Here is a 114,172-nt window from a genome sequence, read left to right on the forward strand (position 1 = left end):
AGTTGTGTTGGGCAAATAAATCTTAGGAATAAAGTTGTTCTCCCCCATCTTCAGTAAAATCTATTACACTTACATGAGCTTTTTGGATGGTCTTGCATTTTTCAGTGGGTTTATAGGAGGTCCTATCTGCAGCTCTGACTCTTATTGAATTACCATCTAAAAGGTGAGAGGTCACTTTCCCCAAGACCGCAAAAGTCACGCTGCAAGTGATCAGACATTGAGACAGCATGATGTCAGCCAGCCCTAGAAATGGCCCAGATGCCACAGGAAAAAATAAAAGCACTCCTTGATCTGTTTTCCCCTTTGGGAGGCTGTGTAATTTGGACAGACTGCTTGAATTAGATAAATGAGTTTTTATTCCCATAAATCTTAGCAGAGTGAAGAAGGCTGTCGTGTACTAATCAATAACAATAAAAAAAAAAGAGCTCTGAAAGTGAATTCCTGGGAAGGGAATAGAAGCCCATGACACATAATATTGGACTGTTCTAAACTCTTTACTGTGTCTCATGTGTCAAGGCAGAGTGTCCTGGTGACTGGGTTCTCTGCATGAGATTGGCTCTGAGGTAAGTACTGGAGGATGAGCTACAGACTCATGTGCTGCCAAAAACTAGGGATGGTCTTAGAAGTATTGAAAATGAAAGCAGCCTAAATGTGTTTCAGTGGGTAAATCCAAATGTTATATCTATATCTGTATAAACAGCTCTACAAGGATACATACATCCACACACAGATATCAAAACAAAACCAGAAAAAAGATCATGTGAAAAAAGAACTGTTAAAAACAGCTACATACTGTGGACAAAGAATGCCACCTGCCATGTCAGCAGACAGAGGATGTTGTGGCTATCAAGACATCAGCCACCACAGTGGCCCCCAAATGTGAGCCCTGAGGGAACTAGGATGGATGAAATGGCACAGGACCACAGGACCTGGGGCCCTCTCAGGTACAAATACTTTCTGTGCTCCTCCTTTCTTGTTTGTAGGAAACAGGCCTCATTTAGCCTCCTTGACCTTCCCTGAATTCCAAAGGGCGTATTCAAACAGTGGCTTTTCAGGGAACGGAGGAAATGAGGACATAAAGGAGGAGCAGCTAAGAAACAATAGCGCAGCAATAGGTCAGGGTTCTGTTCCTCCTCAAGGGATATACATAACAGTATCTTTAAGTTCTTCTGTAGGAACTAAGCCCCCCCACCCCCACCCCCCGCCCCAGGTGAAGGAAGGTAACTTCAGGCTGAGCACAAGATTCCTGGAACACCGCCCTGTTACCACATCACCAACCAATCAGAAGAAAGTCTCCACACAGTGGAAGATAAGGAAGACTCTGCTCTCCTCCACAAATGTTTCTCCCTGTAAAAAGTATCATGGTCCAGCAGGATCTCTGTAGTTGGTTTCTGGACACAAGTTGCCTTCTTCCCAGGTTGCTGGCCTCCTGAATAAAGCAACCTTTTCTTTCCAACCAACACTTGCCTCTCGAGTATTGGCTTTCAAGTGATGATCAGCTGAACCTGCATTTGGTAACATGGAGATAAACAGGCTGTCAGCCACCAGCCCACCATCCACTGCAGCTGCCCCCGTCAGGGGATTCAGGGTGGAAAAGAACAGTATACTGGCCTTAGATAGTTACATTGCATATCTAAGGAGTGATTTCAGTGAGCCCATACTTACCATACTTAGAAAAGTGCTAAATTCATTAACTTGAGACATCTGGTTTTCTTTAATTAACAGTAATCTTTTGGTGTTCTGACTACCTGGTTTTTGTGGCAAAAACTCATGTATACTGCTCCTCCCTTTCCTCTTCTGAGCAGTCTCTCAGAGCTATCTGAGAGGCTGCCTTCCAGGCTTAAGTCCTCAGAAAATCTGCTGAATAAAACATGATTCTCAACTTTTAGGTTGTGCATTTTTTTCAGTGGACAATACATAAATGATATCATTTTTATAACAAAATCACAAAAGCAGATGTCAAATGGCCAATAGACATGTGAAAAGATGCTCACTGTATGAGTCATTTAAATTACAATATGTTACCCTACACATCTGCCAATATTTAGGCTTGATGAGGTTGTGGATCTCCTGGAAATCTCTACACTGCTAATGCAAATATAAATTAGTACAACTATAAGGTTGTTTGACAGTGTCTTCTAATGTTGAACATATGCTTTTACAGCTCATTTTCTATGTATATATAAAAGAAGAATGTGCACATATGTGCATATTTGAACTGAAAGATATGTACAAGTATTTTGATAACAATTTTGTCATAATAATCCAAAAAACTGGACAATGCTTAAATGTCCATCAACACTTGTGTGGATAAATAAAATGTGGTGTACATTTAGAATGGAATACTATATAGCAATGAGAATAAATGATCTACATCTACATATAAAATATAGACTAAACTTACAAGCATAATATTGAAAAGTGTACTAAAAGGTGCATATTTTATTATTAAATTCATATAAAATGCTAAAGCAGGATAGTGGTTATGCTTGATGGGGAGAGATGGGAATTGGTAGAACCAAAATGGGAGCATGAGGAAAACTTTGGGGGGTCCAGTTATGATCTAATTTTTGTACTTAGGTGTGGCAATGTGGATGTGTTGTGTTTGAAAATACATAGAGTTCTACATTTATGAAATGTGCACTGTTCTGTATGTATATTTATGCCCTAAGAAGTTTGTGTAAAACATATGTAGGAATAAATCTAACAAACATATACAAAGGCTATATATGGAAAAGTACAGACTATTACTGATAGATTTTAAAAGGCATAATAAATGGTGGAACATATAAAGATCAAAGAATGCAAGATTCATTTTTTTTAAAAGTCATTTATTCCCAAATTTATCTATGGATTCAATGCAATTCCAAACCAAATTCCAAAGGGTATACATTTGTGAACAAAAAGATAAGGTTATTCTAAAGCTTACATGAAAATGCAGAAACCCAAGAACAGCCAAGGCAATTGTGAAGAAGAACAAAATAAAAAACTTATTCTATCAGATGTCAAATCTTATTATAAAGCTAGAATAATTAAGATATCAGGATATTGGTGCACACGTAAAGAAATGGATAGATGCAACCAACTAGAGAGCTCAGAAACAGACTGACACATTTATGGAGGGGTGATTCATGGCAACTATAGGAAAACCATATTTTTTTGAATAAATGGTGCTGGGTCAGTGTTATATCTATGGAGAAACAAACCCCAAAGCCTGATTTTTACAACACAACGTTCACAAAATCAATTGCACAGGGATTGTAAATCCAAATGTAAAAGGCAAAATAATCAAGTTTTAAGAAAACATTAGAGAGATTATTTTCATGTCCTCCAGGCTTAGAAAAAGGACACTAAAGTACTGACCACAAATAAAGAATTGAAAAATGTAACTACTTAAAATTCAGATTCCCAGTACATCCAAAGACACCATAAAAGAATGAGAAGCAAATCAAGGATTTTAAATATATGTATATATATATGGACAGGTATGTTTGCAGACATGTATTATGTATGTATATATGTATGCATACACATACACAGAAAGAAACTCAACCTTAGAATATATAAAGGGACCATCAAGTGAAGAATAAAAGACAGAAAACACCTAAGACTAATAAGCAAGATCTTGAACAGGTAAGACCAAAATAAGGTATCCAAGTAAGCAATAGATGTGAAAAGTTGCTGCACCTTACTATTTAACAATAATAATTATCTAAGAAAATCAAACTAATCTGCAACTTAAACTAGACACTCACAAAAATGACTACAGTTTTGAAGTCTGGCATTTCCACATGATGGTGACAATATGAAGCATTGGAAATTTTATACATTTTTAGTGAGAGTATAAATTGGGATATCCATATTGGAAAATTGTTGGATAATATCTACCACTAAAGGAAAAAATGTATACGATAGGATCAACTAATTTTAGTCCTAGATATATAACCAGTTGAAATATTACTTATGTGCTCAGTGTCATAAATGACATCTCAGGTTCTCATCAACAGTAGAATGGATAAAATAATTGTGGTATATTCATAAAAAGGAAAACTATGCAGCAATAAATATGAATAAATAAACCAACAACTTTAATGAATTAAAAGTTGTAGTGTTGAGTAAAAGAAGTCAACACAAAATAAGCATACTGTATAATTCAGTTTATACACAAAAAGACACAAAACAGACAATAATCTATGTATTAGGATCCAGAGGTTAGAATTTAGAAGTTAAAAGATAAGAGCAGAAATAAATGAAATAGAGACAAAGAAAACAATAGCAAAGATCAATGAAACTAAAAGCTGGTTCTTTGAGAAGATAAACAAAATTGATAAACCTTTAGCCAGACTCATCAAGAAAAAAAGGGAGAGGAATCAAATTAATGAAATTAGAAATGAAAAAGGAGGAGTTACAATGGACACCACAGAAACACAAAGGAGCATAAGAAACTACTACAAGCAACTATATGTCAATAAAATGGACAACCTAGAAGAAATGGACAAATTCTTAGAAAGGTACAACCTTCACAACTGAACCACAAAGAAACAGAAAATATGAACAGATCGATCACAAGTAATGAAATTAAAATAGTGATTAAAAAACTTCCAACCAACAAAAGTCCTGGACCAGATGGCTTCACAGGTGGATTCTCTCAAACATGTAAAGAAGGGTTATCACGTACCCTTCTGAAATTCATCAAAAAAAATGGCAGAGAAAGAACACTCCCAAGCTCATTCTACGAGACCACCATCACCCTGATACCAATCACCAAAAAAGAAAATTGCAGACCAATAACACTTGTGAACATAGATGCAAATATCCTCAACAAAATATTATCAAACCAAATCCAACAAAACATTAAAAGGATCATCCACCATGCCCAGGTGGAGTTTATCCCAGGGATGCAAGGGCTCTTCAATGTACACAAATCAATCAATGTGATACACCACATTAACAAACTGAAGAATAAAAAACATATTATCTTCTCAATAGATGCATTAAAAGCTTTTGACAAAATTCAACATCCATTTATGAAAAAAAATCTCCAGAAAGTGGGCATAGAAGGAACCTACCTAAACATAATAAAGGCTATATATGTCAAACACACAGCAAATTTCATTCTCAATGGTGAAAAACTGAAAGCATTTCCCCTAAGATCAGGAACAAGACAAAGATGTCCACTCTCGCCATTCTTATTCGACATAGCTTTGGAAGTCATAGCCATGGCAACCAGAGAAGAAAAAGAAATAAAAGGAATAAAAGAAGAAGTAATAGAGTACTGTTTGCAGATGACATGATACTATACCTAGGAAATCCTAAAGATGCTATCAGAAAACGACTAGAGCTCATCAATGAATTTGGTAAAGTTGCAGGATACAAAATTTATACACAGAAATGTCTTGCATTTCTATGCACTAACAACCAATGATCAGAAAGAGAAATTAAGGAAACAGTCCCACTTACCACCACATCCAAAAGAATAAAATACCTAGGAATAAACCTACCTAAAGAGACAAAAGACCTGTACTCAGAAAACTATAAAACACTGGTGAAAGAAATCAAAGATGACACAAACAGATGGAAAGATATACTATGTTCTTGGATTGGAAGAATCAATATTGTAAAAGTGACTATACCACCCAAAGCAATCTACAGATTCAATGCAATTCCTATCAAACTACCAATGGCATTTCTCACAGAATTAGAACAAAAAAAATTTACAATTTGTATGGAAACACAAAAGACCCCGAGTAGCCAAAGCAATCTCAAGAAAGAAAAAAGGACCTGGAAAAATCAGGCTCCATGACTTCAGACTATACTACAAAGCTACATTAATAAAAACAGTATGGTACTGGCACAAAAACAGAAATATAGATCAGGATAGAAAGGATAGAATGGAACAGGATATGGAACAGATAGAAAGTCCAGAGATAAACCCATGCACCTATGGTCACCTAATCTATGATAAAGGAGGCAAGAATATACAGTGAAGAAAAAACAGCCTCTTCAATAAGTGGTGCTGGGAAAACTGGACAGCTACATGTAAAAGAATGAAATGAGTACACTCACTAACACTATACCTAAAATAAACTCAAAATGGATTAAAGACCTAAATGTAACGCCGGATACTATAAAACTCTTACAGGAAAACATAGGTAGAACACTCTCTGACATAAATCGCAGCAAGAACTTTCCTGATCTGCCTTCTAGAGTAATGGAAATAAGAACAAAAATTTTAAAATGGGACTTGGTTAAACTTAAAAGTGTTTGAAAACCAAAGGAAACCATAAGCAGAATGAAAAGACAGCCCTCAGATTGGGAGAAAATATTTGCAAATGAAGCAACTGACAAGGGATTAATCTCCAAAATATACAAACAGTTCATGCAGCTCAATATCAAAAAACAAACAAAACCCCAAAAACCCCAAAAACATCCCAATCAAAAAATGGATGGAAGATCTAAATAGACATTTCTCCCAAGAAGACATACAGATGGCTAAAAAGCACATGAAAAGATGGTCAAGGTCACCAATTATTAGAGAAATGCAAATCAAAACTCCAATGAAGTGTCACCTTACACTGGTCAGAATGACCATCATCAAAAAATCTACAAATAATAAATGCTGGAGATGGTGTGGAGAAAAGGGAACCCTTCTACAATGTTATTGGGCATGTAATTTGGTACAGCCACTATGGAGAACAGTATAGCGATTCCTTAAAAAACTAAAAATAGAGCCACGATATGATCCAGCAATCCCACTCCTGGGCATATATCTGGAGAAAACCATAATTCAAAAAGATACATGCACCCCAATATACACTGCAACACTATTTACAATAGCCAGGACATGGAAGGAACTTAAATGTCCTTAGACAGATGAATGGATAAAGAATATGTGGAATATATATATATATATATATATATATACACATATATACACACAATGGAATATTACTCAGCCATAAAAAAGAATGAAATAATGCCATTTGCAGTGACATGAATGGACCTAGAAATTGTCACACTGAGTGAAGTCAGACAGAGAAAGACAAATATCATATGATATTGCTTTTATGTGGAATCTAAAAAAATGGTACAAATGAACTTACTTACAAAACAGAAAGAGTCACAGATGTAGACAACAACTTACGGTTACTGGGGGGAAAGCGAGGGAATGATAAATTGGGAGATTGGGATTGACATATACACACTACAATATATAGAATGAATAACTAATAAGGACCTACTATATAGCACAGGGAACTCTACTCAATACTCTGTAATGGCCTATATGGGAAAAGTAATCCAAAAAAGATATATATATATATATATAACTTTTTTCAGTTTGCTGTATATCTGAAACTAACACAACATTGTAAGTCAACTATACTCAAATAAAAATTTTAAAAAATGTTTCTTTGTTAGTTTTCTATTACTGCACAACGAATTTCGCCCAAATCAGTGATGTGAAACACCAGTTATAACTTCAGAGTTTCTATAGGCCAGGAATCTGAGTGTGGCTTAGCTGGGTCTTCTGCTTCAAGGAAAATTGGTTTTCCCCCAGAATATAGAAATGTTCCCAATCTTCCAGATACATTGGTTTAAGTAGTTGTTCAAGGGGCCAAAATTATACCAAATTGTAAACTACGGATGGCAGGAGAACTACCTACTGACTCTAGAGTTATGGTGTTTTGGGTAATTGTCTAATTCTATTTGCCTGGCTTTCAAGACCCTTCTTGTTTTGCCCTGAGTCTTGTTTCTAGTCTCATCTTCCTCTCCTGCACACCTACCTGCTGCTTTGGTCAAGTGGAATAATTCTACAATACCCGTAGTGGACTTGCACTTTCTAACATTTCTGACTTGGCCTGTGCTGGTCTTTCCACTGGCATGATCCCTTCATCTTTACAAGTCCACATGTCATAAATTTTATAAAGATCAGGTATTTTCAACCTACTGCTACTTTTCCCAGTCAGACTTATTCTCTTCTAGTTCTGATCTCAAAGAGTACTTGTACCCATTTATTGAACTGACCACATCTTCCTTTACATTATAGTTTTTGATTCTGCACCTAGCAGAGATTATCATCTTGGTTGCATTTTATTTAACATGTTTATTTCTTCTCTAGGAAGTCATCTTCTTGAGGGCAGGTGAACTGTGATATTGAACTTTGCATTAACAAACAAAATACAGTGCTGTTATTTAGTAGGTGCCCCCAAAATATTTGTTGGATTTAATTTATAGCACTAGTGTCCCTAATATAGCCCATGATTGATAAAAATTTACTAAAAAAATTGCTCCTATATCACAGTGCACCTACTCTCTTCTTAGCACTCTATTAAATATTTTACACACATTGACACCAACATCAACCACTTTTTTCAATTTTTTAATTGAAGTATAGTTGATTTACTACATTATGTTAGTTTCAGGTGTACAACATAGTGATTCGATATTTTTATAGATTATACTCCATTCAAAGTTATTACAAAATAATGGCTTTATTTCCCTGTGCTGTGAAATTTATCCTTGTTGCTTATTTATGTTACACAGAATAATTTGTATCTCTTAATCCTCTAGCCTTAACTTGCCCCTTCTCTCTTTCCTCTCCCCTTTGATACCCACTAGTTTCTTCTCTATATATGTTAGTCAATGTCTGTTTTGTTATATTTACTACTTTTTTGATTCCACATATGTGATATCAGATAGTATTTGTCTTTCTCTGTCTTTTTCACTAAGCATAATACCCTCTAGGCCCATCTGTGACAAAACTTCACTCTTTTTCATGGCTGAGTAATATTCCATTGTATATTAAATCACTACCAGTTTAAAACAAGTATATATATAAGGCCAATGTATAGGAAACTCATGCTAGACACAAATAAAAAAACTACAATTGATACACAAAACTAGAGGAAAAGGAACATAAGCATACACTAAAAAACAAATCATTAAACCACACAAGGGATGAAACAAAAGGAAGAAGACAAGAGAAGTGATGAACTACAAAACAATCAGAAAACAAGTAACAAAATGGCATTAAGTGTATGCCTATCAATAATGCCTTTATATATCAATGGTCTAAATGCTCCAATCAAAAGACAGGGTGGATAATTGGATTAAAAAACAAGACCTATCTACAAGTTGCTTGCAAGGGACTCACTTCAGAGCTAGACATAAACAGACCGAAAGTGAGGGGATGGTCTTTAATCCAGTTTGAGTTTATATTTGTATATGATGTTAGAGAATGTTCTAATCTCATTCTCTTACATGTAGCTTTCCAGTTTTCCAAGCACCACTTATTGATAAGATTTACATTTCTCCATTTATTCCAAGAAGGAAGTTTATAGCAGTAGAGGCCTACCTCAAGAAACAAGAAAAATCTCAAATAAACATCATAACCTACAAAGGAATTTAAAAAATAAGAATGTATAAAGCCCCAAGTCAGCAGAAGAAAGGAAGTAATAAAGATATGATAATAAATAAATAAAATAGAGACTAACCACCCCCACCAAAATAAAAAACAAAAACAATATGAAAAGGTCAATGAAAACATAAGCTGGTTTTTTGAAAAGATAAACAAAATTGATAAACCTTTAGCCAGGCTTTTCAAGAAAAAAAGAGAGAGGACTCATGCAAAATAAGAAATGAAAAAGGAGAAATAACAACTGATATTACAGAGATACAAATAAATATGAAAAAATACTATGAACAGTTATATGCCAAAAAATTGGACAATCTAGAAGAAGTTCCCAAATTTCTAGAAACGTTCAACCTTTCAAGATCGAACCAGGAAGAAATAGACAATCTGGACAGACCAGTCACTAGTAGTGAAATTGAATTAATAATAAAAAAAGCTCCCAGCAAATAAAATTTCAGGACTGGATGGCTTCCCAGGGGAATACTGCCAGACACATACAGAAGAGCTAGTACCTATCCTTCTCAAATTATTCCAAAAGATGTAAGATGAGGGAACACTCCCAAATTCATTCTAAGAGGGCACCATTACCCTGCTACCAAAACCAAAGACACTACCAAACAAGAAAATACAGGTCAATATCTCTGATTAATACAGATGCAAAAAACCCTCGACATCATTCATTTCTTTTAACAGTTAAAGGATGCCCTGAGAGTGGTTACTATAAACACCAAAGTTGAGGTTTGAACTTCAGATTGTCTTCAAAAGTTATGATTTTTGCCCTACTATTTAGTTTATATATACTTCAGCTGAAATAGTGAATGAGCAATTGAATGAAGAATTGGATGCCTAAATCCCTCTCTGCAACATGTTTCTTAGGCTGACCGTAAAAATGACTCATGGGTCTTTGCCTTGGCTGTGTTTCTGAGCAGCAACAATGCCCAATATAGCATGAGAACCATCAAACACCACTGCTCTGAATCAGCTACAGTATCCTTCCAGGAACTGAACGACCATGTTTTATTTAGCTAAAGGAAATGATAACTAAGACTATTTCTCTTTCCTGTGATTCAAAATCATGGTTGAAGATAAGAGGGTGCCAAATGGAATTTTTATAAAATTTGTTTCTAAGTGACATCTGGAAATTGTCTCCTAGAGAGCTTCTCTTTCCTTAGATAATATCCCATCTGTATGGCTGGACTGAAAGAGCTACTCAAGGTAAATCCTCCCCTAAACCCCCAAAAGTAGATGATTCCAGTGAGTTTGTGTTTCTCTCTAGGTTTGTTTGGACTGTATGGGATTTCATAATGAAACTGAAGATAAACCAATACCCCAACAACAAAAATGAAAACCTGGGGGACGCCTTGAAACAGATTCCAGGTATCAGAGTGTGGCCTGGGTGGTAGATATTTCAGTAAGATGTGGGATTCAGCATTGACGTCAAGTTTTATTTGAGACTGGATGGAGACCCATGCTAATGGTGATTACTGATTTTTGAAAAATGATTGGGAATACTTTTTTGAATTAATTTTTATTGAAGTATAGCTGCTTTACAATGTTGTGTTAGTTTCTACTGTACAACAAAATGAATCAGCTATACGTATATTCCTTCTTTTTTCTATTTCTTTCTCATTTAGGTCACCACAGTGCACTAAGTAAAGTTCCCTGTGCTACACAGTATGTTCTCATTAGTTATCTATTTTATACATAGTAACCATAGTGTATATGTGTCAATCTCAGTCTCCCAATTCCTCCTATCCCCCCATCCCCCTTGGTATCCATACATGTGTTCTCTACATCTGTGTCTCTATTTCTGCTTTGCAAATAGATCATCTATACCATTTTCCTAGATTCTACATATATGCGTTAATATGCGATATTTGTTTTTCTCTTTCTGACTTACTTCACTCTGTATGACAGTATCTAGGTCCACCCACGTCTCTACAAATGACCCAGTATCATTCCTTATAATGGCTGAGTAATATTCCATTGTATATATGACCACATCTTCTATATCCATTCCTCTGTTGATGGACATTTAGGTTGCTTCCATGTCCTAGCTATTGTAAATAGTGCTGCAATGAACATTGGGGTGCATGTATCTTTTTGAATTATGGTTTTCTCTGGGTGTATGCCCAGTAGTGGGATTCCTGGGACATATGGTAGTTCTATTTTTAGTTTTTAAAGGACTCTCCATACTGTTTTCCATAGTGGCTGTACCAATTTACATTCCCACCAACAGTGTAGGAGGGTTCCCTTTCCTCCACACCCTCTCCAGCATTTAATGTTTGTAGATATTTTGATGATGGTCATTGTGACTGGTGATACCTCATTGTAGTTTTGATTTGTATTTCTATAATAATTAGTGATGTTGAGCATCTTTTCATGTGTTTGTTGGCCATCTGTATGTCTTCTTTGGAGAAAAGTCTGTTTAGGACTTCTGCCAATTTTTTTATTGGGTTGTTTGTTCTTTTTGATATGGAGCTGCATGAACCGTTTGTATTTATATTTTGGAGATTAACCCTTTGTCAGTCTCTTCATTTGCAAATATTTTCTCCCATTCTGAGGGTTGTCTTTTCATCTTATTTATGGTTTCCTTTGCTGTGCAAAAGCTTTTACGTGTAATTAGGTCTCATTTGTTTATTTTTGTTTTTATTTTAATTACTCCAGGAGGTGGGTCAAAAAAGATCTTGCTCCAATTCATGTCAAAGAGTGTGCTGCCTATGATTTCCTCTAAGAGTTTTATAGTGTCTGGCCTTACATTTAGGTCTTTAATCCATTTTGAGTTTATTTTTGTGTATGGTGTTCGAGAGTGTTCTAATTTCATTCTTTTACTTGTATCTGTCTAGTCTTCCAAGCACCACTTATTGAAGAGGCTGCCTTTTCTTGCCTCCTTTTTCTTAGATTAGGTGACTATAGGTGCGTGGGTTTGTCTCTGGGCTTTCTATCCTGTTCTATTGATCTATATTTCTGTTTTTGTGCCAGTACCATACTGTGTTGATGAGTGTAGTTTTGTAGTATAGTCTGAAGTCTGGGAGCCTGATTCCTCCAGCTCTGTTTTTCATTCTCAAGATTGCTTTCGCTATTCAGGGTCTTTTGTGTTGCCATACAAATTGTAAATTTTTTTTCTCTAGTTCTATGAAAAATGCCATTGGTAATTTGATAGAGATTGCATTGAATCTGTAGATTGCTTTGGGTACTATAGTCATTTTCAAAATGTTGATTCTTCCAGTCCAAGAACATGGTATATCTCTCCAGCTTTGTGACGTCTTTGATTTCTTTCATCAGTATCTTATAGTTTTCTGCGTGCAGGTCTTTTGCCTCCTTAGGTAGGTTTATTCCTAGGTATTTTATTCACTCTGTTGCAATGGTAAATGGGATTGTTTCCTTAATTTTTCCTTCTGATCTTTCGTTGTTAGTGTATAGGAATGCAAGAGATTTCTGTGTTAATTTTGTATCCTGTGACTTTACTATATTCATTGATTAGCTCCAGTAGTTTTCTGGTGGTATCTTTAGGATTTTCTATGTATAGTATCTTGTCATCTGCAAACAGTGACAGTTTTACTTCTTCTTTTTAAATTTAGATTCTTTTTATTTCTTTTCCTCCTGTGATTGCTGTGGCTAGGACTTCCAAAACTATGTTGAATAATAGTGGTGAGAGTGGACATCTTTTTCTTGTTCCCATTCTTAGAGGAAATGTTTTCAGTTTTTCACCATTGAGAATGATGTTTGCTGTGGATTTGTCATATATGGTCTTTATTATATTGAGGTAGGTTCCATCTATGCCCACTTTCTGGAGAGTTTTTATCATAAATAGGTGTTGAATTTTGTTGAAAGCTTTTTTTGCCTCTATTGAGATGATCAGATGATGTTTATTCTTCAGTTTGTTAATATGATGTATCACAGTGATTGATTTTTGTATATTGAAGAATCTTTGCATCCCTGGGATAAATCCCACTTAATCATGCTGTATGGTCTCTCTAATGTGCTGTTGGAATTGGTTTGCTATTATATTGTTGAGGATTTTTGTGTCTGTGTTCATCAATGACATTGGTCTGTAATTTTCTTTTTCTTTTATTTCAAACATTACATTTATTTTTTTAACACCTTTATTGGAGTATGATTGCTTTACAGTGTTGTGTTAGTTTCTGCTGCATAACAAAGTGAATCAGTTATATGTATACATACATCCCCATGTCTCCTCCCTTTTGTGCCTCCCTCCCACCTTGCCTTGCATTCCTGGGTAAACCCCACTTGATCATGGTGTATGATCCTTTTAGTGTGCTGTTGGATTCTGTTTGCCAGTATTTTGTTGAGGATTTTTGTATCTATGTTCAACAGTGATATTGGTCTGTAATTTTCCTTCTTTCTTTTTTTTTTGTGATGTCTTTGTCTGGTTTTGGTATTAGGGTGATGATGGCCTCATAGAATGAGTTTGGGAGTGTTCCTCCCTCTGCAGTTTTTTGGAAGAGTTTGAGAAGGATAGGTGTCAGCTCTTCTCTAAATGTTTGATAGAATTCCCCTGTGAAGCCATCTGGCTCTGGACTTTCGTTTGCTGGAAGATTTTTAACCACAGTTTCGATTTCATCACTTGTGATTGATCTGTTCATATTTTCTCTTTCTTCCTGGTTCAGTCTTGGAAGTTTGTACTTTTCTAAGAATTGGTCCAGTTCTTCTAGGTTGTCCATTTTATTGGTATATAGTTGCTTGTAGTAGTTTGTTATGATCCTTTGTATTTCTGTGGTGTCAGTTGTAACTTCTTCTCATTGTCTCTCCAGTTATTCCACACATGCAGGATTTACCAAGCCTATCTTGGGGATTTAATCCACGGTTTGAGCAGCTGCATGGAAAGATTTCCGCTCCTGTTCCTTAGTCGCACTGCCCCTGGGTCTCAGCTTTGGTTTTGACTCTGCCTCTTTGTGTGCACCGCCGTCAGGCATCTGTTCCCTGCCCAGGCAAGAGGGAGCAAAAGTAATGGCTGATTGGGGCATACTTACTCACTCAGGCCAGGGAGGGGTATGGCTGTCACTATTAGGTTGTTCATGAGTTGCCCGCGGCAGGGACCAGCAGGCAGTTGCAACAGACTGTGGTGCGCTTGCTCTGGTGGGAGTCCCTCCCAGTGCCCACAGAGGCAGGAGCTGGTGGCTTGGGGTGGTGGTGGCCCTACCCTCCACATGCACTCAACAATGGCGCCTCACTTTTCAGGCAGACCTCGCTTCCTCTAGAGACATTCCTGGTCATGCATCCCCTCACTCCCATCCCTCTGCTGTATCCATGCAACCAACTGCTCGTTTCCCCAGACCCTCTTCCAACCCCATGCTTTAGCACTCAGCTCCCACCAGCATTGGTGGACTCTCATCTCAGGCAGGGGCTTCCAGGGTTGATTCCCAAGGAGGCTTTGGGATGTTCGGCGCTCAGGCCCACAGAGCCCACGCGGGTGGAGGAGACCCCCACCAGAGGGGTGGGTGAGCTTGCTCGGATGGGAGTCCCTCCCAGTGCCCGAGGAGGATGAAGAAGCTGCCGGTTGGGGAAAGGGGTTGTAATGTGGCCCCGCCCCTTGAGCACCACTCAACAATGATGCCCTGCTTCTATGGCATCCCGGACTTTTTCTGCAAACTTTCCCGGTTGTGGAGCTCCTTACTCCTGTCCATTCAGGCTGTCTTTTCACAGCCAACAGTGGTCCCCTCCCTGGGTCCGCACTCCAAATCCCACTTTCCAGCACCCAGCACCCCTCCACAGCTGGCAACTCATGACTCAGGCTGGAATGCGCGGTGCTGCAGTGTAGACCACTCGATAAGTTCTTGCTTTGTCCTGACTTTCACATACTGTCTCCCGCACTCTCCTTTGGTCCCCTGAAGGTCCTTTTTTTGTCCCAGCTGATTTTCCCACTATGAGGAAGTTTTTCTGAGTGCGGGGACCTCCCCTCCCTCCCCTTCAGCTTCCTGCCAGGGTTGCTGGTTCCTTTTTTGATTCCTCTTTTCTTCCTTCTTTCATCTTACCCAGTTGTGAGGGGATTTTTCTTGTCCTTTTAAGTGTCTGAAGTCTTCTGCTAATGTTCAGCGGGTGCTCTATGAGAAGAGCTCCATCTGTAGATGTATTCTTGAGGTATTTGTGAAGAGCGACAAATTCCGCATACTCCTATTCTGCCATCTTGACACAGGAATACTTTTTAACGGGTTACTATTACCTGAAAAACTTCAGCAACCAGAGTTTAAGCTCACTAAGGAAATTTAAACTCAATATTGGACCAAATGATCTTAGACAAATTTGTACCATATAAAGAGTTCCAGGTTACCATCAGTGCTATAACTTCCCAAGACTCACATGCTTGTCTTCCTTACCAAATGCTCCTTTAGTTCTATATAGAGAAAAGAAGCTAATCAGATTGGAAGTTGCCATGCAAAAAATCACATTGAAAGAAAAGGACTTAAAAATTAAAAACATACATCACAAAATATATTTTACTAGTGCCTGGGTAGTTACATATTTCAGAGAAGGATATTTATACTTTAAAAAGTCAAGAATAGGGAATTCCCTGTGGTTCAGTGGTTAAGGCTCTGCGCTCTCACTGCCAGGGGCTTGGGTTCAATCTCTGGTTGGGGAACTAAGATCCCACAAGCCTCATGGTGCAACCAAAAAAAAAGTCAAGAATAAAACACTGACATACCCACCAGTCAGATGACAAAATCCTTCATTTTACCTTTCTCACAACGTCACCTTTTCCCTTCTTACAGCCTGTCCAATAAAGGCCAACTCAGTAGATTTGGGGCTTCTTCAAATTCCAAAGAAATGTCTGGCCCTTGACAGATTCCTGGAAGAAAACCTCTAAGTCCTTGAAATCCCTGCCTCATAAGAATATTTTGTATATCTATTTAGAGCTTAGAGCCATACCAGGTAGTTTATGCTGACAATGTGATGTATGGTGAGGGTCTTGGGGTAGACTGTATCAGTTTGACATCTGAAGGGTCTGGAGTCTGAGTAATTAAAAGGATTCCCACATGACTGCCTCCAGTTATACTACTGGACGCCAAGGCTTGGATCAGCTGACCTGGTTGGCAATATCCCATACATCTTGTCACACATTGTTTCTGGGAGACTTAGATGTTGCCTGTGCAACTCCACTGGGAGAGGACAATTAGGAGTCTTGCCTTGTCTCTCCTGGAATCCATTCTATGCACCTTTTGCTTTTGCTGATTTTGACTTGTAGCCTTTCATTGTAATGAACTGTAACTTTGAGCATAGAACTTTTTTGAGATTTTTGTTTATTTCTATTGAATTATTGAACCCATAGGGTGGCTTTGGGGACTCTTGAGTCCAGCTGGCTCTCAAAATGGGATTTTCTAGAATGACTCTGACTCACTGAAACAAGGCAAAATCATGGTTTCGGGAGAGGAAGTAGGAGAGGTGGTGATGAGGAAGGTCTTATTGTGCCCTAATTGAATAGGGCCTTAGTCTTCTCGATCCACAATCTTTAAATAGCCTTTTAACAGGGTTCTTGTTGCAACCATCAATGAGATCTTAAATAGAGCCTTTCAATTAGAAAGTATCAGATTTGACCTTATACTTAATATGGGATCCTGAACGATGTAAAATTTGCTTTGTTTGTTTCTAGATCTGCATGTGTCACCCTATAAAGTAGAGAAGAAAATTCTTTGACTCAGCATGGAGCTTGATGAACAATTTTTCACACAGGGTCAGCATTGAATTATTTTTTAAATGTGGGTGGCCATGCTACCTCATTTGGAATTGAGAATTAATTAGCATCAAACCTACATTACCTCTCAAAAGGCATCATTTGGACTCGAACACATTATAGGGATAATTCTCAGGTCTGGCCTATCATTAACCTCTCCTTACCCCAGTGAGATGGTGCTGAGGAAGTCTTAGGAAGATTCAAATGATGGATACTCTCAGTACCTAGGTCCAAAAGTCTGAAAATATTGGATGACCCCCTCACAGAGTATTCTAAGGTGGTAGAGAAGCAGACATGCATCCTTAGCTGCTGAAGTTGTTAAATGCAATATTTTACCTCTTGATAATTGGGAGTTTTCAAAAGTACACTGTCTCTTTTGCAAGTTCAAGAAGAACTGCTTAATGAAGGATTTAAAAAGAAATCTGAGGAATAAATGAAGAGATAAATCTACTGAAAAAAAGAGATCAAAACAGCTAAAAACAATGAAAACTCAGGATTTTCAGTTTCTTGATGAAGTTGGCAATGGGATCATTATGGGACTACATGGTGATGTTAAGCTTTTTGAAAGAAGAAAAACTTACCTTAAACTAGTCATGCACAAACTAAAGCAAGAATATCCCATGCAATTCTGAAATAACAATTATACATGAGGGGGGTCCCTCTGTAATCATATGATAAAACAATCCAACAATTAGCACACTGGTACTGACACCTGACTATTTAAGCAGCAATCAAACAGAAGAGAAAGTTTAGAAATAGACTCAAATTCATATTGAAATTTCAATATTAGATGGATCTGGTGTTTGGCATTAATGAAAGAATATGGAGAATTCAGTAAAAGTAATACCATTTTTCTCTTTTTTGTTGAAGTACATTTGATTTACAATATTTTGTCAGTTTCAGGTGTACAGCATACACCAAAGTGATTCAGATATATATATATTTCAGATCCTTTTTCATTGTAGGCTATTACATAATATCGAATTTATTCCCTGTGCTATATGGTAAATCCTTGTTATCTATTTTACATATATTGGTGCGTATCTGTTAATCCCATACTCCTAATTAAGCCCTCCTGCCCCTCTTTCCCCTTTGTCTTCTGTTTTGTAAATAAGCTCACTTGTATTATTTCTTTTATTTCTTTGAATCATCTTCAGTTTCCTTTATCAATATTTTATTGTTCTCAGCTTATAGGTCTTTGACCCCGTTGGTTAGGTTTATAATTACATATTTTTTTTTTTTGACCCAATTTTAAATGGGATTGTTCTTTTACTTCTCTTTTAGATATTTCCCTGTTAGTTAAAGAAATTCAATAGATTTATGTATATTAATCTTGTATTCTGCTATGTTGCTAAATTTATTTATTAGTTCTAATAGTTTTTGTGTGGCATCTTTAGGGTTTTCTACATAGAGTATCATGTCATCTGCATATAGTGCCAATTTTACCTCTTCCCTTCCAGTTTGTTTTTCTTTTCTGATTGCTGTGCCTAGGACTTCTAATTCTATGTTGAATAAAAGTGGTGAGAGTGGGCATCTTTGTCTTGTTCCAGGATTCAGCAGGAAGGCTTTCAGCTTTTCACCATTCAGTGCTATATCGACTGTATGTTTGTCATAAATGGCTTTTATTATGTTGAGATATGTTCCCTTTATACCCTCTTTGGTGAGAGGTAGTCATATGAAAAAAATACAAAATTGGAGACTCCCTTATTCCTTTTACCAAAATAAATTTCAGATGGATCAAGTTGAAACATGAAAAACCGAACTAAAAAGTTAGACAAAGGGCAAGATGAAGAAAACATTTGCAACTTATATCAGACAAGGAGGTAATTTCTTCATACCATTAGGAGCCTTGCATATATCAGTGAGAAAAAGAGCAATGGCTTCACAAAAAGAATGAGCAAAAATCGTAGAAGAAAATACAGATGTTATTTACTGATAACAAGCAGATGTGCAAATCAAAACTATGAGTTACATGTTTCCACTTCTAAAATTATCAAGAAATAACACATTTGTTGTGACACTTGGTTGGCAAAGGGTTTGGGGAGAGGGGAATCTCTCATATTTGCTAGTTACAGTACAGATGGTAAAATTATTTATCAAAATTCTGAATGCATGAAAACCTCTGACCCAGCAAGTCCACATTAGGAATCTATCTTACAGATATACTTGCTGTGGTGGAAAATGACTTATGTCCCAGGATATTTGTTGCAGCATTGTTGTGAGAGCAAAAGATTGAAACAACTCCAAAATCCACCTGTCAGGTACTAGAAATGTAAGTCATGGGACATATGCATAAAGGAATACAGTCACTAAAATAAAGAGGGAAATACTATTTTAAGTAATGTGAGAAAATCTGCAGGATTCAATGTAAAGTGAAAAAAAGATGCATAAACTGTATAATTTAAATCATCACATGGATAAAATAATAATTTGTCCCACTCCTAATCTGCTGTCATCATGAAGCTTTGCCTTCTTATTTGCTCACCAGGATAAAATACCTTTTTTGGTCTACACAACTACATCAAATGCCCAGGTTCTGTCCAAACCATGGGGGCCAGGACAATATTTCAGTCCAAGCAGCATTTCCTATGACCTCTCTTAGTATAAACAACATAAATATGGCCAGTTGGGCTCTAATGTCTGATAGAGTTTTGGATGTAGTTAGTGCATTTTAAATACTTTAGCCAATAAATAACTAGTTGAATTGTAATACCTGCTACATAGAAAATTCTCAGAAAATATTACTTGAAATAGTTTTTTCAAATTGGAAAATATCATCGTATATGTGTACTTTTATAATGAAAAATATTGATAATTCACATTCATTGAAAATAAATTTGCAAAACACACAAAAATATAAAAATACCCTTCAATCCTTGCAATGACCTAGAAATGCTGTTAATTTTAGTGTGCTTATTCTTCTAGGATTTTATCCTCGCCTTACTGATTTATGTTTCTTTTAATTAGATCCATATTGTACATACCACAAATTAAAAGATTCTTATCAATATTTCCAAGTTTATCTGCATGCAATAAATCATTTTGGGTTATCTGGGAAGGGGTTAGATCGGTAGACAGGAATTCAGATCACAAAGTTCACATAACCTTTCTATCGTCTCTGAAATGATTTTTTGTTCTCTGTCGCAAACGAAGACTTTATTGGTCAGAAGAAAAACATGTGACTTCCGAGCATTAGTCGGATTTCAATGTAGCCCTGCTCCACTTTCACTTTCATCCTCAGTTATATTAATAGAAAACGGAGTATCAAATTTTGTCCTGAAGTTGACTCAGAAATTTCACACCCACAGAAGGTGAGGATAAACTTTAAACCTTATCATTTGCAAAATATTAATTAGACAGAAGAAGTTAGAGAAGGCAAGAGGAGAGACAGGTAAATTGTTGAGTTCTTCCCCAATTTCTCTTAGATAAACACTGCATATAGTCACAAATCTGTTGACTTACTGGTCATTTCCTCATCTGAGCCTATATTCCTGATAGCTTGGATAAGAATCTGAATTTTAGATCAGGTTTTAAATTGTCCAGATTTTCCACAAAATGGGTCCAAATTCTATTTACTAACTGTGACATAAAAGAAGCAAGAGTTTTATTTTCTGTGGTTTTTTTTTTTGGCTGCTGTTGTTATTGTTGTTGTTTTAACTTTGTTTTGCAGTACAGCATTTATAAGTAAATGTCCTAAGTGGCCCTTTCATTAGTAGAAGAACCTTTGCAGTAAGTTTTAAAGCTTTAAATGAAAGCATAACATAGAAACAGAAAAGTGCTCAGCTCAAAAGTGTTCAGTACGTGAAACACACAAAATGAACCCATTCCTGTAATTGTTACCTAGGCAAAAAAAATAAAAAAGGGAGCAGTCTCAATACCCCAGAAACTTTCTTATGCCCCTTTCACTCAATAACCCCTCCATCCTGCTCAAAGATGCCTACTCTCCTTACTTTTCTCATCAGAAGCTAAGTTTGCCTCTTTGTGAGCTTTACGTAACTGGAATTCAACAACATGTATTCTATTGTGTCCAGTTTGTTTTCCTCAATATTATAACTGTGAGGTTAATCCGTGTTGTTGGGTTTAACTATAGTTTCACTATTTTCTTTACTATAAGACATTCCATTGTACAAATACATCACAGATTATTTAGCTATTTTACTGTGGATGGACATTTGGGTTACATTCGCTTCAGAGCTTTTATATATACTGCTGCTTAGATCATTCTGTCCCTATTTTTTATGCACATGTAACTACATTTCTGTTGGATGTGTACTTAGGAGTGAAATGGCTAGGTCATAGGGAACTTAAGTTCAACTTAAGTCGATGATTCCAAACAGTTTTCCTGAGTCTACGTTGAGTCATCTTGAAATAAACACGTTTCCTAAAAGAAAAATAACCTTTCAGAAGCATTACTAGTCTGAAATAATGTGTGTATATTTAATGATTCTACCTCTTCATAGTGGCAGACAGTTTATATTTATTTGGATATGGTGTATCCATGGCAGCTAACAAAATAATGTGTGGAATGAACTTTGTTGTAAGTAGATATCTCTGATTCAACAGGCTGTGTATAATATTCCAGGAAGTGGGAGGAGCAAAATGGATGAAAAGGAGAGAAGAGGAAGAGAACAAGACAGAAGAAGGAAAAGAGAAAGAAAAAAGGCATCAAGGATGCTGATTCTGTCAAACTTTGGTGAAATATACTGGGCATACAATCTTAGCAAAAGTTAGCTACAGCTTTCCTCAGTTATAAGGACTTGATCTCTTTCTTCAGGTTTGATCATTTCTTCTACACTTTGGGAAGAATATTTGCCGGGTAGCTCTGCCACTGTCACCTAATTCTGGTGGTCAGGTTTGGGGTGGAGCACCTCAAGAAACACAGAATTAGCCCATCTGACAACCAGAACCCACTACGACCTGGGGCCCTGGACCCTTCAGAGAGCACTCATACACCTGAAACCAATACAACACTGTTGACCAACTATATTCCAATATAAAATAAAAATTAATAAAAAAAGCAAAAAATGTTGCCAGAATCAGAAGCATCTTGTAATTCTCCTTTTTATTTCTACTCAGAATAATATTAAGTAAAGAACTTATATCAGAATAAAATCCAACACCATCATTAAAATTATAAGACAAATCTAAGTAAAACCCCTAAGGTTACTGCCTCTTGTACAACATACGTATTTCAGAGACAAGGGTTTCTTTTCGGTCATAGAACCATGAAGCTAAATCTACCATGAGAAGATGATAATGATGATGACAACAATGATGGTAACAAGTACAATAGTAAAGGAGGTCATATTCATGAAGTCATGTTTGAGCATCTTGAGGTAGATTTCCCACATTATGTCCTACCAGGTCAAACACCCAGGATGCTGTGACCCAAACTCAGATGTAGACCTGACTGACATAGGGCATGTGCTTTTAAACATGATTGCATTTATTTATTCAATAAATAGTTATCAACCGCTGACCATGTGCTGGACACTGTGGAAGGCACTGGTGAAGACAGGAGGAATACTGTGGTTAGTAAAACAGCCATGGTCCCCATGCTCATGCAGTTTTTTAGTTCACAAGTAAGACATCAACAAATTGTCACACCAATAAGTGTAATATTTCAGCTTCTGAAAAGCATTGTAAGGGACTAGTCCAGGATGCATGAAGAAGTGTAGAGGGGTAACCCAATGTAGATTTGTTGGTCAGAAATGCCTCCCTGAGAAAATGAGAGTTAAGATGAATTTTTTTATTGGAGTTTAGTTGATTTACAATGTTGTGTTAGTTTCTGGTGTACAGCAAAGTGATTCAATTATATATATATATTTTTTCTTTTTCAGATTCTTTTCCATTATATCAAGAGTTTATTACAAAATACTGAATATAGTTCCCTGTGCTATACAATAGGATCTTGTTGTTTATTTCATATACAGTTATTTATATCTGCTAATCCCAAACTCCTAATTTATCCTTCCTTCCCGCTTTCCCCTTTGATAACCATAAGTTTGTTTTCTATGTCTGTGAGTCTGTTTCTGTTTTGTGAATAAGTTAATTGTATCGTTTTTTAGATTCCACATGTAAGTGGTATCACATGATATTTGTCTCTGTCTGACTTTATTCACTTAGTATGACAATCTCTAGGTCCATCTGTGTTGCTGCAAATGGCATTATTTCATTCTTTTTTTATGGCTGAGTAGTATTCCATGGAATATATATATACCACATCTTCTTTATGCATTCATCTGTGGATGGACATTTAGGTTGCTTCCATGTAAGATGAATTTTTACTAGGAGAAAATTGAGTCAGGAAAGGAAGGAGGGAATGGAGTGCCAAGTAGAAGGAGACTTTGTTCAAAACTCTTCACTGAGGAACAGCTTGGTGTGTTTGGTCCTGGATGAAGGCCCATGTGGTAAAGTAGAGATAGCTTGGGTTTAGAGAGGGGGTAGGCAGGAGCCAGACTATGTCGATTCTTGCAAGTCACAGAGGAGACTGGATGTTATATGCACTGCAACTGGAAGCTTTTAACTTTTTAAAACTTTTGGGCATAAAAACAACAGGATTCATTGTGTTTTTTTTTTTTTTTTTAAATCACTGCCTACTGAGTGGAGAATGAATTGAAAACAATCAAAAATAATGATTATGTCATGATATCAGCCCTATCAGTTGTTCCCTCTGCAGCTTCCTGTATTGACCAGCCTGTTTGTAGAAAGATTTAAAAGATCTAAATGCCACACACTTGCTCCTGAAAAGCAACAATAAAAAGGGAAGCGCTGGAACTCCCTCCTTAGCCCCCAAAAGTTACAGGCATTTCCAGATATGATGTTGTTAAATGACCTACTGTAAATGTTTTCCTACTCAATGTTTTCCAGCCAGGAAAATAATCCCTTAGGTCAATTCAAGGTTACTCAAAACAGCATGTTCTGGGATGGAATTCAGATTGAAACTGAAAGCAATAAACAGTTACTTGTATAACAGGCTCAATTCTAGGAAATCAGCTGCTCTTCTGTTCTAGCAAAACAAGAACATGACTCTTAAAATATTTAAACTTGTACCAGACTGCATAAAAATTGTTCAAAGGACAATGAAGCCACTGTTCCTGAGGATGGCTTCAAAGATGGTTACTAGATACCTCCTTTTTCCACTGTGGCCCCCTGTGTTTCCCTGGCTAGAAAAATTTCACATGCAGCTTCTGCTTATCTGGAAACATCACCAAAGGCTCAGAGCTCACAAAATGTATAATTCATTTTAAGCCGCATGCCTCTGGACTCCTGTAGGACATTTTTTCACATGGTTTCCAGAGCACAGGTGTCTGTGCACAATTTACAATGCCCCACATTTTTAATTCAGCCTCCTACTCTCTAGCAGTGGAAGAGTTACTGGGATAACATATAAAAAGGTAAAGCATATGTTTAGCAGTGAACATTTCACACCAAAATTCTTGCTGGAAGGGGAAATGTGCATGTCTGTAAAAATTTATTGACATGCCTGTTGGAGCAGAGGTAGCAAATACAAGGATGTAAGTCCCAGTAGAAACCTGTTTGTTCCAAAAAGCAAGGTAGTGAGTAGAGGAAAGCAGACAGAGTAAGGAAGAGAGAATGGAGTCATCAAGGTAGAAAGAGAATGAGTTTTGGTGGAGCAGAAGGTTTGTATACCCATCAAAGCTCTGATGAGAAAAGAAGTCTTAGGAAAAGAGATGCCCCTTTCAGTACACCTTTAATGGAATCTACTACACTTAATGCATGATTTTTATATAGCCTGCATTTGAGAGTAGGGTTTATAAGAGCTGCTGTTTCCAACTCTACCTCAGATAAATTCCAATCCAAAAACCAAGTGTTCACCTTCACCATGACTGAAAATTCATGCTACTGAAAATTCAATGACTCAGTAAGGTCTCAGCCAGCCCTGGAGAACCACCTAAATGTCATATCACAGGAATAAAATGGAGTCATTCTTTGATCTGATTTTCCCTTTAGGGGATGTATTAGTTAGGATCTCTAGAGAAGCAGACCCAATAGGAGATGGATCTATCTATCTATCTATTTATCTATCTATCTATCCATCTATCTGTCTACCTACCTACCTATCTAGAGGTAGGGGTGTGTGTGTGTGTGTGTGTGTGTGTGTGTGTGTGTGTACAGATAGATAGATAGATATAAAAATAAAGAGATAATATGTCTATCTATGTATCTATCTGTACACACACACACACACACACACACACACACATACATTAAGGATTTGGCTCTTGTAATTAATTGAGAAGTCCCATGACCTGCCATCTGCATGCTGGAGACCCAGGAAAGCTGGTCATGAATTCAGTTTGAGTCCCAAGGCTTGAGAACCAGGGAAGCCGTTAGTGTAAATTCCGTTCCAAGGGCAGGAGAAGATGAAATGTTCTAGCTCAACAGTGAAGCAGCAGGGGAAAAAAAGGAATGAATTCCTCCTTCCAATACTTTTTGTTCTATTCCTGTCTTCAGTGGATTGGATTTTGCCCACCATGTTAGAGAGGACAATCTGCTGAGTCCGCTGATTCAAATGCTAATCACATCTGGAAACACCCTCTTAGACACACTCAGAAATATTGTTTAATCTGGGCAGTCCAAAGCCAGTCAAGTTGAAACGTAAGATTAACCATCATAAATTCACCTTTTGTCAATTTGGCACCCATACACAGCTCCTTAAATCATAGTTATTCTCCAAATAAAGACAATAACAAGGTCATAGTTCCATATAACGTGATACAGCTATAGTACACACGTTCAAAAGTGCACTAATCCCTTCCCCAGAAAAGGAGGTAAAGTCCTTGAGTAATGTTTACTCTTCTCCTTGATATCCCATAACTTAAATACTGTGATGTAAAGTTAACAGTGCTTAAAACTATGATGTAAAATCAGTAAGTCTTATGTTACTTGAAAGACTAAGAGAGGAAAGAAAACAAAAATTTGTATATATACATATACATGCAAACATATTATAGCTAAATAAGGAGGAAATACTCATGACAATTACAGTCTGTGTTTCTGTAACTAGTCATGTGGTATGTATAACTACCTTTTGCTACTACCCACTTCATATTCTCTTTGCCTTTAACAAGCATCTCAGCTGGTCATGGTTCTTTACATGATATGGGGTGACCCAAACCTTCATTTCTGAAGGGTCTGAACCATTAGTAGTCCTGCCTGGATTGGGTTGTTTTAGTGTTCTGTTGACCTTAATCATTATGAAATGGAGCAGGGCCTCTGGTCCTTCCCCCCCATGTCCTCTGCCTGCCTTTTGTCTGTAGGAAAACTTTATGCAAAGAATAAGTTTAATCAGAGAAGTGAGAAAATATAGAAGCAAAGAAAACAGTCAAACAAGACCAAATAATATTAGTTTAGACATTAAACAAAGACAAGGACCTTTAGTTCCCTCTTCAAGGGCTATAGATAATATTCTGAGCCATATCGTGTGAGCTGTCTTCTAGGTACTGAGACCCCCACCAGGAGAAAGAAGTTAACTACGTGATGACCAGACTGTAGCCATGACATAAGCTGCCACAATTCTGAGAACTGGCCTCAGGGGAAGGGGAACAAACCGATCCTGGAACTGAAGATTCACTACTTAAAACAATCGAGATGATGCTGAGCCCATTGCACAACCAATTTCAAGATGACTGTCAGAGTTTACTGTGCTACTTCTGCATGTAGCCCCCTCCTCCTGCCTATACATCCCTGAAACTTCCTTTTAAAAGCTCTTTCCCACTGACTATCAGTGGGGGGAGTTGGCCTTTGGACACGAGTCCACCTCTCTCCAGTTGCTGGCCTCCAAAATAAAGCAAACTGTCCTTTCCACCAACCTTGCCTCTTTATTGGCTTTCAAGTGGAGAGCAGCTGGACCCCACTTTCGCTAACAATTATGCATGGTAATATTAAGGGATGCCCTAAGGATCCTCTATAGTCCAGACACACTCTTCCCCACCTCCATTATGAAGTAGTAGTCCAATTTCCCCTTGGTAATCAGGGTCAATCATTCCAGCCAACACTGTCACTCCCTTCTTTGCCTGTTGATTCAGAGGCACAAGGACACCAAAGTGGCCAGATGGCAGTCTTAACTTCTAGTTCATTGGAATCTTTATTGTGTCTCCTGGTAGAAGCATTCCTACCTCTGGAATTAAGACCTCTAAACTAGCAGAGCATAGAGTTGTGAAAAGAGGAGGCAAAACTTTTCCTAGGGGGTCCCTAGTGGTAATAGTGAGTGGTGCCACTCCTATTTCTATCCCTTGATTCCTGGACTCAAGAATCTTGATTGTCAAAGAATCAGCAACATATATTGGACACTGATTCAGAGCATATACAGTATTTTGAAGAAACCTGCCCCAGCCTTGCAAGGTTTGTGGACACCTAGCTGGCACTGTAATTGAGTTTTAAAAGGGTTATTTCACAGTTCTATCAAGCCAGCTGCTTCAAGATGGTGGGGAACAGTAAGATCAATGAATTCAATGAGCATGGGCCTATTGTCACAGTTCATTTGCTGTGAAGTGAGTTCCTTGATCAGAAGCAATGCTGTGTGGAATGCCAGGGTGGTGGATAAGGCATGCTGTAAGTCCACGGATAGTAATCTTGACAAAAGCATTACGTGTAGAGAAGGCACCATCATGGGCCATGTCAGTGGTTGGTGTTGATCTCTGCTACTGGCTAGACACTCAGCAGTGGTGGTAGCCAGAGCAGCCTTGGTGAGCAGAAGTCCATGTTGCTGAGCCCATGTATGACCTCCATCCCTGCCACCTTCCCTCTTGATTACCAAAATCCTTCTCTGCTGAGGGTCACACTTAGGTGAGAATTCACATAGGATGCAAATATCTTCATGTTTTTTACCCATTCAGAGAGAACAGTAGACATACCTTTTCTCCAAATTCTTTCCCACCAATTTTCCAGTCATGTTCCTTTTAAGTCCCTGATCATCCAGCCAAACCATTGTCCATTAGGCCATGAATCAGTATATAATCTATGTCTGATCATTTCTCCTTTTAAGCCAGGTGAACATCCAGGAGGTGCACTGCTCAATACCAGCTGGCATTCAAAAAAAATCAATTCCAGGTGGACTGTAGATCAAAATATGAAAGAAAAAATAAATTTTTTTGAAAATAACAAAGACATTATTTTTACATCCTCTGGGTTGAGAAATAGGACACAGAACATTAAACAGAAATAAAGAATTGATGAGTTTAGATCTATACACACAGACACACATACACACAGCTCAAATTCAGAATATATAAAGCAATCTTTATATCAAGAAATAAAAAAGACAACCTACTAGAAAAATAAGCAAGAGTTTTGAATAGGTGTGACAAAAAGGATATCCAAATAAGCGATAGATATGAAAAGATCCTTAAACTCTCTGATTATCAAAGAAAAGCAAATTAAACCTGCATTTACTACACTCACCACACCCTCACCAAGATGATTACATTCTAAAAGTCTGACATATCTAACCGGTGGTTAGTATGTGGAACATTGGAAATTCTTATACATCGATGGTGAGAGTATAAATTGAGACAACCACATTGAAAACTATTCATTAATATATGAAGTAATATGTTTTTACTGAACTCAACAACCTGAATGACTATAAAAACATAATGTTAAGCAAAAGAAGTGAAATACAAAAACAAAACATCCTGTATAATTTAATTCAGATTAAGATGAAAGACAGTAGTAATTTATGGTGTTAGAAGTCAGATTAAAGTTTTGGAATTAGTTATCTGTTACTACAAATTTCTCCAAAATTTAGTGCTTGAAAAAACAACATTTATTATCTCACAGACTCTGAATGTCAAGAATCTAGGTGAGTCCTCTGTTTCAAGGTTTCTCCCTGCTGCAAAGTGCCATTTGGGACTGCAGTCATCTCAAGGCTTGACAGGGAAGGATTCACATCCCAACCTTACTCTTGTGGTTGTTGGCAGCATTAATCATTATGAATTTGGGGCTAAAGGCTTCAATTCCTCACTGGCTGTTGCCTAGAGACCACTCTCAATGTCTTGCCATGTGAGTGTCTCTACCATGGCAACTGGCTGCACCAGTGTCACCAAACCAAGAATGGAAGGGAGGGAGGGAGAGAGAGAGAGAGAGATCAGTCTTTTATAGCCTAGTCATGGAAGTAAAACCCCACAACTTTCACCATATTTTTAGAAGAAATTCACTAGACTCAGTCCACTGTCAGAGGGAAGAGGCTTGCATAGGGGTGTGAATACTAGGAAGTGGAATAGTGTAATGAAGCTAGGATCATTGGGAGCCATGTCAGAGGCTATCTACCAGTTTCCCTGTGGGAGGAGGGAGTTGAAATTGCAAGGTTCTATGACTGAGCTTCTGGGAGTATTTGTAAATATCTATTCCTTTACTGACATGAAAGCACAAGAACATATCTACTTTTGGAAAAGTATCTAATATCGATACTAATTAGATACTTTTTATCTAATTAGATACTAATACTAAAAGTATCTAATTAGATACTAAAAGTATCTAATGTAGATGTGTAATTTGGTCACTTCTCTTTATGTATATGGTTTTCCAATAAATATTTTTAAAGTGAACACTGTGGAGTGACATCAACATTAGAGCAAAGACAGATGCTTTCTTTGTCTCCCCCCTACAACGTACGACCATTAAACATCCACAATTCAGCATAGATACCTCTGCCCAACACACCAGGAGAATTCCATAAACCTGTACATCTAAAGGTGGGTGAACTGTAACACACAAAGGACGCAGAACTGGGGAAACAGTGGAGGCATAGCCTGCAGTACTTGTCCCCGAGCTGCAGCAGTTGAGCTGGCAGCCCCAGAGAACCCAGGAGCAGCAAGGGAGGTGGCACACACGACTCTGACCTCCTGGCCATAGCAATGCTTGTGGAGACAGATATCTAGGCAGCAGCAGCGGTGGGACCTGTGACACCATCCCTCCAGCTACAGAGGCACGCACAACTCCAGCCCTCTCATCCATCACCACCCACAGCAGCGTTGTCAGCGAACCTAGCAACCCTGGATATGGCAGAAGTGCCCATGATCCCAGCTCCCCCTCCCCCTTCTCCTCCCCCAGCAGAGGTGGAGCCTATGACTCAGGAGATCTTGGATGCGGTGGAGGCGCCTGCCATTTTGGTGCCCCTGACTGCGACGCCAGGGACACGAGCAGTAGCAAGGCCCTAACAACCCGAGAGACACAAGCAAGGACAAGAAGGCACCAAAGTACACCTCTGACAGAGGCAGTGGAGGGTGGAAAGTGCCAACTCTCTAATATAACCAACCAGAGTCACGCAGGTAAGAGAAATCAAAAAACCTGTGCTATAGCGCCACCTACTGGAAAACAAAAGACAGGCTCTAATTTCTAACCTGTTGAATCATTAGAATCAAGTAAAACACACACACACACAGACACACAGACACACAGACACACACACACACAGCTTTATATAAGGGTGTTCGCTACTTCAAACGCACCAACAGGGGAACAAACAACTCATCACAACATGAAGAACAACAGTAACACTGTATCACAAAAAGAAAGTGACAATTCACTAGAACCTCAGAAAGGCAGTAAAATGAGCTCAGGAATAAATGAACAGAAGGAATGCTTTGCTAAAGGGATTGAAACTCTAAGAAAAAGTCAAATAGAAATTCTGGAGCTGAAGGACTCAATAAACAAGATGAAGAATGCATTAGAAAGTGTTGGAAATAGAGCAGACCACATGGTAGAGAGAATTAGTCAGTGTGAAGATAGAAATCTAGAAATAATACAGGCAGAAGAGGAAAGATAATTACGATCTTTAAAAAATGAGGAAATTCTATAAGAACTATCTGACTCTTTTAGGAAGGGCAACATTAGGATTATGGGTTTCCCAGAAGAAGAGCAGATGAAGGGAGCAGATAATTTATTTAAAGAAATGATAGCTGAGAATTTCCCAAGCCTGGGGAAGGAACTTGATATTCAAGTCCATGAAGATAAGAAAGAGAACACCTAGTTACTTCAATGCAAAAAGACCTTCTCCAAAATATATTATATTAAAACTGTCAAAAGTCAATGGCAAAGAAAGAATTGTAAGGAAGCCAGAGAAAAAAAGATTTTAACGTACAAAGGAATCCCCAATAGGCTATCAGCAGGTTGCTCAGAATAAACTGTATGGACCAGAATAGAGTGGAATGACATTCTCAAAATACTGAAAGGTAAAAACTTTCAGCCAAGAATACTCTATCCAGCAAAGTTTTTTCATATAAATAGAATCCTAAAATTTGTATAGAATCTCAAAAAGGCCTGAGTAGTCAAAGCAATCTTGTGAAAGAAGAACAAAACTGAAGCCATCATGCTTCTAGCCTTTAAACTATATTACAAAGCTATAATAATCAAAATAGTATGGTACTGGCATAAAAACAGACACATAGATAAATGGAACAGAATTGAGAGCCTACAGATAAACCCACACATATATGATCAATTATTTTACAACAGAGGAGCCAAGAAGATGCAACAGGGAAAGAATAGTATCTTCAATAAGTAGTGTAGGGAACACTAGACAGCCACATGTAAAAGAAAGAAACTGGATCACTATCTTTCACCACACACAAAGATAAACTCAAAATGGATTAAAGACTTGAATGTTAAGACCTGAAACCAAAAAACTCCTAAAACAAAACATAGGGATAATCTCCTTGACATTGGTCTTGGCAAAGTGTTTTTAAAATTTAACACCATAAGCAAAGGCAACAAAAGCAAAAATAAACAAATGTAACTACATCAAATGGAAAATCTTCTGCCCAGCAAAGGAAACCATCAACAAAATGAAAAAGCAACCTACAGAATGGGAGAAAATATTTGTAGATCATCTACCTGATGAAGTTAATATCCAAAATATATAAGAACTCATACAACTCAGTAGGAAAAAAATATCTGATTAAATCTGGGCAGAGGACCTGAATAAACATTTTTCCAAAAAGGACATAAAAAGGGTCAACAAGTAACTGAAAAAAATGTTCAACATCACTAATTATTAAGGAAAGGAAAATCAAAACCACAATGAGATATCAACTCACACCTGTCAGAATGGCTATTATCCAAAAGACAATAAGTAACAAGTGTTGATAAGGATGTGGAGAAAGCAAACACTTATGCACTGTTGGTGGGAATATAGATTTTGCACAGCCACCATGGAAAACAGTATGGAGGTTCCTCAAAAATTAATAATAGAACTACCACATGACCCAGCAATTCCAGTTTTGGGTATATCTCTGAAGGATATGAAAACACTACCTTGAAGAGATATATTCACTTCCATGTTCATTGCAAGATTATTCACAATGGCCAAGATGTATAAACAACCTAACTATCCATCAATGGAAGAGTAGATAAAGAAAATGTGGTATGTATATATGATAGAATATTACTCAACCATAAAAAGGAAGGAAATATTGCCATTTGTGACAACATGATGGACTTGGAAGGTATTATGCTAAGTGAAATAAGTCAGACAGAAAGACAAATACTGTATGATCTTACTTATACGTGGAATCTTAAAAAATAACAATAAACTGAACTCATAGAACAGATGGGTGGTTGCCAGAGGTGAGGGGAGGGAAGGTGGAATGTGTTAGGTGGTCAAAAAGTACAAACTTCCAGTTATAAATAAATCCTGGGATATAATGCACAGCATGGTGACTATAGCTAAGAATACTTTACTGTATATTTGAAAGTTGCTAAAAGAGTATATCGTAAAAGTTCTCATCATAAGAAAAAAATGTAACTGTGTGGTCACAGATGTTAACTAAACTTTTTGTAGTAATCATTTTGCAATATATACATATGTCAAATCATTGTGTTGTATACCTAAAAGTAATACAATGTTATACGTCAGTTATATGTCAGTAATAATAATAAAAAGACATAGAGAACTTTCTATTATTAATATCTTGGGTGTTGAAAGATTTAAGTTACAAAGCTCTGAAAAACAATGTGCCAACACTACCAGACAGTAGTTGAAAATAAGGAAGACAACCAAACAAATATTTGCATGTTTGGGAGGACTGGGTTTGAGGGAGGCAAAGGAGGCTGTAGGTTGCATTCATCTAGAGCAAAATCTCCTCATAGGGATTATGATGCTTCTTGATTGTCGGTTTCTTGCTTCTCTTTGAACACTGCAGTGTGTAGTAGGCATTCAAAGTGTTTGCTTTGAATGTTTGCCTGACTGATGAAAGATGCAGTTACAAAAATCTGTTGACCATTTAATGACTGATTTTTTTTTAAGTTCTTTAAAATTGTTTAGCATCTAGTTTGTCTATTGAGAAAGTGAATTTTTCTTCATTGAAATTATACAGCAGTTTATTCTGTGTGTCAAACTCAAGTTTTCTCAGAAAAAAATTCTATCAAAATTCCTAAGTGTTTAGCAGGAGATGACCTGAATTGCATAGGAAGGCTGGTTCCTTAAAATCAAACAAATGGAGACTTTCCTGGCGGTCCAGTGGTTAAGACTCTGCGCTTCCACTGTGGGGGGCAAAGGTTGGATCCCCATCGGGAAACTAAGATCCCGCATGCGGCGCGGTGCAGCCAAGCAAAAACAAAAACAAAAAACAAACAAAAATGGTATACTCACATAATGTAAACATACCTTGGGGTTATATTCACTGTTACTGTAGACTTATTATGGTTTCTCACAGCACTGAGGACAGTCTGGAGTAGAAAAAATGCAAATGATTTCAAAGTTCTCTTCCATGTACAATTTGGCTTGTGGTTTCAGATTGGCTTGTGGTTTCAGTTTGGATGGGGTTTCAGTTTCCTGCAGCAACATTTCAAAAACCCCTTCCACTTTCAGTTTTTGTTTCATACTGTAATCCTCCGCCTTCTGGTAGAGTGGAGCGGAAAGAAAAGAAATCTCCAGGACTGGATAAGAAAAAAGTATATCAGAAACCAACACAGCTAACCTGAGGGACAGATTTAGAACTCTTGCCAATTTCTCATTGAAGCACCTTTGTTACCAGCTCTAAAAGATCTCTGCTGTTGATTTCACCATTAAGGTAAGTCTGGGGCAAGGGTGGAAAGGGTCAGGATGTCTTAAAAAGCCTGTTCACGATACATTGCAGCTGAGCTCCACGTGGACTATCAGCTCTTATTAAAGGTAAATTGTGGTGTTGTCAGACAGGCAGCAGAATTCATTGAGTGCCACTTCCGCTGAATTAGACAAGAGCACGTGTGGGGACTGAGAGTTTGAAATGTCTTCATACTGTTTTTCTTCCTTTGCCACCCTATGATCTATAGGGATCATAATTGCCACTTAAGTTACCTTTAATAAAACCTGATAAAGATCCTTCAAACTGAAACCTTAACTTTTGAAGAACTATGACTGTACTATTTTCATGAGAAAGAGCATTGAACGAAATGTAATGTAAATGGTTTGCTTACCTTGTTAAGGACAAAAAGAGAAAGAAAAAAGTTGAAACCCAGAATGAACAATGAAGAAGTTTTATGAAAATGGCTGTATATTTTAGTCATAGTCCTGCACTTTTTTGAAGATGAATTTCTTCCTTTAGAAAGAACCCTGAATGAATTAGTCTTGATTTATTGACACCCACTCATTCCTTAAGGCCTTTTGTGTCGGACTTTGTTTCTACTCCTCTAATAATTTTACTATTATGAATCACTTTTTGTTTTTTATGTATTTTTCATTGTTGTTTTGTTTTGTTTTGGCTGCACCGCACGGCACTTGGGACCTTTAGTCCAGGGACTGAACCCCTGCCCTCTGTAGTGGAAGCATGGAGCCTTAACCACTGGGCCTCCACGGAAGTCCCAACGAATCACTTAACACTGTCTGGAAATTTTGTTTACTCCTTGAAACTTTCTCCTCCTTTGAATTTCTTGTCACGGCACATACTTCGCGCATCTCCTTCTTGCTTGATTTCCATTTTTCTCATTAAGAAGAGCTTTTTCCTTTTCCTACCAACTCAAACCAAAAACAACACAAAGTAAAGGCAACCAACATAAAAGTAACACAAAACCCATCTAGAATTGTATGACTGAAAATAGAGATGTCTTCTTCTAGAAACTCCATCAGTAGTCCTTCCGAGCCTTTTCTCTTATATGTCTTAGCATTTTCCTTCTTTACCATTTTTTTCCTTTCCTACAGCTCTCTCTCTCTTTTTTAAGCTAGCAGTTATACTGATGTATATAAATAGTTATTTATTTACTTTCTTTTTCTGAAGATAGGCTTAGAGTGTTAAGTGAAATGCCAGTGTCAAACAGAGAGCCAGGTGGAAGTCTGAGATTAGAAATCAGATCTGCCCTATTTCAAAGTCAAAATGTATATTTGTATTTCTGTGTGTTTTGATGCATTCTTGCATTGTTTTTATTTACAAAAGAGTATGGGGCTCTAACAGAGTTAGGGAGAAGAATGCAACTCAGAGCACACATCACAGGCTGAGTTATGATAGAGTAATAGTTATGTATGGGGCTCAAACACATTGAATCTGCAGAGATGTTTTGGAGATTGGGCTGTCCTAAAAGCATTAAAGATGTTAGCCGGGTAACATCTGGGGACAGTGTATAAAATACTTTCATTAATATAGATACACAGCACTAAATGTTATTCATTAGGAGGTCTGAAAATTCAGACAGACTAGCTTCCTTTCCCATTAGTGACCTCATTCCAAAGCACAAGAGCTTGGAGGTTCCCAAAATCTGCAAATAGATTTAGATTGTGTATCTTCTATCTTTCTAGCTAACTGTTATAGATCATCACTGCCAGGTCCCCGTATCTTTCGAACCTGGAAATGATTATGATCCCTGTTATATACAAATCAGATAACAGAACTCAACAAGCATAAGGTGCCAATACTGCATTGGAAGTGGATTAGAGTAAAAAGAAACTTTGAATTTGGGAATGTAAAATTATGTGTGATCCCCTCTTTTTGGATGTGGCTTGGACTGAACATTTCCTGGCTCCCATGCCCTGACGCGATGACATTTGCAATGGATATATTATCTGTTGCCAAGCAGTTTCTGTTTTTATTTATCTATCATCTGGATAATCTCTGGGGCATTGGCTATGAAGAAAGGGGGAGAATGGGTCTTTATAACTTTTTAAAAGCTAGCAAGGGAATCCAGACCTTTGCACTGTAAGATTTCAGTTTTTTAAAAGAGGCAAGCAGATGGTGGATTTTTAGCTTCTGTTGAAAATAATCACTTCTAAAATGGAAGAAAATTGTTCTTTATGATGTGGCAAGGCAGAAAAGCAAGCATTTGTTTTAATCTCAGATAGCTTAAACATGTTTTATTGGGGACTCTTTAGGTTACAGAAATTGATGCCCAGAAATTAGAAAATAAATGGTTAAGTATTATTTAAGAAAGGATTTTCACTCACTTTCTCATTCATAAAATGATTACTCATTTAAGTTTTGACTGAAGAACACACATTAATAGCTACATAAAAAATTCTTTAAAAGTAGAGCTTTAAGAAGTAAACAACTGTTATTTGTTAGATAATGCTACATAATGACCTGGCAGGATTTAGTATAATACACTTTGACTGGACATAGCCCTAAATCAGAGAAAAGCAAGTTGATACAGTGTAAAAGCAAGAAGTGTCATGTAACAAATAGTGGCCATAAAGATTCAATCCGGGGATTCAAAGAGGTAAAAGCTAAGAAATAGAAGCAAGCCAAAACCAGTGGGGAAGCGTCAGACTCAAAATAGCAGTAAACTAGTCTCAGAAAATGGTTTTCCATAAGGCCACCCAATATTTAAGAACCAGTGGGGTAGCCTATAGCAGAACTCTGAAGGGACTAAGACCTATGTTGCTATGACCCCCTTTGCTCTTTTGTCTTTTTTAAACTTCTTCGGAAACTTAGGCCATGCTGCAGAGTAGCACGCCTGCAGGTTGAGGAAGCAAAATGATTTTTCTCTGTTTAAAGTCTAGAAATTCCAGTCTATCCCATCACTTCCCTTGCAGGTCAGGTGACCCCCCTGAACGTGGCCCCAGTGGTTCACATGCCAGAACCCTTGTGCCTCATCGAGAACACTAATGGGCGACTGTTGGTTAATCCGAAAGCTCTGAAGATCCTGTCTGCCATTCAGCAGCCCGTTGTGGTGGTGGCTATCGTGGGCCTCTACCGCACCGGTAAATCCTACCTGATGAACAAGCTGGCTGGGAAGAACAAGGGTGAGTGGCACCAGGAAAGCCCAGCCGGGTCCCTTCTGTCCACCCACACTCCCAGCGTGCAGGAAGGTGATGCGAGGACAGGAAGTTAGAGATGAGGAGGAATATTGAAAGCTAATGTTTGGGCCACAGATAGTTAATTATCTTCTGGGAGATAAAGGGTTGAGTTCTGTTTCTGACATATCACCTCTTTTTTTCTTAGAAAAATCATACTATTTTCCAATTATAAGGGTAAGACATCATTAAAATACTTCTACATATGTAATTACAAATGATTAAAATTTTAATAGCGTAATATTCTTGCAAAAAAATCCATCAAATTTCCAGCCTACAGTACTTGGTATTCTTATTATCTCATCCCTCTATTGTAATTCAGATCAATACTGGGTTATACTTTCTGCCATATCTTCATCTTGCTTTCCTTAAATGGTAACTCAGTTGTCAAGAAAGTCTCCAATTTCCAGATCCCCTCCTCAATTACACCCTCTCCACTCCCCCTTGCAGGTTTCTCTGTTGGATCCACGGTGCAGTCTCACACCAAGGGCATCTGGATGTGGTGTGTGCCTCACCCTGAGAAGCCAAACCACATCCTGGTTCTTCTTGACACGGAGGGACTTGGAGACATAGAGAAGGCAAGGAACAAGGATTCCTTTTTTTTTTTTTTTGCGGTACGCGGGCCTCTCACTGTTGTGGCCTCTCCCGTTGCAGAGCGCAGGCTCCGGACACGCAGGCCCAGCGGCCATGGCTCACGGGCCCAGCCGCTCCGCGGCATGTGGGATCCTCCCGGACAGGGGCATGAACCCGTGTCCCCTGCATCCGCAGGCGGACTCTCAACCACTGCGCCACCAGGGAAGCCCAGGATTCCTTTTCAATCAACCTCCTCATCCCCGAACATTCTTTACACAGGGAGATTTCTTTTTGTACTTCTGCTTGACCAGAGTATACCTTTTATCCCCCTCTCTATTTTTAATAGTCAAAGTTTGGAAACCCGAAGTGAGAAAAATATATGTATAAGCCAGAATCATAATTGGGAGGCTGTGCTAACATGGAGATAGGCACTTAACCGAACTGCAGAAAGGTGGTACAAACAAAATCACTGTCACGAGTCTGACCCTGTAGAGGATAGAGATATGCAGTAAGCTTCAGGGCAGCGGGACTTGAGTCCAAATCAGGGTCCTGGCACTAGGAGCTCTCGGACTCTGACAAGCAAGAATAAGTCTCCTCAAATCTTCAGTTTCCCCTTTGATCTCATCCATTTTATCACTTGCACAGGAGTAACGTGGGATTTTTCCACTTCTATGCTGGTAAGTGTCTAACAAGCAGCCCACTGGGGAAGAAAAGCCTTGCTTTGTAGTACTTGCCGGATTTCCAAGTACTCCCATAACAGCTCACTCCAAGCTACCAAAGTCGTCACTAAACTCAGGGCTCAGGAAAGATGTACACAGCCAGCTCTCGTGAGCTGGCTCGAGCACAAAACTGGATCTTTCCCTTGAGCTCTCATTTTTTATGTCTTCATTTTGCCTTTAATTTACCACAATTTAAAATAGTTAACTCCTTTTTTCTTTAGTTTCCTCACCTGTAACATGGAGACAGTAGTTAAAAACTTATCTCGACGGTACCAGGAATCAAAACATGTTTCTGCTCCAGTCCTGCTGACCTGTGCAGAATTATCTCTGATCCATTTTACATTTTAAACATTATCTGAAACCTCAACAAGGGGAAAAAATATGACAGTAGTCTGTGGAGAAGAGGCTCTGGGGCTCAGGCTGATAAGGACTTTACGTTTCTCATCCCTACCAGATTAGATAATCACCTGGAGAACTGTAAGAAATGGCCTCCACGTACAGGAACTGTATATCTTTGTATCTTAGCATTTTCTTTTTTTGTTGTTGTTGCATCTTCTATGTACAGATCCCAACACGAAGAAGGTGCCCTGGAGCCCAAGGTTGGGGGTATCCAGTTTAGATTACATGTTCTAAAAGAGGGAGAGAACCATTGAGAGGTTTGCATTGAATACACTGAAGGTTCTCCTTTGCAGGGCTCCTGATCCATTCGTGCAGCAGAGAAATACCAAGTCAGTTCAGAGAACTGCCTTATTACCTGTGCAGTTTATTCACATCCTTCACCCCCAGTAGGCTCCTGAATATGTATCCCTAATACATCCCTACTCTTTGAGCAATTCTGGTGCTGAAGCTTAGCTGTATGCTGTCACTTGTCCCATCCCTCTCTCTAAAAAAAAAAAAAGAAAAAGAAAAACGTATCGAACCGTCCTGTATTTAAAAGCTACTCAATAAAATAGATGCATGTATTATGTATACAGACCAACTTTGTTTTACACAATTGAAAATCTTGATTTTAAGCACTCTGGTTACCTTCATGAACTTTGACTATCCATTTTTCAAATACCTAACCAGTTATAAGAGGGACTGATAAGTTAACAAAATATGGCTTTGTATAAAATTATCAATGCTAATGACAGAACTATTCAAAGCTCATATGTTTCTCACAACCATTTCTGTTCGTCTTGGCTAACATTTGTAAGTCAAGGGTCTTTTTTTTTTTTTTTTTTTTTTGCGGTACACGGGCCTCTCAGTGTTGTGGCCTCTCCCATTGCGGAGCACAGGCTCCGGACGTGCAGGCTCAGCGGCCATGGCTCACGGGCCCAGCCGTTCCGCGGCGTGTGGGATCTTCCCGGACCGGGGCACGAATCCATGTGCCCTGCATCGGCAGGCGGACTCCCAACCACCGCGCCACCAGGGAAGCCCAAGGGTCTATTTTTAATAACTGCTCATATGCGAATGCCATGAGACATGACTGAAATTTGTTCTGACTTCTAGGGTGACAAGAAGAGTGACACCCAGATATTTGTACTGGCACTACTACTGAGTAGTACCTTTGTATATAATACTATGAACACAATTGACCAGAGGGCTATCGACCTCTTGCAGTATCCTTTTGTTGTCCAGGATGGCACCAAAGCCAGAGAGAACTGCTTTATTCACCAGCTACCTTCATGAGTCCTTGTGTATCAAACACAAAAATGAAAACATTGTAAACATTAAAAGGACAAGACAACCCTCAGAATGGGAGAAAATATTTACAGATGAAGCAACTGACAAAGGATTAATCTCCAAAATATACAAGCAGCTCATGCAGCTCAATATCAAAAAAACAAACAACCCAATCCAAAAATGGGCAGAAGACCTAAATAGACATTTCTCCAAAGAAGATATACAGATTGTCAACAAACACATGAAAGGATGCTCAACATCACTAATCATTAGAGAAATGCAAATCAAAACTACAATGAGATATCATCTCACACCAGTCAGAATGGCCATCATCAAAATATCTAGAAACAATAAATGCTGGAGAGGGTGTGGAGAAAAGGGAACCCTTTTGCACTGTTGGTGGGAATGTAACTTGATACAGCCACTATGGAGAACAGTATGGAGGTTCCTTAAAAAACTACAAATAGAACTACCATATGACCCAGCAATCCCACTACTGGGCATATACCCTGAGAAAACCATAATTCAAAAGGAATCATGTACCACAATGTTCACTGCAGCTCTATTTACAATAGCCAGGACAGGGAAGCAACCTAAGTGTCCATCGACAGATGAATGGATACAGAAGATGTGGCACATATATACAATGGAATATCACTCAGCCATAAAAAGAAATGAAATTGAGTTATTTGTAGTGAGGTGGGTGGACCTAGAGTGTGTCATACAGAGTGAAGTAAGTCAGAAAGAGGAAAACAAATACCGTAGGCTAACACATATATATGGAACCTAAAAAAAAAAAAAGGTTGTGAAGAACCTAGGGGGCAGGACAGAAATAAAGACACAGACGTGGAGAGTAGACTTGAGGACATGGGGAGGGGGAAGGGTGGGCTGGGATGAGGTGAGAGAGTGGCATGGACATATATACACTACCAAGTGTAGAATGGATGGCTGGTGGGAAGCAGCTGCATAGCACAGGGAGATCAGCTTCGTGCTTTGTGACCACCTAGAGCGGTGGGATAGGGAAGGTGGGAGGGAGATGCAAGAGGGAGGGGATATGGGGACATATGTATATGTATGGCTGACTCACTTTGTTATACAGCAGAAACTAATGCACCATTGTAGAGCAATTATACTCCAATAAAGATGTTGGGGAAAAAAAGGGGCAAGAAAAAGTGTCCTTTTATTTACTGATGAAATGAGGATTGGTTATAACCCAAAGGGAATATAAAAGTATAGGAGGGCATGGAATTAAATATGGTTTAGACACAGTTCTATTTCCAACAGTTTTCCTTAATTGCATCTCAGCTATGTGACAGAACTGTCAAATCTGCTCAGAACAGTTACCTCACCTGATCTTGATGGGGCAGACAATGCACCTGACTTTATGAACATCTGTCCAGACTTAGTGTGGACTGTGAGAGATTTCTACCTTGACCTGGAAGCAAATGGGCGACTCATCACAGCAGATGAGTACCTGGAGAATTCATTGAGGCCAAAGCAAGGAAACAGGGACTTCAGTTTTGGAAAGAGGGAGATAAGTAGCACAAGAAATTATCTCTTGTGTGTTGCTGGTTAAAGTTATAGTTTCCTATATTTACTCAGCTGACTAAATCATCACATAAATAATTAATACTATTGATTTAAAGTGAACTAATACATTCAATATTAAATTGTATTACTCCCTTGTTCTTGGAGCAAATTACTTTTCCATTTTCCTTTCTCTGATTGATCACGTTTTAAGTTTTTGGTTAGGGTTTGTGAAAATGTAGTGAAATAAATAACAGTAGGTAGAAAGCACATTTATTTGTGGGAAAGAGATTAAAATGAAAGTTAACCCTATACTAAATAATTCTATTTTTCCTTCCTCAGGCACCGATCAACATCTTCAAAATTTTAATTTGCCCCGTCTGTGTATACAGAAATTCTTTCCAATAAAGAAATGCTTTATTTTTGACTTGCCCACTCATCGGAAAAAGCTTGCCCAGCTTGAGACACTGCATAATGATGACCTGGATCCTGAATTTGTACAAGTGGCAGATTTCTGTTCCTACATCTTCAGCCATTCCAAGACTAAAACTCTTTCAGGAGGCATCAAGGTCAATGGATCTCGTGAGTACTTCTTCAAGGATTTTCCTTCAATCCAAAATAGAGAATGGGAGCACTGCTGTAGTTTTCTCCTTCCACTATTGAAATTACATAATCAGCTACTACCAAGAAAACCATATGTATCATATTTATTAAATTCAGGTGAGTACCAAAAATATTTCTAGGATTTTTTAGCAATGCTTGCAAAGTAAGATAAATTAGGAATATAACCTGATGAAAAGGTCCGGTTAAAAAACTTCTACCTATAAGTGGTCCACTGTTGAACTAGACTAACCCACATGGGTTGGCAGCATTTGTTCTACTGATATTATGGATACTCATTATGCCTTTGATAGGCAGAAGATGAGGAAAACACATACATTCTCTGTATAAATAGAATGTGCTTGATACAAACATTAAACAAGCAGATGCCCAAGTTGTCTAGAACCCTTAAAGAAATCTAAGCAGACTTCTTGGTCCAGTTGTTCCTAAATACTCTATGTCTTGGAACTTTGTCAATTATTGCTATGCGCTAAAGGGAAGTTGAGTGCAAACAAAAATAGCTAAGGACAAGGAAGACAAACAGGAATGTTCCAACAAAGAGTAAGGTGAGCTGGTCTAATTGGCCTACTTTGTGATTTTTACAATGAGGGTAACACTCATACCAGCTTTACAGGTTGAAGTGGAGGAGAAAATGGAATTCTGAAGGAAACAGAAACCTGAGGAAGAGAGAAAGAATGGGAAGTATAAAGAGGCAAAAGGTCTATAGTATTCTAATCAAATGAATACACACAATTTTATATAACCATTTCCTCATTTCTCAATGAGAAAATGATGAAATGTGGATCATCACATAGATCTTGAACTTTCCTCTTTGAACACTTTCTTTTCTCAAAGAATTAAAGATCTGTCTTCTTGGTCACATAATTTCCCAAAGGAACTTATCTGGGCCACATGAACACTGTGCAGGAGGCTGAATACGCTAAATTAACATTCTCAGAATTACTCAGTTCAGAGCATGTCCCTTTTCTCTGCAAATAATTCAAGCATCTCTTCCTCCTGTGAAGATCTAGAGAGCCTGGTATGGACCTATGTCAATGCCATCAACAGTGGGGATCTGCCCTGCATGGAGAACGAAGTTCTGGCCTTGGCCCAGATTAAGAACTCAGCCGCAGTGCAAAAGGCCATTGCCCACTATGACCAGCAGATGGGCCAGAAGCTGCAGCTGCCCACGGAAACCCTCCAGGAGCTGCTGGACCTGCACAGGGTCAGTGAGAAAGGGGCTATGGAAGTCTTCATGAAGAACCCTTTCGAGGATATAGACCAAGGGTTCCAGGAAAAATTAGAGGTAATTAAGTTTTATTGCTGTAGTTCATGGGGCTTAGGGGCAATATAGGCAAGGTATTGCTATGAGGCAAAAATGAGGCAAAATGAGGACTTAATTAAGAGAAACAATTCTTACTAGACTGAGAGACAATGACTATCACTATGTGACCAAGATATCACTATTATTCTGAAAACAAACAAACAAAAAACCAAACAAATAAACATGTAACTACTCTGGACCCTATAGATTCTGAAACTTTTACATGCAGACAACTCAACTTACTATGTTACACCCATGGACTAATTTTTTTTAAAGTAATCTTATCCCTTAAAAAATGTATTCATAAAGTACTAATTAACTTTCCTTTTTTATTAATCAAGCATACAGAATTGCCAAATGGATCTACTAAAATATTATGCCTCTAGGTTTAATAGCACACACTCATCCATTCTACCTCATTGGGAATCCCAGCCCAGTATAATACTGGGATGGTTGTAAAACAGTAGGTTGCATTTAAAATTAGGGCATGAGGCTAGAGATCTGCAGTTTGAAGATCCTATCTAAAGCAGAAAAAGCCAAAGAATGGGGTTCCAGGAGATTTCAAAAACAAAAGTAAAGTCATTTTTCTACAGTGTATCATCCTTGGAACTTTTCTAGGTTTGGTAGGGAGGATATAGTATTGCTTGTAGTCCTTGAATTTACAGAAAAAATACAGAGATTCTTTTTGTAAGCCATTTCTAAAAGTACTGTAGTGTTGCTAACACCTTTTCCATGGGGCTTTTTCCCTTTAAGACCCTGCTAGAAGCCAAACAGAATGACTTTTGTAAACAGAATTTAGAGGCATCACTGAATCGCTGTTCAGCTTTACTTCAGGATATTTTTTGTCCTCTAGAAGAAGATGTGAAGCAAGGGATTTATTCAAAACCTGGGGGGCATCGTCTCTTCCTTCAGAAGAGAGAAGAGCTGAAGGCAAAGTACTATCAGGCGCCCAGGAAAGGAATACAGGTATCCCTAGTTTTATGTATTAATTATGGGGAATTGCTAGGGGTCTTTTTTTGGACAGGAAGAATGAGAGCTCTGGTATTAAACTGAACTATCACCATAGTCACCAGACTTTTATCACAACCTTCAACACTCATTGCAAAAAAGGGACTTTTTTGGTTACACAGTACAGAATCCCAATAATTGAACTAACTTAAGAAAATAATTCACTGGCTCACATAAACTAAAGGCAAAATGTTTAAATTTAGTTGTAAGTGTAGATATGTTCAAGAGTTTAACATAATCAGTTGATTACATGTAACAATGTAATCAATTTTCCCCTTTCCTTTTTCTTTCCAATCTCAACTCCAGCTTTCTGTTCCGTTTTCCTCACCATTGGCATCATTCTCAGGCAGGCTCACCCCACTCGGCAGCAAACATGACACCAACAGCTCGCAGCTTAACTAGTCCTTTGTGCCCTCAGTCTCACAGGAGAGAAAGCATCTTTCCCACCATCCATATCAGTCTTTAAAACACCCAAGCTGCAGTATTTTCCCGCCTGTACCCAAATATTTTGCATCAAGTGGCCTTGGGTACTCTAATAGGCCAGCCTGGAGCTTGTGCCCACCCCTTGACAGAAAAGGCTTGACATAGTTTCACCAAGTACAGACTGAGCACTTCCAGGGAGGAAAAGATGCTGGGAAGAAAAAGAAATAAAGAGGTTTATAACATTTCTAATCATTTCCTAGCTCTAACTGCATTTTTGGGGTTCCTAGGCTGAGGAAGCTCTGCAGAAATATTTACAGTCCAAGGAGTCTGTGAGTGTTACCATTTGGCAGACAGATCTGGTTCTCACAGCAAGGGAAAAGGAGATGGAAGGTGAGAAGAAAATGGAGAAAAAAAAATGTAAGACAGAAATTCTATACATTTTAAATTAATTTGGCCTGGTTCACCTGGGATCATTAAACAAGAGCAAGAATGGCAAAGATGTGCCATTCTTAGCTCCTCAGTCTATATTTGAATAGGGCATATACCGTCAGCTACAATATGATTACCTGGAGGGGAAATATGACCCCAGGGAATTTTCTCTATGAAGTAGCAGCAATAACAAGTGAGTGGGAGGCAGAAGGAAGGGTACTTTAATCCTAGAGAAGTTTGCCATTTTCTTCCTTTTCAGAGGCACGTGTGAAAGCAGAGTTTATGAAGGCTGAAGAAAAGAGGTTGGGGGCAATTCTAATGCAGCACCAGCAAAGGATGGAGCGGAGGGAGAGACTCCATCGGGAACAAGTGAGACAAATGGAGATAAAAAGTTTGTACCAGCAGGCCCTGCAACAGAGGGACCAAGAACGTCGGCTCAAGGTACTCATCAATTATTTCGTTTCTGGATTTTAATCACATACCCCTCTCTGTACTGATGAAAGCACGAAGCAGTGACAATGTAGGAGAGGCAGCATAATATTGTGGCTCAGGGCAAGGACTCTGGAATCAGACAGCCTGGGTAAAAAAGCCAGCTCCACTTCTTATATTATAAATATATTACATATATTATAAATATATAAATATGTTGTTTGGAGATGGTTATAATACCTATTTTATAGGGCTATTTTGATACTTAAATGAGTCAATATTTGTGTTTAGAATGATGCTTGGCACAGCATAAGCACTATTAATTTGTTAAGCAAAATCCAAGGATATTTCTAACCCACGGTAATTAGTCTTTTTTGTTATCTTGTTAATTGCTCTAGCTAGTCGTTTCCACTGGTCATAGATTACCTTGCTAAATTAATTTCATATTACTGTGTTTATGCCCCTTTCCCTTCCTTAATTGTCACTGGTTCTGAAAGCCTTTAACTTGTTTCATCCAGTCCTCTACTATTATTATCGCTCAATTAACAGTAGTTCTTATTTACCAAGCACTGTACACACATTCTCTAATCTAGTCTATTCACTGTGAATCACAACCATTATGTCCTTATTTTTCTGATTAGAAAAATTAGGTTCCAAAGAGATAACTAAATGCCAATATCATACATCCTAGCAAGTTATCAAAACAGCCTTCCCAGTGAGTGAGATCTACAATGCTTTCGTTTCTACAAACCTAGTCTGAAATTCTTATGTGAACACGCTTATGAGACTAAGGACACCCTCCTCCTCCTCCAGGGTGGCTGATCTACCTGTAGGTCCTTGTTTTCCAGACACTGCTCCAAGACAATTTTGAAATTACAGACCTGCACTGAAGGACAGTATTTTCAGCCTGGTGTTTCTGATCTCCCCACACTGTCCTTCTACTTTTACCCCATAACTGTGGAGACATGAAACAAATTCCCTTATCTAAGGCTCAGACTCCTCACCTGATTGTGGATATCACCTAGACACCTAGTTGTTGTATCAATCTCTCCTTGTAATACTAGATCTGACATTCCTCTGTGTATACATGAGAATTGAAGTCAAGATGTGACTCAGATTCCCTAAGGACAAACAGGGAAGGGGCCTTAGGATATAATTCTTGGAACACCAATAGTTCAGGGATTGAGAGATGAGGATGTTTCTGTAGCTAGATAAAGAAGCATGGAAGAAGAATTACACAAGTAGAAAACCAAGTGTGAGACGTAAAATGGACATGAACAGAAAGGAGGAATCAGGGTCTGTCTTTTGTTACTGATTGATTAAAATAACTAAGGGAAAGTCAATGATTTGGGCTCATTCCCTCCCCCCTCCTCCTGCAGAGATCTGGACATTATGTTTTGCTAAGCTCTTTGGTTTTATGTATCACTCTTTAGGAGGAGGCTGAAAAGCTCAAGGAGAGATTCCAAGCTGAGAGCAGAAAACTTCAGGATGAGATCCAGCATCTCCAGAGGAATGACTCACCAGATGATACATGTATCTTACTCTAAAGAACTAAACACTAGAACTTCATTTTCTTGTTCACTTTCACTGAAGACACAAAGGAACAAGAAACTATAGAACTTGAGACAATCACCATTTAAATAAACTTCATAATAATTATATTGAGCTTTTGTATTGAGTTATAAGGTTATGATGCTCATAATTGGTAAAACGTGCATTTCACTAATTTCAATAGTTTAAATGTTGTTTGCTTCCTTAAAGAGATTATGACTTGTATTATAAGGGACATATTATCATTGCCGCTATTGGCAGTGATATTGGGCAGGATCTATAAAGGGAAACTTTCTCTTGTACACCAATACCACCCCTCTAATTTTCCATATTTGTCTCAGTGGGGATTGGAAGAGACCTGGGAGGGTGTTTCTACAATAAACTAAGTCACATGGAATTTGCCCAGTGACTTGGACTCAGGTGGGCATCACTCCTGCCAAGTGGTTTTGTGCTGGATGCCATCAGGGAGAGGCACTGATGATAAAACACACGCAAAAAAACTAACCAAGCTTCGTAGTGGAGACGTGTGTGGTTCTCAACTGGGTGGAGGCTGCTCAGTCTATGGGCAATTATATGACTCCTGGTCATGGTCAGTAGACAGTCTGCTTAGACTATTCTAAGCTGTAAGCAAATAACATCATAATGAAATAGAGGTGCTCTAGAAGATGGAAGGTACTACCAGCATGGAAATTGTGTCATAGGCTGAAGAGCTAAAGAAGCCTAACCTTCCTGTTATCCTCACCAAGGGCATAACTTAAATAGGACATTATATATTATGAAGCAATTTATATTGGACTTGGTGATTGTGTATCACATCTTTATAATCCTTTAAGTCTGTAAATAAATGGTATAAGGCAGGGGTTCCCAATGCCTGGGCCATGGACAAGTACCAGTCCATGGCCTGTTAGGAACCAGGTCGCACAGCAGGAGGTGAGCAGCTAGCAAGCGAGCAAAGTTTCATCTGTATTTACAGCCACTCCCCATTGCTCGTATTACCACCTGAGCTCCGCCTCCTGTCAGATCAGCGGCGGCATTAGATTCTCATAGGAGCGCGAACCCTCTTGTGAACTGTGCATGCGAGGGATCTAGGTTGCACGCTCCTTGTGAGAATCTAATGCCTGATGATCTGAGGGGGAGCTGAGGTGGTGATGCTAGTGCTGGGGAGTGGCTGAAAACACAGATTATCATTAGCAGAGAGGTTTGACTGCACAGAGACCATAATAAATCAATTGCTTGCAGACATATCAAAACCCTATCAGTGAGTGCCAAGAGAAAACAAGCTCAGGGCTCCCACTGATTCTGCTTTATGGTAGTTGTATAATTATTTCATTATGTATTACAATGTAATAATAATAGAAATAAAGTGCACAATAAATGTAATGCGTTTGAATCATCCCGAAACCATCCCCCCTCCCCCAGTCCACGGAAAAATTGTCTTCCGTGAAACCTGTCCCTGATGCCAAAAAGGTTGGGGACTGCTGGTATAAGGTATGCAAGATAATGTTCCAAAAGATCTCATGGGACTTATTTAATTTTATGCTTGCTTATAGTACTAAAATTAAATGATTTTAATTCTTTGCAATCATATATGAAAGCCTACTGATTTTTATTAAAAACTATGGATTCTGTAAATATATCTGTGTATATATATTTTAACTGTAAATAACCATACAATTTTTTAAAATAACTATACTACTTTGTGTTTTTTTCCTCCCAATAGTTAAAAGTCTATAGGGACTTCTGAATTTCCCTAAAAATATTGAGAACTTTTTTTGAGAATTATTTTAATATTGGAAATGAAACACATTTTCTTATACCTTTCTATTTGCTTTTTGTTTCTTTGTTTTATAAATCCCTAGTGAAATAGGTTTTAAAAGTTATAGAGACATTATACAAAACTCTATTTTGTTTTCCTTAAATTGCTTACTTATTTATATAAGGTGTTTCCCAATTGGATTACATTATAGGAGCTTGAAATTTTTTAGTTGTTCAAAATATGATTTACTATTTAAAGAAGAAAAGCACATATTTTAACATCTGTCTTTTTTCCTGTTCTTTGCAGAGTTTTATTATGCTGAATTTCCCATAATCAGATAGGGCCTTGTGCTGTTCAGCTGTATTTCTGGACTTGAACTGAACATCCAAAGGTACCAAAGACCATAACATATTTGGCTGAGCATTTACCTAATAATACTTTATAACTGCCTTTGCAAGCTGTACAATTAATAAAGGAAAAAAATACATCTTAATACCCAAGGAATTGTCATGGTTGAAAAGAACAATATCTTCAAAATAAATATTGATTTCATTACTACCTCTCTTAGAAGAGATTTTTAAAAATTGCAACTCAGCAAAATTAAGTCACTTATCTAAGAGTCCAAGCTTGGTACTGGTAGCTTAGAGTATATTACAAAGTGTCTGATTTCTAGTATAATACTTTTTAATTATATTTTCAGGAAAAAAAAATGGCTTCCTCCTTTCTCTTAGAACTTACAGAGGCACGTGTTGCTTTCATCAGTCATCCACAAATATTCTTACCTACCACCTTTCATTGGATGTATAATTAGGAGTGAAATGCACAAGCTATTGGCTACTTATGTTCAACTTTAGTAGTTGATTCCAAATACTTTTCCAAAATACTGAAAATCATCCTTAAAATTATAATGGTTTCTAAAAGCTTTCCAGTAGTAGTATTTTTAGGCCAAAACAATGTATATGTGTTTAATGATTGAGAATTCATAGTAAATATTTATATCTATTTAGAAATGATATACTCATGCAAACTAGTAAAATAATGCGTAGAATGCACTTGGCTATAAATATATGTTTCTGATTCAACAGACTCTAGATAACATCCCCAAAAAAGGAGGAGCATGATGGAGGAGAGTGGAGGAGAAAAAGAAGAGAACAAGGCAGGAGAAGGAAAAGTGAGGTAAAAGGAGCAAAGGATGCTGATTCTGCCAAACTTCTCTGAAATATGCTGGGCATGTACTCTCAGCAAAAAGTGGGTACCACTGTAAAAATAACAGCTCTCCTGTTACAAAGAATTGATGTTTTCCTTCAGGCTGCATCATTCCTCCCACAGTTTGGGGAAGGATTTTTCCTGAGTAGTGGTCCAATCAGTGACCTAACTCTGATGTTGAGGTTGGGGATGGAACAGCTCAAGTAATATGAGGGAAGTCCATCTAACAACTAGAATCCAGGATGTCCTGGGACCTTGAATCCTTCAGAGGGCACTTGTGGGAACCCTAGATCAGGCAATTCAGAGGCACTTACTGGTCTTAGACTATGCTGTGTCTATTAATTCTGTTTTATCAACACAAGTGCTGGTTTTGAAGGCATTGGAGCTATAATAATGACAAATAGGCAAAATGCAAATCAATTGCTTTTGATAGCATAGTTTGATTGACCGGATGCCAAAGTCACAAATTTGAAAATTTCTTAACCTAAAGTGAACTAGCCTTGAAAAGTTTTGGAAATGTATAATGGATACTTTCAAGTTTATGATAGTCTACTCACATACATATTCAACATTTGGAAATAGATGTCACAGGTAACAGAGGACGCCAAATTATCTAACTATTGTTTTAATTTCACAGATTGGATCTTAGGACCAAGGGTGTAGATGCTCTTTCCAATTGGCCTCACTTGAGAGGCACCAAATATGTTTCTATGGAATGGAGTTAGGGCAAAATGAGAAACAATCAAGACTCCAGGGCTGTATCTGCAGTAGTGCTTATGATCACCATTGATGATGTGGCTTGAAGTGAATATGCTCAGTTAGTGGTAGAAGAGGAGAAAAGGTAGAGTCAGCTCAACCTGTGTTGAGGGACAAGGAACAGAAGGAAGATCAGTGCCTCTCAGGGAGGGACAGAAGACAGCCTTTTGTCTTTTTTCACATTCACAAATACATGATGCCATATCTAGGATACTTTCTTTTATCTATGTGTCTATCCTACAAATATGAAATCTTCATAATCACCTTACTCCCCCCAACAACAGTTTAAATTTTCATTGGGATTACATTGAATCCATTAAAAAATATTTCTATCAGCTCTGCTTTGAAATCTCTGTATTTACATCCATTTTGAAACTTTTTTACTGAGTAAAGAAATTTGAGTTGACATTGTTTTTTTATTCAGTACTTTAGAAATGTTTTTCCACTTTCCCTAACTTGCACAGTTTCCAGAAAGAAGTTGTTCACCTTCTTACTCTTGTTTTTCTGTATGTAGTGTCTGTTTTTCTTGTAGCCTTCAAGATCTTTTATGTTTAGATTTCATTATTTTGCCTATGGTGTGTTTTTCTTTGTATTTATCCTACTTGGGTTTCTCTGAACTTCTGAATCTGTAGTGTGCTTTCAGTAATTTTAGAAAGTTCCCTTTCCTTTCCATTTTCTAATATTACAATTACATGTATATTGTTTTGATATTGTTTTGTGAGATGTGCTGAGCTACTCGTTGCTCAGTTATTTCTTTCACTCCTTGAATATCTTCATGGTTCAGTTTGGTTAATTTCTATTGACCTATCTAAAGTTCTCTGATTCCTTCCTCCACTGGGTACTCATTCAGTCATCCGTTAAACCCATTAAAGGACTTCTTCATTTTCACTTACAGCATTTCCATCTGACTCTACTAATAGTTTCCACATCTCTGCTGAAAACTCACATCTGTTCACTGTGTTCATCTTTCCACTAGATCCTTTAACATAATAATTATAGTGATTTAAAAAGCCCTGTCTGATTGTTCCAATACTTGGTCTATCTCTGTTTCTGCTGCTTGTTTTATTTCTTCACAATGGATACTTTTCACTTCATTTTTTTCTGTGTCTCATAATTTTTCATTGAATGCTGGCCATTGTGTAAAAAACAGTTGAGATTGAAATAATGTTTATGCTTAGAAATGGGTATGTCTCCTTTCTGTTAAGATGTTTGTGGTGACCATTTATTTAATGTAGTTATAATTCAGTTGGATATGGGTTTTGTTTTTTCTACAGCTAACTTCAGTGTACCACAAGCCTCAAATTTCTCCAGTGGAGTTCTATAATTTCACTGTTCTTTATATAAAGCCTGGAGTGCCAGAAAGTTTGTCTCAGTATTGCTGTTCCACTCCCAGTTTTAGCAGACCCTGAACACTGGTGTCACATGGGTCTTTTATTTCTTTATGATCTTATTCCTATCACAGTGATGGGCTGCTAGTACCTGTAACTCAGTTCAAGGTTCCTGGTGAAAGCATGGGTCATCTCTGTTCTCCAGGTACTGCTGTGCAACCTCAAACCATGAAATGCCCAACCTGCCTGTCCCACCAAGGGGGCTCCCTCATTTCTCCTGCCCTACATTTAATATTTTTCTGTGAGCACCTGATGGAGGCCAGCTTTTTAGTGTTTTACCAAACTTTGTGTAGCAGGATATTAAATAATGAGACTGTTCCTGTCTGAGTATTTTCGCTAGGTTCAGTAGCTGAGTACTATAGGTTTCAAATTAACCCCCACAATTTCTAAAACAAGGTGCTAGACCATCTTTTCAGGAATTCAACTAACAGAATATGAAAAACTTTATATCAACTAAATGGAGTCCCATTAAATTCTATCATTTTAATAACCCATTTTAACAAATTGTCCTTTACAATACTGTACTCTTACAACTGAACTCTGAATGTAATTTTAAAAGGTATTCTTCCTCAAAACATTTACAAACCATGGAATCTGGAAGAAATAATCCAAATTTACTTTTTCCTCCATTATCAATTAACAAAAAACCTTGTTTACAGTCAAAAAGAACTAACTAGACTTAGATTATTCTTCTCTAGAAACCCGTCTTTATAGCATCATAAACAATATTAAAAATAAAACCAAAAACACAAGAGATAAGGGGAGCTTCTTGGATCCAGGTAGGTGATAAAGGACTGTTATTATTCAGGCTTGGGTCATGTGCCCACCCTCCTTCTACATCAGTCTCTGTGTCTCAGGAAGTACAGGGCCACTATACTTAGCCCACCTTGGGTTCAACTCTCAAAATGGCCAAGATTGTTTCAGGACTCATTAAAAAAAATCTGTCTTTGATATATTGTTGCATATATTTTTAGAGTTATAACAGAATTTTCACCTCTAAAAATTGTATGATTATATTTTACAAGATGAGCTCATGCAACCCAACTAGAGACTATATTTTTCTAGCTACGCTTGCAGCTTGGTATGGCCATGTGATTAAGCTTCACATGAAATATAAACAACAGGGAGATCAGCTGGGTGCTTTGTGACCACCTAGAGGGGTGGGATAGGGAGGGTGGGAGGGAGATGCAAGAGGGAGGGGATATGGGGATATGTGTGTATGTATAGCTGATTCACTTTGTTATAAAGCAGAAAATAACACACCATTGTAAAGCAATTATACTCCAATAAAGATGTTAAAAAAGAAAAGTATATGTATGTCACTTCTGGATCTGGATGAGAGAACTTTGAACTTTCACTCTGTGAATCCCTTTTTCCTTCCTACTGCCTGGATCACTAACGTGGCAGCAGTCAAACTTTGATCTTGCCGATGAATACTATGACTTGATGGGTACAGAAGAGCAGTATGCAGGGAAGCTGCATCCCTGAATGATCTTGTGGAGCAAAGTTTCCACTCAAGCCAAGAGCAGAAGGACTATAACATGTCTTCTAAGCCAGCGGTCCTTTTTTTTGGCACCAGGGACCGGTTTCGTGGAAGACAATTTTTCCACAGGCGCGGAGCGGGGAATGGTTCAGGCGGTAATGTGAGCAATGGTTCAGGCCGTAATGCGAGCGATGGGGAGTGATAGGGAGCAGCAGATGAAGCTTTGCTCGCTCGCCTGCCACTCACCTGCTGTGTGGCCCGGTTCCTAACAGGCCGTGGACTGGTACTGGTCCAGGGCCCGGGGGGTTGGAGACCCCTGTTCTAAGCTGTAGCAACCGCCTCCTAAATGAGCTCTTTCTCCAGTGAGCTCTTTTTTCTCCCTCTTTTCCTGCAATCAGAGTGATGCAACAAGCACAGCTCTGAGCATGCTTGATAATCTTCAAAGACTGCCTGCCTCTGGAATAAAGTCTATGACCTAGGCCACAATTGACCTTTCAACTTCATCTTCAATGAGCCCATCAGCTACAGTGGACTTCAAGTGATGTGCAGCATTTACTCACTACCATTATATATTTGCTCATTCCCTTCCTTTAAAATACATTTCCTCTAATCTCTCTTTGATGAAATCTGAGTCATCCTTCAAGATACAGCAGAAATTACACCTCCTTATGAAGCCATCTATAACCTTTCCAAATATAATTGTTGCTTTGAAATAGACTCAAATATTTCATTTGTTACATTATGTTAGCACTGATGTCTTCTCACTTTATTTTATACTATTTGCCCCCTTCAAGGTATAGTTTCACCAAGAGTGAGAAATTTGCTTTAAATGCCCAGTAAATATGGGTCTCCAATTGGATTACATGTACCAGTAAAATGTAAGTTCAATTGTTGCAGGCAAAGATAGCATTGCTCAATTTTAATAATCCCAAATAAAGACAATTGAAAACATTGATCAGTGTGGCAGCCACACTGGCCATCTCATGGTTTTCTGAGCACACCAAGCTTGTTTTCACCTCCGCAACCTGCTGTTCTCCTGCCTGGAGCACTATTCCACTTTATCTTCAAATGGCTTACCCCCTCACTTCAGTTACAACTTTTAAAAATATTGCTTCCTCAGAGAACCCTTATCTGACTAACATAGCTAGAATATCCACCTCCTCTGTCCATTACCCATTGACTTGTTACCATTCTTTATCTTCACCTGAAATTTTATATGTATGTACTCATCCATGTAAACACACACATATTCATATACTAATTTATTATTTGAATAAGTATATTTCCTTTGCATGTTTTTCTCATAAACCTCTCTCTCCTTTCATGATTGTAAACACTTCAATATCTGGGACCATGTCACAATCTGTACCTACTGCAGGGATTAGCATACAATAATTACTCAATATATGCCTGTCAAATTGAATTGAATCAATATAGTGCTCTTCACATTTATTATTCATTTACCTGTGTTGATTTTTTTAATTGACTAAAAGATTAAGCAGTTCATCTTTGCAGGTACATACTAAGTGCTAAAATAGTTTAAAAAAAGAAATACAGCTTTCAGTTTACTGCCATTGTTGCTTGGAAGATTCATTCTGGTAGCATACATATGTAGCAACACTTTGAGGTAGATATTGAGTAAATATTTTTATTGCCAACTTTGAGTTAAGGAAATTGAAAATCTACATTGATTTTAATATCTTAAACTGTAAAAGCACAAATGAATACTAGAGATTAGCTAAATCCACTTAGATATAAATAAACTGCAGCTAAGAAAAACTAACAGAATTCCCAAAGTCCTTACAGACTCTTAGTGGACTAATGCCAGAAAGACTAATGCCAAAAAGTTGAAGTATTGGCAATGTTGAAATAGAAAATTATGCTTACTTCATACATGTTTTGAAGTTTAAAAAAGAAAAAACACTGATCATCTAATTTCACCATGATATTATATTGGAAGAGTATATTTTAGCTTTTAATATTAAGAACAATAGTATATAATCACATCTTAAAGGTAAAGTTTCCTAATGAAGATGAGATTAATAGCATTACATCATATATCAAAGAAAAAAGAAGGATTTTAATACTTCAATATGAAGTTTGGGAGACCACACAAGATGGTGGAGTAGAAAGACACTCTCCTGAGCTCACCCCCTCTCATACGCACACCAAAATCACAACTATTTGCAGAACAACCATTGAGGAAAGACTCGAACCTACTGGCAAAGATCTTCTACAACTAAGATCTACTATCTATCTATCTGTCTATCTATCTATATATATATACCTCACGGTAATTACAAACCTAGAACTTATAACAGACACACACAAAAAAAGAAAAAGGAATCCAGATATAACACTAAAGATAGTCATCAAATCACAAGAGAAGACAACAAAAGAAGAAGAGGGGAATAAAAAAGACCTATGAAAACAAGCCCCAAAACAACTAACAATATGGCAGTAAGTACATACTTATCAATAATTATTTAAATATAAATGGACTAAATGTTTCAATCAAAAGACACAGAGTGGCTGAATGGATACAACTATAAGAACCATTTATATACTGCCCACAAGAGAGTCACTTCAGATTGAAGACACACACAAACTGAAAGTGAGAGGATGGAAAAACGTATTCCATGCAAATGGAAATCAAAAAACATCTGGGATAGCAATACTTATATAACACAAAAAAAAGACTTTAAAACAAAGACTATAAAAAGAAACAAAGAAAGACAACACATAATGAAGGGATCAATCCAGGAAGACATACCAATTGTAAATATATATGAACCCAGTATAGAAGCACCTAAATACATGAAGCAAATATTAACATACATAAAGGGAGAAATAGACAGGAACAATAATAGTAGGGGACTTTAACACCCCACTTACATCAGTGAATGGATCATCCAGACAGAAAATCGATAAGGAAACAGTGCCTTAAATGACACATTAGGTCAGATGACCTTAATAGATATATACAGAGCATTCCATCCAAAAGCAGCAAAATACACATTCTCTTCAAGTGAACATGCAACTTTCTCCAGGATAGATCACATCACAGGCTAGGCCACAAAACAGGCTTTGGTAAATTTAAGAAAACTGAAATCATATCAAGTATATGTCCCGACCACAACTCTATGAGACTAGAAATCAACTACAAGAAAAAAAAACTGCAACAAAACCAAACACATGGAGGCTAAACAATATGCAACCAATGGATCACTGAAAAATTCAAAGAGGAAAACAGAAAATACCTAGAGACAAATGAAAATGAAAACATGACAATCCAAGATCTATGGGACACAGCAAAAACAGTTCTAAGATGGAAATTTATAGTAATGCAAACTTACCTCAGGAAACAAGAAACATCTCAAATAAACAACCTAACCTTACACCTAAAGGAGCTAGAAAAAGAAGAACAAACAAAATTCAAATAGTAGAAGGAAAGAAATCATAAAGAACAGAGCAGAAGTAAATGAAATAAAGACTAAAAAAAAAATAGAAAAGATTAATGAAACTAACACCTGATTCCTTGAAAAGATAAAGAAAATAGACAAACATTTAGCCAGATTGATCAAGAAAAAGAGAGAGAGGGCCCAAATCAATAAAATCAAAAATGAAAAAGGAGAAGTTACAACAAACACCACAGAAATACAAAGGGTTATAAGAGACTACTATGAACAACTATATGCCAATAAGTTGGACAACCTAGAAGAAATGAACTAATTCCTAGAAATGTACAATCTCTGAAGACAGACCAGGAAGAAATAAAAAATATAGAGTCCAATTACCAATAATGAAATAGAATCAATTATTTAAAAAACAAAAAACTCCCAACAAACAGAAGTCCCAGACCAGATGTCTTTCTCAGGGGAATTCTACCAAACATTTAGAGAAGAGTTAATACCTAACCTTCTCAAACTATTCCAAAAAATTGCATAGGAAGGAACACTTCTAAACTCATTCTATGAGGCCAACATCCCCCTGATTCCAAAACCAGACAAAAATATCACAAAAAAAGAAAATTACAAGCCAATATCACTGATGAATATGGATGCAAAAATCCTCAACAAAATATTAGCAAACCAAATCCTGCAACATATGAAAGGATCATACACCATGATCAAGTAGGGTTTATTCCAGGGATGTAAGGATTTTTCAGTATCTGCAAATCAATCAATGTGATAGACCACATTAATAAATTAAAGAATAAAAACCATATGATCATCTCAATAGGTACAGAAAGACCTTTTGACAAAATTCAACTTCCATTAATCATAAAAACTCTCTAGAAAGTGGGCATACCAGGAACTTACTGCAACATAATAAAGGTCATATATGACAAACCACAGTTAACATCATACTCAACAGTGAAAAGCTGAAGGCATTTCCTCTAAGATTAGGGAAAAGACAAGGATGCCCAACCTCACCACTTTTATTCAACATGGTTTTGGAAGTCTTAGCTACAGCAATCATACAAGAAAATAGAAATAATCCAAATTGGAAAGGAAGTAGTAAAACTGTCACTGTTTGCAGATGACATGATACTATGCATAGAAAATCCTAAAGACACCATTAGAAAACTACTAGAGCTCATCAATGAATTTGGTAAAGTTGCAGGATACAAAATTAATATAAAAAAGTCTGTTGCATTTCTATACACTAACAATTAAATATCAGAAAGATAAATTAAGGAAATAATCCCATTTAGCATCATATCAAAAAGAACAAAATACCTAGGAATAAACCTAAGGAGGCAAAAGACCTGTACTCAGAAAACTAAAAGATGCTGATGAAAGAATTTGAAGATGACACAAACAGATGGAAAGATATACAGTGTTCATTGATTGGAAGAATCAATATTGTTAGACTGTCCATACTACCCAAGGCAATCTATAGACTCAATGCAATTTCTATCAAAATACCAAGGGCATTTTCCACAGAACTAGAACAAATAATTTTAAAATTTGTAGGAAACACAAAAGACCCCAAATAGCCAAAATGATCTTGAGAAAGAACAGCTCTGGAAGAATCAGGCTTCCTGACTTCAGACTATATTACAAAGCTACAGTAATCAAAAGAGTATGGTACTGGCACAAAAACAGACACATAGATCAATGGAACAGACTAGAAAGCCCAGAAATAAACCTACACACCTATGGTCAATTAATCTATGACAAAGGAAGCAAGACTATACAATGGAGAAAAGATAGTCTCTCCAATAAGTTGTGTTGGGAAAACTGGACAGCTACATGAAAAAGAATAAAATTAGAACATTCCCTAACACCATATACAAAAATAAACTCAAAATGGATTAAAGACCTACATTTTATACCAGAAACCATAAAATTCATAGAAGAAAACCTATGCGGAACACTTTTTGACATAAATCATAGCAATATTTTTTTGGATCTGTCTCCTAAAGCAAAGGAAAACAAAAGTAAAAATAAACAAATGGGCACTAGATAATCTTAAAAGCTTTTACACACAAAAGGCTCCATTAACAAAACAGAAAGACAACCTACTGAATAGGAGAAAATATTTGCAAATTATATGACCAATAAGTGTTAATATCCAAAATATATTAACATCTCATACAACTCAACATGAAAAAAGAATTTAAATTGTCAGAAGACTTGAATAGATATTTTTCCCAAGAAGACATATAAATGGCCAATAGGCACATGAAAAGATGCTCAACTTTGTTAATCATCAAAGAAATGCAAATTAAAATGACAACGAGATGTCACCTCACACCTTTCGGAATGGCTAATATCAAAAAGACCACAAATAACAAATATTAGTGAGGATGTGGAGAAAAGGAAACCCTTGTACACTGTTGTTTATTTATTTATTTTTTTGTGGTACGCAGGCCTCTCACTGTTGTGGCCTCTCCCATTGTGAAGCACAGGCTCCAGACACGCAAGCTCAGTGGCCATGGCTCACGGGCCCAGCCGCTCTGCGGCATGTGGGATCTTCCCGGATTGGGGCACAAACCCATGTCCCCTGCATCTGCAGGCGGACTCTCAACCACTGCACCACCAGGGAAGCCCTATACACTGTTGATGGGAATGTAAATTGGAAAACCATAAGGAGGTTTCTCAAAGACTAAAACTAGAACTACCATATGACCCAGCAATTCTACTCCTTGGTATATATCTGAAAAAAAAAATGAAAACACTAATTGAAAAAGTTACATGCACCACAATGTTCAGAGCAGCATTATTTACAACTGCCAAGATATGGAAGCAACCTAAGTATCCATAAATAGATGAATGAATAAAGAAGATGTGTGTGTGTGTGTGTGTGTGTGTGTATATATATATATATATATATACACACACACACACAATGGAATACTACTCAGCCATAAAAAAATGAAATTTTGCAATTTGTAACAACATGGATGGACTTGGAGAGTATTATGCTAAGTGAAATAAGTCCGAGAAAGACAAATACTGTATATCACTTATACATGGAATGTTAAAAATAAAACCAACTTGTTGATATGACAAAAAAGAAAAACTCATAGATATAGAGAACAAACTAGTGGTTACCAGTTGAGAGAGAGAAGCGGGGAGGGGCAATATAGGGGTAGGAGCTTCAGAGCTACAAACTACTATGTATAAAATAAATAAGCTACAAGGATACAACACAGGGACTATAGCCAATATTTTGTAATAACTATAAGTGTAATACAACCTTTAATAATTGTGAATCACTATTTCATACACCTGTAACTTATATAATATTGTACATGAATTATAACTCAATATTAAAATAATTTCAGTATGAAATTCTATTTACATGGTGTTTTATTCTATTACTTATGATACAAGTTTGCCATATTAGGAACCTGATTAAAGCTGTGAAAAGTGAATCTCTAACATCTAAATGTTAGTACTTAGTTTTCACCTCTGCTACTGTCAAAGAGCCAATTTCACAAAAATATATTGGTGAAATTGGGAAAGACTCTTAAGGTCTTCTCAATTCACTCAGAACATTTTGGAAATAGAAAGGTAGCTAATGAACCAAAGACCACACTGTTCTAGCAAAACAACTCCTACCTATATCTATTCAGAAGACAACAGAGGCCTATAATTGGCCTATAATAAAAGGCCAATTTAATTATAACTGTCATTCTGTTGCTCGGTATAATCGAATGAAATTTTAAAGTGCATTAAAATGTTTCTTCTGTATGCCTCAACTTTATTGAGAATGCCGGAATTATTGCTCACAATGAAATTTAAATATGATAAGGAAGTACTCTAACAGAAGTAAAAAGTAAAAGCTGAGATAAAATTCTGTAGCATTGTCAGCTTTAAGAAAATGTTACTTAGAATTTATTTGCTAATTTAAAATATTTTCTTTTGAATTTTTACTTTTTATTATTTTAAAGCAGAATCCCAAATTATATAAGCTTCAAGATATCAAAATCCAGATGCACCTTAGCATAAACAAAGAAAAAAATCAGGAAGAATGTACATCAAAATCGTAGTGATTATCTCTGGACTATAAAATCAAGGGTTTTATATATGCACGTACATACTGCACATATTTTTATTGTCCTGAATAGAGAAGGCAGGTTAACTACAAGAGTACTCTTTTTAAAACCTGTAGGAGAGAGCAAAGAAAAAACAAGAAATGCGTAAGTAAAAATTACCAAAAATACCATTCACACAAACAAAACCTTAAACCTCTTTCCCGATTAAAAAAAAAAAAACAAACCAAAAATACCATTCACACAAACAAAACCTTAAACCTCTTTCCCGACAAAGCACCCCTGAGAAACAGGCTGTTGAACTATCTCATCCTACAGTTACTTTGTTCACATTCACGCCTGCTGTTCTGTATTTAGGGCGGGCTAAGGACACCTAAGCCAACTGTAAGAGGGCCAGGCTTGGGTTTCCAACGCCAGGTGTTGAGGAACCGCGCGGACTTGCCACAGCCTCACCCCACAAACCGATCTCCAACCTTGATTTAAAAAAAACAAAACAGTTTAAAAACTCCAACAGTTAAAGCCACAAAATAAGCTCATCTACTTTCGGTTCCCCTTATCCCCACCGGCTTTAACATCCTGTTCGATTTTCAGCTTCTAGAGGAGTCGGTTTCGGGAGGAGCCAGACGCAGGAAGAGGGCGAGGGGCGAGCAAAGGCAGGTGAGAACTGAGAGCCTGTACTCCAGCTACAGCGCCCGCGCCAAATAAATTCCCTCCCAAATGTGGTCATTCGCGCACTTTTCCGTTAACTAACAACCGCACAGAACCCCCGCCCATCCCGGCCCCAGACTGCAAGCCGGAAGGCAGCTGGCGGCCGCGCAGGGCGATGGTGTGTCGCGGCTGCGAGGCCAAATCGAGGGCACCTTGTCCTGGGAGGCGCTGCTCCTCCTCGAGATCCACCCAGGGCTGCACAAAAAGCCATGCAAAAGAGCAGGAGCGCATCGTACCTCAACTGCGGAAAGGGGGCTGAAGTCCATTCTCTGACTGAGGACCAAAATCCAGCCCCTTTGCTGAGGTGCTGCGTGGGGTGGCTTCATCCCACCCCTCCTCCCTCCTTCAAACATTTTCTAACTGCCCCCTGCCAAGGCTTGGAGAAACCTAGAAAAAAGACAAGAGGGTCCTTACCTTCAGACAATATATCCCAGGATATAGTTTCTTGCTTATTTTTGTATTAACTATATTTAATTTCATAAATTCTACAAAGCTATATTACATGGAATAATTTAATCTTGTTTACACTCACCAACTGTTAAAAATAACTATAAAGTTTACTCTTATTTGTTTACCATGCACTTTTTAAATGCATGGTCCATGAACAAATTACATCAAAATTAGCTGTGGTACTTGCTGCAAATAGGGATTTGGGACATTTTTTATCATCACGCTAGATGACTTATGGATAATAACTTTTGTAAACTGTTGATCATCTACACAATCTAATTTACCTGTTTAATTGAAGTTTGAAGCTTCTTTGCTTGGATAACGATCCTCCTTTGCAGTAAAAACAAAAAACAAAAAACAAACAAAACACCCCAAATGCACAATTGTGTATGATATAGATATATATATATATATATATATATATACTTAGCTCTGATTTCTAAGTTTTTTCTTTATTGACCTGGGTATCACTCTCTTCCACATGACATTTTAACAAACAATGTTGTTTTCATTCTGGCATTAGTTTATTACTTTATTTTAGGGCCCACTCTTCATTTCTGCCATGGAGATATTAGGATCACAAAGAATTATGACCATATTTTTCATTAATCGATCATTCAATAAACATTTAATTAGTACTTAATTCACCAAACTCCATACCAGTGCTAAGAAAACCAACCATAAGCTTCTTCACTTGCGCTGCATGCCTCTCCTTTCTCTCTTGAAGTACATCCTTGACTCTTGGCCTGTGCAGAAAATGATTTTCCTTGTCTTTGCTTGACTAGCACAAATTTGATTTGCAATAAGGTAACACTAGATTGGATTAAAGGAGTTTTGAAAGCATAGGAGCTACAAAGATGCAAAGATTCCTGGAAATGAAAGTCCTCAACACCCTTGCCTGAAGGCTGCCCCTACAATGGTCACTATTTTTCCACAACTGCAGGTAAGAGTCTTAAAATCCAAAATTCCAACATGCCCAGATTTTATCAGGTGGTTCTTTCTAAAATGGAAGTGCTTTGTCCTTGACCAGCCAACGAGTGACAAAAATCTCTTATTACAAGTTGATAACATGCCAGAAGACTAGCTGAATAGTAACTTCTAGGTGCATTCAAAAATTTTCTATTCTTATTTGTTCACCCATGCAACTACTAAGACCCCCAAAAGAGGGGATCATTGTCACTGGGAACCATGAGTCACCTTTGTCCTAAAGCATATCTCTGTGCTCAGTATATGTGGTGGAGTTTTGATTATACTGTGGGTTCATCAATATTTGGTTTTTCAATAAAGCTTTAAAATTCCTAATCCCCCTAATCTCTTTAGTTACTAAATCATATGGGAAGTTAGCTGGAATGGCATCTAAATTCCAGCCCCAAATTTGTGAAGTTAGTGAACTAGAAGAAAATTTTTTCTTCAGGGTCAACTCCATTTTGGGGGGAGTTCTTATGCTGTCTACTGCCTTAGACTCTGCAGTAGCTAGAATGAACTCCTCGTAATTCTACAAGCCGGACATATTCTCTTAACTCTGGGCCTTTGTCTTAAAAAGACACTCGTGCTTCCTCATCTGATACCCCTTATTTGTTAACCTCTGTTCCTCCTTATGATCCCCTACTTCCTAACTTCCTGAGGCTGGAAGGGGTGACCCACCTCTGTGCTGCCATGCCTTGCATGTTGTCACTCCTGAAACAACACTTTTTATATAATTGTGAACTTGAAATTGCCTGTGCACTTTTGTCTCCCCTACCGTCTCTTGATCTCATGTATTGGTCAGAATCATATACTGTTAGTTGCCAGGGCAGAGCCCACCACATAAACAACCAGTGTAGGCTGAGTAAATACAAGAACTGCCATTCCATTTACTATGTCCCCATTATATTCCCTGCTTTCCCAGGGATCTCAAAATACTGGACACAGTTTTAGGAACTAGTGCAGATGGGAATCACCAAGGCAGAAAGGACATGCTCTCCCAACTGAACCTGTTGTCTTGTTCTCTTAGGGACAGAAACTCTATATGCTCTGTGTCCTCAAACTTCCTCCCATGACAATTACCAGGAATTAAACTATTGCCTTTGTCTCACAGGGTAATTATGGTGTTTAAAACAGTAAAGAAATTACCAGAATCATGGAAACCCCTCATAGTTCCACTGTAGTTGTTGTTTTTTTAAATCAGTTCAGGTGCTTCTGCTGAAATAAAATCATGCTTTTTCTACGAGAACCAATATCTCAGTGCACATAATACACACAGGCTGACAGCGTAGTAGAATCTGAACGTTATCCATTGAGCCATGAAACAGCAACTCTGTAATCAGTCTTCATTTCTTCTTTCCTTCTAAAGGCGGAGGAGCACAGCTCTGCTTTCCTGAGGGAGGTGAGGTAATTCTTAGTCACCTTGCAGTTTCTCCAACCAACACTGGAATGAGAAGTCTGAGAGTTGAGCAAGTCCTGAAGCCCATTGGTCTCATCTAGAGAAATATGCTCCATACTGCATGTCTGGATGGTCTAGAAAGGGGATAAAGGGGCAAGGAAAAGTGCTGTGTCCCCATCAATCTGCCCAGTATACATGACCAGTAAATGGAATATGCAACATTCAACACAAGAATGTTGACATGCAATTAGAGATGTTTAACGATTAGAAAGGGGTCAAGAGTGAGACAAAGGACAATGAAGCTGAGTGAAAGCAATATTCACCCGTTTTGAAGTTCAAGCATAAGTTGTCATCGGTTGTCATATTTTATATACACAAAGAAAAGGTTCCAGGCAAAAGGCCTCTCACATACTTGAAAACTAATTAATAATTATTGACATTGCAGGAATAAAAGATCTATTTCAAGTAACTTTTTCACAAATTTTTTGGAAGCCAGTTTCTCAACCATCCTTGCACGTGGTATTTTATACACTAAGTCAGAAGCTCTGCCATTCCTAGAATTCTCTCCTTACTTCTCAGCCTTATCTTCAGCTTGAAGACAGCTTATGCTGTCTTCTCACCTGTCAGCTTGGTCTCAAAACAGGGTATTTCTTAAGGAAACACTTCTGTGATGAAGTAGGGATTAGGGGCAGGAAATTATGAGAAATGCAAAAAAGAAAAAAAAAGAGAGAGAGAGAGAGGAGGCCTCCCTCCAAGAATGCAGGAAAGAGCTGAAGGAAGCTCAGGAGAGCTGGCAAGAGTGTCAGGTGGGTTCTTGTGGCCTCCTCAGTCTCAGATTAAATTCTGCAACATATGTGTACCTTGAAAATAACAAGAAGGTGAGAGCATTTAAACAATCACTCTACAGCCTGGGGAGGTCCCTCTGTGTGCAGCAAAGATTCATCTCCAGGTGGAGGCAGTGAGATTCTGTGGCAGGGACAGGATTCTGTCTCTGGGGCGAGAAGCAGGACCTCAGGTTCTAGCCCTGGAATATGCATAGCTGGCAGGGTATCAGGTTCTGATCACTTCTCCGAAGCTATCATATAATTTCAACACTAATGACTTCATTATTTCTGCTAACCCTTATGTCAATTAATAAACTCCTTGTTGTAAATTAGAAATTAATACTTCCTCTGCTAACTCCTAAGGTGATGATACCAGATTAGGGCAATTCACATGCTCATTAATGACCCCATGGGTTTAAACCGGAGGCAGATTGGAAGCACACAGCACACTGCTTATTGAAAAATACTTTAAATTACTACATGGATAATATAATAATTTGTTTTCTTGTTTGCCCGCTAGGATAAAAACATTGGATGGTGCAACTATAACAAATGAGGCTGGTTTTGGTCCAAACCAAGGAGACCAGTACAATCCCTCATTCCAAGCCATCTTTCCTACATGACCTACCTTAATATAATAACTTCCTGTCTGTACACAGTTGAACATTAAGGTATGGTGCCATTGTTTATTAAATACTTCTCTAAAAAATGAATGGCCAACGGATTGTGATACTCAAAAAAATATTTGTTGAATAAATGATTTTCTTTTTCAAAAGGAAAATTACTTTTTGTTGGGTATGTTTTTCTACTATTATAAAATAATTTGTAGTCATTGAAAAAATCCACAATATTCAGAAACGTATAAAAATAAAAAATAATCTCTAATACCTTCAATTAGTGAGAAATAAGGTTGATTTTGGAGTATACAATATATTATTCCAGGCTTTTCTATACTAATTATTGATTTATAAGTATTTCATTGATAGAATAATTTTATACCTACCATAAATTGAATTATTCTCAACCAACATGCCAAATTTATTATGAATATTAACTTTAGTTCATCTGGAAAAAGGTTTGGGGGTAGAGAGCAAATTCAATTACTTCATATTGTTGTGAATTAAAATTTTAATCAACAGAGAACATCCTCCCCATAACAATTTCGAAAAGAAGGAAGACTTTTATTATTGAGTAAAAAGAACCAAGTACATGCATATAGGTAGGCTGAAAGTGACTAGAAAGTCAGGATAAAATTTCATACTTCTTCTATAGCCAAGCAGGTAACATCCTTTTGCACTGTTTTTTAGCCAGTATGTGACATGTTTCCTTGGATCAATGGTATCCTGTTTTCCCATGAGTACTGTGCAGCACAGTTTGCTGTGACATCCTAAACTTCCTATACCTTCTTTTAAAGAATTCACCCTAATCTCACTTGAAAATTGAAGTAGCTACTGTCTAGTTAATTGCCCTCATCTGAAAGAATAATAAAACATTTCTAAGTTCTCAATTGTCAGGAAACCTGAAGCTCTAGGTTTCTGGGTGTTCATATTTCAATAGGGGTGGAGCCCAAACACTTGGAGACTCCTCTGGTTTGTAAAGCTGCCAATGGTTTTATTTAGACCCTGGAGTTTTATTTACATTCAAAAGTTTAGAGAAAAGACACTGATTCTTTGTTACCAAAGAAACCCTCTGAAAAGGGGATAGGGAAATGAGCTTTTTCCAGCAGGTGTTGTTCACTTTTATTTACCTTATAGTACACACAATTCACAAGAAGATTCAACTGTTCCTGGAATTATTTTTTGGCTGCCTGATAAAAACAACAGATTGTACTGGCCAGGAGAAGCAACAGGTGATTTCTCAGCATTAGCCCTATTTCAAAGCAGCCCTGCCCTACTTTCACTTTCAATCTCACTTGTAGTAACAGGAACTAAAGTTTCAAATTTACCTTTTTTTTTTTTTGCGGTACGCGGGCCTCTCACTGTTGCGGAGCACAGGCTCCGGACGCGCAGGCTCAGCCGCTCCGCGGCATGTGGGATCTTCCCGGACCGGGGCACGAACCCGTGTCCCCTGCATCGGCAGGCAGACTCTCAACCACTGCGCCACCAGGGAAGCTCTCAAATTTATCTTTGACACTAGAATTTTACATTCATGAAAAATATAGGGATGAATTATAGACCTTATAATTTGAAAAATATTGCTTAGGGTAAGTTAGAGAAGGCAAGAAAAGAGACAGGTAGGATAGGAGGGTCCTTGCCCAGTTTCTCTCAGATTAGAGTTGATGTGGCCCCAAACTCTGTTGACACAGTGACCGATCATTTTAGGATCTGAGCCAATTTTCCTGAAAGTGCAGGTAAGAAACTTAATTTGGACTAGGCTTTACATTTTTCAGTTATTTCACAAAGTCATCTAAATATTATCAGATGACTGTGACATTGGGGAAGAAGCAAGGCAGGGCATAGTCATTTTGTTTTTCTTTGTTGTGGGGAGAACACATTCATAAAATAGGCCCCAACTGGCTTTTTTATAAGGGTAAAGACATGTCCCATAACATTTTAAAAATATGTTAGTGTATGTATAAGATAGGAACAGAAAATTGCTCAGCTCAAAAGTACACAGTAGGTGAAATATCAGAAAATGAATACAACCACCCTGTTCATTTTGCACCAATACATCAGAGGTCTTCTTGTGCCCCCTTCTAATCAATAACCCCTCCTTCCAGTTCTAAAATAACTACTTTCTGACTTATAACATCAGAGATTAGATTTGCTTGTTTGTGAACTTCACATAAATGGAATGAATATTATTGGGTCCAACTCCTCTCACGCATGACAATCTGGAGATTATTTTCAGTATTGGGTATAAGTGTAGTATGGTCATTTTCATGGCTATAAGACATTCCATTGTGCAGACATACCACATACATTTTACTGTTGATTTACATTTGGATAATTTTCAGTTTGGCGATATTATAAATACTTATGAAACGGTCATTCTATATATGTCTCTGATATGCATGTGCATATATTTCTGATAGTAATGTACTTAGGAGTGAAATGGTCAAGTCCATAGAGTACTTATATTCAACTTTAGTATATAATGCCAGCCAGTTTTCCAGAGTGGTTGACTCCATTTTCTATTGCTGTATAATAAACACTCAAATCCTAGTGGCTCAAAACAACAATTATTTTATTTCTTACAAATTTGTGAATTGGGTGAATTGTTCTGCTAGACTCACCTGCTACCCTCATGTAGCTACTACCTTCTACTGGTGAATAGCTGGAGGTCGAGGATACAAGGTGGACTCATCCACATCTATGGGGTCTTGGTGGTGATTGTTGGAAGACAGAAACCAATCTCTTTACATGGAATTTTCATCATTCAGTGGTCTAGCCTGATCTTTATAGAGGCTCGACTCCAAAAGCACAAGTCTCCATTCAGGAGACTTAAACAACCTTGGGTCATATTTGCTGATGTATCATTGTCAAGTCACAAGACCAAGCCTGTATTTAATGTGGAGGGGACTACACAAGGGCATAAGCACCAGGAGACATCTCCTGGTGCCATCAATATCAAAATCAAAGGCTACCCTAGTGGTTGTACTAAATTTACTCAGGAGCAATGTCTGAGCATTCCAGTTGCTTCATATATTAGTCTACATTTGCAATCATCAGTATTGTTAATTTAAGCCATTGTGGTAGGTGTGCACAACAATATCCTAGTGATGCTCACTTGATTTCTCTTATGATTTATGATACTAGACCCTTTTCTAATGTTTATGATCAGTTGGATATCTTCTTTTTGCAGAGCCTAAGTATCCTATCCTTTTTTCTATTGAGTACCTATCTTTATAGAAGTTATTTATATAGTTATTTATATATTTATATATGGTCATTTATCATTTATGTATGTCTTCTCACATGCGTGCTTTGCCTTTTTCCTCTATTAATGGTGTCTTTTGATAAACAACTTAATTTTATATAGTCAAATCCATCAGTCTTTACAATTATGTTTAGAACATTTTGTGTCCTAAAAAAAAACTTTCCCTATCCTCAAACACTTGAAAATATTTTTCCATATTATTTTCTAGAGACTTCATTGTTTTGCCTTTTATTTTGAATTCCACAATCTCGCTGACTTGCTTTTTGTGTATGGTATGAGGTAGAAGTCATTTCCTTGTTTTTCCTTATGGGTATTCATTGACCCAGGACCATTCATTTAAAAACTCATCATTTCTGCCTGTAACAGTTTTAAATGTTCCCTGGATGGTCCTTCTGCTCCCGGTTGGGACATAACGCTTAACCATAAGTCTTAGATAATATTTTAAATGGGCATCCACTATAGCTTTAGCATTACAATTTGTTCAGTCCACACTCGCCCTTCTTATTCCCACCGATTCTAATCTTCCCGTTTAGTACTTTATTATGTAACTCTCTCTTCAACTGAAGAGTATGTCCCATTTCAGGTAAAGATTAATTTTATTCATATTTATATTATATTGGTATATATTTGTATGTATACCCAGATGGAAACTCAGAGACAGAGAATGGAATGAAGAGCAAAGAAAGGAATTCCACTGAATTCTGTTGGGTTCTATTAAATATCCATAGAACACTGCACTCAACATTTGTAGGGTACATAATCCTTTAAACTGAACAAAGAACATCTAGGTCAACATATTTCTTACCTCCTGATTCTTTTTCCTCCTGGGACAGTGGGGATAATAATTACCCATATCATAAAGCATTATTATGAGTCTCAAATTATATATGTAAAGAGTTTGGCCTGGGAAGCAATTGATAAATAAGAAACATTACTGTTATTATTGTTCACTCAGCAAACACAGAAGTATTAAGTGAGGTGGTTGATAGCATGGGTTCTGGAGAAAACTTTTGGGGTTCAAATCATACTTAGTGCCTTGTGATTTTAACAAATTATTAAACCTCTCTAATATTGTGGTAAAAGTATTTGTAATAAGACTCAGAGGGGCTAATCTCTGTAAAGAAGTTGTCACTGGGTATGAATCAAGTGTGCAAAAAAATGGAATCTATCCTCATTATTTTTTATTATTTATTGAGCACTAAGTGCCAGTACCTGGGTTAGGTAAAGAGAATTCCAAAATGTATGACATAGTCATTCCCTCAAAGAACTTACAGTCCTCACTCACTAAACATGAGTAACCAGCTCCATTGTGACTGAGTCTAACCTGACTTAGAAAATTATTATTTTAGCTTTTCTCATCCTAATGCTTTTCAAACTGGCCCCAAACATGAAGCAAATAACATTATTTTAATTGATCCAATGGACCTTTCTTTCATTTTTATTATAAGCAGTCTCTAAGATGTCTTCTAATAATAGAAGTTAAAGCTTCCAGTTGAAATTTATTCATTGTTATCTAGATTGCAAATATTTTTTCCTCAGTTGTTTCCTTTTTAACTTTGTTTATGTTTTCTTTTGCCCTAACAACATTTCATTTTTTAAATTAATTTTTATTGGAGTACAAGTGCTTTACAATGTTAGTTTCTACTGTACAGCAAAATGAAACCGCAATGCATATATATATATATCCCCTCTTTTTTGGATTTCCTTCCCATTTAGGACACCACAGTGCATTAAGTAGAGTTCCCTGTGCTATACAGTATGTTCTCATTAGTTGTCTATTTTATACATAGTATCAATAGTGTATATGTGTCAATCCCAATCTCCCAATTCCTCCCACCCACCCTCCCTTTCCCCCTTGGTATCCATACATTTGTTCTCTACATCTGTGTAAAGTTCTATAAAGAAACAAATAAACCAATAAAGAAGACAAACAAGTGGAAAAATAGATTAATGATATGAATATAACTGTCATATTCATATAACTTTACTGATAATTAAATAACAAATCAAAACTGTAATTATTATTTCTTAAGTATTTCCAAATTTAAAAAACGTCAGTCAAATGTCAAACACAAATAAATACCAATTGTCAAATATTAAAATAGCTATTATAATTTTAAAAAAATAAAGTTTCCAGTTGAGAAATCATGTCAAACTCTCTCACTAGCATAGCTCTCAGTGATTCCTCTGCTGAGTGATTGCCTTGGACTCTCAGTTTCATTTCAGTCTATTTCTTTGCAGATGTCGCCTGCTAGTTTTGATTTTTATTATTGGGTCTCAGAAGAAAATCTGGAAAGTCTCAGGACATAGGAGGAATAAAGTCAAATCCAAATTGCTAGGGAGAGAGAAAAGTGAAACCAGTGAAGCTAAACTGATAAAAAACAAAGAGGATAACACTACTAACTTTCTAATTGAAGCAGCTTTCTTCTCACCTCTAAAGGATCTCTCCACCAGCTAAAATTGAGGCTGGGTGGGAAGAGATTTATAAGAGGCAGTAAATGTTCTCTAAAACGACCATCCCGGGCTTCCGGGGTGGCGCAGTGGTTGAGAGTCCGCCTGCCGATGCAGGGGGCACGGGTTCGTGCCCCGGTATGGGAAGATCCCACATGCCACGGAGCGGCTGGGCCCGTGAGCCATGGCCACTGAGCCTGCGCGTGCGGAGCCTGTGCTCCACAACGGGAGAGGCCACAACAGTGACAGGCCCGCGTACCGCAAAAAAAAAAAAAAATAAAACGACATGCTGCAGCTGAGCCTGATCTGGCAAATGAGTTCATATGAAAGTCTGATTTTGGGCAGCAGGCTGTCCTTTAAGTGCCCACTGCTGCAGCTCTGTGTCGAATTAGGTTCCAGCAGAGGTAGAGTCTAAACTGAGAACCAGGAATGTTTCAACATTCTTTCTTTCTTGACACTTTCTTAAAGTACCTTATCTTTTTTTTTTTTGCAGAGGAAGTCAGAAGTAGTCAACCATAGTGGAAGTGGAAGTGCTTTCTTACAGGATAAGAATAAAAACTGGCATGCCTGTAGTCTGCATTTGCTGGTATCTCAAAAAGTTAACAAATGTTTTATGAACACTTCAAGTTACAGGGATTGAGACGTTGAAGTTAAAAAGATAATGATAGGGCATTACTAAAAGAAGACTTTCATTTCTTTTAACTTTATAAAATTATCAAATTATTAAGCCCTGGTTAAAGAGGTATGATTAAAATCATGTGAATAGACTGGTTCAAGATGGCGGAGTAGAAGGACGTGCGCTCACTCCCTCTTGCGAGAGCACTGGAATCACAACTAACTGCTGACCAGTCATCAACAGGAAGACACTGGAACTCACCAAAAAAGATACCCCACATCCAAAGACAAAGGAGAAGCCACAGTGAGAAGGTAGGAGGGGCACAATCACAATAAAATCAAATCCCATAACTGCTGGGTGGGTGACTCACAAACTGGAGAACACTTATACCACAGAAGTCCACCCATTGGAGTGAAGGTTCTGAGCCCCATGTCAGGCTTCCCAACGTGGGGGCCTGGCTATAGGAGGAGGAATTCCTAGAGAATCAGACATGAAGATTAGCGGAATTTGATTGCAGGACTTCGACTGCTCCAGCACCTTAGCACCCAGCCTACATCTTCAAGGTCAACTTATGGTCCAGGATGGCTACTGGAATATCACCCACTACTTCCATATTACAGATGGAAAGAAAAGGGAAAAACAGAAGAGTTAAAAGTCTCTGGGTCAACTCTCTTTAAGGCGATCTGCAAAAAGTACTATATAACATTCCACATAAGTGGTATTAGCTATATTTTAATCATATGGTCACCTCAGCTACCGGGAGGTTGACTAGAAAGTGCAACATTTTATCAAGGCCCACAATGTGCCCTGGTGGAAAAAATTAAGCGTCCTGTTACTAAGGCAAAGGAGAGAATAATACTAGACTCGAGAAGTCACTATCACAGTGACAAAATGTGCCCTGAAGAAACACAAAGTAGACTACAGGCATGGGAGAGGAAGGATATGTGGTACTATTTTATATGTAGGTTTTTAGAAAAGGCCTCTATCGTGGGGTACTGTTTCAGCAGAATCTTCAAAGGAGTCAGGGAGTGAGCCAAGCGGGCATCTAGAGGATGAAAATTTCAAACAACAGAAACATCCAGAAGGATAAATTGGTTGATCTTCTAGGAATGGCAGGAAATGCATTAAGAAGGCAGTGAGCAAAGGAAGAGGTGGCAGGAGGTGAGGTCAGAGTGATGCTCAGGGGCCAGAGGCTAAACAAAGTAGTATCCTGGAGGCCACTGAGAGGAGTTTCAATTTTACTTGGAAGGAGTTGGAAAATCAGCAGAGGATTTGGTGCATCAAAGTGAAGTGATCTTTCTTAAAGTAATATAACACAACACTAGCTGCCTTGAGGAAAACAGGCTATAGGGGTGCAAGAGTGGAAGGAAGCAAGGAGACCAATTATGAAGCTAATGCCGTGGTTCAGGCAAGAAGTGATGATGTCTTGGACCAGGGTGTTTGGGAGGAGCAGGTGACAATTGACGGGCCCTGGTTAGTTTTATTTTGAAGTCAGAGCAAACATCATTAACTGATGATGGTACCTGGGATTTGTGAGGGGAAAAAAAAAAGACATAAAGGATAACCATAAGGTTTTTAACTCATACAATTAGAAGACAAGATTTACTAATTAAATTACTAAAATTGGGGTGACTGAGAATGAAGCAAGTTTGAAGGTGGATCCGGAGTTGGGTTTTAAGAAAGCTTAGTTGGAAAAGGTATTTAAATTTTAAAATGGGTGGTAAAATGAAGTTGAATTAAGAGATGTACTGCTAGGTTTTACTTTAACCTATAGTCTCTATTTCCTAATTCTAACTTCTTCTGCATCAATAAACAGAAGAGACACTGAAGAAATATTTGGATTCCAAGAAAGATGTGGCTGATGCACTTCAACATACTGATCAGTCACTTACGGAAAAAGAAAAAGAGATTGAAGGTGAGAATAACTGAAAACCCTCTACATAGTTGGAAAGCGCTAGAAATGTTAATGTTAGCCACATTAGTCCACCTGGAATATTACTATAGAGCAAAAAATAGCAAGTATAGTTCATAGTTTTAGGGGATTCTTTTATTAACTAATATTTATGTCAATCTGTCCTCTGATTCCTCAGTGCAAAAATAACAAGTTTTCTTCATGAAATAAGCAAACAAACAAGCAAAAAGGGTGAAAATAAAGCTCTAACAATAAATTAAGATCCTCATATTTCTCCGCTTATTTTTCTTCTTACGTGGAATGTATAAAGTCTAAATCTGCAGAAGCTGCAAACAAAATGTTGGAGGAAATGCAAAAGAAGAATGACCAGGTGATGCAAGAGAGAGAAAACAGTTATCAGGAACATGTGAAAGAACTGGCTGAGAAGATGGAAAAGGAGAGGGCCCAGTTAATGGCAGAGCAGGAGAGGGTTCTAGCCCTAAACTTCAGGTATTCAATTGTGTCATCTCCATTCTTTCTACCATTGTGCTGAATAAAAAACACTGCTTAGAATTTAGAGCATTAGGTCAGTTGAAGGACTTTTCTAGCCCGAACACTAGTAGACATTTCATTCTCTTATTGCTTCTGCCCCTGACCATCTCTGGTTACTAAAGGCTATCTACTTGCAGGATAAAATCTCATAGAATTAAATCACTAATAAACCATAGCTATTCATTGCCAGGCACTGAACAGTGGCTTTACAGATATTCTGTGAGCAAATCCGTACGTTATGTTACGGGTACCATTATATTGTCATTTTTCAAAAGAGGAAATTGTCATTTCAGAGATATAACTTTATGTCTGGAAGCGTCCTAATGAGTAGGAAGACTTCATGACCGTCTACACAATTAACCACATAATTAAATACCTAGGCTGCCAGTACCTTCCTGTTCTCCAGGCCGTACTCCAAGTCTACGCTGAGTCAGGATGTCTACGCTGAGTCAGGATGTCTACGCAGTAATACAGTATCGACCAGTGCAGGCTTAATCTTCTCAGCTTATTTCTGTTACCTCTGCCACCAAATTTTGGAGACTTGTACTAAATTCCATGATCAAAAATCTGCTGTGGGGCTTCCCTGATGGCACAGTGGTTGAGAGTCCGCCTGCCGATGCAGAGGACACGGGTTCGTGCCCCGGTCCGGGAAGACCCCACATGCCGCGGAGCGGCTGGGCCCGTGAGCCATGGCCACTGAGCCTGTGCGTCCGGAGCCTGTGCTCCGCAACGGGAGAGGCCACAACAGTGAGAGGCCCGCATACGGCAAAAAAAAAAAAAAAAAAAAAAATCTGCTGTGATTCTGAATCATGCAGTAACCTTCCTATGTGTTCGTCCATCTTTCTTGCTTCTTAGATAAGTATTTGGGAGTCCACACTACATAAATTAGACTTGAAGTGGAAAAAGACAGTTTTTCCTGAAAGAGTGTGTTGCATCAGGGTAAAGGAAGCCAAAAAAAAAAAAAAAAAGAAAAGAAATTCTAGGTCACTAATATTTTAGAAACTATGAGAACAATTCTGCAGCTAAAGAAAGCCCAGAAAAATTTTGACAGGCATAGGAGACCCAAGAAACAGTGATATAATGGAAGTTAAGGGAGGAAAAGATTTCAAAAACAAGTTTCAAAACCCATAAGGGATTAATATAGGTATAATTTAGCAAGTGTGAGAAATGTTTTAAGTTGTGTGAGTTCAGTCTCCACTTTCCGTTTTAGCAACAGGAACGACTTCTCCAGGAGGGATTCCAAAAGGAGAGCAAGAAACTTCTTAAAGAGATGAATGCTATCCAGATGAGATACAGAGAATCATTCCCGAGGTGTAACATACTCTAAAAATCTAAGGAACATAATTTCCTAACCAGCTCCCATCTGTTAAGAACAAGTTGAATGAGCAACTTCAAGACGTCAAACAATTGCCACTAAACTAAACTTGAAATTATAAGATTTATTTTCATTGAGGCATAAAGTTTGCAAAGATGAAGTAAAGTGTGAAGGCAGTGTTTTACCTACAGAGTGATTCAATTCATGCTTAAATATACTACAAATAATTAGTACGATCCCTCACTAGAACCTATATTTGAAATCATGCATATTGGCTCTAGAGAGACTTTTAATTATATAATTGGGATACATTTACATCCAGTTTAGAAATATCAGATGTGTTCTGTTCAGGGTAGACTTTTTCCCCACACATACACCACCCCTCTGGATATCCTCAGCATCATGCTCTTACTCAACAGTTTATTTTGGTCCTGGGATAGAGTTGGAGTGTTGTGCACACAGGAAAAATCTGATGGGAGTGAACAAAGCCGTGGAGCATAGCCAAGTGGTCATTGGGTCACATGATGGTTTCCAGTAAGGGAGATCTGGGACAATTAACGTCAGGGTGCAGATGGTGTACAGTTCTCCGTTGGGTGGAGGCTCTGCATTGCTGTGGTCACTGATAGGACTCCTGGACACTATTAAGGGAAGTGCTTATGCCCGTGCAAAATAGATTTATGAGTGGATGTTCAACTTCTCTGTGTATAAAATCCCTCTAGGTAATTACTGTCTCAAGAGTAATCTCAAGAGAAAACAGCACATCTATTACCACCTGGCATAATAGTCTCAGATCACATGACAGAAGCTCCACCAATGTCAGCTCTGAGTATATGGATGCCTCCAACTTCATATCTGCAGTAAACAAACTCCCCATGAAAAGCTGCATTTTGGGTTGCTCACATTTCCATCTCAGTCTCACAAAGGTGTGTCTGCTTGACAGAATATAAACCACATGCTTCCCCAATGGAGAGTCTGGGAATGAGAGTTGTCTATCTTCCACTTTGGAGATTACAGTCTCATAATATGAGCAATTTCCATCCATGTTATTGTCAACTGATTCCTCTAGGTAGATCTCTGGAGAACCAGAGTTTTTATTATTAGAAATAATAAAAACTCTACCATATTGTCATGTACATCACATAAAACACTCACTTGTTTTACCATGATATGTCAATATTCTTTTTAACTTTTCCTCTATTGTTTTGTAAGTCATACACTTTAGTTTGTTAACATTTCTTAGGTTACTCTTATCTTTCAAAAGTCATACTTAAAAAAACCTTAAAAGGAGTATAAAATATACCACTGTAACACACATAACATCTAACATATTATTTTGTTTGAATTTAAGCTATATCTTATTTTCACTCCTTAAATTATATATTGTTCTTTTTAAATGGTTAATATTTTGTACCTAGTTCTGTGTAAGCAAAAAACAACTTTATTTTTTCTATAATATGTTCCTCTAAATTACTTTATTGGGTCATTCTTTCCTGTCATTAGTTAATTAGTCACTCTCAGATTAATGAATAGTCCTTTTTTCAAAATAAAATAAAATTCATCTTGATATAAATTTTAAAATCTCCCTCTCAAATTTGATTCAAAGTTTCTCCTCTTTCTTCCATCTTGTCCTCAGATCCCACTTATCCACACACCCAGGAATAAGGCAAGAATACCCACTCTCACCGTATCTACTCAACATAGTACTAGAAGTCCTGTTCAGAGCAATTAGTCAAGAAAAAGAAATAAACAGCATCCAAAATGGGAAGGAAGAAGTAAAATTGTCCCTGTTGGCAAATGAAATGATCTTATGTACATAATTCCCTAAAGATTCAATTAAAAAAACCTGATAGATCAAATTACCAATGGCATTTTTTACAGAGCTAGTACAAAAAATTTTAAAATTTGTATGGAGACACAAAAGACCCTGAGTAGCCAAAGCAATCTTGAGGGAAAAAAACAGAGCTGGAGGAATCAGACCCCCTGATTTCAGACTATACTACAAAGCTACAGTAATCAAGACAATATGGCACAAAAATAGAAATACTGATCAATGGAACAGAATAGAAAGCCCAGAGAAAAACCCAGGCACCTATGGTCACCTAATCTATGACAATTAGGCTAGAATATACAAAGGAGAAAAGACAGTCCTCTTCAATAAGTGGTGCTGGGAAAACTGGACAGCTACATTTTAAAGAATGAAATTAGAACACTCCCTAACACCATACACAAAAATAAACTCAAAATGGATTAAAGACCTAAATGTAAGACCAGAAACTATAAAACTCTTAGAGGAAAACATAGGAAGAATACTCTGTGACATAAATCACAGCAAGATCCTTTTTGACCCTCCTCCTAGAGAAATGGAAATAAAAACACAAATAAACAAATGGGAGCTAATGGAACTTAAAAGCTTTTGCACAGCAAAGGAAACCATAAACAAGATGAAAAGACAACCCTCAAAATGGGAGAAAATATTTGCAAATGAATCAACAGACAATGGATTAATCTCCAAAATATATAAACAGCTCTTGTAGCTCAATATTAAAAAAAATAAACAACCCAATCAAAAATGGGCAGAAGACCTAAATCAACATTTCTCCAAAGAAGACATACAGATGACCAAGAGGCACATGAAAATCTGCTCAACATCACTAATTATTAGAGAAATGCAAATCAAAACCACAATGAGGTATCACCTCACACCAGTTAGAATGGTAATCATCAAAAAATCTACAAACAACAAATGCTGGAGAGTGTGTGCAGAAAAGGGAACCCTCTTGCACTGATGGTGTGAATGTAAATTGATACAGCCACTATGAAGAACAGTACAGAGGTTCCTTAAAAAACTAAAAATAGAATTACCATATGACTCAGCAATCCCACTATTGGGCATATACCCAGAGAAAACCATAACTCAAAAAGACACATGCACCCCAATGTTCACTGCAGCACTATTTACAATAGCCAGGTCATGGAAGCAACCTAAATGTCCATCAACAGAGGAATGGATAAAGAAGATGTGGTACATATATATGATGAAATATTACTCAGCCATAAAAAGGAACAAAATTGGGTCATTTGTAGAGACGTGGATGGGCTTAGAGACTGTCATACAGAGTGAAGTAAGTCAGAAAGGGAAAAACAAATATCGTATATTAATGTATATTTGTGGAATCTAGAAAAATGGTACAGATGAACCAGTTTGCAAAGTAGAAATAGAGACACAGATGTAGAGAACAAATGTATGGCCTCCAAGGGAGGAAAGCGGGTGGTGGTGGTGGTGGGATGAACTGGGAGATTGGGATTGACATATATACACTAATATGTATAAAATAGATAAGTAATAAGAACCTGTTGTACAAAAAAATAAATAAAATTCAAAAGAAAACAGTAAAAAAACCATATATAACAAATACAAGAATTAAGTCTCAGAATACAAAAGCAACATCAAAAATCAGTTGCAGGGCTTCCGTGGTGGCGCAGTGGTTGAGAGTCCACCTGCCGATGCAGGGGACACGGGTTCGTGCCCCGGTCTGGGAGGATCCCACATGCCGCGGAACGGCTGGGCCCATGAGCCGTGGCTGCTGGGCCTGCGCGTCTGGAGCCTGTGCTCTGTGACAGGAGAGGCCACAGTGTTGAGAAGCCTGCGTACTGCAAAAAAAAAAAAGAAAGAAAGAAAATCAGTTGCATTTCCATGCACTAACAATAAATTACCTGAAAATGAAATTAAAAAACCAATCCCACTTATAATAGCATCAAAAAGAATACAGTTAACCAAGGAGGTGAAAGACTTGAATACTGGAACCTACAAAATACTGATAAAAGAAAGTAAACAAGACACAAATGCAAAAACATCCTATGTTTAAGGATTGGAAAAATTAATATTGTTAAAATATTCTTACAAAACAAACTGATCTACAGATTCAATGTCATCTCTATCAAAATTCTGATAGTATTTTTTACAAAAATAGAAAAAGCAATTCTACAATTCATATACAACCACAAAAGACCTCAAATAGCCGCAGCAATCCTAAGAAAGAAGAACAAAGCTGGTTGCATCACATTTCCTGATTTCAGAACATATTACAAAGCTACACTATTCACAACGGTATGGGACTGGCATGAAGAGAACATCTAGACCGATGGAACAAAATAGAAAGCCCAGAAATAAATCCACACATATACAATCAAGTGATCTTTGACAAGGTTGCCAATAATACACAATGGGAAAATGATAATCTCTTCCACAAATGATGTTGGAGATCATAGAGAACCACATTTAAAAGAATGAATTTCGACCCTTTTCTTACACCATAAACAAAAATCAATTCAACGTGAAATAAAGATTTAAATGGGAGACCTGTAATTGTTAAACTCCTAAAACAAAACATAAAGTTTCACAACATTGGTTTTGGCAAGATTTCATAGCTATGACACCAAAATCATAGGCAACAAAAACAAAAATAAATAATTGGGACTACATCAAACTAAAAAGCTCCTGTACAGTAAAGAAAATAATTAACAGAGTGAAAAGGCAGCCTATAGAATAGTAGAAAGTATTTCCAAACAATATACCGATAAGGGGTTAACCTCCAAAATATATAAGAACTCTTACAACTAAATAGCAAAAAAACTACTAACCCAATAGAAAAATGGCCTAAGAACTTAAGTAGACAGTTCTCCAAAGATGTACAAATGGCCAACAAGTATATGAAAAAATATACAACATCACAAATTATTAGGGAAACATAAATCAAAAGCACAATGAAATACCACCTTATACCTGTTAAAATGGCTGTTATCAAAAAAACGAAAGACAACAAATGTTGGTGAGACTGTGAAGAAAAGAAAACTCTTGCACACCATTGGCAGGAATACAAAATGTCTCAGCACTATGGAAAACAGTGTGGTGTACCTTCAAAAAATTCAAAGTAGAGCTACCATATGATCCAGCAATCCCACTTCTCATTATTTACCTGAAAGAGTTGAAATAAGGACATCAAAGTGGTATCAGCAGTCCCATGTTCATTGCAGCACTGTTCACAATAACCAATTGTGGAAATATCTAAATGGCCATAAACAGATTAGTGGATAAAGATGGTATATGCATGCAATGGAATGCTATTTAGTCTTTTTAAAAAGGAGGAAATTTTGCAATATGGAACAACGTGAATGAATCTTGAGGACATTATGAAATGTCCAGTCAAATGAAATAATCCAGTCACAGTGAGGCAAATATTGCATGATTGCATGATTCACTTATATGAGGTATCAAAAATATTCAAATTCATAGAATAAAAGAGTAGAATGGTGATGCCATGCACCATAGGGAGGGGGAAATTGGAAGTTGCCAATCAATGAGTATAAAGTTTCAGGTGAGCAAGAGGAATACATTCTAGGAATCTGCTGTACGGCATCGTTCCTATAGTAAATAAGAATGTATTGTAATATCGTGTATTGACGCATATATGTGGAATCTAGAAAAATGGTATAGATCATCCTGTTTGCAAAGCAGAAATAATGACACAGACATAGAGAACAAATGTATGGATACCAAGGGAGAAAGGGAGGGTGGGAGGAATTGGGAGATTGAGATATATACACTATTGATACTATGTATAAAATAGATAACAAAAGACTACATACCTATAGCACAGGGAACTCTAGTTAAGGCACTGTGGTGAACTCAATGGGAAGGATGTTCAAAAGGGAGGGGATATAGGTATATGTATGGCTGATTTTTTTTTTTTTTTTTTTTTTCCGGTACGCAGGCCTCTCACTGCTGTGGCCTCTCCCGTTGCGGAGCACAGGCTCCGGACGCACAGGCTCAGCGGTCACGGCTCACGGGCCCAGCCGCTCCGCGGCATGTGGGATCTTCCCGGACCGGGTAACGAACCCGTGTCCCCTGCATCGGCAGGCGGACTCTCAACCACTGCGCCACCAGGGAAGCCCGTGGCTGATTCATTTTGATGTACAATAGAAACTAACACAATCTTGTAAAGCAGCTATACTCCAATAGAAATTAATTTATAAAAAAAAAAAGATAAGCAGGAAATTTGGTTACTTCACACAAAAAAATTGTGAGGTTCAATTGTCCCTGGAACTAATTTTGGTTCCCTGATAATAACTGGATTTTCTTGGTCAGAGAAAAAGGAGCTGACTCTGAACTTTAGTCCTACTTCAAAGTAGCCTTGCTCTACTTTTACTTTTAATTTCACTTATATTAATAGGAAATAAAGTCTCCGGTATTTTTCCAAAATGGATACCAGAATTTTACATTTATAAACAAGATAAAATTTAAATCTTATCATTTACAAAAATTAATCAGAGGGACTGAGATAGTTAGAGAAGGCAGGGGGAAAGAATTCTTGAGTCCTTGCCCAACTTGTCTCAATTCAGAGTTGAATATGTTCTCACATTCTATTTATACAATGACTGGTCATTTTAGGATCTAAGCCTTTATTCCTGATAGCTTGGCTAATACTCTATTTTTAGAGCAGACTTTAAATTGTCCAGTGGCCCCTTATAAGAAATCAAATTCTATTTGCTGGCAAAGAAAGAGGAGTAATGGCCGTGCCATTACTGTGAAGTGAGTGTAAATTCCCACTTCAGCCTCTCTGGATGCCTTGGATGGAGGGGTTCCTTGTTACTGCTGGGTGGGAGTGGGTCCCATTAGTCCTCCACTGATAACAACTTGTCTATAAAGGGTGGGCATGCCTAGTTACTTTGACCCATGTGCCCCCCCCCGACTCCAGTGGGAGATGATCTCCTTACTATCAGGTGGTGGTGGCGTTGCCTCTTCTGATACCATGCCAGTGAAGAGAGAAAGGCCAACTTGTTACTATGCAGTATTTATTTCTCCTTCATTTTGAAGAATAATTTCAGTAGATACAGAACTCTAATTTGTTGTTGCTTTTTCTTTCAAAATTTTAAATATTTCACTCCATTCTCCTCTTGCTTGTATGCTTTCAAGCAAGAAGAAAAGTCTGACGTAATTCTTACCTAGTGCCTCTATGAGTAAGGCATTCTATCCCTCTGGCTCCTCTGGCTCCTTTCAAGACTTCCTCTTTGTCTTTGATTTTCTGCAATTTGAATACGATGTGCTTTTCAATTTGAGAAGTTTCTACTGACACACCTCCAAACTCACTGAGTCCTTCCCAACCATGTCCAGTCTATTGATGAACCTATCAAAGTCATTGTTCATTATGTCATCATGTTTTTGGTTTCTAGTATTTCCTTATGATTCTAAGAGTTTCCATTTCTCTCCTTATATTACTCATTTGTTCTTTCATTTCATTATCCTCTTTTTCCATTAGACCTCTTAACATGTTAATCATAGTTATTTTAAATTTCCTGTCTGACAATTCCAAAATTTCTGCCATGTCTGAGTCTGGTTCTGATACTTGATTCGTCTCTTTAGACTATGTTTTTTGCCTCATAATTTTTTCTTGAAAGCTGTCGTGATTTAATAGGTTTAAAGGAACTAAGGTAAATATGCCTTTAGTGTGAGGTTTTACATTATCTGTCTAGAGGTTAGGTTGTGTTTACCACTTGTTGTAGGTGTGGTGTCAGGAACTAAAATTTCCTTACTGTTTTTGGTTTTGTCTCCCTGTTGTCTTTTGGTTTCCCTAGAGAACTTTTCTACTACCATCTAAATGTGTATGTCTCCCCAAAATTCATACGTTGACAACCTAATGCTCAATGTGCTGGTGTTTGGAGGTGAGGCCTTTGGGAAGTGATTAGTTCATGAATGCGGAACAATCATGAATGAGTTTAATGCCCTTATAATGAGGCCCAAGAGAACTCCCTTGCTGTGGTAGTTATATTTTTAGTCTTCTGAGGAACTTTCATACTGTTTTCCATAGTGGCTGCATCAATTCCCATTCCCACCAACAGGTACAAGTGTTCGAAAGCTATACTTTAAAAGTTTTTATCTTGCATTCACTTTAAAAACATTGTGACTGTGTAAATAATTCTGGTGGACATTTTTCATTCAATACTTTAGAGATGTTATTCCACTTTCTCCTAGCTTATATAATTTCTAGCAATGTTTGTTTCCAATCGTAGTTTTTGTTCCTCTGTATGTAATATTTCTATTGTTTCACCAGTTGTTTCAAGATTTTCTCTTTATGCTTGGTTTTTATTGCTAGTCTGTGAGGTGCATAGCCATATTTATCTTACATTTGTTTTCCTTAGGGTTCTATGAGCTTTTGATCTGCCATTTTTTGTCTTTTATTAATTTTGGAAAATTCTGGGACATTTTCTCTTCAAACATTTTTTCTGCCTCTTTCTTTACTTCTTCTATTTTATTTTTTTCAATTATGTGCTCAGTAAACCTCTTGGCATTGTCCTGTGAAGTGTCTTCAGCTATTGAACACTCAGTTATAATTTGTTTTCTCTTTATTTCTGTGTTTCCATGTGGTTAACTGTTATCAATCTATCTCAGTTTCTCTGATTCTTTCCACCAACTTGTCCACATCTTTTCTGTTAATTCCATTAAAATAAGTCTTAATCACTGATACTGTGCTTTAGTCTTATAGCATTTCCATTTAACTCTACTAATAGTGTCCATTCTTTAAAAAATTTTACATATGTTCATGTGTGTTATTCACCTTTCCACTAGATCCTTCAACATAATAATAATAGCGATTTCAAACGCCCTGTCTGATTGTTCCAGCATTAGGTTTATCCCTGATTTTGGTTCTGTTCCTTGTCTTATCTCATTATAATGCATAGTTTTAACTGGTATGTATTTTTGTTTGTTTTGTTTTTTGCTTGACTCCATGTTTATTGTATGCTTGGCCTTTGTTTGAGCTGCTTAGAACTCTGGTCCATCCACAGCTGTGGTCTTTCACTAACATCTGAGTAGCAGGATGTGAAAATGAGACTCTTCCTCTCAGAATTTTCACTACACCCAAAGCTTAGTACACTAGGTGACAAATAAGCACAATTTCTAAAACAAGATGCTAGACCACTTTTTCTGGAGTTAAGTTAATAGAAACTGAAAAACACTTCATTTCAGTTAAATCAAGTCTCAGTGACTGCCTTCAGTTTAGGAACCCATTTTAATCATTCTTTCTTTTCCAATATTATTGGATTTTTCCTGAAGCAGTTACAACCATGGAAGCTGGAAGTGAGACTCCAAATATATTCTACCCCTTTGTAAGTAATAATATATATCATGTTTCAGAGCCAAACATACCTAAGTGGGCTTACAGTCTTCATCTTGAAACGCACGTCTTTATACCCTCATTGACAACAACAAAAAGTTAATGAAAACAGAAGACAGGAGATCAAGAGAGTCAGAAGAAGACCAAGAGTGATACAGAAAAAGAGAGAAATTTCTTGGATCCAGGTAACTGAGAAAGGATTAACTTTATCTGGCCTTAGGTCATGTGCTCAATCTCCCCCTAAATCACTCTCGGTGGCTCAGGAATTATGAGGTCACGCTAATTTTCCCAGCTTGGGTTTGTCTTGAATCTGCCAAGTTTCATCTCAAGATTCTAGAAAAATCTGTCCCCAATATTGTTGCATATACTTTTAGAATTATAACATGCTTTGCACCTTCAAATATGGTATCATTCTACTTTACAGAATAAGCTTAGGGCAATCTGGCTAAGGATTATTATACTTTTCTAGCTGCTTTTGAAGCTAGATAAGTCTGCATATGGAATATGCGTCAAAGCACTTGCTCTTGGGGAGCCTTGGCCATAGAACTTTGAGACTACACTCTCCCTGTCCTTCCTTCCCCTCACTACAGTCTGAAATACATGTGGTAGTGAAACCCTGCTCCATAGGGTTAAAAACCTGTAACAGAAACTGGTGACTAACAAATTCTTGAGCTCATCTTACAGAACAGCAGGTAAGGGAACAGATCAAAAATCCCTCCTCTTGTAATACAACAAAACTGGCTGAAACAAGGTGAAACCAATATGGCTGATCAGAGTCTGCACAGAATATACTTGCTTGTCCCATAGGTGAATTTTGTCATCACAGCCCCAAATTCTCCAACCTATTTCAAACCAAATCTCCCTGAATTTGCACAGGCGTCCCATAAAGAAGCATGCAACTCAGATAAGCCTGCACAGAACTCCAATTACCTCACCTTTTCCCTACCTCCGATCACCTTTCCCCAAGGTCTAAGACCACCTTGCTTCTTTGTCCCCTAAGTATTCCAAACACCTCTCCTGCTGGGAGGCAGACCTGAGACTTGTTCTCCTGCCTCTTCACTGGGTTGCCTCACAAATAAAATTTTTCCCTGTTGCAAACCTCAGCGTCTCAGTGTTTTGGCTTGCAGCTCCTCGAGCAAAAGAACCTGGTTCCTTAACAGCAGCAGTCAAGTTTTTAAGTTGTAGGTAAGTACAATGCCTTAAAGGATACAGAACAGGATGGAAGGAATCTGAATCAACTCTCAACCCCCAAATTTGCATCCACCCTCAAATTATAAACAGTCCACCCCCCAACCCCCAACCCCCAAATCTGGATGCACCCTAGTAAAAGAAAGGAAAAGAAAAGAAAAGACGAACTGTAACAAAATAATAGTGAATATGTCTGGGCTATAAAATCATGGATTTTATACACACACGTAATTTTCTTGCTAAGGAAAAAAAATCACCGCGGTTAAAAAAAAAACAACACTTTTTTAAAAAGGAAAGTGAAAGGAAATGAACAAATGAAACATTTTTCAAGTGAAGAAAAATTAATAAAGAAACCTCTTCTCTCACAAAGACGCCCCTGAGAGACAGTCTGTTGAACTCTTTCATCCTACCATTATTTGGGCCACGTTCACCATGGGGTCAAGGACACCTAAGCCACCTGTGGAGAAGGGACAAAGTTGGGTTTACCCAGCCAGGTGTGGAGGAATCCGTCTCCCTGTCTTTCCCCGACTTCATTCCAGTTCCTGCTTCCATTAAAGGAAGAAAGAAAAAAAAGCCGTGTCCTTATGTCCTTTCGATTTCGATACTGTTTCTCATAAACCCAACCCATGACGTAATGGCTTTTGATAATCGGCTGGCTTTTCAGCTTCTAAATAAGAGTCGGTTTCCAGAGGAGCCAGACGCAGGAGGAACCCTAGGGGCGACCCGGAGCAGCTAACTTGACCCCGGCCGCAACCGCGCCACGTAAGTTTGCTGCTAAACTTTACCTTCCAAGCACATTTCCATTAAATAACAACAATAAATCCCCCAGCGCAGGTTCCACACTGCAGGAGGGGAGGCCGCGGAGGCCAGCGTCGCGCGGAGGGTGTGCGCTCCGGTGGGCGCGTTGCTTGGGCAGCTCAGCGTCTCCTTTTGGATCCGGGGCGGCTGCCAGGCGTGTCGCCGGGATGCGCAGCTCCTCCTCGAGCATCTACGCAGGGCTGCAGCAAAAAGCCCTGCATGGGAGAGGGAGGAGTGCATGCTATATCTTCTGAGGAAAGGGGGCTGAAGTACTTTTCAGAATTGAAGACCCAAACCCCCGGCCCCTTGCAGGGGGGCTGGGTGCGGTCCCTTCCTCTAGCCCCTCCTCCCCTCCTCGGACACATCCTGACTGCGCCTCGCTGGGCACTGGAGAAACAGGGAAAAGATGGTCCTTGACGTAGAGACAATTTAAATCCTAAACTGACCCTGCATTATTTTTGTCTTAACATTTGATTTTCCGAATACTACAGAACTGTATTATACGGAATAATTCAATCTCACTCTCACAAAAAAAACCCGATTAATAACTGTTAAGGTCTAATCATGTTTGTTTATCATTGTTTTTCATGTGTGGCCCAAACATTAATCGCATCAGAATAATTTCTGGTACTTGCTGAAAATACAGGGATTGGGGTATGTTAACTATCACTTTAGATAATTCTCCTGAACAGTAACCTTTGGAAACTGTTGATTGCCTCTGCCATCTAGTAGCACTGTTCTTTTCCACTTGTTTAGTTTTGAAGTTAAAAGCTTCTGGTTTTGGTACCTCAGTATACTTTGAATTAAAAAAGAATCTTTGTAGACTCATTGACTTACACAAAGCTTTATCAATATTCAATCTCAGAAATAAGCTCTACAATTTCTCTTGCTTATAGCTATTCAGCTTAAAAATAAAACAGTTATTTTACCAGCAAAAGTGAGTTTATTCGGGAATAGCAGAGGAATTGCAACTTGGGACAAGCAAACTATAGAAAAAGCCATAGGCAAGTCCAACAAAGAAGAACATTATTTTATAGAGAAAAGGAAGGGGCTGGGAAGGTTGGTTTGTAAAGAAAAGTCAGAGTTCAGGGTGATGACAGATTCTCATTGACTGAGTTGCCGGGTAGTCAATTCTTGTAGGAGATGCAATGTACACCTTTTCCTATAGGGGACTATCACTGATGACTCCTTCCAGTGGAAGATTTTTCCCCTGGGGTCTGTAATTGACAATTCTTCCTGTAACTGACCTCCAGGCAGTAGTTCTGCATGAGACCTCCCCCTTCTGGCCTGCTGACTCCATGTGAGTGAGGTTTCCTTGTGATGGGGATGGGTGGGGCACAGCCCCAGCTTGTGGGATCTTAGTTCCCTGACCAGGGATGGAACCAGCGCCCTCCTCAGTGAGAGCTCGGAGTCTCAACCACTGGACCGCCAGGGAATTCCCCAGGTTTCCCTTTATTAATTAACACATAACACAGTTGTAAAAGGTCATGCTTTACTCCCCATGGGTGCTTCCAATCCACTATAGAAAAAGAAAAGAAATTGTACAGAGGAAGGCTGTTAAATAAATTCATGTTTTTTCTAATAAAAAGATTTTAGATACAGTACCTTATATTTCTTGGCAATTTGCAGCTTACAGAATTCATTGACACTTTATAACGCAATGCCTAATTGCTGATTATTGAAATAGCACATGAATCCAGGAAAATACTTTTTTCATAATTGATAGCCTATCTGTTACCAGCTATACAGTAATGAATCAGGCAAGAATTGTTGCTTTACCTATAAACTGATGAGAAAATGCAGGCTGTGGAGGTAACTTCCTTTTTCAAGGTCTCAACAGACAATAAGTGACTTAAACCCTCCGGTTTGAACCCTGGCAGCCGGACTCCAGAACCTGTACTTGGACATCCCAGGGCAGCTCTGAGTTCCTCCAGCCTGTCTCTCCCTCCATCCGTGTTATCACTTCTCAGCTGTTATCACTGGTCCTCCCCTACCTGCTCATCTTCCTCATGGGCTGTGTCCTCCCACTTGCTTGCAACCAGGGAGGGAAGTGTCACTGTTTCAGGCCAAAGTTAATCCTCCACTTTCATTCAGAAATTACCCTCTCTGTCTTCAGAGACACTTAATTTTAAAACAATACTTATATAGAACTTACTACGTACCAGCATAATTTTAAGAGCATTGTAAGCATTATGAGATATTTAACCCTCCTAATGACCCTAATGACACACTGAATTTTACTTTTAGGGTTACCATTTTACAGAAGAGAAATCTGAGGCACAGAGAAATTAATCTTTCCATTCATCACACAGCTAGTAAAGTATGGGAACATGTGGATGTTGCTTAGTATTGTCTGAGAAAATAAAGGGACAGTTAAAACTCTCTGACTGCTGTCTGTCTCTTGAGATCATGAAACACCCAATCATTGTGATGAAATCATTTAAAGTAGAGCCTGGCCCAGATGTGAGACTGGAAAATATGTAGGCAGACCTTAAAACACCCTGGTTGCTTGCCTTTCTTCCCTGTCAGCTTAAATAATAAGAAATGTCCTGTAATTTCAGTTAATAAATTCATTCTTGCATGCACAACTTTGTTAGGTACCTTTAAGGTCTGTCCTGTTGTGTTTGAGGGAGAGCTGCATTCTTTGTGTCTCCTTTCCCTCACAGTAACTCCTCTTCCAGCCTGTTCCCACCGATTCAGTGCATCTATCCTCATCAAGGTCACCAATCACATTCATTTTTCCTTTGTTGGCAAGTTTTTCCCTGATTCAACTCTATGTGAATTCAACCCCCAACACTCTAAACACCATTCCCTCTCATTTCCTTCTGATCATTTACCATCCTCTAATATACATACATGTATTTTGCTTTTCCACTTTCTATATTATCTGTCTTCTCCACTAGATTAGATCTCCATGAAGCAGGGATTTGTACCCATTTTGTTCACTGTTTGATACTGATCCCCTAAAACAATCTCCAGCACATGGTAGGTTCTCAATAAATGTTTGTGCAATTAACGAGTGATCAAATCATTCTGGAACTCCAGAAATCGTCTCTGGTCACTCCTTATCTCCTTCATGTTCCATTCTGCCTCTGCGTACCCCCAAAATGTTAGTGTTCTCATGGCTCCATCATCAATGCTTTGTTCTCTCATTCTATTCACTGTATGCGTCACATGGATAAGGTTGCTTTAGGGTTCATGTAAGGACCAATAAGACGATGTACATAATGTATCTGTACAGACCTTGGCACACTAGGCTAAATACTTACCTTTTAGAAGCATACAAAACATAGAAAATTGATATATAAGTTCCAAATGCAGAAGCCTGATGTGCGTCGTGAGAGATAACTTGTGGATCTTGTGTTTTACTGAGCCATTCCTCTGGGTTACAGCTTCCCATGGCGTCTGGATCCACCATAATGGACCCCATCTGCCTGGTGGAAAACCAGAACAATCAGCTGACAGTAAATCCAAAAGCACTGAAGATTCTTGACCAGATTTCTCAGCCTGTGGTGGTGGTGGCCATTGTAGGGCTGTATCGGACGGGAAAATCCTTCCTGATGAACCGCCTGGCAGGGCAGAACCACGGTGAGTGTCGTTTAGTGTTGTTCAAGACCATTTGCTTGGAAGCAGTGATAACACAGGCTGTGGATCATCCTCCTCTAATGTCATGTTAAGAAAGAGCCTAACCCCTCCCACTGAAGAAAACTTCAGATTCTCACCACCAAATTTATAACTTCAAACCCATCTTCCCACAATGTTCACTCTTTTGTCCAGTAATCAAGTGTTCCCAACCCCATGGAAACAGCCACCTCATTCGTCCTGATCCATTGCCATCTGCTCAGGGGCTCATCTTCAACAGTTATTCCCTTCCTTTCTCCTTCCTCACTTTGGCTTTAAACCAGAGTCATTCCAAGCAGCACACAAATATTGTTCAACATGTCTTATTTTTGAAGAGGGAAGGAAGGAAGAACAGACAGTAAAATCCCTATATCCCATATCTCATGCATTCTTTTTGGCTTAATTTCACAGCAAAACTTTGATAAACTATACCCCTTCTCTTTGTCTAACTAGTCTTTTGTAATACGTGAACTCTAAAACATATGGAAGAGTGCATAAAAATATATATACATATAATAAAGTTGATAAAAGCGATCATCTGTTCAATCACCACCCAGATCAAAAAATAAAACATCACCAACACCCCAAAGCACAAATCACACCCTCTCACACCCTCCCTAGAGCTCACCAATGTTTTGATTTTCATGGTGCATTCTTTCGCTCTTCCTATTTAAACATAGTTTTACAATCTATGTAAACATTTCTTAAAAATACCTTAATATTTATGGAGGGAATTTCATTCTGATATTCATTGGGATCTTGCTTCATATTCTCAATAAGAAGTTTATGAGGTTCATCTAGCTTGTCATATGTGTCTGCAATTATTTTCACTCGTTTGTACTTTGCAGCTGACAGAGGATACCACAATTTATTCATCCATTTGTTGCTTATGAACAACAAATGGTGTCCTCATGATTATTCTTCCATCTATATCCTGGTGCACGTGTACACTAACTTCCTTATGTTATACCCAGAAGTGGAATTGCTGAATCAAGAAGTATTTATGTCTTCAGCCTTTCTAGATAATATCAAACCTTTGAAGCTTTCTAAACCTTTTAAGCTTTATCAAACATTTAAAGCCTTTTATGCTTTATGTCAGTTTATATGCTTATTAGCAGTAATTTAGAATTATCCACATCCTTACAACATTTTGGTAAAAACACTTTTTAACTTTTGGTGATCTGGTGTCTGTGTAGTTGCATGTTATTTGCCTCACTACAGATAAGCTTAAGCACCTTATCACATATTTGCTATTTGCATTTCCTATTTCAAAAGGGTTTTTTTTTCCTACCAAGTTGCCTGACTTGTTTCTTGTTGATTTTTAGGACAATCCGTCTATGTCCTGTTGGGCAGTTCTAAGAAGACCACACACCATTTCTTTCTTAATGCCTTCCTCTGTGGCCCAGCGGCTCAGCACAATTAGTGGGTAGAACCTCAGTCCACTAAACTCTAAGGATCCTTGGGAATATCTCATTGTCTCTCTCCCTCAAACTATCTCTTTCTCTGTATCTCTCTCTCCCCTACCTCTCTCTTTTCTTTCTTTCTCCCTCTCTCTTTTTTTGCTTTGCAATCTCTTATTGGCTTCAAACAAAACATTTTATGTTTGTCTTTCTTTGAGAGGAATTTGATCACCAATCAGGGAGGACACTTTTCCTTGACAGCCTAAATTAATAAATGGGTCATTTTTGGAGGGATTAAAGATTGGAGAACTCTAAGAAAAAGACACATACAAGGGGTTTCAACAACATTCTTGTTTTTCTACTTGAGATTACATCAGGTAACAAGAAGGTGATTTCCCTTACTGAGGAAATACCTAACCTAGTTTTGTTTTAAAACACCTGAATTGTGACTCACCACCCCAGTCATATTACAGGAAGAACAAAAACAAGCAAAGTTAGCACCCAAAGTCGGCTAGCAGAACCAAGTCACTACTCTCTCTCCTTGTGATGACTTCTTGCCTGTTCTTCACCTCACATAACTTGCACTGATGAGCTCCAGTTACACCTTGCCTTTTCTACCTGGGAAAGTTCAGATTTTTCTGCATTGATCAGCAAGCAGTCAAATACCATCACGATGTAGAAGAGTGCAGATCATCTCAGGTCTTACACCCTCTCTGAGCAGAACACACAGGATGTGGCAATTGAGGGGCCTGAGCCGTGCTGAACAATGCTCCCCTAGGTATTTCATCATATCCATTTCCATTCTCAGTTGAAGGGAGCATTGGCATATGGCATATGGTCAAAATCTTGGACTGTTGGACAAGATCCATTACCTGCAGCTTCCAAGGCATATACCTCATATCCTCTTCCCCTGTGGGCTTAAGCCTTTGGAAAGAAAAGCAAGCAGTTCTCACAGGTCTTTTCTGCTTTCCCTTCTATTATATCACCACGTGAGTCAGTGAACAAAGAATTCATCCTTTTTTGAAGAGGAGAACAGAAATGAGGAAAATACAAGGAGGAAGTGGAGGAAAAGAAACTAAAAAAGCTGATCTATCAGTCCACGTCCTGAAAGGACACAGATAATCCATTTAAAGGATAACTGAAGATGTTTAATGGAGGGACAATTACAAGGGCACCAGCAGGCCAGAGGGAACCAATGAAGGTACAGAGTAGCCAGAGAGTGGCAGGAACAATGGCCAGGTAGCCTTTATAACTCCTGTAGTGTGAAGAGGCAATGTGTAGATTCCAGAATGTGGCAGAGACTAGAGTTACCGGTTGGAGCTAAATGAAAGGACATGTGACCAAAGTAGAGGAACAGAGACACTGGGACACTGTGGCTCACCAGGGTGGAAGCCAGGGGAACAGGAGACTGACTTCTGATCTCCTGCTGGTACCTCTCACTGGCAAAAGTCCATCAGAAAGTGGGGGAGAAGGGAGCTCTTCAGTGGCAGATAAATATAGAAAGGTTAATAGAGCTAACATTATTTCTGGAATGTGACACAGTTTGAGCCATTAATATTAGGAGGTGAATAGGGGACACAAAGTGCTTCTTGAGAAGGTTCTGAACGTGTACAGAGGTTGGATTTTCTGTCCTTGTTGAAATGGAAGCACCTTCCTCTGAGACAGGCACTCACCTTCCGACAAGTTTACCCAAAGTAACCGCTGGGCAGCCTGGACTGTCTGCTCTTACTGTGTGCTGCTTCCTCCGCTTTCTTTGCAGGTTTCCGTCTGGGCTCCACAGTGAGGTCTGAAACTAAGGGCATCTGGATGTGGTGTGTGCCCCACCCCTCCAAGGAGAGCCACACCCTGGTCCTTCTGGACACCGAGGGCCTGGGTGATGTGGAAAAGGTAAGGCGGGGAGTCCAATAAGCTCTTGATACTCCACTGACGCCTCAATTTCCCACCTCAATTCAACTTTTATAACACGTTCCTATAAACTGCAAATCCAATTAAGAATAGTGAGGCTAAAATCTCTTACCTTGAATTTATCCTTTAATAAGATCAATACTTTCGTTATTGGGGATAGATCGCCTTATTTTTAACAGTGGGGTGAAAGATACAACTTAACAAATATTTATTGGGCATCTGAATTCCAGGGCTTTTCTATCACAGTGAGTGAGGTATGGGCCCAGAGCTGAGTTGGGAAGATAAGAAATATGCAGTCTTATCAGTACAGGGAGCCATGGACAAAAAAAGTGAGACCTTACCCCAGCTGTTCAGGTTCAGGAAGACATCCTGGTAGAAGCTATAATCCATGGAGTCCACTGGCTCTACAGGTTAAGGTATATGGGGTTAGAGGTAGGAATCATGAAAATATGTTTTCAGTGAATAAACTATTTTTAAAATCTCCAGAAAAGCTTCCACTATACCAGGAACATTTTATTCTGAGTTTCGGGGCTCTGAAGATGAATCCTTCAATGAATTCTATAAAAACATGAGCTAGACCCACCATAAAAATGTAAATGGGATAATAGTAGGTATTTTGTCTTCACAGTGTTACTTGCAATCAGTCTTTTCTCCTTATTTATATTAATCTGCGTCTAAATTAAAGTAGTAGCAGTGAATCTTTGGCTTTCATCACTGCAGGCAAGGGTTGGGGCATGCATCAAGAAATTGTGAATTTTAAAATCCAGATTTAAAATATTCAATAATCACCTCAGTGTCAGCCCAAGATGGTCTACTGATTCCTACTAGATTTTAGTTTGTATAATCTTCTTCTTGTTATCTAACTGCATTTGTCAGGGAACTAAAGCACACCAAATTGCAAACTGATAGAGCGGAACTACTTGCTGTCCTTACTACATGTAGTGTATTTTGGTAGTATATATAATCTATTCCAAAGTCACTCATGACTTGTCCTGAATCACATTTTCAGCCTCATCATCTATTACCACATGGGTAACCACTACTTCAGTCAAATAAAGTAACCTTATAATACCTCTATATGACCACACTTTCTGGCAGTTGTGATCGGCTTCGGTGGGTCCTTCTACCTGCATGATCCCTATAGCTCCACAAATCCACATTCTGTCAAATCTTTAAAGCCCAGCTATTTTCGTCTTAATACCATCGTATCACTGTCAAACATATTCACTTCTTGCTCTGAATGCACAGAGTACTTTTTCTGTTTTTTTGGAATTGCCCCTTTGTCTTTTACATTATAATACTTGGTTCCATGCCTGGCGGTTTATCATCTTGAATGTATTTAAATGTTCCCAGTTATATCTGCCCCTCCATCTCTCTAGGGCAGGGACTCTCATACGAAACTCTATATCCACACAAGCAGATGCAGTATCTGCTGTTTTCTAAATGCACAAAGAATAGATGATGAATTTAGTTGAATAGCACTAGTCCCTAATATAGCCCATGATCAAGAAAAAAAGTGCAAAGGAATCATGGCCCACTTATTACTGCATAACTTCTGTGTTCCAGGCACTGCATTAAACAGTTGACACATTTCACGTCGCTCCCTTCTGTTAACAGCTAATGAAACCGAGGCCCTGAGAGGTGTCAGTGTCAACACCAGAAAGATTTGCATTTAGCACTGTCTTGAAAATTTATGTTATTTGCCTTACTATTGAGTTACAGGACAGCTGTTATAGTAAATGAACAACTGAATGAGAGAATGAGGAGGGGTGTCCTCAGTCCCCTGATGCAATGTACTTTCTAGGGTGACTCCAAGAATGACTCGTGGATCTTTGCCCTGGCCGTGCTTCTGAGCAGCATCTTTGTCTACAATAGCATGAACACCATCAACCACCAGGCCCTGGAGCAGCTGCAGTATCCTTCCAGGAACTGAAGCACCATGTTTCATTGAGTTTATGGGAATAGCAACTGACACTGTTTCTTCTTTCCCATGGCTCCTTTCTCATGGCTGATGAGAAGGGAAAATGGAGCAAAAGGGAATATTGATAAAACTTGTTTGGGGTTGAGATCTGGAAATTGTGTTGGAGGGCACTTCTCATTCCTTAGCTAAGATCCCAGCTACGTGACCGAACTAACAGAGCTAATCAGGACAACATCTTCTGCCAGCTCTGATGAAGTACAGAACTCAAACGAGTTTGTGAGTTTCTTTCCAGACTTTGTTTGGGCTGTACGGGATTTCATGCTGGAGCTGGAGTTAGATGGATACCCCATCACTGAAGATGAGTACTTGGAGAATGCCTTGAAGTTGATTCCAGGTATCAGAGTAGGGCCAGGGTGGGGGAAGGTTCAGTAGGAGATGGGATCAACAGAGCTCTGACATTCAGCACTTGATGTCAATCTTGATTTGGGGTTGGATTGAGGCCATGCTAATGGTGCTTGGTGAATGACTGGTGGGTGTGGCTTCAGTCATTATTGTTACTGGGAAAACACCAGTGACCAGAGCTTAAGCTCACAGAGGAAATTTATAATCCAATATTAGACCAAATGATTTTAGAAAAACGGACACCATGGGAAAAAAAGGCTCACATACTTATATTACATATTAAGTCTAAGTGCTTCTCCTTTCCTATTTGAGAAATATAATCCATCAAATTGGAAACACAGAATCACAAGATAAACAAAAGAACTAATTTTTGAAATACCTTTAACACAGTGTATCTTACCAGCATATGTAGCTACATCCTTCATATTGATAGATAGGCTATTTATACAATAAAGAGTTCAGAAAAAAAAGCATTGCCATGTCCTTCCAGTAAGACTGTCAGACCCATAATATGTTCTTCCTCATAGTATCACACTCGTCATTCTAGAACCTAACACCGTATATGTCATGTTAATATAATAAATTAGTTACTCAGATTATTTTAGCAGAGAGGATAATGGGTGGTACCTAGAAGCAATATTCATTTTTTAATTTAATCATTTATTCATTGTTTCAAGAAATATTTGTTGAACTACTGATATATGCCCAGAATCCCTTTGTATGATAGTCACGTCCAATGTAAAATGACGCAGAGGATGGATGAGGTCTCCTAGTTTCATTTAGGCTAACCTTACCGTGAGATGGTGTGTGCTAAAGTCATCTCCAAACACATTTATGGTATGTGTACGTTTTTACTCTGATATATAAATCTTCTCTTTACTGTCCTGAGTATCATTTGTCTTCCACGGGTTATTTTCTCAGCAATATCATACATATCTTTATGTCTACCATTACATTACTGACATTACATTACATTACATGCCATTTCTGACATGGGGACTATAATGTCAGAAAAATATTTATGACAATTTCTTGGATTAGTCTATCATTCAAGAAACATCTAATAAATAGTTGATCCACCACACGCCATGGAAGGGTAAGGAAGATAATCAGTAGTTTCTTCACTTGGAATGGATTCCTCCCCTTCCTCCTCAGAAGTACTTCCTTCACTCTTAGCTCTGTACAAAAATAAAGCGGGAGGCGGGGGATTTTCCATGTCCTGAATAGATTAGCATAAGGTTGATTTGCGTGATTCAATAATAGGAGATACACAGGCACAGCAGTTACAGTGATGCAAAGATCCACAGAAATGAAAGTCCTCAGCCCCCTCACCTGAAAGCTGTTCCTTCAGTGATTGCTCTCTTTCCACTCCTGCAGGCGAGAATCCCCAAGTCCAAAATTCCAACATGCCCAGAGAATGTATCAGGAAGTTTTTTCCAAAAAGAAAGTGCTTTGTCTTTGACCGGCCTACAAGTGACAAAACATTATTACTCCATATTGAGGAAGTGCCAGATAACCAACTGGATGAGAATTTCCAGAAGCAATCAAACCATTTCTGCTCATATATCTTTACCCATGCAAAACCCAAGACCCTAAGAGAAAGAATCACTGTCACCGGGGGAGGTGAGTCTCCTTTGCTACAGCATGTCTCTCTGTGGTTCAGTGTGTGTGATGAAGTTGTGATTGCAGTCTGGGTTTGTCAGCAATTGTGATTTCTTCTCTGTGTAACTTGGAAAGATGTATGTTCATGCAACACATGTAAATGCACGTTTCTTCATTAAAAGAAGCCTATGTAAGGCTACCAAATCTCATGAAAGTATTACACTAATGATGTAAAATTTAAAGATTGAAATCTTCATGGTGATGAGGTGTCTGACAGGATAAGTGTTTCGAGTGAGGATATGCAAGATATTTTGTGAATTTACATGAATCGGAAAATGAATAGTAGTCCATGAATCCATGTAAGCTCATTGAGAGTCTGAGAAACAAATGTAAATACAATCTTATGTACAGGGCTGGCTTCACGGACATGAAACCTGGACAGTCACAGTGTAATGTGCTGAGATGGGCCCTGCTTGGTTTAATGTTTGTGTCACTGCCCTGAAATTCTTGATGACATTTTCATCAAGACATTTTCATTTACAAATAGTGTCCACAAGTAATGTAATTTACTTACAGGTTTATTTTATAAAAATGGGAAAAGTGTTCTGGGAGACCCTTGAGCATATCGTTTGAAATCATCTGGCTAATATTGTAACGGGATGAATTTGAGAACCATAAAAGGTAGAGTGAATAGGAGACACAGTAATGTTATGATAAAGAAGTGGATTCATAGAACAAAAAGGAGGAGGCTACAAGAATGAAGAAAATGAGGAGAAGAATAGATAGAAGAAAAGAAAACTTCAAATTCAATAAAATTTTAGTGATTTTTAGAATGCTAATCTCTAAAGCTATTAAAACAGGTGAGAATTCTCTCTCCATTTCATAAATATCATGTCTCAATCAGGGTTGGGGACTCTGGTGGTGGCCTACATAGATGCCATCAACAGTGGAGGAGTTCCTTGTTTGGAGAACGCAGTGATAACTCTGGCCGAGCGTGAGAACTCAGCGGCCGTGCAGAAGGCAGCCGACCACTACAGTGAGCAGATGGCCCAGCGACTGAGGCTCCCCACGGACACGCTCCAGGAGCTTCTGGAGGTGCAGGCAGCCTGTGAGACGGAAGCCATTGCAATCTTCTTGGGGCGCTCCTTCAAGGATGACAAGCAGACATTCCAGAAGAAGCTGGTGGTAATGCGCTCTGGAATGTATCCTTCCTGATTCCTTTCTTCTGGAATGATACCTAGACTCCCCCCTTTGACACCATGGTTCATGTGCTTCTCATCATATAAGGAGTTTAGATTCTAGTGAGTGATAGGGCTCTACAGGCTACAGTCCATCTCTTTTCTAAAAGTTGGGCTTTTAGTTTCTGTTGTGGCAAAACAAATTACACCATACTTAGCAGCTTGAAACAACACACATCTATTAGCTTATAGTTCTTCAGGTCAGATACCAGCCCAGGGTCTATGGGTGTTCTGCTCCGTGTACCATAGCTGAAAACAAGGTTCAAGTGGGCTTGGTACTCACATGGACGCTCTGGAGAACCCCCTCCATCTTCAACCCAGCAGTGGTGCACGGTTTCCTTCTTTTGTTTCTAATCTCTCCGACTACCTCTTCTGCCACCAACTGGAGAAAACATCTTTTAAGGGGCTTGTGATTAGGTAAGGCCCACCTAGGTAATCTCCATTTCTTAAAGTCAACCTGTTCCATGTAATATAGTCTAAACACAGAATAATTGTTCATCATCTTCAGAAGTCTAGGAACTATGCGGAGTGTGGACACCAGCAGAGAGAACTCTTGGCGATCGTAATTCTGCTTACCATTGGCACCTTCACTGAAAGTTTGACTTTCAGTCTCCCTTGACCATCCTATAATTTACAAAGATCTCTTAGTACATACAGAGTAAAACCGGCTCAATTGTAATTTAGAAGTACAAGCAAAAAAATTTCTGTTGCTATAATTTCACACACTCAAATCCTCAATGAAACAAGAATTCAAAAAGAGTTCAAAACTCTGTTCAGTGTATACTTAATTCATTAGTAGGAAGTTGATTTGCTATGTACATATTTGTATCCATAGCACCCAAGTTTGAAGAGGAAACCCTACTTCCATTCATAATTGTACTTTCATTATTTCATTGTTGATGGATGGATCACTATTAGTGCTACTACTGTTAAAAGTAGTAGTTTGCCTCTGCCAACTGCATCATTGCACACATGTTGAGACTGATCCCAGGGGATTTAAGGGACTTCATACAAATCACACAAAGAGTTTGTCAGAACTGGAACTAAAACCAGACTCCTGACTCCACATCTGTTATTCTGTGTCTCATGTACCTGATGCTGTCAGGCTACTTCTTCCAAGAGGATCACAGTTGGATCTTCCCTCTAACAGCTTCTTTCTGCTGGATTTCCCCATATTTCCCTGACAGGACATCATGGAGAAAAAGAAGGACGTTTTCATGATCCAAAATGAAGAGGCCTCTGTCAAACATTGTCAGGCTGAGCTTAAGAAGCTTTCAGAATCCTTGATGACAAGTATTTCAGGAGGAACTTTCTTTGTCCCTGGAGGACACAGTCTCTACTTAGAAGCAAGGAGCAAGTTTGAACAGGACTATAAACTGGTTCCCAGGAAAGGAGTTAAGGTGAGGGGTAATGGGAGTGGGAAAGAACAGAAGATTGGAGTCAGAGGGTCTTTTTGGTTCATTTGGCTGCCAGGTCCTGCTTTGTGCAGAGGCTGCTGGTCACAAGGAGGCTGACTGTGGAACCCCGGGGGGCTCTGGGTCTAGTGCTGCATTTCTGGTGAGCAGAGTAAGTGTCCAGGAGACCCCAGGACTGTTGCCTGTGCACTGGTGGGTGAGGCCAGGTCCTAGGGCTAGTGCCAGCTTTCTGGAGGACAGAGTCAGATCCTGGAGTCCGGTTGCAGGGCCCAGGAGTCCCAGAGCATGTGTTGGATCACAGTTGGGTACAGCCAGTTGGGCTGCTGGATCTGGGGTGTCTTGAAGCTTCTGTTGGCCTCATGTTGGTCCAGGCCTGAGCCCAGCTGGTCCCAAGGCAGGATATAGCCTGCTAGTGGGTGGGCTGGCCCTGCAGACTGAAACTGAGGTTTTATTGCAACTGGTATCTTCCTCCTGGTGTGTAGAGCTGGGTCCCAGGGTCTCTGGCTAAAGGGCCCTGGGGGTTTCAGGTCTAGTGCCTGTGGCCTGGTGAGTGGGACCAGGTCCCTGGCCCTCTGGTGGGCAAGGCCATGTCCAGAGGCGACGGTGGGCTCAGGAGGTCTGCTGGTGGGTGCGGCTCTGTCCATGCCCAGTTAGTTGCTTAGCCTGAAGCATCCCAGCACTGGCGCCTGCAGACCACTGGACCAGGGCAGGGCTGGGTCTTGGGGCTAATAAGCTAGGGGAAATATCCCAAAATGGCGAATGCCAGCACCCATGTCCATGTGGTAGAAGGAGCTCCCAAAAATGGCTGCTGCCAGTGTCTATGTCTCTGGGGTGAGCGGCAGTTGCCTTCTGCCTCTCTAGGAGACTCTCCAGGGTCAGCAGGTAGGTCTGACGCAGGCTCCTATCAAATTACTGCTTCTTCTCTGGGTCCCGGAACATGTGAGATTTAGAGTGCACCCTCTGAGGGTTAAGACTTTATTTCCCACAGCCCTCTGGGACGCCTGAAAGTTAGCCCCATTGGCTTTCAGAGCCAAAGGCTCCGGAGGATTGTCTTCCTGGTGCTGGATCCCTGGCTGCGGCACCCAGCGTGGAGCTCGGACCTCTCACTTCTCTGGGAGAACCTCTGAGGTTGTAATCATTCTCTTGATTGTGAATAACCCACCCGGGGGTATGGAATTTGACTATATTGAGACTCCACCTCTCCTACCCATCTCACTGTGGTTCCTTCTTTATATCTTCAGTTGTAGGAGATCTTTTCTGATAGGTTCTGTCTTTTTCACCAATGGTTGTTCTGCAAATAGTTGTGACTTCAGTGTGCCTGTGAGGGGAGGAGAGCTCAGGATCTTTCTGCTCTACCATATTGCCAAGATAATCAATTTAGTTCCCCCCCAAAAATGAATTAGGTACTACTGTCATCCCCACTATAAAACTGAGAAATATGAGGTGTGGAAGATTTACTAAGTTGCCTAAGATCACACAGTCATCAAGTGGTAGGGCTGATAGGGCAAATGTAAGGTCTTGGCAGTCATTCAAAACTCAGAATAAAGCTTAGGAAAGCTTCCTGGAAGAGGCAATAGAAGCTACAAGTTGAAGTATCCATAAATGAAATCGTAATAAAGAAAGAGTAGATGAGCATTAGTCGGAAGAAAAACAATGTGCAGATATAGGAGTTGCACACAATGGAGGGTGGGTGTTTGTAGAATTGCACATAATTCTGGCGTCTGTAACCATTTTGGGATCCTACAAAGGATGGAGAAGTTAAAGGGTCCAATCTGTAGGTTTACTGAACAATAATTTCCTCAGCAAGACACTACATCTTTTGCCGCCTGACAAGTCTTTGCTCCTTGTTGTGTCCTCAGGCAAATGAGGTCCTCCAGAGCTTCCTGCAGTCCCAGGCAGGAGTAGAGGAAGCCATCCTGCAGGCAGACAAAGCCCTCACTGATGGGCACAAGGCCTTGGCAGGTACAGAGGAGGGCTGAGCTCACAAAGGGAAAGGTGGCTCTTGTGCTTCCCTTTGGCAGGTGTGAAAACAAACACTTCCTCACACGGGAGCTTCTTCTCCTTCTGTGGGGCCTCTCTGCTACATCTGGAAATAACCAGGGGAGTTTGGGTTGCATGTACATCCAATCAGTGCCTTTGCATCACACGCTAAAGCATGCTTTCTGATGTGATAGTAGGAATATTCAGATTCCTTCCCACCATTTTAAAGTCATTTTATCTCTGAGCTAAGGAGGTGACAGCTCAGCATAACTGTTATATTCTTCCCTCTTTAAAACTCTTGTGAAACAGTTGAGTGTGCCAAGAGGCATGCAGCTGAGAGGGAACAGCAGCTGCTAAGAAAGAAACAGAATGAAGAGAAGCAAAAAATGGCGACACAAAAGAGAAGCTTCAAGGAAAGCATGACCCAACTGGAAAAGAAGATGAATAGGGAAAGAGAAAACCTTCTAGAAGAGCAGGAAACAATGCTGAACCACAAGCTGAAGGTAAGTCTGGATGGGCCTGGGCAGGGCCTGATGGACAAAATGCTAGCCTCTCAGGAATAAAAGAACAGAAATTTGACCTTAAGTCAGATCCCAGAGGGAAATCCAAAGACATATGATTCTCTGTAACATCAAAGAGATGTGGATCGCGCTGAAGACTTACCTCTGTAAGACTCAGCACCTTCTGTAGTGTTAGGGTTTGGAGCATACAAATAACATGGCCCAGGCTCCTGGACTGCTGTTTGTGGTGATTATAGGCTCGCATTTGCCCCCAAGTGAATAGCACCTCAGTCCTAGAGTCCTTAGAAATTTTGGTACAACCATCAGAGACCTGGAATAGTTCCATCTGCTCTTGAAAGTATCAGATTGTGCCTGGTTTGAAATACTGGATTCTGAAAGCTCTAAAATTTGCTGCATTCATTTCCAGGTCTGCCTGATTCATTTTAAATACCTAGAGTAAATGTGTTCTTTGTCTCAACCTGGAGTTTGATAGACAGTGTCCTAAAGAGAGTCAGCAATGCCATTTTTGTGACATATGTGTGGTCATCCTACCTCAATGAAACTGACAAATATTTAGAATTCACCTACATTCCCTCCCAAAGTGCATTATTAGGGCTGGAACACAGTCCTGGGGTAGTTTTCAGGTCTCACCTAGGCCCATCTTTTCTGTGCCCAGGGAGATGGTGTTGAGGGAACTTGGGAAGCTCTAAACCCTGGATGCTCTCACTACCCAGGTCCAAACATTTGCAAATATTAGACAAATGTCAAAAAGCATCTAAGGTATTATAGAAATAGACACACGTACTTATCTGCTGTAGTTGTTTGATACAAAATCTTGATTTGGGCTATTTTCAAAAGGGATTCTCCTTTTTGCAGATGCAAGAAGAACTACTTACAGAAGGATTTAAAAAGCAAGCTGAAGAGTTAAATAAAGGGATAGAAAAACTAAAAGCAGCCATTGAAATAACTAAAAATAAGTCCATAAATGTTTCAGAGGTCCTTGATGTGGTTAGCATGGTATTAGTTGCAGTACTACCTGGGAATCGTAAATTATTTGCTATGGGAGTGAAACTTCTCAGTCATGCTATGAAAAGGGCTGAGAATCCCTATTAAGTATATCTTGAAAGGCTTCTTATGTTTTAATAGTGTAACACTGTAGCTCATTTTTTAAATATGTTGTCATGACAGTTTTGTTGAAGAGGAGTTTAAAAATAAAAACTGATTACCAGAGAATTACCAAAGTGATTACCAGGGCCTGAAATGCAAAAAGAACAAACAATTTTGAGAATTAGTTAAGTTAAAGAAATGGAAAACAAGTTGGAGGATAATGATTAATTATAGAAAAGTGTTAAGAAGAGCAAAAAACCAAATGGTAAGAGGAAGAACAGTCGCAATCTATGATACAGTCATGGAGATCAATTCATTAAGTTATAAGGAGCCCTTATAAATCAGTGAGGAAAGAGCAACAAACACAATATTTTAAATGTGCGAAAATATACCAAGAGAATAAGTGTGTTCAACTTTACTGATTATAAATGATGTACAAGGTAAAATCAGGAGGTATCTGTGTCACCTCTCAGATGGGCCAGGAAGTACAGTTTGGACAGGGCACCAGCTAGCAAGAGTTCCAGGAAGTTGGCAGTCTCTGATATTTGCTAGGGAGAGTGCAAACTGATGCAAATATATACCAAAATTTTAAATGCAAATACTGCTGATACAGAAGTCCACATTTAGGAATTTATCTTACAGATTTATTTACCCAAGTTGAAAATGGCTTGTGTAGTAGTATATTTGTTGAAGGATTGTTGTAATTCCAGAAGATTGGAAACAACTTTCAAGTCTCTCTGTCACATACTTGTGAAGTAAATCCTGAGACACACTTACAAAGGAATACTCTACAGTCACTGAAATGGAAAGGGAAACTCCTATTTGTGCTAACATGAGAAAATCTCAAGATGCAGAAAGTGTGTATAGTTGTATTACCAATTTAAAAAAATAATGAGGGGGCTTCCCTGGTGGCGCAGTGGTTGAGAGTCCGTCTGCCGATGCAGGGGACATGGGTTCGTGCCCCAGTCCGGGAAGATCCCACATGCCGCGGAGCGGCTGGGCCAGTGAGCCATGGCCGCTGAGCCTGTGCTCCGCAACGGGAGAAGCCACAACAGTGAGAGGCCCGCGTACCAAAAAATAAAAATAAATTAATAATAATAATAATAATGAGTATATGCATATATTATCATCTATCTTTGGAAAATACAAAAGAAATTGGTATCCATGAACATAACAGGAATGGACCTGCATATTTGAGGTAAGACATGAGAGGATAACTAACTTTGCATGACACATTCTTCTGTGCCTTTTATATTTTCTACGAATTCTTGCTTATTGAAACATAAATAAATACAGTTATTAAAATCAGAAATAATAATACATGGAATGCAAAAGTGCCCATGACAGGATGAAAGTTTTTTTTTTTACATTTATTTTATTATTTATTTATTTTGCCTGCACCAGGTCTTAGTTGCAGCATGCAGGATATTTATTTATTTATTTATTTTTGGCTGCATTGGGTCTTCGTTGCCGCGTGTGAGCTTTGTCTAGTTGTGGTGAGTGGGGACTACTTAGTTGCAGTGTGTGTGCTTCTCATTGTGGTGGCTTCTCTTGTTGCGGAGCACGGGCTCTAGGTGCACGGGCTTCGGTAGTTGTGGCACATGGGCTCAGTAGTTGTGGCTCCAAGGCTCTAGAGCGCAGGCTGAGTAGTTGTGGCACACGGGCTTAGTTGCTCCTCAGCATGTGGGATCTTCCCAGACCAGGGCTCGAACCAGTGTCCCCTGCATTGGCAGGTGGATTCTTAAGCATTGTGCCACCAGGGAAGTCCCAGAATGAAAGTATTAAACACTACTAGAAATAACATGCCAGCTCAACAGGAAAAATCTACTTATTACAGCCAGAAACAAAAAGTATAAGATGTGCATCCTAATTTTCTTGTCATTTGGGGCTCTTGGTAAGGCCTGGAAATTCTAGTCCCTAATTTATTTACAGATAAAACGTCCCCTGGGATGTTGGCTAAAATGTTCTCTAAATACTCAGGTTTATAAAGATGGTGATTTCAAAGGAAAATTTCTCTTCAAGTTCAATGCAGCAATTTAGGAATTCTTCCCAGCTGTCTAATGCTTGACGCTTGTACTTAGAATAAACTGCTTATAATTCCACGATTCGACAAATTCTCTTGATTCCGGGATATTGCACACAGGACACAGACTTCACTAGATACCCTGGCTTCCTCCCCCTGTGCCCCTTATTTGCTAACATCTGTTATTCCTTACGGTCTCTGATTTCCTGAGACTGGGTGTGGTGTCCCTCCTCTGTGCTGCCATTGTACCATGTTTCCCTCCGACCACAGGACTTTTTATATAGTTTGAAACTGAAATGACCTATTTACATTTTGTCTCCCCTACCGAGTCATGATCTCATCTACTTGATGATCCTCACTGTATATTTAGCTCCCACCACAAAGCCCACCACATAAGCCCCAGGTGTTCAAACAATGCACGTGAATAAATACATGAGCTTCCACCCATCAGGGCCCCAAATTGCCATTTCCTTACTCTATTAACTGCTGCCTAGGGTTCTCAAGATGAAGTACACAGTTTTAGGAACTAGTACTGAAAGGAATCGGGAAGAAAGCACATGCATGCCTGTCTGAACCTGCTGCTCTTCTCTCCTTGAGAGAGGGACATTCCATGTGCTCTGAGTTACTTAAACTTTTCTCCCAGGAAACTTAGCCAGCAATGAAGCCACCACCTTTGGCTCACAGAACAATGATATTGTTTAAAATAGTAAAGAAAGAGCCAGTAATTGGCAAAGCTCTCATTGTCACCATAATTGTCACCTGTTCAAGGAGCTTCCGTTGAAAGAAAGCTAAGCTTTTGGTACGAGGATCAATTTCTCACTGAACGTGACACCCACAGGCTGACAGACTGTGGAATCTATAGGATGGCTCTGCTTTCTTAAGGGTTGTGAGTTATGCTCAGTTGCCATTTCTCTGGAATAAGTCCTGCAGCTGGTCCAGTCCCCAAAGGCCCTCTGGTGTCACCTTTGAGGTGGAGAAATGCCCTGAATACCGAATGTCTGGATGGTCTGGAAAAGGGGGTGAGGGGGCAGTAATGAGTTCTGCTTCCCCATCAAATCTCCCCAACACACATGACAAGCAATGTAAATAAGAAACATGCACACAAGTCGGTGCCATGAAGTGATCATGGTTTAGAGAAAGGAAGGGATCAGGAGTGAGGGAAAGGACAATTATAGCAGAGTGAAAGGAATCTTCACTACTTTGATGTTCAGTCATAAGTGGGCATCTGTTGGAATAAAGTTATATACATCTCAAGACAAGGCTTCAGGTGAAAGGCGTCTTCCATACTTGATAATTAATAAATAATTGTTAAATTACTGAAGAAATCAAAGATCTATACAAGTACTTGTTCAAGAATTTTGTAGGAAGGCAGCATCACAACCATTCTTTCACACAGTATTTTGGAGCAGGAAGAAGTGAGCTACTCTGGACATTTCTACTTTCCTTTCCCCTTCTCAAATTTGTGCATAGCCTGTCTCACAAGTGCTCTCTCACCTGTTAGCTGGGTATTGTACAGTCCTCACAGAATGTATTTATTAAGGAGATTTATTAAGGAGATTCTTCAGTGTTACAGATGGGTTACAGGAACTCATTAGAAATGCAAAAAAAAATAAAAGAGGCTTCTCTTCAAGAATACAGGAAGTAGCTTCTTAAGGAAGCAAGGCTGACAAGACAGTGTCAGGTGGTCTCCTTTGGTCTCTTCAGGCTTAGGTTAAATTCTGCTCATTGTGTACATTGAGTGTAACACAGGCAAGAACATTTAAACAACCAGTGTGCAGCCTGGGGAAGTCCTTCTGTATGAAGCAAAGGCACAGTCCATGGTGGATGCCGCGAGCAGCTGTGGCAGGTCCTCTGAGCTTGAAGTTCTGTCAGGGTTTGGGTCCTCTCTGGAGCGCGGAGAAGCAGGACAACAGGAGCGAACGCAGGAACATGCACACTTGGCAGGAGCCACTGCCCCTGCCCTACCTTATGTCCTGTTCATACAAGGGGGTTGAGACCTGTTCAATTCTCTATTTTAAGCCACACTGACTTCATTATTATTATTGACTGTTATGCCAGCTAGCAAACTCTTTTTGTTAATTCAGAAAAGAAGACATCCTGTACAAAAATCACCTTATCTTAAGACGTTTTATTCTAGATTTGGTAAATTCACATTCTATAAACCACCCTATGGGTATAAATTGGAGTCAGCATGTAAAACTACGCAGCACACCTATATTCCTGAACTATTTTAATGTTAATTACCACATGGAAAAAAGTAATTATTTCCAGTTCCAAGCTGCTATTGTCTTGAATCTTTGTCTCCTACTTGGTCACTAGAATAAAACACCTTTATTGTACCCTCCAACTTCATCAATTGCCTCTGGTTTCCCTGATTTCTGTCCAAATCAAGAGGACTAGTAAAATCTCTCATTGTGGTCACATTTCCTATGTAACCTACCTGATGAAGATAATTCATCTGTGTACATTGAACACTATATATGGCCAACTTTGTACAGTGTTGTTGCTTCGTAAATACTCATCTAATAAATGAATGAAAGATGGATTTCAATACCAAACACCTAGCAGAAATTTTTTCTTGAAACAAAAGATTTTTGTTTTTCAAAAGATAAATAATTTACTGCTGTGTATGTGTTCTATGACTATAAAACAATTCAAAATCATTTTAAAACTTCACTAGTCACAGAAAGAATAAAAATAGTAAACTAAAATCCCAGCCATGAGCTAGAAATGCTGTTACTACTGAAACATATAATGATCAAGGATTTTTTATTAGTTTATAATTTTTTTCATAAATAGAATAATTTTGTACCTATTATGAATGGAATTATTCACAACCAACATGCCTAAATTTATCTATAGACAATAACTTTGGTCATATGGAAAGGTATGGGCACTGTAGGCAGGAAATTCATTCTTGTGTATTATTGGTGAATTAAAAGTCTTAACAAAAAAATCCTCTCCATAACAATATAAATAGAAGGAAATTTGTTATATTATTGAATAAGCAGTACCTAGTACATGCATATAGGTAGATTGAAATGACTAGAAAGAATAAAATAATGTTACTTATATATGCAAGCATATATGAATCCTTTTACATTGCACAATTTTTAGCCAGTATATAACATGTTTTCTTAGAATCAGTTGTATCCTGTTTTTCCATAAGTAGACTGGACAGCACAGTTTGCTGTTATATGATGAACTTTTTGTACCTACCTTCATAGAGTTCAATCTATGCTAACTTAGGAACTGAGTATCCATTGTTTGGTTAATTGCCCTCACCTAAAAGAATAATCTAACTTCTCTTATCTCTCTGAGAAGAAATGGTTACAGCCAGGATTGAGCCTAGGTTAAGCTCCCAAGGTGTCAGGGAGCCTGAAGCTCTAACTTTCTAGGTGTTCACACTTCAAAAAGGATGGAGCCCAAACACTTGGAGACTTCTCTGGGTTGTTAAGCTGCCAATGGTTTTAATTAGTTCCTGCGAAGTTTTACTGACATTCAAAATTTTAGAGAAAGTAGATTGGTCCAACAACTATGGAAAACAGTAGGAAGTTTCCTCCAAAAACTGAAACTAGAACTACCATGTGACCCAGCTATTCCAATTCTGGGTATTTACCCAAAGAACACGAAAACACTAGTTCAAAATGATATATGCACCCCTATGATCTTTGCAGCATTATTTGCAATAGCCAAGATATGGAAACAACCTAAGTGCTTGTCAACGGATGAGTGGCTAAAGAAGATGAATAGTTTATACATAAAATAAGTGCTACTCAGCCATAAAAAAGAATGAAATTCTGCCATATGCAACAACAAGGATGGACCTTGAAGGTATTATGCTAAGTGAAATATCGATAGCTCAAACAGAGAAAGACAAATACCATACTATTTCACTCATATGTGGAATCTAAAAAAAGCAAATGAGCAAATAAAATAAAACAAAACATACATACAGCAGACAATCTGTGGTTACCAGAGGGAAAGGGAGTCAGGGGTAAACAAAACTGGTGAGGGGGTCAACTGTAGGATGATGGATGGCAACTAGACTTGTGGTGGTGATCACTTTGTTGTGTATACAAATGTCAAATTATAATGCTGTACACATGAAAGTTATATTAAAAGAAGTGGGGAAAGGACTCTTGCCCAATTGTGTCCGAAGAAACACTCTAAAAAGGAAATGGGTAAATTGCCCTTTTTTCAGGTTACAAACATAAAGAATTCACCATTATTTACCTTTATGTCATACACAGTTCACAAAAAGTTTTAATTGTCCCTAGAATAAATTTTTGTTTCCCTGACATAAAAAGCAGATTTTATTGTTCAGGAGAATAAGCAGCTAATTTCTTAGCATTAGTCTTATTTCAAGTAGTCCTGCCCTATTTTCATTTTCAATCTCACCTTTTTTTTTTTTTTTTTTTTCGGTACGCGGGCCTCTCACTGTTGTGGCCTCTCCCGTTGCGGAGCACAGGCTCCGGACGCGCAGGCTCAGCGGCCATGGCTCACGGGCCTAGCCGCTCTGCGGCATGTGGCATCTTCCCGCACCGGGGCACGAACCCGTGTCCCCTGCATCAGCAGGCGAACTCTCAACCACTGCGCCACCAGGGAAGCCCCAATCTCACCTTTTTTAACCATGAATCAGGTTTCAAATATTGTTCTGAAATTGACATCAGAACTTTACATTCTTGAAGAAAGGTGGGGATGAACTTTAGACCTTAACATTCACAAAATGTTAATCAGACAAAAGAAAGGAAAGGCAAGGAGAGAGACAGGCAGAATTCATGCATTCTTGCCCAATTTTTCTCAGATTAGAGTTGAATAGAGTCTTAAATTCTATCAAAACAATGCCTTGTCATTTGAGAATTTGACACTATTTTCTTGAAAGCTTTGGCAAGAAATTAACTTTAGATCAGGTTGATATTGTCCAGTGACTAAAAAGAGTCTAATTTCTTGACCTGACTGTGACATAGAAGAAGCAGCAGTTCAGGGCATGTTTTAATTGTTCTCTGTTTTTGAGAAAAAGTATTGATAATTGGAGGCCTCAACTGGCCTTTCTATTAGTGTAAGTTTTCTCCCAAAAGATCTTTAAATTTTTAAATTAATACATGACAAGGGAACTCAAAAATGCTCAGTTCAAAAGTGTACCATAGGTGAAATATCACAAAATGAACACATGCCAGTGATTATTACCCAGGTCAAAAATAAGAACACTCCCAAACGCAGTTTTCTTATACCCCTTTAAAACATTAACTCCTCACTTTAGCTTGTAGATAGTTACTACCTGACTTTAACATCAGAGATCAAATTTTCTTGTTTGTGAACTTTACATAAATGGAATCAAACAATAGGCATTCTACTGTGTCTGGTTCCTTTCACTCAACATTACCACTGGGAGATTCATTCATGTTGTTGGATGTAACTGTAATTTTGTAATTTTCATACTGTTAGTCTTTTATAGAGATTATACGGAGTTATAAGTTATACTGTGCAAATATACTACAATGTACTTCTCTAGTTGCTGTTGGTTAACAATTTGGCTATTTTCACTGTTGATGTATTATAAATATTGATGATATGATCATTACATGTATCTCTTTGGTGTACATGTGCATCCATTTCTGATAGCAATACATTTAAGAGTGAAATGGCCAAGTCCTTGGGTGCTTATGTTAAACTTTAGTATTAATATATAATGCCAAACAGTTTTCCTAACTGGTGGACTCTACTGTCTGTTGCTGCATAATAAACACCCAAAACCTACTGGATTAAAGCAACAATTATTTTATTTCTCACAATGTTGTGAGTTGGGTGGGTAGTTCTTTACCTGGTCTCATTCACATGGCTGGTGGGACCAGTTCTTACCACCTGGTATCACTCATGTGGCTGCATTCCACTAGTCAATCAGTAGGAGGTGGAGGACCCTGCATTGCCTCATCCACATGTCTGTGGCCTTAGTGAGATGGTCTGAAGACTGAGACCTCTCTCTTCACATGGACTTTCATCATCAAGTCATCTAGTCCACATTTTCTGAGTCAGCCATTGATTGATTCCCATTTTATCATGGTATGCTTCATGCTATGAAGTTGAACAGACTATCACCTTGTCCAACAAATCTTGTAGGCCTGTTGTAAGAGGAAATGGGTCCTGATCATAGGAAAAAAATGGCTCTTTTACAGCTTTCCTCTGAAGAGTTGGGAAACTAAATAGGGGACAGGATTGGCATCCTTTTAGAAATAAGCCCTCAGTGTGAGCAGGTCAGAAATAATCAACTCTACACTGGAAGCAAATCATTCTTCATTATAGGGTAAGACTGAAAACCAAGGTGTTATGCTTTGTGTTTATTTGTATCTCAAAGAGCTGACAAATACTGGATCATGATCACCTCAAGTTATCAAGATCGAGACATTGAAATTAAAAACACACAAAAAAGACTACTAACAGAAGTCTTTCACTGCTTTTAACTCTACAAAAGTATCAAAATTATCGAATCACCTAGCCCTGGTTAAGGACGCCATGCCTACAATTGTGTAAATAAATACACCATGTAGACTAGAATTCAGAGAAAAAATAAGCCATGATTCATCAGAGAATGTTTCATGATGGTAGCATCATTACCTGAATGAATTTAAAGCAATATGCAAGCTAATACATATGGAAGTGATAAAGAATAAATTTAAAAAATGCAGAGAGATCAAAATCTGAAAACATGATTGAGTAAAAAATCAACAGAGTAAGAGTCACACTGAGGTATCAGGCCTGGGTGAACAACGTGCATGCAGACACAGAGCAAAGATTAAGGACCAATGAGTGGGAAGACAAGATGGGCCTTGGCAGCTCCAGGGGGCATCCTGTACAGTAAGAGGAGGAAGCCACTGGGGTGTCTGAATCCCTCCATCTGACCCAAACCCTGCCCAGGGACAGACTTAAGAGAAACCAGGACCAAGGCTTGGTTAGGACAGTGTATGTGTTTCAAAGTACAGAGATATAGTTGACACATTTCTCCAGATGAAGACTACCTATTATTGACACTATATACCTGACCTGAAAAAGCTCAGCTTTGTTCATTCCAAAGATCTAAATGTGAAGAAGTAGAACTTCCAAAGCAAACTTTGTGATGAAGTTAGAAGATGCGAGATACCAAGGAAAAAAATTCATTTCCTGGAGAATGAGATGCAAAAAAAAAA

At 38.5% G+C, this 114,172-nt stretch overlaps 2 protein-coding genes and 1 long non-coding RNA gene across 4 annotated transcripts; 2 read left to right on the top strand and 1 right to left on the bottom strand.

Moving 5' to 3' along the window:
* The first annotated feature begins 37,069 nt into the window (after positions 1 to 37,069).
* LOC114898979 (guanylate-binding protein 5-like) lies at positions 37,070 to 48,616 on the top strand. Its single transcript, XM_029229249.1, has 10 exons — positions 37,070 to 37,275; positions 37,777 to 37,904; positions 40,110 to 40,219; positions 41,589 to 41,800; positions 42,153 to 42,392; positions 43,436 to 43,716; positions 44,488 to 44,700; positions 45,453 to 45,555; positions 45,854 to 46,035; positions 47,457 to 48,616. Exons 1-10 carry the CDS (start codon positions 37,104 to 37,106, stop codon positions 47,568 to 47,570), a joined length of 1,755 nt encoding a protein of 584 aa, XP_029085082.1. The 5' UTR covers positions 37,070 to 37,103; the 3' UTR covers positions 47,571 to 48,616.
* A 31,711-nt stretch (positions 48,617 to 80,327) lies between these two features.
* On the bottom strand, positions 80,328 to 87,660 carry LOC114898440. The gene is made up of 4 exons (XR_003794369.1): positions 87,563 to 87,660; positions 83,721 to 83,800; positions 81,695 to 81,783; positions 80,328 to 80,369 (listed from the first exon to the last, which is right to left on the bottom strand). It is a non-coding gene; the product is annotated as an uncharacterized LOC114898440 (long non-coding RNA).
* A 76-nt stretch (positions 87,661 to 87,736) lies between these two features.
* LOC114898438 (guanylate-binding protein 4-like) lies at positions 87,737 to 106,458 on the top strand. Of its 2 annotated transcripts, none has more exons than XM_029227925.1 (11): positions 87,737 to 87,838; positions 91,267 to 91,462; positions 94,655 to 94,782; positions 96,605 to 96,714; positions 96,919 to 97,115; positions 98,501 to 98,746; positions 99,630 to 99,910; positions 101,151 to 101,363; positions 103,238 to 103,340; positions 103,668 to 103,861; positions 104,735 to 106,458. In XM_029227925.1, the coding sequence occupies exons 2-11, from the start codon at positions 91,273 to 91,275 to the stop codon at positions 104,969 to 104,971; spliced, it is 1,899 nt and encodes a 632-aa protein (XP_029083758.1). In that variant the 5' UTR covers positions 87,737 to 87,838; positions 91,267 to 91,272; the 3' UTR covers positions 104,972 to 106,458. The 2 variants fall into 2 exon arrangements, with proteins under 2 accessions (XP_029083758.1, XP_029083759.1); XM_029227926.1 differs by lacking the exon at positions 87,737 to 87,838 and adding an exon at positions 88,810 to 89,174.
* Positions 106,459 to 114,172: the final 7,714 nt, after the last annotated feature.

Source organism: Monodon monoceros, unplaced genomic scaffold (genome assembly GCF_005190385.1).
Source record: "Monodon monoceros isolate NGI ecotype Baffin Bay Population unplaced genomic scaffold, NGI_Narwhal_1 Super_Scaffold_18, whole genome shotgun sequence".
Lineage (NCBI taxonomy): Eukaryota > Metazoa > Chordata > Mammalia > Artiodactyla > Monodontidae > Monodon > Monodon monoceros.

Excerpts from the sequence above, each read along its gene's own strand:
- LOC114898438 (XM_029227925.1), top strand. The coding sequence starts at position 91,273 with ATGGCGTCTGGATCCACCATAATGGACCCCATCTGCCTGGTGGAAAAC. Across the intron at positions 96,715-96,918 it reads CAGGCCCTGGAGCAGCTGCA|CTACGTGACCGAACTAACAG; the intron begins GTATCCTTCCAG and ends CTAAGATCCCAG. Across the intron at positions 103,862-104,734 it reads TGCTGAACCACAAGCTGAAG|ATGCAAGAAGAACTACTTAC; the intron begins GTAAGTCTGGAT and ends TCCTTTTTGCAG.
- LOC114898979 (XM_029229249.1), top strand. The coding sequence starts at position 37,104 with ATGCCAGAACCCTTGTGCCTCATCGAGAACACTAATGGGCGACTGTTG. Across the intron at positions 40,220-41,588 it reads AGGGCTATCGACCTCTTGCA|CTATGTGACAGAACTGTCAA; the intron begins GTATCCTTTTGT and ends ATTGCATCTCAG. Across the intron at positions 42,393-43,435 it reads CATCAAGGTCAATGGATCTC|ATCTAGAGAGCCTGGTATGG; the intron begins GTGAGTACTTCT and ends CCTCCTGTGAAG.